The sequence below is a fragment of the Chionomys nivalis genome, chromosome 4 (assembly GCF_950005125.1).
Source record: "Chionomys nivalis chromosome 4, mChiNiv1.1, whole genome shotgun sequence".
Classification (NCBI taxonomy): Eukaryota; Metazoa; Chordata; class Mammalia; order Rodentia; family Cricetidae; genus Chionomys; species Chionomys nivalis.
The window spans coordinates 105,197,171-105,319,637 of record NC_080089.1 but is presented as its reverse complement, the minus strand read 5'-3'; the positions used below and the strand labels follow the sequence as shown (position 1 = coordinate 105,319,637).

At 48.9% G+C, this 122,467-nt stretch overlaps 9 protein-coding genes across 24 annotated transcripts; 3 read left to right on the top strand and 6 right to left on the bottom strand.

Moving 5' to 3' along the window:
* The first annotated feature begins 1,987 nt into the window (after positions 1–1,987).
* On the top strand, positions 1,988–20,757 carry P4htm (prolyl 4-hydroxylase, transmembrane). 3 transcript variants are annotated; one of them, XM_057768982.1, is made up of 9 exons: positions 1,995–2,390; positions 2,595–2,676; positions 15,163–15,353; positions 16,349–16,445; positions 17,545–17,707; positions 18,855–19,040; positions 19,562–19,652; positions 19,806–19,929; positions 20,346–20,757. In XM_057768982.1, exons 1-9 carry the CDS (start codon positions 2,037–2,039, stop codon positions 20,564–20,566), a joined length of 1,509 nt encoding a protein of 502 aa, XP_057624965.1. In that variant the 5' UTR covers positions 1,995–2,036; the 3' UTR covers positions 20,567–20,757. The 3 variants fall into 3 exon arrangements, 2 of the variants coding, with proteins under 2 accessions (XP_057624966.1, XP_057624965.1); XM_057768983.1 differs by lacking the exon at positions 18,855–19,040 and having other exon boundaries at positions 1,994–2,390; XR_009057042.1 differs by lacking the exons at positions 18,855–19,040; positions 19,562–19,652; positions 19,806–19,929; positions 20,346–20,757 and adding an exon at positions 17,363–17,466 and having other exon boundaries at positions 1,988–2,390; positions 17,545–17,674.
* Positions 20,758–20,936: 179 nt separating this feature from the next.
* Wdr6 (WD repeat domain 6) lies at positions 20,937–27,370 on the top strand. The gene is made up of 6 exons (XM_057767385.1): positions 20,937–21,150; positions 23,096–25,577; positions 25,687–25,776; positions 25,860–25,976; positions 26,068–26,186; positions 26,263–27,370. The coding sequence occupies exons 1-6, from the start codon at positions 21,042–21,044 to the stop codon at positions 26,724–26,726; spliced, it is 3,381 nt and encodes a 1,126-aa protein (XP_057623368.1). The 5' UTR covers positions 20,937–21,041; the 3' UTR covers positions 26,727–27,370.
* Positions 26,910–29,736, bottom strand: Dalrd3 (DALR anticodon binding domain containing 3). Its single transcript, XM_057767386.1, has 12 exons — positions 29,572–29,736; positions 29,198–29,493; positions 28,831–29,075; positions 28,675–28,754; positions 28,466–28,594; positions 28,170–28,243; positions 28,011–28,072; positions 27,818–27,900; positions 27,559–27,735; positions 27,381–27,491; positions 27,223–27,291; positions 26,910–27,127 (listed from the first exon to the last, which is right to left on the bottom strand). Exons 1-12 carry the CDS (start codon positions 29,734–29,736, stop codon positions 27,008–27,010), a joined length of 1,611 nt encoding a protein of 536 aa, XP_057623369.1. The 3' UTR covers positions 26,910–27,007.
* Positions 29,737–32,234: 2,498 nt separating this feature from the next.
* On the top strand, positions 32,235–34,131 carry Ndufaf3 (NADH:ubiquinone oxidoreductase complex assembly factor 3). Its single transcript, XM_057768066.1, has 5 exons — positions 32,235–32,798; positions 32,899–33,094; positions 33,546–33,612; positions 33,690–33,790; positions 33,861–34,131. Exons 1-5 carry the CDS (start codon positions 32,590–32,592, stop codon positions 33,975–33,977), a joined length of 690 nt encoding a protein of 229 aa, XP_057624049.1. The 5' UTR covers positions 32,235–32,589; the 3' UTR covers positions 33,978–34,131.
* A 259-nt stretch (positions 34,132–34,390) lies between these two features.
* On the bottom strand, positions 34,391–39,429 carry Impdh2 (inosine monophosphate dehydrogenase 2). 2 transcript variants are annotated; one of them, XM_057768647.1, is made up of 15 exons: positions 39,247–39,429; positions 38,815–38,863; positions 38,189–38,290; positions 38,018–38,092; positions 37,503–37,709; positions 36,979–37,066; positions 36,614–36,813; positions 36,443–36,533; positions 36,257–36,352; positions 35,965–36,036; positions 35,179–35,322; positions 34,949–35,093; positions 34,718–34,861; positions 34,553–34,636; positions 34,391–34,464 (listed from the first exon to the last, which is right to left on the bottom strand). In XM_057768647.1, exons 1-15 carry the CDS (start codon positions 39,342–39,344, stop codon positions 34,443–34,445), a joined length of 1,617 nt encoding a protein of 538 aa, XP_057624630.1. In that variant the 5' UTR covers positions 39,345–39,429; the 3' UTR covers positions 34,391–34,442. The 2 variants fall into 2 exon arrangements, with proteins under 2 accessions (XP_057624630.1, XP_057624631.1); XM_057768648.1 differs by lacking the exon at positions 35,965–36,036 and having other exon boundaries at positions 39,247–39,428.
* Positions 39,430–39,686: 257 nt separating this feature from the next.
* On the bottom strand, positions 39,687–80,915 carry Qrich1 (glutamine rich 1). Of its 4 annotated transcripts, none has more exons than XM_057766497.1 (11): positions 80,775–80,915; positions 79,235–79,358; positions 67,681–68,010; positions 62,694–63,725; positions 55,732–55,909; positions 55,002–55,156; positions 52,845–52,959; positions 43,780–43,888; positions 43,281–43,432; positions 42,722–42,812; positions 39,687–40,667 (listed from the first exon to the last, which is right to left on the bottom strand). In XM_057766497.1, exons 3-11 carry the CDS (start codon positions 67,987–67,989, stop codon positions 40,475–40,477), a joined length of 2,334 nt encoding a protein of 777 aa, XP_057622480.1. In that variant the 5' UTR covers positions 67,990–68,010; positions 79,235–79,358; positions 80,775–80,915; the 3' UTR covers positions 39,687–40,474. The 4 variants fall into 4 exon arrangements, with proteins under 4 accessions (XP_057622480.1, XP_057622477.1, XP_057622479.1 ...); XM_057766494.1 differs by having other exon boundaries at positions 79,235–79,294; positions 80,775–80,913; XM_057766496.1 differs by lacking the exon at positions 80,775–80,915 and adding an exon at positions 80,085–80,419 and having other exon boundaries at positions 79,235–79,294.
* Positions 80,916–82,032: 1,117 nt separating this feature from the next.
* On the bottom strand, positions 82,033–89,276 carry Qars1 (glutaminyl-tRNA synthetase 1). The gene is made up of 24 exons (XM_057766498.1): positions 89,153–89,276; positions 88,814–88,961; positions 88,372–88,481; positions 88,153–88,228; positions 87,868–87,932; positions 87,254–87,307; positions 87,054–87,114; positions 86,653–86,724; positions 86,451–86,536; positions 86,257–86,343; positions 85,399–85,498; positions 85,204–85,282; positions 85,015–85,123; positions 84,786–84,916; positions 84,598–84,690; positions 84,173–84,310; positions 84,000–84,087; positions 83,777–83,920; positions 83,570–83,674; positions 83,161–83,253; positions 82,921–83,048; positions 82,760–82,826; positions 82,561–82,686; positions 82,033–82,171 (listed from the first exon to the last, which is right to left on the bottom strand). The coding sequence occupies exons 1-24, from the start codon at positions 89,267–89,269 to the stop codon at positions 82,121–82,123; spliced, it is 2,328 nt and encodes a 775-aa protein (XP_057622481.1). The 5' UTR covers positions 89,270–89,276; the 3' UTR covers positions 82,033–82,120.
* Positions 89,277–94,105: 4,829 nt separating this feature from the next.
* On the bottom strand, positions 94,106–106,530 carry Usp19 (ubiquitin specific peptidase 19). Of its 9 annotated transcripts, none has more exons than XM_057766426.1 (27): positions 106,384–106,530; positions 104,758–105,017; positions 104,498–104,530; positions 104,232–104,360; positions 104,011–104,144; positions 103,628–103,933; positions 103,275–103,491; positions 102,992–103,148; positions 102,433–102,504; positions 102,207–102,322; positions 101,888–102,108; positions 101,426–101,621; positions 101,213–101,346; positions 100,940–101,098; positions 100,749–100,859; positions 100,147–100,257; positions 99,961–100,062; positions 98,438–98,578; positions 98,226–98,344; positions 97,884–98,021; positions 97,474–97,787; positions 97,261–97,371; positions 96,957–97,173; positions 96,728–96,880; positions 96,470–96,630; positions 96,211–96,389; positions 94,106–94,644 (listed from the first exon to the last, which is right to left on the bottom strand). In XM_057766426.1, the coding sequence occupies exons 2-27, from the start codon at positions 104,879–104,881 to the stop codon at positions 94,528–94,530; spliced, it is 3,972 nt and encodes a 1,323-aa protein (XP_057622409.1). In that variant the 5' UTR covers positions 104,882–105,017; positions 106,384–106,530; the 3' UTR covers positions 94,106–94,527. The 9 variants fall into 9 exon arrangements, with proteins under 9 accessions (XP_057622409.1, XP_057622411.1, XP_057622410.1 ...); XM_057766428.1 differs by having other exon boundaries at positions 101,888–102,102; XM_057766427.1 differs by having other exon boundaries at positions 103,628–103,930.
* A 184-nt stretch (positions 106,531–106,714) lies between these two features.
* On the bottom strand, positions 106,715–120,454 carry Lamb2 (laminin subunit beta 2). Of its 2 annotated transcripts, none has more exons than XM_057767911.1 (33): positions 120,356–120,454; positions 120,188–120,273; positions 119,899–120,071; positions 119,674–119,809; positions 119,517–119,590; positions 118,911–119,099; positions 118,746–118,809; positions 118,319–118,521; positions 118,111–118,231; positions 117,610–117,798; positions 117,258–117,437; positions 117,052–117,164; positions 116,792–116,871; positions 116,581–116,713; positions 116,243–116,401; positions 116,039–116,166; positions 112,302–112,434; positions 111,738–111,930; positions 111,520–111,663; positions 111,101–111,332; positions 110,865–111,028; positions 110,557–110,781; positions 110,251–110,468; positions 110,053–110,149; positions 109,595–109,967; positions 109,124–109,308; positions 108,809–109,050; positions 108,381–108,729; positions 107,892–108,099; positions 107,673–107,814; positions 107,294–107,470; positions 107,041–107,200; positions 106,715–106,963 (listed from the first exon to the last, which is right to left on the bottom strand). In XM_057767911.1, the coding sequence occupies exons 2-33, from the start codon at positions 120,270–120,272 to the stop codon at positions 106,827–106,829; spliced, it is 5,406 nt and encodes a 1,801-aa protein (XP_057623894.1). In that variant the 5' UTR covers position 120,273; positions 120,356–120,454; the 3' UTR covers positions 106,715–106,826. The 2 variants fall into 2 exon arrangements, with proteins under 2 accessions (XP_057623894.1, XP_057623895.1); XM_057767912.1 differs by having other exon boundaries at positions 120,362–120,448.
* Between the last annotated feature and the right edge of the window lie 2,013 nt (positions 120,455–122,467).

Below are 122,467 nucleotides of genomic sequence, written 5' to 3'. Positions count from 1 at the left end.
CCATTACACCCAGCATTTATTCTGGAGTGGTGGCTATTTAGGCCTTCAAGGAATCTTGGGAATTTCAGAGCCTTAGCATGACAGTCCTAAGACATTTCTGGCAAACCTGGAATGGTTTCCTCAACAATTCCTAGGTCAGCAGATCTTTGTGAGTTCAAGGCCAGCCTGGTCTACAACAGCTAGTTCCCAGGACAAGCTCCAAATCTACAGAGAAACCCTGTAAGAAAATGACTTGCTAAAAGACTTTTCTTGGGGCGGGGGTGTGGATTTCTCTTGTACCCCTGGCTTGTTTGTTCTGTGTAGCTCCTGGAATTCGCTTTTGTGTAACAGTGAAAGGACCTCTGCAAGTTCAGGCCATCAGAAGCTGATTCCTCTTCTTAGGAAGCCTTGATACCTCCTGTAGTGTCTCAACACCAACGTGCTTTGGCTAAATCATCATTCTCATTGCTACCTGTTTCCTTCTGACCCGGAAAAGCCCAGAATCTATCCTGTGAGCTAGGAAGATGAACGAAGTCGTCTGAGATTGACTAAACTTTGATTGGTAAGCTCTGGCATTTAGGGCACTGATGAAACCTGCCTTTGTAAAATGTTGGAAGTGACCCATCCTGTCTAGGACCAGAAAGTACAACCTTACTAGTTCTTTATTGCATTGGGGAGTGGGTGGTCAGCTGCCCTAGGGTGTGGATATCTCCCTAGGGTAACCCAGTCTAGAAAAGCAGAGTTCAGAAATGCCTTGACTTGGGCTGGAGAGATGGCTCAGAGGTTAAGAGCATTGCCTGCTCTTCCAAAGGTCCTCAGTTCAATTCCCAGCAACCACATAGTGGCTCACAACCATCTGTAATGGGGTCTGGTGCCCTCTTCTGGTCTGCAGGCATACACACAGACAGAATATTGTATACATAATAAATATTTTTTTTTAAAAAAATGCCTTGGCTGCTGCTTTTATAATCCGAGTTGCCTTTTCTTCTGAGGCCAGGGTGTCCCGATTAGGGGAAAGCACTATCTTCCTCTCTCTTTCCACCCAATAAGTTCAAGGCGAGTGTTTCCACAAACCTGGCGGAACCCCGTCTTTCTGTTTCCAGGATTCTACCCGGAAGCTCTGACAGTCCTAGTCTGGGTCTCAGCTATACAGTGCTGCACAGCCGGCAGTTTCTTCCTAAAGCGTGACTCGCAGGGCTTCCTTTGGTGATCCAGTCTGACCCCAGAAGGGCCTTCAAGAATATCTTGGTCATGGGAACTGCAGGGATCTGGTGATGTCTGCCTGGTAACTCCAGCAATTGAGAGGTGGAGGCAGGAGAATCAGGTCACTCTTAGCTCCTTGCGAGTTTGATATGCCAGCTTGACCTATATGAGACCCTGTCTTGTTTCGTTTAAAAGAAAAAAACGAAACAAAACACGGAAGCTGGAGGGATAGCTGATTAAGAGCACTTAAAGCACTTACTGTTCCCGGCACACACACGGCGACCCATAAATGTCCGTGACCCCAGCTCCAACTCCCCTTCTGTCCTCTGCAAACACAGGCACGCGTGGAGTGCACATGTACACATGCAGTCACTCACATACACAGAAAATGTTTAATTGAAACAGTCATGCTCTGCAACCTGATCATCAGGTGCTCAGTCATTGCCTCAGCAGCACATTAACTCAAAGCGCGGCCCGCCGTTGATGCCACTCCCGACTCCCTCTCCCAGGAGCGAGAAAATGCCCGCTATACTTTCCTGGAAAGTGGGAACCAAGAAACTACTCATAGCAATGGAGTATGCCCTAACGGTGCCCTCCTTGTGTGCCTCCACATGTGTGAGGTGTCTTTCGGCGATGGGGAGTGGTGCAGCTTGGGAAGCGACAGCCCCGGTGCCATCGAGGTCCCTGGATCTCAGAGTGGACCTATGGGCGCAGCTGCGTGCAGGCGCAGCATCCCGAAGCTCGCTCTTCTAGTGACCGCGGTGCGAGCTGACTACGCCGTCCTGGTCCTAGCGACTGCGCAGCGCGAGCACCCCCGCGGCCCCTCCCCTGGGCGCGCGCGCGACCTGGGCGCCATGGCGGCGGCGGCAGCCGTGCAGCGGCCTGAGGCTGAGACAGTCGAAGAGGCCTCAGATCCGCAGTGGCCACTGCCGCCAGAGCATCGCCCTTCCGTGCCAGCAACCCGACCAGGCGATGGCGAAGAGGCACCGGTGCGGCCACTGTGCAAGCCACGGGGCATCTGCTCCCGCGCCTACTTCTTGGTGCTGATGGTGTTTGTGCACCTGTACCTTGGCAACGTACTGGCGCTGCTGCTCTTCGTTCACTACAGCAACGGGGATGAGAGCACAGACCCCAGACCCCAGCACCAAGAGGAGAGCCCACAGTCAGTGCCAACCTTGGGTCCCCTCACTCGGCTGGAGGGCATCAAGGTAAGAACACCTTCTACCCGCGCTGCGCTGCGCTCCAGGCACTGCCTAGCCAAGCCGGACGGGGCCCCCACGCTGCTCCCTACATCACTGTGTGCGGATCACGCACGCGCCTACTTACTTTCCCACTGTCGCGCCCTGACACGGGACTTTTCTTGAGCAGTGCGGCCTGGCACACCAGCTGCCCTCTGTGTACTTTTCCTTTAGGTGGGGTATGAGCGGAAAGTCCAACTGGTCGCAGGCAGGGATCACTTCATCCGAACCCTCAGCCTCAAGCCATTGCTTTTTGGTAAGTCCGCAGGGCACTTCGGGAAGGGGCCTGGGGCTGTAGTGTCTGCCCTGAGGCTTTTTTTTTTTTTTTAACCACGTGTTTTCTATTTTGAACATTTCGAACATGGCTGCTTTGTGGATGTGTTTCTGCATCCAGAGGCTTACTAACGTAGAGCTCCCATCTCCACAGCAGGAGGACAGAAGTGCCTTTCCCACACTCCCCTCCCAGCACCACGATCCCCTCCCAGATTCTTCCCTCACAGGCTGGGCAGCATGACCCTGAGACAAGTGTCCAAACAGTTCATTGGAATTATCTTTGGACGTCTGTGCTACTAATCTGTCACATTCCAGAAAATTGGGGCTGGGTGAGAGGCTGATAACCAGGTGCCAGCTGACCTGGGGGCCTCGGGGGAACTGTGGCAGGGGATCATGGCTAAAGCTGTGGTCTGATGAGAATAAAGGGATACCCTCCATCCATCCCCCTTCCCCACACGGCAGAAGCCCAGCTTCTTGCTTCCAGTATTTGAGATTCTTAGGATTCTTGTCTTTCCCACTTCCTGAGCAGAGCTCTTCGGGGTGCCCCTGGGTAGCTGTATCACACACAACTCCTGCTTTCTGAGTTCTTAATAGACGACAGGCTTTGGTGTGATGGAGAGGTGCTATAAATAGCAATGTCACGTGTGTGCCATTGTGACAAGGGCTGTACACGCCACGCGTGAACCGTTGTTATCAATACTGTTGAGTAACATTGAAGGCCATGTAAGGTCTTGCTGCAGGCCAGTAGAAACAGCTCTTCTGAAACTGGCATTGGACGAGGAGGGCCCAGGATAAACCGTTAACTGGACGGGAGGTGGTGCTCGGGTAGTGACTGGAGCAGAGGCAGACTTCCCTGGGCTGAAACTCTTCTCAGAGTAACAAGTGGGTCTCCCTGGAGAAGTGATTGAGCTGGAACTTGTGGGACAGATAAGAGCCAGCCTGCAGGCTATCATGGAAGGGAGATCCAGGCCTGTGAACAGACCCGCTGGGCTGGGCTTTCTTTCATTAGCCGCCCAGCCTGTGTGCATCTCATCCAAGCTTAAGTTAGCAGTTAGCGTAGGTGAAATCACAGGCTGGAGTCCTCTTCCCTTGCAGCTTGTCCTATAAAGAAGATTAATTAAAGACCCAGATTTGAAGTCCCCAAGAGTAAACTAGCAGAAACAGGAGAAATGTGAGGGCAGTCAACTTCCCTTGTGAGGCTGTCAAAATGGATCCCAGTATCTGTTGAGGCTTTCAAAGGACACAGCTGAGGGACTTAGCAATGTGCTGTGCTATGGACTCCTGAACAACACCAGGACAAAAGAAGAGACACTGGAAGTTGTGTGGGTGCCTTTAATCCCAACCCTGGGGGAGACAGAGGCAGGCGGAACTTTGAGTTCCAGGCTAGCCTGGTCTACAGAGTGAGTTCCAGGACAGCCTGGGCTACACAGTTTTTTTGGGGGAAAAAAATATATATATGTATATGTGTGTGTGTGTGTATGCATACATACAAATATATACATATATATCTTGGAACTTGAGCTCTGAGAAAGCGTGGGGTGGGGTTGGGATGTAGCATCCTAGCCTGTCTATCTTACAGGAAGCCCTGAGTTCAATCCCAAGCATCAAACACAATACAACCAGGGGTAGTAGCAATGCAGGCCTGCCATCCCAGCACTCTGGAGGGAGAGGAAAGAAGATCAGAAATTCAAGGGTAGGCTTAGCAAGCTTGAGGCCAGCCTGGGCTACATACGGCTGAAATGAGGGGTTGGGAGTGGGGAGCGCAGACAGGTATAGTATAAACTCCCTGTTTGAGTCCTCATTTCCCTAAGACACTTAGTTGCTCGCTGGTTGGTTTGGTGGCAGATAGCTCATGTTTTACCATGAAAGCCCTGGAGCTTGGTGAGTAGATTGTACAGAAGGCCCCTTACAGCTGGGAAGGCTAATCCTGGCTCTTGGGAGGTGGATATAAGAGGATCAGTAGCTCAAAGCCAACTTTGGTGTCTTAGTTACTTTTACTGTGAAGAGACTCCATGACCAAGGCAACAGACAACAGGAGGAGTCTATCAGGGCTTACCATTTCAGCGAGTGAGCCCATGACCACTGCGGTGGGGACCACGGCAGCAGGCAGGATGGTGACAGAGCAGTAGCTGGACAACTGACCCACAAGCTCAAGGCAGAGAGCTAACTGGAAATCAGCCTGGATTTGAAACCTCAAAGCCCACCCCAGTGACACACCTTCAACAAGCCACACCTCCTAATCCTTTCCAAACAGTTCTACCAACTGGGGACCAAGAATTCAAACATGAACCTATGGCGCCATTCTCACTCAAAGTATCACACTGGGCTACATAAGACTCTGTTTCAATGCCAGGCAGTGGTGGCAGAGGCAGTTGGATCTCTGAGTTCAAGGCCAGACTAGTCTACCTAGAGAAACCCTGTCTGGGAAAAAACAACAACAAAAACCCTGTTTCAAGACAAAAAGAAATCTAGTTTTGGAAAAGGGAGAGTGGTTCAAAGCAGTTCCAGAATGCTACCTCATCTCAGGAAGGAGCAGTCTGTGCCTGTCTTCTGTACTTGCCTGTCCATTGGCCTGATGTCCAGTGTCATCTTCATGAGGCCGGCAGAGCTGAGGAGAACAGGCCTGCTGTGAGCTCTGTCCCCTCTGCTCCTGCTACTCCAGCTCCCAACCTGTGCCTCCATCTCCTTAGGAGGAGAACCTGTCGGTACAGTGTGGCGGGCTGCGTTCCTGGCACCCGGCCGCCCGCACGGCTAGCTTTATACCTGAAATAATTACACAGAAACTGTATTCTTTTGAACACTGCCTGGCCCATTAGTTCCAGCCTCTTATTGGCTAGCTCTTACATATTGATCTAACCCATTTCTAATATTTTGTGTAGCACCACGAGCTGGTTTACCAAGAAAGATCTTAACCTGCGTCTGTCTGGAATGGGAGAATCATGGCGACTCACTGACTCGACTTCTTTCTCCCAGCATTCTGTTCTGTCTACTCCACCCACCTAAGGGTTGGCCTATCAAATGGGCCTAGGCAGTTTCTTTATTAATTAACCAATAAAAGCAACAGATTAATACAAGACCCACCTCCATCAGTACAGAGAAGAGTCACACAGCCTTCAGTCTCTCTCTTTGCGACAGGGCTTCTCTGTGTAACAGTCCTGGCTGTCCTGGCACTCACTCTGTAGACCAGGATGGCCTCTAACTCACTGAGATCTGCCTGCCTCTGCCTCCCCACTACTGGGATTAAAGGTGTGTGCCACCATCACCTGGGCTAGTCTCACTTTTCGTCCTGCTTTTATTTGTTTATACCTAGCTACTCCTGATGCATAGCCCAGGCATGGACTTAGAACTTGTTGTGTCGTCCAGGTTGGCCCCAAACACAGGATCCCTCCTGCCTCTTCCTCCCAAGTTCCTCCAAGAGTAACAGGCCTGCCTGTCCATGTCCTGTCTCTCTCTTTAGGGAGAACTTCCTTTTCCTGTCACTTGGGAAGTGAGAGCAAGGTGATGGAAGGCCTAGTCTAAGGCAAAAGAAGGCCTAGTCTAGGGCGAAAGAAGGCCTAGTCTAGGGCTGGAGAGATGGCTCAGCGGTTAAGAGCATTGCCTGCTCTTCCAAAGGTCCTGAGTTCAATTCCCGGCAACCACATGGTGGCTCACAACCATCTGTAATGAGGTCTGGTGCCCTCTTCTGGCCTGCAGACATACACACAGACAGAATATTGTATACATAATAAATAAATAAATATTAAAAAAAAAAGAAGAAGGCCTAGTCTAAGCATTTGAAAAGCATCTCCGTAGCTGGAGTCAGTGTTTCCAAAAGGTCTGGAGCATTGGCGGTCAGCTGTCCTGAGTTGAGAAGTAAACCGAACCTTTGATGTTAAAAAAAAAAGAAGAAGGCCTAGTCTAAGCATTTGAAAAGCATCTCCGTAGCTGGAGTCAGTGTTTCCAAAAGGTCTGGAGCATTGGCGGTCAGCTGTCCTGAGTTGAGAAGTAAACCGAACCTTTGATGTTAAAAAAAAAAGAAGAAGGCCTAGTCTAAGCATTTGAAAAGCATCTCCGTAGCTGGAGTCAGTGTTTCCAAAAGGTCTGGAGCATTGGCGGTCAGCTGTCCTGAGTTGAGAAGTAAACTGAACCTTTGATGTTATTTTAAACAGGGGCTAGAGCGTGTTATGTAGACCAGGCTGGCTTTGAACTCAGAGATTCTCATGCTCTGTCTCTAGAGTTCTGGAATTAAAGGCATGCGCCACCAGGCCCTGCTGAGAATGAACTGTTCTGAGTGACTGGCACCCCCTTGGGGATACTGCTTTCCTGCAGAGGCTCTGTTCCATCTTAACCTGTCCCCCACACACACTTACTGTGTTGCCTTAACTGGCCTGCAACTGGTTCCCTTCCTGTTTGCATCTGAAGTACTGGAGAGTCACCGATGCGTGACAGCATGCTTGACTTTTTGAAGCAGGGGTGATTTTTTTTTTAGATATATTTTTTAAAACACTTTTTTTTTTTTTTTAGTTTTAACTTTATTTTATGTGTATTGGTGTGAAGGTGTCAGATTCCCTGGAACTGGAGTTGCAGGCAGTTGTGCTGGGAAGTGAACCTTGGTCCTCTGGAAGAGCAGCAAGTGCTCTTAACCACTAAGCCATCCATCTATCTATCGCCTCAGCCCTGGGATTTTTTTTTTCAAGACAGGGTTTCTCTGTAGCTTTGGAGTCTGTCCTGGAACTAGCTCTTGTAGACTGGGCTGGCCTCAAACTTGCAGAGATCTGCCTGCCTCTGCCTCCTGAGTGCTGGAATTAAAGGCGTGCGCCACCACCGCCCAGTGGGAGTTTTTTTTTTTAACATAGACTGTAACTTAGGCTGCCCCAGAACTCATGACATTCCTCTTGCTTTTCCCTTCTAAAAGCTGGGATTTCAGGTATGACCCACCACATCTGCAATGTATGTGTGTGTTTGTGTACATGCACACATGTATGCAGAGGTCAGCACTGCACATCAATTTTTATTACTGTATGTGTGTATGAATATGAATGCAGACACACATGCCAGAACATACCTGTGGAGATCAGAAGCCAGCTTTCCGGAGTTACTTCTCTCCTCCCAGCATGGGTTCCGGGGACTGAGTGTTTTTACCCACTGAGCCATCTCACCATGCCCATAACTCACTAATGAGGCTGGTGGGCAGCTCAGGTCCTTCTTGCCTAGCCTGTAACTGGCGTGCTGGAGATCCCAACTCAGGTCCTCTAAGCTGTGTGTGCTTTGCATGCCTTTAACCCCAGAACTTTGGAAGCAGAGGCAGGTGGATCTCTGTGAGTTCCAGACTGGCCTGAGGTATGCCAGACAGGGTCTTACTGTCTCAAATCAAACAAGCAAACAAACAAATTTAACTCAGTTCCCCACGTGTGAAAGGCAAGGCCTCACTAACTGAGCCATCTCCCCAGCTCTCATTTTTCTTCTTTTGGAGATGGCATCTTCCCTGTAACCAGCCTACCCTCAGATTCATCACCTTTGGAGCTAGAGAGATGTCATAGGTGGTTAAGATCACTTGCTACTCTTCCAGAGGACCCGGGTTTAATGCAGCGGACAACCCATCTATAATTCCAGGGCCAGGGGATCTGACACCTTCTTCAGCAACTGCAGACACCAGTCATGCACATAAACTAAATAACATTATCTTTTTTCTTCTTTTCTTTCTTTTTTTTTTTTGAGACAGGGTTTCTCTGTGTAACAGCCTTAGCTGTACTGAAACTAGCTCTTTTTATTTTGTTTTGTTTTTTGAGACAGGGTTTCTCTGTAGCTTTGGAGCCTGTCCTGGAACTAGCTCTTGTAGACCAGGCTGGCCTCAATCTCACAAAGCTTCTCCTATATCTGCCTCTTGAGTGCTGGGATTAAAGGCGTGCATCGCCACCACCCAGCAATAACATTCTTTTCAAAACTGAGGGTTTTCCTGCCACTCTTCTGAATGCTTGTCCTTGCAGAATTTCTAACCCCTGTTCTTGGTGCTGGTGGCCGTGCTGCCGTGAACAGCTAGCTGCAGTTTGGTGGCATGAGCTGTGGTTACCATCAGGTGGCCCCCTGCACCTTCCAGCCAACACTTCCTATGGATGGTCCTGGAGGAGCTGGTGTACTCCAGGACATCCAGGAGCAGCAATGTCACATTGGTTTTTTTTCATTCGTTTGTTTCTTTATATTTACTTTTATTTACATTGATCTTTTTCTTGCGTGTACGTCTGTATGAGAAATTTGGATTCCTTGGAACTAGTGTTACAGACAGTTGTTAGCTACCATACAGGTTCTAGGAACTGAACTTGGGTCCTCTGGCAGAGCAATGCTCTTAACCATTGAGCCATCTCCCTAGGCCCCCATCAATGTCTCATTGTTAACACCAACTCTGGTGAGGGCAAAGAACCCACATCCAACAATTCTAGTCTTGAGTCCAGATCACAGGGCTCTCTGCCAGAGGTTATATGTTGTCCCAGTCTGCCCTGGTCTGCAGAATGGATCCTGGAACTAAGTGACCACCTTGGTTGGTCTCTAGGTGTCCGTCTTTGTCCCCTCCACCCCAACCCTCCATTTAACTAATTAAGACCTTTCTGTCTGATGCTCTGCCCTTGGCATAGGCTCTTAGGGATACCATTGTCCTTACAGAATTTCTGTTTCTTTCTTTTTTTTTTTTTTAATTTATTTATTCATTATGTGTACAATATTCTGTCTGCGTGTATGCCTGAAGGCCAGAAGAGGGCACCAGACCTCATTACAGATGGTTGTGAGCCACCATGTGGTTGCCGGAAATTGAACTCAGGACCTTTGGAAGAGCAGGCAATGCTCTTAACCGCTGAGCCAACTCTCCAGCCCAAGAATTTCTGTTTCTTGAGGATCTCATGAAGCCCAGCAGCTCTCTATGCAGCCAAGGATGACTTTGAACTCCCGATCCTCCTGCCTTTATATTTCAAATGCTGGCTTGGCAGGCATCCACCACTCCTCCCGGCTTGTTATTATTGTTTGTTTCTGTTGATGTTCTAGCCTGACTGTAAAGAAATTTATTTATTTTTGTTCTAATTAGGCATAGAGCCCGGGTGTCCATCTCACGTGTGTCTTTGCTCACACACGTGTATTAGATGTGAAGGGCGAGGAGAGATGGCTCCGTAGGAAAGTGCTTGCCACACACGTTCATGGAACCCACGTAAAAGCTGGGCACAATAGGACACACCTGTAATCCCAGTATTTCTATGACAAGATAAGGGGTGGAAACAGGAGAATTCTGGAAACCTGCAGGACCCCTGGCCTGTTGTTTATGCAGTGGTGAAGGGCTAAGAAAGAGGCCTGTCTCAAACAAGGCAGAAGGCCGAGACAAACGCCTGGATTTGTCCTCTATCCCCTGACCTCCATATTCATACACATCGACCCTTACACAATACATACCCCCCACCCTCTCTCACACACGTACGACCTGTAAAGGGTGCCACACACTCAGAACTCTCCAAGGTCACTGATATACAACATGTCCAGGACCCCTTGAATAAGCCTGCAAGTCAGAGACCCTACAACTATGCACTACAAGAGGTGGGGGGTTGTGAGATGCAAGTTGCTGCCCAACTCCCACCTCTGCGCCCTTTGCCTCGAGACTGCTGCCTGCTGTCAGGGTCTCTCCAACCTGCGTCTAGTTTTCTTGATCCCTTCAGGACTGATTTGAGAGGTGTGGTTTGAGCGTGGCATTGAGTATAGTGGAGACGTGGGTGCTGTGGGTGGGAGCCCTTGACCTGTGCTGACATGGACTGTAGCCCACAGGGAAGTCTCTATGCAAGATAACTGGTCAGGAGAAGCCACAGCAGGCTAAAGACCTGTCACTGGAGGCAACATGGCAAGGACCCTGTGGTGTGGGAGAAACAGGGTGATCAAGAGGAGCCTCTCATGCTCTAGGCACTGCCTTGTAACAAGGAATACTCTCTGGTTGCTGGGCAACAGCACTCTGGTCACCTAGCAACAGCTCTGCAGCCTGGCATTCTGCTTGGGCCACATCTCATACCTCAGCCCTTCCCCCCCTCATCTCCTGCCTCTTCTCCCTTAACCCCGGCTTCTTTCCAGCTTTCCAGTGCACCTCCCCCACCAGCTTCTTAGTCATCTCTCACTCAGAGAGGGCTGAGGGAGGGCCCTACATCCTGGGTGGTGGGGCCTGCAGTACTCCTCCCTCCTTCCCTCCCTCCCCGAAAGCCCTTTGGACACTGAAGCCAGGCAGGAGCGGACACAGCATACAACCTGATTGCCTCTGAGTCCTGAAAGAATCCATTCTCACCGCTCCTGACAGCTCAGAGCTCCAGCCCTGGGAGGGGCTTTCTCTGCCCAGAGGGAGCTGAGGAAATGCTGTTCAGAGGCAAAGTCAGGCTGGGGTGGAACAATCAGCTTTGTGACCTTTGGCTTCATCTCTTGCCAGCATCCCTTGGGCAGATGGAGCTTCTGCATTTCCAGTGGAAAGGAGACCTGGTAGTTTGTGGTTATGGACCAAGAACCCAAACCCCACAGGTTCAGCATCACTGGCCTCTGACCTATGCCATCTGTCCCAGGGTACTTACTTCCCTCTGCTAGGAACACAAAAACAAACCTTCATCTGGGCAGTGGTGGTGCACACCTTTAATCCCAGCACTCGGGAGGCAGAGACAGGTGTATCTCTGTGATTTCGAGGCCAGCCTGGTCTACAGAGTGAGTTCCAGGACAGGCTCCAAAGCTACACAGAGAAATCCTGTCTGGGAAAACAAAAAGAAAGAAAAACCAACAAACCAACCTTCGTTTCCTGCCTTCCCCACATCCCCACCTAATACTGATAGGTGATCAAAAACCGAATGAAGAGCTGGGCTTCCAGAGCAGGCCCTGGTGAGATCACTTACCCTCTCTGCACCTGGGAGACCCTGCCCTTCTGGTCAAGGCATGCAGGGGCAAAGAGGGAGCCAAGGAAGACTCACAGGGCATTGGGGTGGCAACCCTTGGTCAAGTTAGGGCAACTGGCTACTATGTCATAGGCCAGCACATAGGTCAGATACAGCTCTGGGTGTCCTGTGTACGTGGAACAGTGCCACGGCTTGGGGAATGAGCATACATTGTGCTGTGTCATGTCACAGTACAAGGCCATCAGTGTCAACAGAAGCCAAAGCCCTCTCTCTTACCAGTTCCCTTTGTCCTGGTCTTAATGAGCTGAGGTTAAGGGCTTTTTGTTGTTGTTTGGCTTTTCAAGACAGGCTCTCTCTATATCTCTGGTTATCCTGGAACTCACTCTGTGGTTCAGGCTGGCCTCAGACCCGGAGTGCTGGGATTAAAGGCGTGTGCCACCACTGTCCGGCTGAGGTTAAGGGCTGTGCCCACCCAGAAAGTCCTGAGGGTATTTGCAAAGTGCCCAGATGCCTGCACCTGCCTAATTTTAACCCATCTTACCGACTTAGCTGTTTGCTCGTTCTGTTTTGTTTTGTCTGAAGCTCAGGCTGGCCTTGAACTTGCTATGGGGCAAAAGGTGACCTTGAACTTAGGATCCTCCTCCACCTCCCAAGTGCTGGGATTGCAGGTGTGTGTGTGCCACTGCACCCAGTTTTATATGGTGCTGGGATCAAATCTAGGACTTCATCAACAAGGGGTAGGGGCCAGAATTGGCTCCACTGGGCTTGGCTTGCAGATCCTGGTGCCTAATAAAGAAATCTGGGTCTGTGTTTTCTACTTCAGGCCCCTTTTTCCTTTTCTATTTAAGTTCTCTGTCTTAGCAACCAATAGGTGATAACTGATGAGCAATTGGGCCTATTCCATTGTTCAGCAGTACTGTCTGTCTCCCAAGGTCTGCTGCCTCCCTTTCTAGGGTCCTGCAGGTTAGCAGGGGGCTTTGTCCTGTTCTGTCTGCAGTGCTACAGCTGAGGTCCCAAACCTGCCCTTGATAGCTGGCTGACGGCCCATCTGGTTCTGAGTATAACATCTGTGTGGCCCTGGGCAGAGCACTGTTCTTCAAGTGCAGGAGAGGTAAGGGCCTGGCTTCTAACATGAGCGGAGAGATTCAAGAGCTGTCTGGAATGCTTAGCGCACCAGAGCACCGTTGGCAGAGTGCGCTCAGCTGTGGTCATAGTGAACATGGCTCCCATCCTGCTGCAGGGCCAGCTTCCTTCTTGGCTGTGCTGCTCTGTCAGGCTCGCAGATGACTGGGAGAAACGGCGGCCTTTTCTCTGCTGGCTTCTTGTCTCTCAAGGAATTCTTTTCTTAAGCTAAAAGGACTCGCTCGGGCTTCTGCCATGGGAGCACCTGGGCTGTGCCATGTGGGTTGCCCACACTTGAGGCTCAGGGTCTAGCTCCTTCTGACCATCTGCCAGCTTGGTTCATATGTGGACAGGTAGCGACAGAGCAGAGTCCCTGGGCTAATAGTCTTTACTTGAGGACTGGAGCATTCTAGGTGATTCCTGCTGACTTCCCAGTACTGGGTAACTAGCTCAGCCTTTGGCATACAGACACAACCACTTCTGCAGGAGAAGAAGGGGAAGGCCCTTGGAGCTACCCGAAGCGGTTCTCAACCTGTGGGTCACGATCCCTTAACAACCACCAGAAATAGCAGATATTTGTATTATTATTCATAACAGTAGCAAAATTACAGTTATAAAGCAGAAACAAAAATGACTTTCTGGCTGGGGGTCACCACACCATGGGGAACTGTATGAAAGGGTCACAGCGTTAGCAGGATTGAGAACCACTGCCCTCAAGAATTGGATTGAACAATACTGAAAGGAAAACAAGCAAGAACGAGCCACTGTCCCTCTGACATATAAGATATAAATCCACCTGGGTGTGGTGGCACACGCCTTTAGTCCCAGCACTCAAGAGACGGGCAGGCAGGGGAGAAATGGCTCAGTGGTTAAGAGCACTGACTGCTCTTCCAGAGGTCCTGAGTTCAATTCCCAGCAACCACATGGTGGCTCACAGCCATCTATAATGAAACCCAGCGCCCCCTTCTGGCATTCAGGCACACATGGAAGGAATGTTGTACACATAATAAATAAATAAATCTTAAAAAAAAAAAAAAAGGGCTGGAGAGATGGCTCAGCGGTTAAGAACACTGACTGTTCTTCCAGAGGACCTGAGTTCAATTCCCAGCAACCACATGGTGGCTCACAACCATCTGTAATGAGATCTGGCGCCCTCTGGCCTGCAGGCATCCATGGAGGCAGAATGTTGTATACATAATAAATAAATAAAATCTTTAAAAAAAAAAAAAAAAAAAAAAGAGACGGGCAGGCAGATATCTATGAGTTTGAGCCCATCTTGGTCTACATAGCAAGTTCCAAACCAGCTAGGGCTATACAGTGTGATCATGTCTCAAAAAGCCAAACCCCCCTCCATACATACACCTGGGAAGAAGCCAAGTTAAGTATGGTGATACACACCTGTAATCCTAGCACTGAAGAGGTCAAGGCAGCGGAATCAGGAGTTCAAGGACTTCCTTGGCACAGAGCAAGTTTGAGGTCACCCTGTACCCTGAGACACGATCTGAAACAATAGCCACAACAACAAAAAAGCTGTCTGGGCTCAAGTCCAGACAACAGGAACGCAGCAGCTACCACACTGAGAATAATGAAACGTTTGGTAAAATATGGGACCTGCTATGATGCCACGCCAAAAAATAGGGATGGGATTGAAATCAGCCAGCACACCAAGAATACTTGCTCCTGTGACAAAACCAAGATAGAGAGATGCCTGTGGCACCTGGCCCTGGTCGCTGCATGGAAACTGGGGCTGGCAGGGCCCCAACCCACACACGCCACCACCTCAGTTGTTGTGGTCATGTAGGCCACCAGAAAACCAAAGGACTTGAAGATCGGTAGAAGTGCTACCATTTGAGATACCCTGGCCTACAGTAAATTTATGTTTTGTTTTTTGTTTGTTTGTTTTTTGTTTTTTTAAAAAGAGGCCCACCCTCTACCATTAAATTCATCTGGTGGCTTTCGGTTTCATGCTGAGGTAGATCAGTTGTCTTTGTCTTAGCCCCAGCTCACTGCCATGAATCTCCCCACCCCTCTGGAAAATGTGTGCTGCTATCAATGAGACAGGACAAGAGACCCCTCATCCCAAACTCTGGGGAAAAAACAACAACAACAACAACAACAACAAAAACCTTGCAGGACAACTCAACCTTAGCATATAGGTGCACAAACCCTTAATCCCCGCACTCTGGAGGCAGAGGCAGGCAGATGTCTGTGAGTTTGAGGCCAGCCTGGTCTACAGAGCAAATTTCAAGCCAGCCAAGACTACACAGTAAGAACCTGTTCTCAAAAACAACAAAAGTCTCTCTCTCTCTCTCTCTCTGTGTGTGTGTGTGTGTGTGTGTGTGTGTGTGTGTAAATGGATATGTAAGGTCCCCCAGCTCTGATGGCCATCAAGGAACAGAAAATACCCAAGAATCTTGTGGGGGGGGAAAGTAGTTGTCCAACTCAGTCATCAGATTACCCACCTCCCCTTCCGGCAGAAATCCCAGGCTTCCTGAGTGATGAGGAGTGTCGGCTCATCATCCACCTGGCACAGATGAAGGGCTTACAACGAAGCCAGATCCTGCCCACCGAAGAGTATGAGGAGGCAATGAGCACCATGCAGCTCAGCCAGGTGGACCTTTTCCAGCTGCTGGATCAGAACCATGATGGTCGCCTGCAGCTCCGAGAGGTTAGGATCCTAGGTCTGAGTACACACAGGAGCGAGAACCCTGCATTACCTTTCCAGTGGCCATACCACTGTTGTAGGTTAACCCTGGCCTCTGTAGCCGGGCGATGGTGGCGCACGCCTTTAATCCCAGCACTCGGGAGGCAGAGGCAGATGGAGTTCGAGACCAGCCTGGTCTACAGAGCTAGTTCCAGGACAGGCTCCAAATCCACAGAGAAACCCTGTCTCGAAAAACCAAAAAAAAAAAAAAAAAAAAAAAAAACCCTGGCCTCTGTAGTCAAATGCTACCCCAGGCTTCCTTGGGCACGCCCAGGCCCAGGGGCTATCCTTTCTCCTCTGAGTCTCTTACTGCCCTAGAGACTCAGGACAGTGAGAAAATCCCTTTGTGGGGAGGCATGTACCACGAGCTCTTTAACAGAGCATCTCCTGTGGGCTGGGTTCCTTGCTACCACGTCTAAAGGTGATGACGAAGTATAAGTTCTGAGGTGCCCGTCGGCCTGCATCTCAGTCCCCCCACACTGCGCACAAAGACGCACAAAGACTTCTGACGGGGTGTGGTCCACTTCTCACACTGAACCGCTTTGTCTGAGTGAGGGTCGTGGTAGTTAGGTCCCAGCCGAATGTCCTCCTGCTTCCTGTCCTTCATAATCAGGCCTTTGCCTCCCCCGACCCTCACCTGGAGTATCTGAGGGTGACGCAGGCCTGTTCTTATCTGCTTCCAAGCAGTTAACAGTGCTCCCTGGCCACAATGCCAGCAGGTCTGGGAGTGAACACAGCCCGCAGGCAGGTGGACCTCCTTTCTGGTGTCCCTCACAGACGTCAAAGACTTCCTTCCGCTCACCCTCACTTCTGCACAGAGACCTCGCGTTATCCCGTGTCCTCACCCAGCCCCTATCATTGAAGTCTTTAGCGCTGCAGCAAGATTTGTGCTTTCTCTGTTTTGGTGATCCATTATTTCTAGGGGAAACCCTACACTGAAGAACCTTCATATGCTTTAGGTCCTAGCCCAGACTCGCCTAGGAAACGGCCGGTGGATGACTCCAGAGAACATTCAGGAGATGTACGCTGCGATCAAGGCAGACCCTGATGGTGATGGTGAGCTTACACCTTCCACAGTTCTGTGCTTGTGAGCTGTGCTCTCATCCCAGGAACATGGCCCGGAAAGCTTGGGCCCTTCCCCTGCAACAGGCAGCTTCCACACCTTGCTTCTAAAGTGGGGCAGAGAGTGGGGGGGGAGATAGGGAGGGAGGGATAGGGAGGGAGAGGGAGGGAGGAAGGGAGGGTGCAGCTTTGCTTTAACCCCTGGGAAGCAGATGGACAGCATTCTCCTTGGTGGCCTGCGGTCTACATGACAGACTCCTGGAGCTGGAGATTCTTTTGGCTGTAGCAGGCAGAGGCTAGTGAACCCGAAGGAAGGATTTAGACAGAACCTATGGTTAAAGGCTGTTAGACTCCTCTAATGTGGTGTCAGGCTCACCACGCTCACCTTTAGTGGAGTCCGGGACAAAGAATGGAAGGGGTCTACCTTGGGTTGTCAGAATAACAGCAAAGCCACCAACCCTTCCAGAGCCCTGGATGAGGTTCCCCAGCTTAGTGGGTCGGGCAGGAACAGAGGAGTCTGTTCTCATCTGGGGGGTGGGTCAGGATTGCTTTGCTAGGGTGGCTGGTATTGGAGCAAGAAGGACTGGCCAACCGGGTTCCACCCAGGATGGGACTTGAGGGAACTTCTGGGAACTAGTTCTGCTTTCGCACCACAGTGTGGAAGGTGCTGGAGGATACTCAGCACAGGCTGGTCTCTCTCCTCGCCCTCTATAGGTTGGAGCATCACTCACAGTCCTACGGGGCAGGCTGCAGAGCCCAGGCCATCCTGGCCATCATAGCTCAACATAGCTCCAGTGTCTTACTTCTGGAGACCCTGCAAAGCGGGCTCTCTAATAAGGGTTGGGCTTTTTCCTTCTGGGGACCAAATCAAGGCTTAAACAGAAAACAAACTTCTCTGGGTCTTCCCTCAGGGCCCGATGTGACAGAAACCAGGTTCATCTGACCCGAGTCCAGGTGGGGACAAGTGCACATGGCCCCCCAGTGCCTGAGGCCAGGGGCTGCTGCTACCTTTGGGGTAGGTAGGGAGGTGCTGCCTGCCGCCGTGCTTGCGCCACACGGGCCTGGCAGGCACTGATGAGCGTACCCTGCGCAGGAGTGCTGAGTCTGCAGGAGTTCACCAGCATGGACCTTCGCGACTTCCACAAGTACATGAGGAGCCACAGGGCAGAATCTGATGAGCTGGTGAGGAACAGCCACCACACATGGCTCCACCAGGGTGAGGGCGCGCATCATGTCATGCGTGCCATCCGTCAGAGGTGAGCCCCTGAGACAGTTCTTTCTGGGGCAGGGTCTCCACACATTTGTCAGAACCAAAAGAATGGACCTGATGAAGTGATTTGGAATTAAATTCCAGTTCTTAGAATAGGAATTCGACCCACTGAAAAATTGTCAACTAATGAAGGCACATTAGCCCTTGTGGGCCAACAACTGACGGCGCACGCCTTTAATCCCAGCACCCCAGGAGGCAGAGGGAGGTAGATCTCTGTAAATTTGAGGCCTGCCTGGTCTACAGAGAGAGTTCCAGGACAGCCAGGGCTGTTACACAGAGAAACCCTGTCTTGGCGGGGGTGGGGGGTGCTGGTGCCTCACACATATGATGCTGCAGTATGCAGTCAAGCCCTGGACTGGAGACTGAAACTATCCCCCAAAGCCCAGAAAGATGAGGCTAAGCTGGCTGTCAGTCCTCGCTAGCACACACAAAGTGAAGTTTGACCACAGCAGTGCAGAAACTAGGCATTGCTATGTACATCTACAATCCCGGAATTTTGGGAGGGGGAGGAAGAAGCATTAGGAGTTTCAGATTGTTCTAGGCTATGAAGTTCCAGGTAAACACCGGGCTACATCAGACCCCATCTAAAAAACAAATGGCAGAAGAAAAATAAAATAAAAACAGAGGTTTTGAATGAACAAGTTTACTCCAGAGAGGAGAGGCGAGACTCTGACTTAACGGCCATCTTATTTTCTCTATTAATTGGATATCTCTATGTCTGCAGTTTGGGATGTAGAAGAGTTCATCACCACCACCACGGACCCTTTGTTCTCTGTGTGTGTGCATGTGTATGTGCTTGTGCGCGCACATGCACATGTGGTGTCTCATGTATCCCAGACTTGCTATCTAGCCAAGGATAACCTTGAACTTCTGACCTTCCTGCTTCCACTTCCTCCACCACATCCAGTTTATGCGGTGCTGGGATTGAACCCAGGGCCCTGCACATATTAGGCCAGCACACTACAATTATACTGCATTCCTAGCTCCGTCTTCCTGTGTGTAGAAGTCAAGTCTAGACTGGCTTATGGAGCTTCCAGGGGCGGTGAAGAGGGATAAAGCTTGTGGCTGGCCCAGGATCCACACTGGTCAGCTCCTTAAGCTGACCGTCTTACTGAATGCCCGCTGCCTACCAGGGTGCTGCGCCTCACTCGCCTTTCCCCGGAGATTGTGGAGCTCAGTGAGCCACTGCAGGTTGTTCGATATGGCGAGGGAGGCCACTACCATGCCCATGTGGACAGCGGACCTGTGTACCCAGAGACCATCTGTTCCCATACCAAGTTGGTAGTCAATGAGTCTGTGCCCTTCGAGACCTCCTGTCGGCAAGTACCTCCCACCTGGGGGTTGGCATCCATTCCCAGACTGGGTACCTTGAGGATACAGGAATAGCCTGGTATGGGGCCAGGGATACACTCGGCCATCCTCATCAGCCACGCCCCTCCTTTCCCAGCAAGTCTCTCCTTCACTGTGGAGGTAGCAGGGAAGTAGAAGCTACTGGCCCTTGTCTACTCAAATGAGAACAGACCTAGGTACCCACAGCTACTGAAACTTGCCCCAGAAACACTGATTTTGGCTCCATTGCCTGCACCAAGTTAGGGTGTCATGTGACTGTAGTGGCTCAGCCCTTCCCATTGCAGGAGACTGCCTGTTTTTCCTACTTCCACAAGCTTACCTTTTCCAGCCAGGTCAAGGTCAAGGTCATAGAACTTATCCAAGCACACCTGTGACCTTAGCCACACAGGAAGAGTGGATCTGTGGGGTCTGCCTGGCCTTGTGGCCCCGTGCCCACAAGTGGGAATATCCACGGTTGGGGATCCGCTCAGCAGCCTCCCCTGCTTTACAGCTACATGACAGTGCTGTTTTATCTGAACAACGTCACTGGTGGGGGCGAGACTGTCTTCCCTGTGGCAGACAACAGGACCTATGATGAAATGGTAAGGGCCAGTGGGCTGTGACTTCCGTGGGTTGGCAGGGCCTCGGGCAAGTGTATACACACCCTTCCAGACTGGGATGAGGGGTGTGACTTTTCCCTCTCGCCAGTGCCAATGGCAGGCAGTCCAAAAACACCATCATCCTGTTTCCCACAGAGTCTCATTCGGGATGATGTGGATCTCCGCGACACTCGAAGGCACTGTGACAAAGGGAACCTTCGTGTCAAACCTCAGCAAGGAACTGCAGTCTTTTGGTACAACTACCTGCCTGATGGGCAAGGTGAGGGCTTATGGCCAGGTCAAAGGCTTCCCTGAAGGACCTGATCTTTCCCGTCTGCTGCCCTGTAGAGCAGTTTCTGTCCTTCAAATAGCCTTCTGCCATAACCAGTGACTTCATTAAGCCACAGAAGGCCTCGTGCTGCCCCTTTGGTTATCTCCACCCATCTTCCTCGTGCACCAGCCTTTCTAAGTTCTCTGGGGCTAGGGAAATTCTCTCAACAACCCAGGCTGGGGAGAGCTATGGACAGGCTCTGCAACAGAGAAGCTGGGCTCAGAGGGCCAGTGTGTTGACCATGCTTTTTAGTGGGTGAGGTGTCAAGTCCTTTCATGGGGATTATGTGTTTGCACAGCTCAGGCTGGTCCAACCTAGGGTTCCCTCCAACTTGTTCCATTGTTCACGCCACCTTCTTCCTCTAGGTTGGGTGGGTGAAGTGGACGACTACTCATTGCATGGGGGCTGCCTGGTCACCCGCGGCACCAAATGGATCGCCAACAATTGGATCAATGTGGACCCCAGCCGGGCACGGCAAGCTCTGTTCCAGCAGGAGATGGCTCGCCTGGCGCGGGAAGATGGCGCCGACTCCCAGCCCGAGTGGGCCTTGGACAGGGCCTACAGTGAAGCCCGCGTGGAGCTCTGATGCGAGTCCCCCGCTGACCAACGTCAGAGACCCAGCAGGTCTTCTGTCCTGCCGCAGACTCACGTCTGGCCGATCTTGCCCTACCCTCCCTTGTCTGCAGCCGCGATGAAAGGCGCAGTTCCTCCATTTCACGTTATTTATTGGTGTACAGCCTTCGCGCTGCTCCATCAAATAAATCCACAGGGCTTCGAGCCAGGAGCAGGCCGGCTAAGCGCCCGCGTGGGGGAGGGGAGGCCCACCGCGCTCCCCGCCGGCCTTAGGAGGGGGGCGGGGCGGCTCCCTGGCTGGGCCAATCACGAGCGGGCTCGCGTGGGCAGAGCGTCGTCATTGGACGGCCGCGGCCGAGCGCCGGGGCTCTGCTACCTGTAGCTAAGGACTCGGGAGCTCTGCACCGCGGCTCTTCAGCAGGCGGCCGCTTCTCGCGAGAACGCAGCTCTCTTCTGGTTGTGGCCGCTGCGGCAGCTTGAGGAGCGACATGGAGGCTCTGGAGGCTCTCCGGGACTTCATCTGGCCGCGGGCAACCTCGGAGCTCATACTCCTCCCGGTCACGGGTCTGGAGTGCGTTGGGGACCGGCTGCTGGCGGGTGAGGCTTGATCGGCTCTCGTCGCGCTAGCGGGCGAAGAACTAGCCGGTCCCCTGGGGTGGTCGCCCCGGGACAAAGGGATGCCCCGGAGAGGAGGATGGGCAGTGGGCTGGCGACTGGCCGTGGGATAAGGCTGGGTCGGAGGACCTGCCCGCGGAGGGCGGGGCTCGAGAGACAAAAGTCTGTCGTAGCCGTGGCAGCTCTTCATCAATTGCAGTGGAGAGGGTGGGCAGAGACGCGGGAAGGTGTAGGGGGGATGCAGGCATTCTGTGTTGGGGGGAAGGGCGTGTGCACCCCTAAATGAGCTCACATGATCTAAACGAGTGGGGAGGTAAAGAATGAGCAGCCCCAGGGGGCGTGGCAGGGGTTTGGCCTCTGGGTAGGGTGAGTTCCGCCCCCAAAGATGAGGGGCCTGAACAGGGTATGGTCGCCAAAATTAGCGTCCGTTACTAATCTGAGTAGCGCAGTGCTGGGAGAGACCGGGACTGAGGGCCCTCCTGGGATGGTTGGGGCTCTGGGCCGACTGGGTCAGTAATCACATGCCCACGGGTTGGTTGTAAAGGTCTAATGCCAAGCCTCTAGGCTCTGGTGACGACACCAGTGGTGGTAGTTTTTATATAGGTCCCTAGCACTGACTAGTGTGTCTTGGGTCAGCCATCATTAGCCCCAACAGGGTTGTGTGTATGCCCATGTGGTGAGGGTATAATCTAGAATTGATAAGGGGGGGGGCTGCTGGTGCAAATGTTGGGTTGCTCCAGTGAGCTAAACTCTCTGGAGGTGGGGCCAGCAACCTCTTCTGGAAGTGAAATCTGCAGACTCTGAAGAAAGAGGAGATAGAGAACAATAGGAGAGGAGTCATGTTGAGCCCCCGGGTTCCGGCTGGGCATGGGCAGTGCCTGGCAATGAGCAACTGAAATGACTTGGGGAGGATGAGATGGTGGGAAACAGCTGCAGGGTGGCCAAAAGGAAGCTGCGAGTCTGATTGTGAACGCGTCTGTGGGCTCCATACACATGGGTATGGGGGTAAGAGATTGACCAGAAACTGTAAGCTGGTATAGAATAGGAGATACTGCACAAGCCAGAAGGGGGCACTGGACAAGCCTCTGAGCATAAGTTAGGAATGTGGGTAACACAGAAGATGCTGTCTAGGTTTAACCCTGTCAGATCTTGGGGTTACAGACAGTTGTGAGCTGCCATGTAGGTGCTGGGAATTGAACCCTGGTCCCCTGGAAGAGCAGTCAGAGCCCTTACCAGTGAGCTATCTCTCCAGCCTCCTGTGCAGGGACTTGCTACCTTCCAAGGGCTCTTTGTTGTTGCTGTCTGGTGCTGGTTAGGCGTTCTAAGATTCAGTCTTCTAGAAGGGTTCCCACTGACCAGCGGTGGGGCCAGAACTCAAGCCTAGCTGCCTGTCTACAAAGCGTGGGCTGCCTCTGCTCCCCACTCATGCCCCGTCATTGCTTCTGAATCCGCACAGGGTTTCTGACTAAGGAGGGATGCTGGTTATAGGCCTAAAGGGTGGAAAGGTGACACAGCCTTTTCCCTCAGGGAGGTTGCATGTAGAGACGGATGAAGCTGAGAATTTGGGGCCTACAGCAGAAGGGGGTTGAATGATGGACACCAGGGGGAGTTCCTAGTGACTATACATTAAGGATAATTGATAGCCAGACACAATGGCACAGTGCTATAATCCCAGGTTGGGAGGCGGAGGCAAGAGGATTTTGAATTTAAAGCCAACCTGGGCTGTGAGAACATCACCACAGAAACAAGTGACTCAGAGGTGCATGCATTTGCAGTAGAAGCCTAGCTGAAGCTGAGGCCAGGACTTCCTAGATTTACTAGGACTTTGTGTTCGATATGTTAAATTACATGCTAAGCAGTGTTCTGCTCCCATCTCGTCACATAGCATTAGGTGAGCAGCTCTGATGTGGTCTTTCCCTCCGTCTAGGTGAGGGGCCTGACTTACTGGTATACAACCTGGACCTTGGTGGGCATCTCCGGATGTTGAAGCGAGTGCAGAGCCTGCTTGGCCACTATCTTATCCATGGGCTCCGAGTGCGACCAGAGCCGAAAGGAGACCTTGACTCTGAGGCCATGATAGCTGCGTTTGGGAGTAAGGGACTCAGAATTGTGAAAGTTAGCTGGGGTCAAAGCCATCTTCGAGAGCTCTGGCGCTCTAATCTGTGGAACATGTCCGACTGGATCTGGGATGCACGCTGGCTCGAGGGTAATATAGCCCTGGCCCTGGGCCACAACTCAGTGGTGCTGTATGACCCAGTGATAGGGTGCGTGCTGCAGGACGTCCCCTGCACAGATAGGTGCACCCTCTCCTCAGCCTGCCTGACTGGAGACACTTGGAAGGAACTGACCATAGTGGCGGGTGCCGTTTCCAATGAGCTCCTGGTCTGGTATCCAGCAACTGCATTAACAGATGGCAAACCTGTGGCACCTGACCGTCGGGTCAGTGGACACATGGGTGTCATCTTCAGCATGTCCTATCTGGAGAGCAAGGGTCTGCTGGCAACTGCTTCTGAAGATCGAAGTGTCCGTATCTGGAAGGTGGGCGACCTCCGGGTGCCTGGGGGTCGGGTGCAGAATATTGGTCACTGCTTTGGACATAGTGCCCGTGTGTGGCAGGTGAAGCTCTTAGAGAATTACCTTATTAGTGCAGGCGAGGACTGTGCCTGCTTGGTGTGGAACCACGAAGGTGAGATCCTGCAAGCCTTTCGGGGCCACCAGGGCCGTGGGATCCGGGCCATTGCTACTCATGAGAAGCAAGCCTGGGTGATCACTGGGGGTGATGACTCAGGCATACGACTCTGGCACCTGGTAGGTCGTGGATACCCAGGCTTGGGTGTCTCAGCTCTGTCCTTCAAGTCCCCTAGCCGGCCAGGTGCCCTCAAGGCTGTGACTCTGGCTGGTTCTTGGCGAGTACTGGCAGTGACTGATGTAGGGGCCCTGTACCTCTACGACCTTGAGGTCAAATCCTGGGAGCAGCTGCTGGAGGACAACCGATTTCAGTCTTACTGCCTGCTGGAAGCAGCGCCTGGGCCTGAGGGCTTTGGACTCTGTGCCTTGGCCAATGGGGAGGGTCTTGTCAAGGTTGTCCCCATCAACACTCCCACTGCTGCTGTCGACAAGAACCTGTTCCGTGGGAAGGTTCACAGCCTGAGCTGGGCCCTCCGTGGCTATGAGGAGCTTCTGCTGTTGGCATCAGGCCCTGGTGGGGTAGTAGCTTGCTTGGAGATCTCAGCTGCACCCACTGGCAAAGCCATCTTTGTCAAGGAACGTTGCCGGTACCTGCTTCCCCCAAGCAAGCAGAGATGGCACACATGTAGTGCCTTCCTGCCCCCAGGTGACTTCCTGGTGTGTGGGGACCGCCGTGGCTCTGTGATGCTATTCCCTGCCAGACCATGTCTGTTCAAAAATCCTCGGGTTGGAAGCAAGGCTATTACTGCAGCTGAGGCACCTGGAACTGGGGGTGGCAGCGGGGGGTCTGAGAATGTTGTAACAGGGTTAGTCCCAGTATCCATCCTCCGTTCTCTGCATGGGAAACAGGGTGTGACCTCAATTACTTGCCACGGTGGCTATGTATTCAGCACAGGCCGCGATGGCGGCTACTACCAGCTCTTTATTCATGGCGGTCAGCTCCAGCCGGTCCTAAGGCAGAAATGCTGTCGAGGCATGAATTGGATAGCTGGGCTTCGCATGGTGCCTGATGGAAGCATGGTCATCTTGGGTTTCCATGCCAATGAATTTGTAGTGTGGAACCCCCGGTCCCATGAGAAGCTGCATATCGTCAGCTGCGGTGGAGGGCACCGCTCCTGGGCCTTCTCTGATACTGAGTCAGCCATGGCCTTTGCTTACCTTAAGGATGGTGATGTCATGCTCTATCGGGCTCTAGGTGGCTGTACTCGGCCAAATATTATTCTCCGAGAGGGTCTGCACGGCCGTGAAATCACATGCGTAAAGCGTGTGGGCACTGTAACCCTGGGCCCTGAATTTGACATACCCAGCTTGGAGCAGCCTGACTACGTGGAGCCTGGCAGTGAGGGGCCGGGCTTTATTGACATCGTGATCACATCTAGCGAGGACACTACTGTCTGTGTCCTAGGGCTTCCAACAGCTACAGGCTCAGCACACGCACTCACATCTGTGTGTAACCATATCTCTTCGGTGCGTGCTCTGGCAGTGTGGGGCATTGGCCATCCAGGTGGCCCAGGTGATTCTCGACCAGGTCTCACTGCTAATGTAGTGTCTGCAGGGGGTCGAGCTGAGATGCACTGCTTCAGCCTCATGGTCACTCCTGACCCCAGCTCCCCAAGCCGCCTTGCCTGCCACGTCATGCACCTTTCGTCCCACCGGCTAGCTGAGTACTGGGACCGGCAGCGCAACCGGCATCGGATGGTCAAAGTGGACCCTGAGACCAGGTAATGTGCACTCCCTGTCATGGGTGTTGATCGGGATCATTGTAGGGAAGCTACAGGCAGGTGTCTCCTGGCTTGTAGGCTCCACCTGACAGCTATGTTCTCCCTGCAGGTATATGTCTCTTGCTATTTGTGAGTTTGATTCCGATAAGCCTGGCCATGGCCCCCTTGTGGCTGCAGCCTGTAGTGATGGAGCAGTGAGGTAAGCGCTTGGGGACAGTGGTCATAGGGGAGACAGGGTATGAGCTCTCCAGGATGAGTTCTGAGCTGCCTCCCCGCCCCCAGGCTTTTTCTCTTGGAGGACTCTGGGCGGATTCTGCATCTCCTTGCTGAGACTTTCCACCACAAGCGGTGTGTTCTCAAAGTCCATTCCTTCACACATGAGGCACCTAACCAGCGACGGTGAGAGAGGCTGTCCTGTCTAGATTGGGTAGGGGCTCCCGTGGTCTTCCCATCCCTTTCACTGATCTGGCTGCCCTCTCCTGGCTTCCAGGAGGCTGCTCCTGTGCAGTGCAGCTACAGATGGCAGCCTGGCCTTCTGGGATCTCACCACTGCCATGGACCGCGGCTCCACTACCCTGGGGTCCCCAGCACATCCTGGGCTTCCCTACCGTAAGTAGTGTGACATCCTTTACCACCTCTCACACAAGATGAAAGCAGGACCCTAACAGCCACTCTCTTCCTCCAGAGCTAGGCACTCCCTGCTTGACGGTCCAGGCCCATAGCTGTGGTGTCAACAGCCTAGACACCCTACCTACACCTGAGGGCCACCATCTTGTGGCCAGTGGCAGTGAGGATGGGTCCCTCCATGTCTTCAAACTTGCTGTGAAGATGCCAGAGCTGGAAGAGGCTGATGGGAAGGCTGAGCTGGTGCCACAGCTGTGTGTCCTAGAGGAATATTCTGTCCCCTGTGCACATGCTGCCCATGTGACAGGCATAAAGATCCTAAGTCCCAGCCTCATGGTCTCAGCCTCCATAGACCAGCGGCTGACCTTCTGGCGTCTGGGGCATGGTGAGCCCGCTTTCATGAATAGCACTGTGTACCATGTGCCAGATGTGGCTGACATGGACTGCTGGCCTGTGAGCCCTGAGTTTGGCCACCGCTGTGCTCTTGCAGGTCAGGGACTTGAGGTTTACAACTGGTACGACTGAGTTATCTCAGTGGTTGGAGCACTGAGCATGGGTCTGCCTGTAGACAGTGGAGCAGGGATCCGCTGTCTGCTCATGCTCAGTGAGCTTTGAGGAAGTGAGTCAGTCCATAGGTTCTTGACTCCAGTACTCCAGTATTGTGCCGCATAGGCGGACCAAGAATATGCCTCACTGTCCACAGTGGGATGAAACTGTATTTATTTTGCCTTTAGGTGTCCAACATTTGTGAGGTTTTGTCTTTTTCCCAGTTGGTGACTTTGTAAACATTCCCAGCTATTGGGCCCTTAGATGTGGCTCAGCGGGGGGAGGCCCAACATAGCCAAGCCTGTGTGGAACACCTCTTGTACTGCCCTCAGAAGCTGTAGGCGGGCAAACATCTGACCAAAGAGGTGTGGCCGAGGTTCCTGAAAGAAAAAAACCAGGCTCATCCTCTTGTTCCCTTCATCCTTACCCTGTGTCCCCTGCGTTGCCCACAGACGCCCTTCTGCCGTATGCTCACCCCTAGAATGTGTACTCGGTTGTAGTATGAGCTGAAATCCATGCTGAGCTGCACCAGGAACTTGCACACCTAGAGATAGAGGTTGAATCACTGAGCTGTTGTCTTGTTCTTGTGTCACAGCCCAGAATAAAGACTAGTGTGTAGTGTCTGTGCCTCACCGTCTCTGTGCGTACAGGGGTGTGCAGCCCTGGGGTGCTGGCCAGGCTCCCAGTCTGCCTCAGCAGGTCCAGGAACGGAAGGACACTGTTGAAAAGCAGCAGCCACTCACCCTGTGGGAGACAAGGGTGCTAAGACCAAGTCCTCTGCTTGTGGCCATTTCTCAGGAGGAGCACTCACCTCGTCATGGAGGAGTGAGAAATCCAGGCTGCTCACAAGTGGAAAGGTGGGATACAGACCTCGCTCCACCCCATGTTTGTAACCCTCGAAGAGCGTGGCGAGGCGGGCGCAGTTGTACATGACAAAAGTGCCGCTCTTTGTGCCCTTCGTGGAGGTGGTGCTGTCGGCCAGCAGGAGCTAGGGGATGGATCCAGCTGTAGAGGGCATGGGCACTACACCGTCCTCCTCGGGCTTAGTACTGTGACATACCCAGGCTTACTTGGTTCTGTGGAGCTGTGCTTAGCATCTCAAATTTGATGGTGGCCACAGAGAGGACATCAAAGGTCTCAGTCCAGACTGGATCTGGGGGTGAGAGATACAGGCTGGTCAGTGTCTACAGACAAGGAACAAGGACTAGAGGTTTAAATGATCTGCCGGTACTTCAGGGCACAAGCAGGGTCTCCCAGGTATACCTTGTGCCAGGTTCCCACCATGCTTCAGTGCTGAGGCCTTACACACCTGAGCGTATCTGAGCCTAGGAAAGAAAGCCAGTGAGCAAAGTCCCAGTGGAAGCCCTTCCCCACATCTCAGCTGCCCCTGGCTTTGGCTGGTCTGCCTGCCAACTCACTCACTGGTAGTACTCAGGGGCAGTCATCAGGGTGCCAGGTACACCAGCTACTTTCACTGGGCCACAGACCAGGTGCTTCTGTGAGAGAATGCAAGGGCTCAGTCCAGGTGGCCCTCCCTTGCAGCCTGCAGGGAGCCTACATTGGTTACTTCTCCCAGTCTGTAACCACTAGTCTCAATACCTCAAGACCCAGTCCAACTTTGTTGGCCCTCACGTCAGCCTGAACCTGTGCTCTACAGGCCCTTTGGGTTTTCAAGGGCCTTCAAAAACCTTCAAGGTGGTTTACTTTTGAAAACCAACCTGTTTGCGAGGAGCCTGGTCATCCAGCTTTTGCCAAAGCAGATCCAACTTTTGTTGCTGCACCGCCTCCTCACAGCTCACCACGTGCACAACCATGCAGCCATCTACACCAGCGTTTGGATCCCCATCCTGAGTAGAGAGAGACAGGACAGTTATTATAAAGATGCAGAAAACTAGTTTGGGCAGAGGTCAAGACTGGAGCCACTAACCCGGCCTGGGTGGCCGCCCTCTGGCCAATGGCGCACAGCCTCCTGCAGCTCAGACAGCACAGAGAGCAGATCCTCAGTCACTACAGAAAACAAGAGAGACACTAAAGTGCTTGGCAGTGCAGAGGTCCCCCACCCCTGTTTTGGCCACTGTCCTACCCAAACAGTTGTCTATGCTGGGGTCATAGCCAGCTGAACGTCTCTTTTCTACAAGTTCCTTCAGACACAGTCGGCCTAGGACTCCAGGGGGCACTGTCTCTTTAGAATTAAGTTCTGCAAACACACAGGTCCTCAGGGTTTCGGTTGAGGCGCACTTCGAGGTAGTGGGCCAGTCCACCAGAAGTTTCTGCAGGAAAGTTGCCATGTGCGAGTCCCGCACCGAGGGCACTGGACACACACATACCCTACAAAGCAAGGGTGGCTGTCTCAGCCTGCGAACCAGGTCCAGATCACCATGACTTCTCACCTGCGTCTGTCCCCAAAGGGTCAGTCTTTTGCCACTGCAGACTGGAACACAAGCGCTTACCCATGAGCGCGTAGCGTCCGCGCTAGGTGATCGGCCACGAGCACAGCACGTAGCTGGCTCAGGCGGAGTGTGCCGGGGTTGCCGCGCAATGCGGGGCAATGCAGAATAATCCGCGGGCCCGGCGAGGCAGGCTTGGCGGGAGTAGCATAGGAAGCTAGGGCACCGAGTACACGCTCGAAGACCGCAGGCCGCTGTAGCTGGAGCGATAAACCCGCGGGTGTTGACGCGCAGCGCAATACAGGGGCCACCCCTGGACCCTGCAGGCCGGCGACCGCACGGAACACGCACTCTGGCACCTGCGGGCAGATGGGCGTGTGAGTGGACCCTAGTTGGCCTGGAACGGGCTGTAGATTCCCCGACCAACTCGCACCCACCTGCCCGTCCCCGAAGCGCGCCTGTAGCGCGCTTCGCGGCGCCAAGAAATCGCGGACACGCAAGTGCCGGGCGTGCGTTTCTTTGAACCACACCGGGCTACCAGGGCCCACTGCGGCGTTAAGGGCCTCCAGTGTCTCCCCCACGCCAAGGCGCCCTGTCGCCATGGCGACCGGAAGAGTGAGAGGAACAGGAAGTAAATTAGCCGTAGAGCTTCCGGGAGGTTCGCTTGGCTGGGGCGGGGATCCGGCAGTGGACCCTCCTGAGTGGACTAGAGTGCTGGAGCGTGCCCGAGAGAGCCTACATTCAACCCACCGCTTCCAGTGTTCCTCCGACGGCCGTTCCTGCATTCGTGAGCCCTACACCCAAAATCTCGGGGTCATTTTTGCGCCTAGATTTTTTTTTTTCATCGTCATCCTTAATTATTAATTTGGTGGTGGGTCTTTGTCACCAGGCGAGACATTTGGTCAAAGTTTCATATCTTTGTGCTTATGTGATGTTTCATTTTTTGCCCCATTTAAACAAGATTTAAATGTCAGACAAATTGTCAGTGGAGTAAGGCTGTATCATTAAAGACACTATCTGGTTTTTCGAGACAGGGTTTCCCAGTGTAACAGCGGAACTAGCTTTGTAGATAGACCAGGCTGGGATCAAACTCACTGGGATCCACCTGCCTCCGTCTCCCGAGTGCTGGAATTAATGCTGTACACTACCACTCCCATCTTCCAGTCAAGACACTTTACTGCCTACTTGAAAAGCAAAGAAAAAAAAAACTTGAATTCTTTCCGATCATTTGCACGCCTTTCCTCATTAGCGGTATGGTGTGTCTTTATTCCCAATAAAAGAACCTGATAGAATTGCATGCACCTCTTGATACTTGAGGAATTAAGTCATCATAATTTCCAGAATTACCAGCCTTTAATGTTTTTCCTTTAACCTGCTGTTACTGGCACCTTTGATTGTTCTTTAGATAACTGGTCAGTTTGAGACAATTAAACGTGATCATGAGAAGACCCAAGGAATCAGCATACTGTGGGAAAGCTTTCCTCTGTCCAGACGCTTTCATTTCAATGTAACTTAAGTCTCCCACTTCCCCCAGTATTGAATGAATCCAACTAGTGAACTTTGCTCCGGAGAAGAGTGAACTCTAGGGATAAGAAAAGTTTAGCAAGGCTCCTCTCTCGGGGCCAGGGCTCCGAGGCCCTGTTTGGGAGGTGCCGAAAGAGCACTGGGCGGACACGACATTCCCGATGGCTTCTTGGGTGCCCACTCAACGGGAGTGATCGTGTCATTCCAAAGCACTTTCCATGCTGTGGGTACAGCTGCTGGCCGGGCTGGGACCCACCGGCAGTTGGTGATTTAAGCTCTCTCCCTCCATGAAGACGGTTGGGGTGGTTTTTCCCCAGGAAGTGAAGAGCTATCTATAGCGAGCTGCGGGCTGGGCGGCCCTGTGGGACTCACCGCCATTGCGGCCCTACAGAGAGGACCCAGGACCTCCCGTTAGTGTTCTCCGGGGATTCCAGAGCTGGCCATCAGCCTGAGCACTTTTCGTCGTCTCTGCCTGCCACCATCAGCCTGAGGGTGCACCTGAGAGATGGAGATCAGAATGGCCCAGCAGTGTTTCTGAGGTAGAGACCGCCTCATCTGGGCCAGGGCGCTGCTCAGGCAGGAGAGCAGGGAACGAAATCCAAGCGCAGCTGGAATGCTCTGGAGACAACAGCTGCTTTTGGGATTCCGTTGCCCGCTGTCCAGCCGTTGGAGGACGGCTCCTGCCCCCAGGTCACTCGCCCTGGGGCCAAACCGGAACCCGCCCATCCCTTTCCAGTTGGGCAGACAAGTAGGTGTTGTAATCTAGTCTAGTGAGAATGAGGCGCTCACCTGGGCCCCAGAACAATAGAAGGTGGGGGCCTCCCCAGGGACCAGGTCCCAATCCGGATTAGATCAGAAGGGAAGGATTAGCTCTGTGAGTCCCAAACAGCCGGAGCCACTGGTACGGTGACGGGGCGGGCTTCGGAATTCGCCAAGAGGGAAGCGATCCCGTGGGACCCGAGAGGAAGTAAACCCACGCGTCCACTTGTGGGACACCCCAAGGCTCGGGGCTCTTTGTCCGGTGACGCTGCCAGCTCACGAAGTGCCAGGGGCCAAACCGGCCCACATAGCAGCGGCAGGACAGCCTCCCCAGAACCCATTGCAACCGGCCTTGCAAGAACCCCATAGCCAAGCCCCGATGGTGTCGAGCATCCCACCCGTCTAGTCCAGCGGATAGAAAACGCGACCAAGTTCCCCTGAGGCCAGGACAGAACCGGTGCGCAGAGATGCCCAAGCCGCGCGCCACCAGCTTGCCCAGTAGGCCCTAGACTCGGCTCAGGACAGGGGGAGGGAGACTCGATACGCGCACGCAGAGCGCGCGAGGGCAGGGTGCTGCTCCAGGCGCTGTCTACTTGACGTCTGGTCCGGTTCGGCCCAGTGAGTCCCACCCGAACAGCTACTCCAGCACTGCTACGGCATGCCCTTCCGCTGGCTCTAGCTGTCGGCAGACTTGGAGCCATTTTAAGGAGAAGCCCTCTGGCCACACCCCCTCGCGCTCCCGCGAAGCCAATCCACGCCCGGCCACGCCTCTCCTGGAGCGCCGCGCCGCCGCCAACGGTCGCGCGGGTGACGGTTGGGGCGGGCAGCGATTTCGAGCCTCGCCGGGGAAACCTTAGCCACCCGCCCCGCCCACGGAGCCCGAGTCTCCAAAGCCTGGGATTAGGGCCCCGGAGGCTGGCACCACACCCTGACCAGGTGTTCATAGCAGGACCAGGTGCGCGGCTGCCCCGCCCCGGGCCCCGGGAGCCCGGGATAATGGCTGAGAACCCGAGGAGCAGGCCGCAGCTGTGGCCTAAACAATACCCCGAGGGCACCCGTGCCAGCAGGTGTCCCCCACTCCTTAGGGACAGTCGGTGCAGGCCTGCCTGCGGCGGGGTGGGCAACAGGTGTTGGCACAAGAACCGCACGGGGGACCGAGTCGACTGAGACAGATGTCGGTGCCCACCGCGCGGGCCAAGTTGCGCAGTGCCCTCCGGGACGCAAGGGGCGCTGTGGCCGCGCTGAGCCTCACAGCGTTTCGATCCCATCCCTCCTGCGACCCGGTTCCTACGCGCCGTGCAGCCATGGCCACGGCTCTTGCCTTTCGCTGCCTGTACAGAGCGCAGCCTGCGCGGCTCTGTCGCCTCGTCTATCCGCTGTGGTGAGCCCCCCGCCCCGCCCCTGACCACCGGACCACAGAACTTTCCGTCTCCCAGAGTAGTCCGGCCTAGCCACGAGCCTCTGACTTTAGCCCTCCGCAGGACGACCCCGCGACGTGGCCACCGGCTCTCTCCCGCGGATGATGAGCTGTACCAGCGGACGCGCATCTCGCTGCTGCAAAACGAGTTCCCTCAGGCCGTGTACATTGACAGCTACAACAGCAGAGGTTTCACGATCAACGGAAACCGCGTGTTTGGCCCCTGCGCGTTGCTCCCACAGACGGTGGTCCAGTGGAATGTGAGCCCCATCCTGCAGTGGAATTGAAGCCTAGATCCAGAAGCCGTGCCCTCCTAGAAAACTTTTTTTTTTTTTTCGAGACAGGGTTTCTCTGTGGTTTTGGAGCCTGTCCTGGAACTAACTCTTGTAGACCGGGCTGGTCTCGAACTCACAGAGATCCGCCTGCCTCTGCCTCCCGAGTGCTGGGATTAAAGGCGTGCGCCACCACCGCCCGGCTAACTTTTTTTTTTTTTTTTCGAGACAGGGTTTCTCTGTGGTTTTGGAGCCGGTCCTGGAACTAACTCTTGTAGACCGGGCTGGTCTCGAACTCACAGAGATCCGCCTGCCTCTGCCTCCCAAGTGCTGGGATTAAAGGCGGGCGCTACCACCACCCGGCTAAATTTAACTTTATTTAGTATTGCTGTGGGTAAAGGCTGTGTCGACATGTTGAATGGCCTCTTCTCCCATACAGGTGGGGTCCCATCAGGATATCACTGAAGAGAGCTTCTCCCTTTTCTGGATGCTGGAGCCTAGAATAGGTATGGGGCGTGGGTAGGGATGTGTCCTAAGTGGCCTACTTCAGACCCTCAACACATGGTTGTCTCCCCTTTCTTAGAGATTGTTGTGGTGGGCACTGGAAACAAGACTGAGCGGCTGCACCCCCAAGTACTACAGGCTATGAGGCAGCGGGGCATCGCAGTGGAGGTGCAGGACACGGTAGGTGGAAATCCAGCCCAGCCCAGGCTTACTTATTGCATCTATGCTAATTCTGCTGTTTTCATTGCAGCCCAATGCTTGTGCCACTTTCAACTTCCTGTGTCATGAAGGCCGAGTGACAGGAGCTGCCCTCATTCCCCCTCCTGGAGAGACTATACTCCCCTCTTTGGGTCAAGCCGCAGAATGAAACCTCAGAAGAGTCAAGGAGGGCACTGGCATTTTGCAGAGTGCAGGGATGCCCAGTGCTTTCCCAACCCTCTGCCTGTGGGCACTTTTACCACTTGTCATGCTTACCCAGAATAATAACTTATACTTCTACGTACAATTATCAGTCATGTTGCTGGGTGTGTATGCTGACTGGGGGTTTGGAAATGTAAGGGTTAATTGTCTTCAGACAATGTAGGATTCCCTGTTCTCCCTGCCTCTCGGGGTTCCCTACTTGCTCATGTGCAGATTCAAGGAGAACACAATAGCTTTCCTGACTTTCGAGCTAGAACTAACTAGCTTCCACACATGAACTCAATGCTCTGCCACACATAACATCTGTGATGGTAGCTACAAATTTCCATGTGCCTATTGAACTCAAAGATCAATTGTCACTTTTTTCTTTCAAAACTTTTATTGAAAAATTCAAGGCATATACTGGATCTCTTCAGAAAAGCCGCTTCTCATACCTGTAGGCAGAGACTACCTGTGAGCAGAGTCCTCAGGAAGGAGGGTCTGAGGCTGGCAGAAACACCCACCCAAGCACAGGGCACTTACGAATGAAGGCTGTGGACACCACCTTCCACCTGAGCTGAGGATGTTCTCTTTTCAAACTTCAGTTCCCCAGAGTACATCATGGCTCTGTGGAAAGGCAGGGATTAGATGCAGACAGTAGCTGCCTGTACCACTCCCTCTAGTCACGCCCCAGCTACCCACGCTCACCGGACTTGGGTTAACCGCCTGGCACCAATGTCCTGACAGGAATGCTGGATGCCAGCAATCAAGTAAGGGACGAACTTGTGGATAGACCCTTTGTCCTGCACAGCTCCTGAAACTCCTTGGGCCACTTTGATTTTGTCAGCTTCACTGTTGGAACAGGCAAAGAAATGGGCAATGTTGCCACAGGGATGAAACAAAATGCAGGGTTTGCTGGGTGTCATTTTCCTGTCCTACCTGAAATAGCGGTTCTGGCTGCTGAGATGCTTGTCCATGGCATCAAGGGAACCCATACCACGGTACTTCTTCAGCCGGATCCCATCTGAGAAGAAGTACTCACCAGGGGCCTCGGTGGTAGCAGCCAAGAGGGAGCCCATCATGACTGGGAACAAATAAGTAAGCTAGGGAAGAATCTGATCAGTACAGAAAAGGGGGTACCACCCAGCCCGAAGGTGACTAAGCCTTACCTGTAGATGCCCCAAGAGCCAAAGCTTTGGCAATATGACCCACATTTTGGATCCCTCCATCAGCAATAACCGGAACACCAAAGCGCCGAGCATACTCAGAAACCTTGTAGACAGCTGTTGCTTGGGGCCGCCCACAGGCCAACACTGTTGAGAGATGGAGGAACAGAAGGATGTGTGATACTGGGGTGATATACAAGGGGCCACTCAAAGGACCCGGAGCTCCAAAAGACGCCTATACCAAGTCAATAGCTGACAGAGATGTGTGTGGGATGGCTGCTACTCATCTGCCTTCAATAGTACAGTTACGCTGGCTTTGCCTCTGAGTGTGCGCGTGCACCATGTGCAGGGCTCAGGGCCCAATGCAGCCTCAGGCACATGCAGATTATAGCAGCCGGGAAGCCCCGCCCAGCTGGTATCAGATAGGGAAAGAGTAACCGTGCAGTTAGTATCCAGAGGCACAAAGTCAGGTCTAGCCCTTCCTGCACAGTGGGCAGCTCGGGCAAGATGAGGGCAGTGGTAATGTAGAAGAGAGCAGGCTCAAGAACTGATTGAGCCATACCTACTGCAGAAAATGTGGGCAGAGTAGGACCTGCCTCAGGAAGGAGGTCCTGCTCTATGAGTGCCCTAGAAGGAGCTGTGATCTCAAGCAGCCCCCAAACCATGGTCTGTACATCTGTTTGCCCTGCCCCCCAACAGCACCACAAACCCTGGGAGCTACAGCTACAGTCAACCAAGCAGTCGGGCAGTGGGCAGCTGGGCCGGGCCAGTGCGCCGGGCCGGACTTACTATAGCAGCCCTTGACAGTAGAAGGGCATTTGGGGCTGTGGGACTTTATGTCTGGTGGGATCTTGGGAGCCGCTAAATAAAACAAACAGACCAGAGTTTAGAGAGGGCACAGAGCAGGAGCAAGGAGGCCAGGCTAGGCAAGGAGTGGCAGGTGAGGGACGACAAGAACTTGTCTTGCTTCCAGCCATGTCACCCATCCAAGAGGCCTGTGTGGCCCTAGAGTTGCCCATGTTGGAGGACTCAAGTGTAGTTCCCCTAAGAGCCGCTGGCCCCAATCAAAGCATATTATTACCTTCCTGGGTAATGCAGATGGAACCACATCCCATGCCAACTCGCAGAGCGTCCACACCCGCATCTATAAGGTTCTTGGCTTGAGCAGCAGTGACTACTACAGGGAAATAGAAGGATAATGAGGTGGGGAGGGAGCGCAAAAAAAAAAAAAAAAAAAACCCTTACCACCAGGGCCATCTTCTCTTACCATTGCCTCCGATGACTTGGAGATTGGGGTATTTCTCCTTGATGTATTTGATCATATTGATTTGGAAAATGGAATTTCCCTGGGAAGAATCCTAGGAGAAGAAGAAGTTCTAGCTACACCATGACATGGCAATCGGCCCTACAGGCCCACCCTACTTACGTTGTAGCTTACCAAAACCACAACATCCACACCAGCGAGGGCCAGTAAGTCCAGCCTATACTTGTCATCCTCATGAGTGCCAATGGCTGCCCCACATAGAAGCTGCTTTTTGGCATCTTTGGAAGCAAGCGGGTAATCACGGTTCTTCTTCAGGTCTGTCCGGGCAATGATGGCTACCAGCTCATCATTTTCATTCACAATGGGCAATTTTCCTGAAGACAAGACAGGACCCTGATTATTTCTGTGCCCCTTCCCATTTTCAGGGCTCCCCCCCACGACAGGGTTCCTCTCTGTAGCTTTGGAGCCTGTTCTGAAACTTGCTCTGTAGACCAAGCTGGGACTAAAGACTTGAGCCACCACTGCCCATCAGGACTCACCCTTTTTACTGCGCTGCAGGATTTCATTTGCCTCCTTCAGAGTGATGCCTGCAGGGGCTACCACCAAATCTTCCCTCTTTGTCATGATCTAGAGGAGTCATGAGGACAGACAGTCAGACCAGGACACTCCCTTTCCCTTAGACCATACTATCAAAGGACCACCCTGCCCCTTCTGATGGGCACTCAATAACCATTACACCATTGAAATTAGTGTTGCTTGAGTAAGAACACAATACAGGAAGCAGCCTCTCATGGAGAAGGAAAAACCACACAAGAGCAAAGAAAACCAGAAAGATACTCAAGAACTAACTTTTTTGTGGGATAAAAAGCATGAATTCTAGCAGATACTGTCACCAGAGACAGGGAGAAGGGATGCAAAAACCTCACAAAAAAGTTAGAAAGCATGGCCAGGTGTTTTTCGTGGTCAGAAAATGAGGCCATCAGTAATTCACACAGGCAAAAGAAACCGCCTTCCTTCAGCCTGGGTTGTTAAACTTTGGTTGTTTTATGCTATTGACACCCACCTCTTCCAAGAAACGGTCATGCTCTTCCTCCTTGAGAAAATCAATATCCCTTGAGGAAATGATGCCCACCAATCGACTCCCCATCCGGCCTGTATCCGTGATGGGGATACCACAGAAGCCATGCCTGGCTTTGGCCTCAAAAACATCCCGCACGCGATCCTTGGGGCTAAGGACCACAGGATCAGTGATGAATCCCTGTTCATATTTCTGAAAGAGATGGTGAGGTCATTGCATCTTTGAAATCGGCCTCCTGGTGTAAACCATAAGGTCCATGCCTATCTGTCCTTTATGGCAGTACCACAGAACCAAACCAATCCCTCTAATAAGGACATGGTTGGGCTGGATGCACTGTGCACTAGCTCAAGTAATGGGGTCTTTGGTCTTTCTCCTCAGTAACTGAACCCCACAGTTGGAAGAAAGGACCCTCAGTTGGCAGAACAAACCCTCCATTCCCACCCCACTCCACCTCTGTGTAATTCCCAGGAGAACCTGGCCACAATCCTTGCCCTTCTGACCTTCACTTTCCTGACTTCATTGGCCTGGAATTCGGGTGTACAGTTGTGGTGGATGAAACCAATGCCTCCTGTAAGCTACAAGATGAACACACAAGTAGGCGATGAATAAGAGGTACAAGATTTGGCAGAGATGGCACCCTGCCTTGTCCTCCCATGACCCTCCAGGCTCACCGCCATTGCGATGGCCATTCCGGCCTCTGTGACAGTGTCCATCGGTGAGGAAACCAATGGGGTCTTCAGTGTGATTGTCTTAGTTAGAGCGGAGGTCAAATCCTGAGGAGATAAAGAACCACTAGAGATAAACACTGCTTATTTCTCAGGGTCCATAAAACGGCCCTGGCAACCTGCGTCCTCACCAGAAAGACCGTTCCTACTTACTCTACCTCACTCCTCAAGGCCCATTCTGGTGAAGCTCAGATTAGCAAACCACATCACCAGCTGGGTGTGATGATGCCTTTAATCCCAGCACTGGGGAGGCGGATCTCTGAGTTTGAGGCCAACCTGATCTACAAAGAGTTCTAGGACATCCAGGGCTACACAGAGAAACTCTATCTTGAAAACACCAAAACAAAACAAAAAAAATAAACAACCAATCAACCAACTGCACCACCCTCCCTCCTTGATGTTCACAACCCAATTCCTAGAATGCTTACTGTAATCTCAGCATTCCCTCAGAACTAGTCGACACTAGTTCGGGGTCAGCCTGGGTAACCTACCTAGTTTCAGACCAGCCAAAGTTATATAGGGAGATGATCTCAAAAACAAAATAGAAAAACCCAGTCCATTATTTTACTCACCACTTCGTCCGCAGTGAAGTCGATATACCCAGGAAGAATGAGAAAATCGCTGTAGAGGGAATTAGGCAGGACTCTCAGGCTACACCAAGAGAATCCAACTCTATCCCATAAAGCTCTGAGCAGGGAGCTGTATGGACCCCGTGTGCCACAGGCAAGATGGCATGGGTGGATTAGGGACAGGGAGTTTTCTGTCACCGACTTAGCTGTCATTAGTGCTCCTGCATACTGACAATTCCACGTGTCCAGAGAACAGAGTCTCGAGACTTAAGTCCTAAGTACTGTAGAAACGACCCTTTCCAACCCAGTCCTGTCAAAGTTATTCTCCGGAGATTCGTAATTCCCAGAACCTGTTCCCCATGTCCGCTCCCAGACCTTCAACGAAACCCCCATCCGGCCCCTCGCCTCGCCCATGTGGGTGCCCTAGCCCCGCACTTGTAGGTGAGGCCATCCCCGCAGTTGAAGAGCTGCTGCGCGGTGAGTCCGTCGTCTGGCACGTAAGACGTGCCGCCGCTAATCAGGTAGTCCGCCATGACAAGCAAGAGACACCAACGAGCACCTCCGAGGACCGCGCCGCAGAGGCCTCCACGGTCTGCTCCGCGCCAATATAAACCAGACGATTTCGTCATTACGCAGCGTACGTCGCGGACGCCAGGACGCAAGGCATGCGTACTATTGCCACGCCCCGCAAGGAGGCGGAGATAGCAGAAAGGAACAGACGCATGCTCATTGCATTCATAGGGGCTTTTCTCGTCCTGTCCCTCCCAGCGCCGTCCCCTCCTTCCCACACTGGATCTGGGCCCATTCCAATTAAGTTTTGTTCCTATTTTCCCAAAAAAACTCCTCCCCCAAATAAAGACACATTATCCACTAGCATGTTGAAAAGACGTGCTTGTCATTCTTAATAAACAACTAGAATAAGAATACATAAGAGAAAGAGTGGTATCTTTATATGATACACAAGTGTATGTTACAAGAATTCCATCAGGCACAGCAGCCTCAGGTTTAAGGCCTCAATGTTAGGCCAAGAAAAAAAAAAGGCATGGTAAAGTTTTTACTTTAACATCTATGTCACTTGTCATAAAGGAGGGTGTAATAGAAATTGTCTTTAATAAAATCATAATTGAATTTCCTCTCATTTTTCTTTCGTTAAGATGCTAAGTTTATGTCTGAGCATGAAGAAAAAACTGGCTCCATGTAGTCAGTCCAAAGTGAAGTCAGGTGGAGATCCCCAGGAGATTGATCCATCAGCAGCTCCATCTTCCTTGTGAAAGGGAAGGGCCCATATTTGTCCCAACAGTCCAAGACCCTTTCCCCATGCCCCAGACAAAAGAAAAAAAAGAGAATAAAAGCCAGCCACTTCTTAGGACATCTGGCTCTCAAAATCCCAGAGCCCCACGAATCAAGGGGTCTGCCGACATCTATGAAGACTCAAAGGGACAATGATGCCTTTTACATTTTTAACAGAAGTAGCCTGAAAAGCATCGTAACTACAATTAGGTCCGGAAAAAACAAAACAAAAAACAAAACAAAAAACCAACAAAATCCACAGGAAATAAAAAAAAAAAAAAAAAGAAAAAATGGAGGCCTCTTCTTTAGTGTAAAAGTTTTTGTCTGGTTTTTCCTGGATTTTTTTTTTTTTGTCTACTGAGGCTGAGGCACCTCAGTGCATGGTGGTTGCGCTGGCCACGGCAATGGCTTCTTGGATTTCTCGTATAACCAGGATGCGGGTCAGCATCTGTCCCATCTGCTCTCTGCTGATCGGCTGGACTGAGTACCAAATTGGGCTGTTGGGAGCCACCACCGGCTCAGGTGTCAGGTAAAAGGTGTCATTTCGGCCTTTCACACTCTGGGGGCTAAAGAATATTTCAGTAAAAGATGGGCAATAGCATAATTTTAACAATTCCAGCTTAAGCCTCCCAAACACACATTATATGAAAGCTCTTGAGGCAGCAGACTTGCAGGTGTATCACAGCTACAGAGTTCTATGCATTCCACACACCATGCCCAGAACTCAACTGGGGTTACTGTAAAGGCCAGTGACAAGCTGCTATTTTTGTTTATATAAACAAGCTATGATAAATCAACCAGTGTACTTGCTTACTACACCTCAGAATGTGTCCAAGATAGATTTATATAGAAATCTAAATATATATCTAGTTATACATACTTATATATATTTATATATCTATAATTAAATTTATATATAAGTCTATCTATATCCCAGCTGCAGCAGACTTCATATAGAAGAGCTAGCTCTAGCTGTTTAATCATATTGTTGTCTGCTCGTCCAATACATGTACTGTTTGGGCTCACTTCCCCTACAGCCTACGGTGCTGCACCTCTTTCTTGAGTACTTCGTATAATCCATCACCTCACATTCATTCATCCATCTGTTCCACATGTGATAGTTATGTGTGCCAGGTCCATGTCAGGTATAGTGTTAAAGAAGGGAGCAGAACAACTACTAGATAATTCCTGACTAACAAAGTTACACATACATGCAAAAAAAATGATAGCAGTTGAGGGCTACAGAGGAACTAGTCGGAGGCAAAGAAAGGCGATCTGGCTTCGGTGGAGGAGCTGTGTCCAGTGGAGACGAGAAAGCTTAGTGTCCTTGGATGCAAAGTATGGTTATGGGCCAGAACGAGCAGATATAAGCCAGCAGAGGTTCTGTTCAACTATAAAGACTATTGGCAGAGTAGTGAGAAAGCAGTGCAGGTGATATGAACAGAAAGACCCCAACCACAAAAGCTCCTTCTCACGTTGATATGAAGAGGATAGGTAATACCATACTGGAACAAAAAAAAAACAACAAACCCAAACTGACAGAACATGTATGTTTGTTGCTGTCAACTATGTTGATAGCAGCAGTAACAAAATCTAAGGGCAGAGGACCATGGTCATTAAAAAACAGACTTTTTGTTTGTTTTTCGAGACAGGGTTTCTCTGTAACACTCCTGGCTGCACTGAAAATTGCTCTATAGACCAGGCTGGCCTCTGCCTCCTGAGTGATGGCATTAAAGGTATGTGCCTGGTTTAGGCTATGAAGTCAAAATCAGAGCCTGCTGTTGCGGTACACATATCTAATCCCAAAACTTAGGTCAAGAGCAGGCACATTTCTTGTGAGTGGGAAGCCAGCCTGGTTTTCTGAATTCCAGGACAGCCAAAGCTACATAAGGAGACTCTGTCTCCAAAGATTCAGGTCTCAAGAGTTCAGTGATCCCTTTTATATCATTGCTGTGTATATCACACATTTTGGCAGAGCAAACAAAAGTTACTTCTTGGGCCAGGTATGATGGCATATACCAACCATTACTCCCAGCACAAGAGGCAGAGAAAGGTAGATTCTGTTGAGGTCAAGTTTGAGGCCAATCTAGACTAAGTGAATTCCAGGACAGCCTGGGTTACAAAGAGTCCCTGTTTCAAAATAAACAAATTAATTTCTTTAGTAGTACTTGGGATTCAGTTCAGGGCACATTGGATAAGCACTCTAATCCCGAGCAACACCACCCACCACTTCCTTTTACTAACTGTGTGCATGTAAGCCTGCACGCCAGAAGAGTGCACCAAATCTCATTAGAGATAGTTATGAGCCATCGTATAGTTGCTGGGAATTGAACTCAAGACTTCTTGAAGAGCAGTCATTGCTCTTAACCTCTGAATCATGTCTCCAGCCCCAATGTATACTTATGCTGTATGTGCATCTTGTCATGGGGAGGCATTTTGTAGTTCCAGTCTGAGAGCAAATCAGTTCCAAAAGCTAAATATGAAAGTCAGATTTATTGGTGCACACCTATAATTCCAGTGTTGAGGAGGTAGGTGAGTGAATCAGGAGTTCAAGCCTATCTTATCATCAACATACAACACACACATTCACTTGTATGGTTAGGATATAAAGCCTCCTCACCATTTGAAGAGGTAGAAATCGTACAGCTTGATGGGACACCTCAATGGATTCTCTGGATTCTCTGTCTGTTCTGCATACATGTCATCTGTAACTATTAAACAAACAAACATGAGTTCAACCTTCCAGACTCAACAGAAAAAGAAAACTGATTCCTTCAAGTTGTCCTTTGACCACTTGCAAGGTGGTACCTGTGCAAGGGACATGCATGTGTGTGGGTGTAAACACACACACATGCATGCACATACGAATAACTAAAAACAAACATATAGGACAGACCTAGCACAATTGTAAACCTAGATCAGTAACTTTAAGCATTCAACTACCTCAATGAGTAAACACTGGGTGAGAGAGGAAAGGATGAAGCATGGACACGAAGAGAGAAAAGCTTTGTTCTCCAGGGCATCCCTGAGCCTATGAGAAATGTTTGCAGTTTCTAGTGAAGGAGAAGGAAATGGACAATTTCTACACAGACAACCTCAACTTACACACATCCCCATAATGACAAAGGCAGGCTGGATAAGCAGTAATGGTTGCTATCATTCCTGTTTCCGTTCTCTACCTTTCTGGCCAGTCTGATGGATTCCAAGGGCCTTCAGATAGCGGATACTCGTGCTTTTATCCTTAGGATTCGAGGGGTTCTTCTTTGTCTGTCGAAGGACCTTGGAGAAAGCCAGCTTCATGTGCTGATCTACTGTCTTCAACAGGAAGTACCTGGACAACAAGCACAAGCAAGGCAAAAAGAGGGATGCCAAGAGGATGACGACTTACCTCAAGTCCATTAATGACTCGGATGAACCATCCCCCACTCCCAGAATCTGAGCAGGGTCATGTCTATGCCATTGTCCAGAAAAGAGCCATATTAAAATGGATTTGGAGGGGGATCCCACAAGGCAGTCTGCATCTTACCACTCACTATACAAAAATGCAGCCAAATGGAACCCAAACTAGCTCAAATTTCTGAAATGTGCCAGAGGGACACAGAAGTTCTCCTGGTGTCTCCACTGTCCACACTGGTAAATGCCAGGAGTAGCTAAGAATGTAGCTTCTAAAACACTTACTTGGTATTAAAGAACATGAGGGTGGTCAGCAGTGTGGAAGGGGAGTGTGCCCCAAGCTGTTTGCACTCCCACAGCATCTCTTCAGTCACATGGCTGGGCAGAACATAGCCTAGGTGGAACAGAGCACCACTGCAACAACTGCACGACAGAGGTCCACAAACACAAGAACCAGAAGGGACAAGGACCACACAGGAACACAGTATCAACAGAGGAAATATCCCTAGGGTATGGTTAAAAACTCCAGAGCTAGGCCAGGCAATAGTGGTTCACACCTTTAATCACAGCACTTGGGAGGCAGAGGCAGGTGGATCTCTGTTCAAAGCCAGCCTGGCCTACAGAGTGAGTTCCAGGACCAGTTCCAAAGCTATACAGAGAAACTGTGTCTCAAAAATCCAGAAAGAAAAACTCTAGACGTAGTTAAAGCACAGACCCTTGGTTCACAATCAAATTTGTGGGGCAGGACACCATAATGATTACTTGTTTCCCTTTAAGATTCAAGGTGGTCGGTCACTGTTGGTGTTGTTCTGAAGAACCATAGGTTCTATGACTGTTGAGACCTATTTCCTCCACACACATCAAAGATGATTAGCGCAAAACATGTGTTTAAGGAAAGTGAAGTCCATAAAGCTATAACCCAAACTGTTTACTTTAAGAAAGGTTAGATCATATTTTCTTTTTTTATGATTAATTTTATTTATGCATATGAGTGTTTTGCTTGTATGTATGTATATGCATTGTGTGAACTGTTTGGTGCTTGTGAAGGTCAGAAGAGGGCACCTGATGCTCTGGAAATTGAACCCAGGTCCTCTACAAGTGCAACAATTTCTTTTAACCTCTTAATCATCTCTCCAGTCCTTAGATCACATTTTCAGGGTGTCTAGGGTAGAGACTTGGAACATATTTATCCACTATCTCTAGAAAGCAAGGCAATTTCATGAACAAAAGGAAAGACTGATACTTGCACTACTACACGTTTCCTCCAAAATATACCAGGTATTACTCATACCCAGGTAAACATATAGCTACAAGGTTCAAAAGACCCACAGTTTGAACCTGGATAAGCAATAACATGCCATTTAATTTGACCACTATGGCACCTTCATGTGCTCAAGGCCATTACAGAAGTGTAAGCATTTGTATGCTGGGGACATGTCTAGCAGATGAGCTGACACAGCCGACTTCTCCAAGACTTTTTTTTAAAAATATTTATTTATTCTGTATACAATATTCTGTCTGTCTGTATGCCTGCAGGCCAGAAGAGGGCGCCAGACCTCTTTACAGATGGTTGTGAGCCACCCTGTGGTTGCTGGGAATTGAACCCAGGACCTTTGGAAGAGCAGGCAATGCTCTTATCACTGAGCCATCTCTCCAGCCCCTGTCTCCAAGACTTTTAAGATGCCAAAATCAGGAAGTGAAGGTGGCACTTCCTAAAAGATTTTGCTCAATACAGTCTTTTCTTTTTTGTTGTTTTTTATTTTATTATTTTTTTGTGAGACAGGGTTTCTGTATAACAGTCCTGGCTGTTCTAGAACTCACTTTACAGACCGGGCTGGCCTTGAACTCACAAGAGATCCGCCTGCCTCTGTTTCTGACTGCTGTGATTAAAGGTATGCACGACACAGCCTAGCCCAACAGTCCGCTTTTCTATTAATATTTAATACATTTCCATTTCTTTCTTTTTCCTTTCCGTTTTTTATTTTTTTGTTTTTAGTTTCTTTTTTTCAAGACAAGGTTTTTTCTGTAGCTTTAGTGCCTGTCCTGGAACTAGCTCTTGCAGACCAGGTTGGCTTCAAACTCACAGAGATCCGCCTGCCTCTGTCTCCCATGTCAATATGGTCTAGAGAGCGAGTTCCAGGACAGCCAGAGCTACACAGAAAAACCTTGTCCTGAACTTAATCCCAGCACTTGGGAGGCAGAGGCAGGCAGATCTCTGAGTTCGAGGCCAGCCTGGTCTACAAGAGCTAGTTCCAGGACAGGCTCCAAAGCTACAAAGAAACCCTGTCTCGAAAAACCAAAACCAAAACAAACCAAAACACAATAACAACAACAAAAAACCCCTTGTGCTGAAAATCCAAAAAGGACTTTAAATCAGATCAAAGGAGCTAGCCACCAAAGACTACTATGATAATATTAAAAGACCAACTTAAAGTTCCAAATGAGGGTCTGGAGCCGGGCGGTGGTGGCGCACGTCTTTAATCCCAGCACTCGGGAGGCAGAGGCAGGCGGATCTCTGTGAGTTCGAGACCAGCCTGGTCTACAAGAGCTAGTTCCAGGACAGACTCCAAAACCACAGAGAAACCCTGTCTCGAAAAACCAAAAAAAAAAAAAACCAACCAACCAACCAACCAACCAAACAAACAAACGAGGGTCTGGAGAGATGGCTCAGACATTAAGAGCACTGGGTGCTCTTTGAGAGGTCCTGAGTTCAATTCCCAGCAACAACATGGTGGCTCACAGGCTGACAACCATCTATAATGAGATCTGATGCCCTCTTCTCCTCTGGCATGCAGGCAGACATTCGGGCAGAACACTATATACATAAGAAAAAAAATCTTAAAAAAAAATAAATAAATAAATTCCACATGCCCAAAGAGCCGACCATCTGTAAACTGGGAAAACACAACAGGAAATATGATCTAGAGATCACACTGATTCTACTTTGTCTGTCTCAAGACAAGGTGTCATTACGTAGCCCTGGCTTTCTTGAAATGCACTATGTAGACTAGGTAGAGCCTGAACTCAAAAGTTCAACCTGCCTCTGCTGGGATTAAAGGTGGGAACCACCACATCTGGCCCTTACAATGATTCTTTTTAAAGATCTTTTTGTTCTTGTTTATGGTGATGAATTTGTACTTATTTATTTTTCTTTTATGGAGACAGGATCTCACCATGTACCTCTGGCTGGCCAGGAACTCATTATGCACTTATAGGAGTTCATAGGAACTCATTCAGAGGTTCACCTGCCTTCTTCTACTAGGAGTGCTGGGAATAGGGGAATGTCCCCAACAATGACTCAAAATAAAAAAAAATAGCACATTATGTTCTAAAAGGCTGAGGCTAGATGACCAGGAGTTTTAGGCCATGCCTGGGCTAAACGAAAAGACAATTATAAAAGAATAAGAAGAGGGAGCTGGGGGCTGGAGAGATGGCTCAGCGGTTAAGAGCATTGCCTGGTCTTCCAAAGGTCCTGAGTTCAATTCCCAGCAACCACATGGTGGCTCACAACCATTTGTAATGGGGTCGGTGCCCTCTTCTGGACTGCAGGCATACACACAGACAGAATATTGTATACATAATAAATAAATATTAAAAAAAAAAAGAATAAGAAGAAATGACATTTCTCGGCCGTCTGTTCTGTTTTGTAAAAGCACTGAATTTACTTTATTTGTCCTTTGTCTTACTCTTTAAAACTCCTAAAAAAAAAAAAAACAGCCGGGCGGTGGTGGCGCCCGCCCACCTTTAATCCCAGCACTCGGGAGGCAGAGGCAGGCGGATCTCTGTGAGTGCGAGGCCAGCCTGGTCTACAAGAGCTAGTTCCAGGACAGGAACCCAAAGCTACAAAGAAACCCTGTCTCGAAAATCCAAAAAAGAAAAAAAAAAAAAAAAAGAACCAAAACCAAAACCAAAGAAACAAAAACTACTATATTGTATTCTAAGTAACCGGAATACTTTGACACATGTTTAAACAAAACCCTAATGGTTTAATTTTCATTATTAATTTCATTTTGTTTTACGTATTGTTGCCTATAGGTATGTATATATGTATGGACTCATGCACCTGGTGCCTGTCGAGGCCAGAAGAATCTGTTAGATCCCCAAGAACAGGAGTTAGTTACAAATGGTTGTGAGCCGCCTTGTCAGGACTGGACAAACAAGCCCAGGTCCTTTTTAAGAGCAGTGATGAGCTATCTCCAGTCTGAACACAGGTAAACGTTTTTAACATTAATTTGTTCCTGGTGTGTGCATGCAAAACATGCATTGTGTGCCAGGAGACTCACAGCACCCATGAGGGAGATCACTCCGAGTTCTGTGCCAGCCAAAGCTAGATAGTAAATCCTTTCCTCAAAAACAAAGAAGTTCACGTGGAACAGTAAGAATGATGAGGCCAAAGGACACATTTTCAATTTTCATGTTGTGTCAGTAAATATAAAGTTGTATTAAGACTGGTAGTGGCACACACCTTTAACATACCAGCACTTGGGAGGCAGAGGCACGTGGATCTCTGTGAGTTCCATGACAGCCAGAGCTGTTACACAGAGTGCCTCGAAAAACCAACAAATAAGGGGCTGGAGAAATGGCTCAGCGGTTAAGAGCACTGACTGCTCTTCCAGAGGATCTGGGTTCAATTCCCAGCACGCACGTGGCAGCTCACAACTGTCTGAAAATCCAGTTCCAGGAGATCTGACACCTTCACACCAATGCACATAAAATAAAAGATAAATCATAAAAAAATTAAAAAAAAAAACAATAAAATAAAATGTGGTCTTCCAAACGGTAGTGCTGGGCTGGAGGAATGGCTCAGCTTTTAAAGGCTAAACTCACAATGTTAATGTTAGTGATTTTTTTCATTTCCACCATGATACATGGCTGTTCCTTATCTAAGAAGCATTTCATGCTGTGCTCTTGCGGTTTGTATTTTTGTTTTTCGAGACCAGGTTTCTCTGTGGGAAGCCTGTCCTTGAACTAGTTCTTGTAGACAAGGCTGGCCTCGAACTCACAGAGATCCTGAGTGTTGATGTTAAAGGCATGTGCCACCACTGCCTGGCTTTATTTTGGTTTTTTGAGATGGTGACGTGCTTTTCTGAATTGCATTCATCCTAATAACACCTCAATGGCACATAGGACACTTTGTTTAGCTGTCTATTTATAGCTTCCAAGGATCTGACCACACCCACTTTTGGCCTCCAGAGTCACTTACATTTACATGTATATATCCATACAAAAACACAGAAATACACAAATTAAAAATTTAGTAACAGTCCTGGCACTCAGGAGACAGAGGCAGGCAATTTTTTTGCATTTGAGGATAGCCTGGTCTATGTAGTGAGCGTCACGATAGCCAGGACCACACACAAAGACTATCTCTAAACAAAAAAAAAAAACGAAAAAAAAACCACAATAAAATAGTTAAGTACTACATAATGAATCTGAGAACAATATGAGCTAATAAGATCTTGTCTTTTTTTTTTTTTTTTTTTTTAAATAATTTAGATGTATTGGTGTTTTGCCTGCATGTGTGGCTGTGTGAGGGTGCCAGATCCCCTGGAACCGGAGTTACAGACAATTGTAAGTTGCCATGTGGGTGCTGGGAATTGAACCCAGGTCCTCTTAAAGAACAGCCAGGGCTCTTAACCACTGAGCCATCTCTCCAGACCTTGTCATAAAGGGGCTGGAAAGATGATTCAGCAATTAAGAGAAGTGCCTGCTGTAGCAGAGGACCCGTGTTCTATTTCCAGAAGTAACATGGTGGCTCACAAGCAGGTACTCCAGTTCTAGGAGATGATGTCCTCTTCTGCCCACCACACATACATACACAGCACACAAGACATACACACAGGACAAACACCTACACATACAAATTTTTTTAATAGAAAAACGAAAAAGGTGGTAAAGCACTTGCCTAGCATGTATGAAGGGTCCAATACCCAGCACCATCTACACTAGGGATGATAGCACACACCTGTAACTCTTAGAGCTTGGGTGATGGAGCCAGAAGGATCATAAACTCAGTCACCCTAAGCTACACAGTTTGAGGTCAGTCTGGGAAATGTTAGGCCCTGCCTCAAACATACAAACAAACAAAAAACACAGGATACAAGTGCACACTACTAGTTAAAAAAATCAATCACAAAAAAGATAATTAATCATTCCAATTGGGACATGGTAGCACACTTTGGAGGCAAAAGTGGGTAGACCTCTAAGTTCCAGACTAGCCAGGACTCACTATACAGTGAGACAATGGCAATCAATCAATCAATCAATCAATCAATCATTTAATTAATCAATCAAAGCAGGAGCAATGAAACAGCTATTCCAAATATTTGACAATCCTTAAAAGGAAAAATTACAAGGCATTAGAAAACTATCAATGGTTGTCAAAGGCTTTAGGGAAAAGATGATGAATAAACAGGAAACAAATTTTTAAAACACGGAGAGAGCTCAGTGGCTAGAATGCAATCAGTACCTTTTAGAAGAGAGCAACAAGTCAGGCAGCCCACAACACCTTTAACAACCCAGCTCTAGGGAGAAGTAATGCCCTCTTCCAGCATCTGTGGTTACCTGCACACATGTGGCATTTACACATAAACATTCTGTACTGATACAAGTTTTGTAAAACAAAAGTTAACTTAGATATTCCACTAAAAACTTGTATTCTTTAAACATAAATATTATCCAGGATGCTGGCACTGGATAAATCAACAATAATATTCTACAGACACAATGATTTATAATTCTTTTTTCTTTTGAATCAGGGTCTTGATACATAGCTTAAACTGGCTTTGAATTCAAGATTATCCTATCTCAGCTTCGAAACGTTGGGAAGATAATGAATCATTATACCAGTTAAAATTTTGCTTTTGTGGCTGGAGATATGGCTCAGTGTTTAAGAGAACTGACTGCTCTTCCAGAGGTCCTGAGTTCAATTCCCAGCAACCACATGGTGGCTCACAACCATCTGTAATGAGATCTGGTGCCCTCTTCTGGCATGCAAGCATACATGGACAGAATGTTGTATACATAATAAATAAATAAATCTTTAAAAATAATTTTTGCTTTTGTTATTCAAAACAGTTTCTCTGTGTGGCCACAGAAATCTACATACCTCTATCTCTGGAGAGCTAGGATTAAAGATTTAAACACTTTAAAAGTAGGGCAGTGAATGGCGCATGCCTTTAATCCCAGCACTCAGGAAGCAGAGACAGGTGGATCTCTGAGTTCGAGGCCAGCCTGGACTACAGAATGAGTTTGAGGACAGACTCCAAAGCTACATAGAAACCCAGTCTTGAAAAACCTAAATAAACAAACAAATAAAATAAAACAGATTTAAAGATGTGTGCTGCCACTATCTGGTTTGGTTTTTTTTTTTTTGGTTTTTCGAGACAGGGTTTCTCTGTGGTTTTGGAGCCTGTCCTGGAACTAGCTCTTGTAGACCAGGCTGGTCTCGAACTCACAGAGATCTGCCTGCCTCTGCCTCCCGAGTGCTGGGATTAAAGGCGTGCGCCACCACCGCCCGGCTTTTTTTTTTTTTTTTTTTTTTTTTTAAGAAATTAAACTATTTAGAGCCTTGAAGGAAGAAAAGGACTGAACAGGATCTGATGTTCCAGGCAAGGAAGATAGTTTGCTATTGGAACACAGAAATCTGCCTGCCTCTGCCTCCCAGTTGCTAGGACTGAAAGCATGGGCTACTATGCCTATCTGAAAAAAACAATAATAATAAATAAAAATCCTTAAGGGGTAGAAGAGATGGTTTGGTGGTTTAGAAAAGAACACCTGGAATCCATGTCCAACACCCACACAGTTAAAAACCGTCTGTATGTCAGTGTCAAGGCCAGAAGAGGGACCTTGGGTTACAGATGGTCTGTGAGCTAACACATGGGTGCCAGGAATAGAACTTTTGAGTCCTTTGCAAGAACAAGTACTCTTAATCACTGAGCCATCTATCCAGCCCCTGAAAAATACATTTTCATAGTAGGTAATGATGATTCCTAGAGTTTGTTTCATTCACTTGGTTTTTCTTCTCAGACATGGTGTCACAATTTTGCCCACACTGGCCTTAAGCTTTTTGACTCAAGCAATTTTTCTGTTTCAGATTTCCTACTAGTTGAGAAAACAAGCACATTCTATTACTGTGGGCTATGACTTTTGCTGTTTGTTTCTCCTCAAGACAGGGTCTCTCTGTGTAACCACCAAGGAGGTCCTGAAATTCTGTAGACCAGGCTTGCCTTGAACTCAGAAAGATCCGCCTGCCTCAGCCTCCCCGAGAGCTGGGATTAAAAGTGTGTGCCACCAACACCCAGTTAGGATTCTTAGTTTGATCAATAAATTTGGACATGAAGAAAAGTTGTTAGTAATCACACGTGTGACACACTGGGGTCACTGATGAACCAAGTACCGGAGACTCAAGCTGTTGTCTGTGGATCATAGATAGCCCCTTCCCCCCAGTTATGCTGCAGTCAGCCAAAAACACTGCCCATGGTTTTGTTTTTGTTGGGTTTTGATGTGGGATGCCCTTCTGTACACTGAGAATATGTGTTGCTCCTATTGGCTGAAGAATAAAGTTATTTTGGTCTAGACCCGGGCAGACACTATAACTAGGCGGGAAAGCCAAACTGAATACAGAAAGAAAGAAGGTAGAGTCAGGGGACATGCAATCAGCCGCCAGAGAACCAAGATATGAGCCTCATGGTAAAATATAAACTAATAAAAATGAGTTAGTTAATAATAAACTTGAGCTAATAGGCCAGTATGTAATTAAGCCTCTGAGTGGTTACATTAAAAGTGGCTGCTGGACAAGATGCAACAAGAAACCTCCAATAACAGGATTTTTTTTTTTTTGGTTTTTCGAGACAGGGTTTCTCTGTGGTTTTTTGGAGCCTGTCCTGGAACTAGTTCTGTAGACCAGGCTGGTCTCGAACTCACAGAGATCCGCCTGCCTCTGCCTCCCAAGTGCTGGGATTAAAGGCGTGCGCCACCACCGCCCAGCTAATTACAGAATTTTTTGTAGTTGTTTTTCTGCTTTTAAGACAAGATCTTTCTATGTGGCCTTGGCTGGTCTGGAACTCGTAGAGAGATCTACGTGGCTCTGTTCCTGAGTGCTGGTGTTTACCACACCAACTTAGCTACCTATCTTGTTAAAATCCAAGGCTGGAGAGAAGGCTCAGTGGTTAGAATATAGGCTGTTCTTCCAGAGGACCCAGGTTCAATTCCCAGAATTCACATGACAGTTCGCAACTCTCTGCTCAAAACAGCCTCACACAGATAGACTCACATGAAGGCAAAACACCAATGTACATTAAAAAAAAAAAAAAAAAGTAAGGAAATTCAAAGACAAGGGAAATTCTTACCAAGAGGAGTGACACGGGGCTGCACATCCTTCAGGACTTCATGTAACCACTCCGTGAAACGAACATAGTAAAGATCAGAAAATATGTCATCTACTCTTCCATTTTCAAAAAGATACTAAAAGAAAAGTAATTGACAAATGTTACTGGTAATCTTGAGTAAAACCTTTGGAAAACATTTTTCACTACCACCACTTCCTTATTCTACTCATTCTCTCCAACAAACAAAAGGTATTAAGTCAGGAGGTAATGGTGTATCCTTTTAATCCCAGCACTTGGGAAGCAGAGGCAGGCAGTTCTAGACAGGCAGAACTCTGTGAGTTCTAGGCCAGCCTGGTCTACAAGAGCTAGTTCCAGGACAGCTAGGGCTGTTACACAGACAAACCCTGCCTCCAAAAATCAAAACAAGATTAAATTAGAATTGTTCAACTGGTGTCATTCCCACAGCATACCTCAAATCACATTACAGAAATTTACATTACTGACAGATGAATTAAAGAAGGATCTTTTGTGAATACTATACATATAGGCAAGGTACTATGGTAAAAATCATGGGGGGGACACGTGATGGAGACATGGATCAGCAGTTAAGAGCACTTACTGCCTTTTCAAAGGACCCAAGGTTAAGTTTCCAGCATCCACATAGCCCCTACTGCTTACACATAGTGCCCATACATACACAGAAATACTCACACATACATACCAAATAAAATATCTCTTAAAAATCAAGAATAGAACTGGGGATTGGAGAGATGGCTCAGCTGTTAAAGAGGACAGACAGGGAACCTGGACTGAATTGCCACCACTCTCATGGAAGCTAACACCTGTCTGTAACACCAAGAGCTAACATCCTCACATAGACATACAAGGAGACAAAACACCAATGCACACACAAAAAAAAAAAAAAAAAAAAAAAAGACTAGAAGCTGGGTGTGGTAGCACACACCTTTAATCCCAGCACTTAGGAGGCAGAGGCAGGTGGGATCTCTGTGAGTTCGAGGTCAGCCTGGTCTACAAAGTGAGTTCCAGGACAGCCAGGGCTACATCTCCCTTACCTCCCCACCCAAAAAAAAGGGCCGGGGTGGATGTCACCCTGTCTGTTAAGGTTACTGCATTGTGGTAACATGTACGAATCTTTTTTTTTTTTTTAAATTTGGCTTAACTTTTTGAGATAGGGTCTCAAGCTCTATCAGCTTCTGTTCCACACAACTGTGCTTGGAATTAAAGGCAGATACTGCCACATCCAACTTTAATCTTGTCAACATTATGACTAGGAGTGCTTCATCTACACACGATTGGTACCACATGTATGCCTACTGCCCTTGGAGGTCAGAAGAAAGCACTGGATCTCCTGGAACTGGAGTTAGGTATGGCAGTGAATCACCATGTAGGTATTGGGAACTCTCTTTAAGAGTAGTAAGTACTTTTAGGCCCTGTCTCGTAAACTGAGATTACTACACTACCACCGTCTTCTATGAATAGAGACAGCACGTGAGATAATTTGGGTAGTTCTGGGTTAGGACCAGAAGGAAAGGAATAAACCTGGAGGCTGACTGTTTTCAGAGCCAGGCAATAGAGTAAGCTCCAACAGACAAACAAGTCTTGTAGCATCACACTGTGGAATCCTTTAGTCTTGAGTAGGAAGAAATCTACCTCTGCTCCCCTAAACTGCCATTCTACCAGCCTCTCTGTTATCCTGAAAAACCAAAAAGATTTGTATACAATTTTAGCCATACTCCCTCAAACCACTGTTTTGTATTAATGTAAGGTATAATAAAAGTTATACTTGAGCACCAGATTGAGTAACTTTATGAGAACTACATGCTTACTTTAACAAAATGAATTAAACAGATGCTTTTAAGAAAAAAAAAAGTTAATCATTAAATACATTCTACCATGAGTTCTGGGGATGAAATTTGGGTCATCAGCCTTAAACAGTATTTTCATGGGCTGAGCTACTTCACTGATCCTCATTAAATACCTGAACACATGATTTCCAAAGTGGTAGAATGATATCTATGCAGCCTTGGCCAGCAGGAACTCCTAACAATCAGCCTGCTGTGTCTCCCCGAGTACTTGTCACTTTCCTAAATTAGAGTACTGTGAAAGCATCCAATGAGAACAAGTTCAAAGAAGTTCCCGTGCAGATCTGCTTCCTACCTTTTGTATACACAAGAAAATGTAGTAGAGTACGTCTGGGTCGTAGGGTTCACCTTCTCCATTTCGAGCCTCGCGTGTCATTAAACAGAGGCCGTAATTCAATTCGGCCACAGCAGAGGAGATCAGATCTTCTTGGAATCGTAGCAACTGGCGCCCTGTGACACAAGTTCCTAAGGGTGAGTGAGAGTCCTGGCAACAGTGATGTCTTAACTGGCTGATCACACTGTTCAAAGGCGAGCTCAGAGAAGATACTGCCCATCAAGGTTTGGGCTAGGAATGGCCATTGAATCTGTACTCAGAACCGCTCTATCAACGCGGTTGATGCTATTACGCTATCACATCAATAGGTTTCCTTTCCCTAAGGGTTAAGAAATGAAAGCAGAGAAATGCAAAAACCACACTCTGTAATATGAGCAAATAAATGAGGCCAAACCAAGACAGGGTTTAAGCACAACTCACTGGCACCTCCCAGTTCTTCCCAAAACCCATTCTGCCTTGGTCTCTCGTTGACACTAGAAATCCAAAGATTTAAAAATCTGGACTTGGGCAAATCCCATAAATCCTGTTCATTTTACAGGGTGAGGAGTACATCCCGTTCATCAGAAAAAAAGTGTACTTCCAAAGAAATTCTCTAGTCCTCAGAGTCAAAGACGCTACTTGCCTGCCATTCTGTTTTTCTTCTACTTAAGTTTTAGACACATCCAAGCCGCCCTCCCTCTGAAACACTCACTCCCAATGGGGGCCAGTCTGTTTTGAGCATCCTTCTCTAGTTCAGCATTCTTGGTTTGAGCCCAGTTTTTCCATACTTCGAGCCCTTCTTCTGGCTTCAAAGAATTTGGAAGCAAAAGTTCTGGTGAAGGCTGTGGTTGTGACTGTGGCTCAACTTCAGCAACCTGAACAGTTTGTGCCTAGGAGATAGAAACCATCAGAATATGTCAATATTGTTTTTCATTAGGTTCTGTAGTTCTGACTACACCAGTTCTCATTTAATATTTTTTTTTTTTTTTTTTTTTTTTTTTTTTTTTTTTTTTGGTTTTTCGAGACAGGGTTTCTCTGTGGCTTTGGAGCCTGTCCTGGAACTAGCTCTTATAGACCAGGCTGGGCTCGAACTCACAGAGATCCGCCTGCCTCTGCCTCCCGAGTGCTGGGATTAAAGGCGTGCGCCACCACCGCCCGGCTCTCATTTAATATTTTTATTACATTTTTAAATTGTATGTGTGTACGTGTGCCATTGGTGTGCCTGCAGAGGGCAGAAAACAACTTATGGAAGTCAGTTCTCCTCCTATCATATAATTCTGAGGGACTGAATTCAGGAAGACAAGCTTGGAGAAAGTGCTGTTACCCACTAAGTCATTTTGCTAGCTCTTGATTCTCATTTAAAATTACTACTATAGACCAAGCATGGAAACACATGATTGTACTGACAGTACTTTGGAGGCTGAGACAGAGTTGCAGTGTCACCTCAAGTTCGAGACCAGCCCAGGCTTTATGGAAAATGTAAGGCTAGCCAGGGCTATGAAAGTAGGACTTGGGTCTCCAAAAACCAAACCAAACCAAACCAAACCAAACAAGAAAACTAGGTAGTAGCCGGGCGGTGGTGGCGCACGCCTTTAATCCCAGTACTTGGGAGGCAGAGGCGGGTGGATCTCTGTGAGTTCGAGACCAGCCTGGTCTACAAGAGCTAGTTCCAGGACAGGCTCCAAAACCACAGAGAAACCCTGTCTTGAAAAACCAAAAAAAAAAAAAAAAAAAGAAAAGAAAACTAGGTAGTGGTGGCACACACCTTTAACCCCAACGCTCAAGGCAGAGGCAGGCAGATTTCTAATTTCGAGACTAGCCAGGTCTACAGAGTGAGTTCTAAGACAGCCAATGAGAAACTAGAGAAACCCCCTCCCCAAAAGAAAAAGAAACATACACCTAAAAGAAAAAGAAACATGCACACAAAAGAAAACAAAACCTACAATGCCAATACCCCAAACCTCCCTAGAATCTCTTCAAAGGGTAGAGTCCAAGTTTCAGTCTTTTTGTTTTTTGAGACAGGATTTCTCTATAGTTTTAGAGCCTGTCTTGGAAAACTCTTTCTAGACCAGGCTGGCCTTGAACACAGAGATCCTCCTGCCTCTGCTATCGGAGTACTGGGATTAAGGCAAGCACAACCACTGCCCAGCTATCAATCTTTTAAAAACTCCCTAAGTAAGGCTTATTTTCAAACACTACTTCAAAAATTCACTGTGCAGAGCTGAACAGATGGCTCAGAGGTTAAGAGCACTGGCTGCACTTCCAGGTAGGTCATGAGTTCAATTCCCAGGAACCACATGGTGGCTCACAACCATCTGTGATGAGATCTGGTGCCCTCTTCTGGCCCGCAGGAACACATGCAAACAGAACACTGTATATATAATAAATATATAAATCTTTTAAAAAATTTTCACTGTGCAAATAAAACACTTAAGCATTTTATTAAAATGTTTAAAAGTGACTGAAAACATCTGGGTTGGGACCTGAGAAGATCACATATCTAAGAAATTCCCAAGTAGAAACAAGGTTGCTAAACTGTAGGTTACATATCCAATTCCAAATGTGTAGAGTAGAGATGTAGATTCTTAAAATGTAGTCACAAACCTGGTAGTATAAATCAGTAATTCCAGCATTTGGAAGACGGGTGTGTATGTGGGGGGAGGGGTAAAGAGAAGTCAAGGCCACACTTAGCTATGGAATACCTTTAAGTCCAAGTAGGTTACATAAAACCCTGTTATCAACTGAAACAAAACAACAACCTTACTTCTACCTTAAAAAAAAAAAAATCACCTAAACTGGTAGGAAAATGCCCATGTCTGGGACCTATTCCCAGACTCTAATTTGAATGGTCTTCTATGACAAAGGGCTGGAATCAGCACTAGGGAGGCTAGAACAGCATGGCTGAGTGCTTGGTTTACCACTTACGGAGCCCTAGGAGACTGGTGTGTAGGAGTATACTCCTGCCTGTGATCCTTGAAGTGTAACCCCATCCCCCGTGAGGTGGGCATGATCCATACATATAATCCAGTATTTAAGGGGGTGAGAAGAACCAATGTTCCCCTGATAATTTTAGTATAGAACAATCAATAGACAAAGAAAAGTAAAAACAAATAGTGAAGACTATGTTGCCACTGTACAATCAGAGGTAAGACTTGAGACTCTTCATGGTTTTTCCAATTTATAAAACTCTTGTATTTTTCAGACAGGGCTTCATGGTGGCTTCAAACTCTTGATCTTCCTGCTTCAGCATCCTAAATATGCTAGAACTACAGGCACCAGACACCATGCCAGCTTGAAGTTCTACTTTTCAGAATTTTTCTCAAATAATACTCTCGTCCCTAAGTACATAATCCATTTTCATTTTTCTCTGAGACGGGGTTTCTCTATACAGCCCTGGGTGTCCTGAAACTTATTAGATAGACCAGGCTGGCCTCAAACTCACAGAGATCCACCTGCCTCTCCTCCCAGGTGCTGGGATTAGAGGCACGTGCTACCACCATCCAGCTAATAAAATACTTTTAGCAGAGAGATAAAACTGTTCTGTGTTTAGGTAGGACTCCAAAAGGGATCTGCACAAACGCCATCAGAGTACTTGTCTCACATTCACAGACCCCTGGAATCACTCTCCAGCACTACTGGCACCCACCCAAACAAATAAAAAGTTAAGAGCTATTTAATAACACGGGAAAACTTAAAATGGGGGGGGGAGATTGGTTAGGTCAGAAGTTAGACTACATTCATCCAAGTTGACTACATACAAAACACTCATTTATTAAAACTAGAAGTAACATTTGATGTTTTACTGACACAGGTAAAGGAACTCACTCTGTAGACCAGGCTAGTCTTGAAATCACAGAGATCTGTCTGCCTCTGCCTCCTGAGTGCTGGGACTAAATACGTGCACCACCACGCCCCTGTTCAAAAGATGTTTTTCTGCACTCACATGGGTACATACACCTATGTGCAGACCTAAGGAGGACAGGGAAAGACAGAGTTCTGCTCTATCATCACTATTCAGTTTTACTCCCTTGAGCTAGGTTCTCTCACTGAACCTCAAGTTCGTCAGTTTGGGCTAGGCTGGTCAGTCAATAAGTTCCTAGAATTCACTGTCTCTGACCCCAGTGTTGAAGTTAAAGACATTTTTGCTATGCCTGGCATTTTATGAGGATGCAGGGCAATCTCCCCAACTCCTTTTCTGTTTAATTTAAATTTTACTTTATGTACATGGGTGCTTTGTCTGCATTCATGTCTGCTCACACAATATGTGTGTGCCTGGCACCCTTAAGACGCCTGACGAGAAGTCAGACATGGTGGTGCCCACCTTTAATCCCAGCACTCAGGAAGTGGAGGCAAGCAGATCTCTAAATTTGAGGCCAGCCTGGTTTAAGAGCAAGTTCCAGGACAGCCAGGGCTACATAGAGAATCTGTGCTTCAAAAAGAAAATCAAAAAAAAAAAGTATATAAAAATTCAGACATGATTCAAAAATAACAATAAAAACCCACAACTGAAGCCGGATGTAGTGGTATACACATCTGGTCTCAACTACTTGAGAGGATAAGGCAAGAGAACCAGTTAAAACCATATCAAGATGGGCTTGTGGAGCCTGCCTCTCCTGTCCGCGGTTGACCCACTCTGTGTCCCTAGCTCCAGAATCTGCGGGTGCTAGCCACGGGAGCATGCGATAGTTTTGCTGTCTCTATGCCTACTTAAAGATAGGACTTTTGGTTGAATTAAAAAAAAAAAATTCTGGAGTGGTTTGCATGTCTGTAGTTATAGGTCAGGCTGGGCTGTCTAAAATAAAGCAAAACAAAACAAAATTTGCCAGCATTCTGCTGCAGCAACAATGGCGAGTTGGGGAATGCCGTGGCAGGCTACAGGTGGGGAAGAACAACACATTTTTGAATGGAAACGGAATTGGAAGGACAGTGCTAAGAAGGACTCTGCCTTGCCTTGTCCCTGTACCCTACCCATTAACGCTGTTCTTGGAGGTTGAAATTCCCTCGATAAGTTCTGGGATAGAGAAGGGGAATGCAAACCTTAGGAGAAGCTGTCTTAGCAGCAGTGGGTCTGATCACAAGAAGCAACTTCCATTTGGTGGTTTTCATTTTCTTGAACTGTCTGTGTAGGTGGCACATGCCTTTACTCCCAACACTCGGGATGTTAGCTGCCAGGAGATCATCTACAACTCTGTGTATCTTCAGCCATTTAAAAAAATGCCCTGACAAGTTTTGATAAACTAGCTAGTTAAAGGAGGCTTTCCTTGCCGGGTGGTAGTGGCGCACGCCATTAATCCCAGCACTTGGGAGGCAGCGGCAGGCGGATCTCTGTGAGTTGGAGACCAGCCTGGCCTACAAGAGCTAGTTCCAGGACAGGCTCCAAAGTTACAGAGGAAACACTGCCTCAAAAATAAATAAATAAATAAATAAATAAATAAATAAATAAATAAATAAATAAATAAATAAATGGAGGATTGAGGGGAATAAGACTATAGATGACTGCCTAGCATGCATGAAGCCCTAGATTTAAGCCTCATCATACATAAAACCAAGTGTGGTGGCCCACACACTCAACTGAAGCAGAAGAATCTGCTGTTCAAGTGTTAAGGTCAAGTCTGAGTTACATGAAACCAAACAAAAAGACTGCAGGTATAGTTCAGTGTAGATTTCTTCCCTAACATCTGTGAGGTCCTGAGCTCAATCTCCAATACTGGAAAAAAAAGAAAAATATCTAAGTGACAACAGCTCAGAAACCAGGATCAAGTTATCCTAAATGACTTTCGACAAAAAAAAAAAAAAAAAAAATTATTTACTTTCTTACTTATGTATGTTTTTGAGACAAGGTCTCTTAATGAAGTCAAGAGTAGACTCCAACTCAGCCTCCATGACACCAGGATTACAACATGACTCTTCCACACCCACTTAAGTTTACAGAAACTCTGACAGTCAACAAAAAAGAAAGTCAAAAATCAATGTGTTTACAAAATGCATAGGTGGAAGAGGACAGGAGGTGTATGTGTGTGTGGGGGGGCAGGTAGATAAGAGAATAGTGGGAATATATGAGATTAGATGCAGTCCTTATCAAATTCTGAGCCTGAGGGCAGGGAGGCTAGGCAGTCCAGCTAAGCTATACAGTCCAAGAATGTATCCTTAGTTAAGAGGATGTTATGGCAGATCCTGAGGTGGATAGCAAATACCTTTTACAGGGAGCTAAAGATAGGCCAAGATCATAAAACCAGATCAAAACCAGCCTATGAAAACATTATTCCTTGGGGGCTGGAGAGATGGCTCAGCGGTTAAGAGCATTGCCTGTTCTTCCAAAGGTCCTGAGTTCAATTCCCAGCAACCACATGGTGGCTCACAGTCATCTGTAATGAGGTCTGGTGCCCTCTTCTGGCTTGCAGGCATACACACAAAAATTGTATGCATAATAAATAAATAAAATATTTAAAAAAAAAAAAAAGAAAGAAAACATTATTCCTACCCCAAAGGAAACCAGGATAAAAGTAGAGTTAGTTTCTACAGATAATGTCTGGAATCTGCTGAGAATAAAAGAGAGATATAGAAACAGATGGAGATGAAAATGAGACCAAAGGAGGAAGGTTTCACTACAAAAACAGGAAATGAAGGTTTTCAGAAAAGGTATGGCTCTCCCCAAACCATTTTAACTGTGGAGTTCCTACTTTCTCACCAGCTCTTCTTAAAGTTCAAATTAAAGCACAATTGTTTTCCCCATGCGCTATTAAGTGGTATAAACACTGAAGAAACTGTCTTGTTTTGTTTTAGATGGTCTTGCTATGTGACCTAGGCTGGTCCTGAACTCCTGCTTCAGTTTCTGGAGCTCTGGTATTAAATAGGCATGCACAACAGGCTAGTTGCTAATTTTCTTATTTTTGCCACTTTTTTCCTACTTTGTTTTCTGAGACAAGGTATCATTACATAGTCCTGGATGGCCTACAACTTGCTATATAGAACAAGCTGCCTTTGAACTTAGAGATCTATTTGCCTCTGCCTCCCAAGTGCCAGCATTACAGGTGTGTACTCCCACATCCAGAACCTTTCAGTAGATCTACTAAGAGGTATTTCAGGTCTTTTAACTTGTTTATATCATATTAAAGGATAAATAAAGGGAAAATCTATCTCACAAGCTCTCCACCATGAATTTACTACCTATGTATTAATGGCTCAACAACAGCTGTTAATGTAAGTAGCCCAGAGACATATATAACACTTTGGGGTCTTCCATTCATCATAGTATTACCTTTTCTCACCATAAAAATATTACAAAGAAATATTATAGGCATCCCACTCCAAATACTCTAAAATCTAAAGAATTACTAGTCAGTAATTCCAAAAACTTCTTGTCTGCTTTTCTTCCTTGCCCTATATACTATCACTACTTTTTAAAAATATTTGTTTTTTAGGACAGTGTTTCTCTGTGAAACAGTCCTGGCTCTACTGGAACTCACTCTGTAGATCAGGCTGGCCTCAAACTAAGAAATCCACCTGCCACAGCCTTCCGAGTGCTGGAATTAAAGGCAAGCGCTACCATCGCCCAACTATACTATCACTATTAAGACAAACATAATGGAATAAATAATCTACACAGTATAGTGAATTCTATGTTACACCAGAATCCAAGGAAGGAAAATTCCCTACAGATTTAGTCTCACTTACTGAACAAGTAACCTGGAGCTGTTGCTGCTGTTGGGGTGGTGGTGGTGTCTGTTCTTGTGCAGTTTGCTGCTGTGGCTGCTGCTGTGGGTCCCATATATGTACAGTCTGAGCTGTATTCTGGTACGTGCCTGCAACGGCCTGCACAGCCACTGGAATATGGATGTTGCCATTCATGAACTGTGCTGGAAAGAGAGAGTTTGCAAGGGTCTGCACTACCTCTTCATGGGAATTTTTCACTACAGATGTGGCGCCCACCATCTTCTCCTTGTCATCCTCCAGCTTTACAGCTGCCAGGGCTGTGGGCGAGCCACTGACGTGGACTGCATTGTAGGCTTCCTGGGGAATGGCAATGTGAGTAATGCTCTGCTGCTGAGGGTCCCCCCGGGGCTGGGCAGAATAAACAGGGATGGTCCAAGTTTCTCCTGTAGGGCTAGTTATGGTCCCAGTGGCACTGTACAAGTGGGCACTGTCTACTGTCAGTAAGTCTGGCCTCAAAGATACGTAACTCTGCTGCTGGCCCTGTGGAATGGCCAGCACGGTGGCCACTGGCTGCCCTGAGATGGCGTAGGACACGGTGATGGGCATGTCCACTTTGCGTTTCTTCACTGGCTGAAGGACACTGGCTGTGCCAACCCGCCGTTCTCCTTCCCGGGGTGAGCCCTGCTGGGACGGTGGCGGGGAAAGGGCACCCACGGTCTGGATTTGAATCTGCTGACCCCCGGCAAGAGACTGGCCAGCCACCAGCTGAGCCTGGATCTGTTGATGTGGGATATGTTCCTCTGGGATTTCTGCAGCCTGGATCTGCTGGGCTGCCTGCACGTGCTGCACCTGGATCTGGGCTGCTTGCAGCTGAGAGGGGCTGGGGCTCTGCAGAGATGGGGTCTGGATGGAGGGGGCTGCTGACTGCGGTGGTTGGCCCTGGATCTGCACCTGGACCTGGATAGGCTGCTCAGCAGGCTGGTGAACGGTGAACTGAGGGGAAAGTTGCTGAGCTGAGACTTGCTGTGGAGACTGCTGTACCTGCACCTGTACCTGCAGGAACAAGATTCAACAGTGAGTAAAGCAAGCAACATCCAGCTCCCAGGACCCTGTAACATGAATAAGCAAGGGGGACTACATCAGTCAAGGCTTCTGGCAGTCACAATGCCACCAAACCCATAGGAAAACTTCTTCAACATACATAAAATTTACAGTAAGATATATCTACCCCTGGAAATAAGATGATTAACAGGGATCTAAGAACAAACCATTTGAACACTTTTCACTTTTAATTTTTTTTGAACATGTGCCCCTTTGGTTTTTCTGCACATTTGTAGAGTGGTATAAGCATATATGTAAGTATATGTTTAAACTTTTCTTTATTAGGGTTGGAGTGTTGGCTCAGTCATTATAAGAACTGACTACGCTTTCAGGATCTGGGTTCAACTCCTAGTACCCACATGGAAACCCTCTGTAAGTGCCGTTCCAGATTTGACACGCTCTTTTGTACTCCAAGAGTATCACACATGTGGTACACAGACATACACATATGCAAAACTATAAACATAAAATTAAAGTGTCAAATCTTATAAACTAAAATTTTATTTAAGCTGGGCATGGTGGCGCATGCCTTTAATCCTCCCAAGTGGGAGGCAGAGGCAGATGGATCTCTGGGAGTTCGAGGTCAGCCTGGTCTACAAAGTGAGTTCTAGAACAGCCAAAGATACACAGAGAAACTCTGTCTCGAAAAACCAAAATAAATAATAGCGTGAGTTTTTTAAAAACAAACAAACAAACAAACAAAAAAACCCAGCAGCATCCAATTACCTGGATCAAATCTAACTCCTTCTGCAAGCCATTGTGGCGCATGTTTTTAATATACCAGCACTCAGGAGGCAGAGGTAGGCAGACCTATGTGAGTTAAGAGAGGCCAGATTGGTCTACGCATGGGCACACATGCACACAAAATAATTAAAACAGATTCTGCTACGTGTCATGGTGCACACTTGTAATTCTGCATTTGACAAACTGATACAGGAAGACAGTGAGTTTGAGACCTAACCCCAACTAACAATAACAAAACACATTACAACTGAATTTAACATTATTTTATAAATATAATGCTGTTGGGTTTTTTTTGCTGCTGCTGTTTTGTTTTTTCGAGACAAGCTTTCTCTGTAGCTTTGGAGCCTGTCCACCTAGCTCTTTTTTTTTTTTTTTTTAATATTTATTTATCATGTATACAATAGTCTGTCTGTGTGTATGTTTGCAGGCCAGAAGAGGGCACCAGACCTCATTACAGATGACTGTGAGCCACCATGTGGTTGCCGGGAATTGAACTCAGGACCTTTGGAAGAGCAGGGAACGCTCTTAACCACTCAGCCATCTCTCCAGCACCATCCACCTAGCTCTTGTAGACCAGACTGGCCTCGAACTCACAGAGATCCACCTGCCTCTGCCTCCCAAGTGCTGGAATTAAAGGCGTGCGCCACCACCGCCCGGCTTAGTACTGGTGTTTTTTTTTTTTTTGGTTTTCGAGACAGGGTTTCTCTATGGTTTTGGAGCCTGTCCTGGAACTAGCTCTTGTAGACCAGGCTGGCAGGCTGGTCTTGAACTCACAGAGATCCACCTGCCTCTGCCTCCCAAGTGCTGGGATTAAAGGCGTGCGCCACCACCGCCCAGCTTAGTACTGGTTTTTTAAACCCAATTTTATTTGGGGGATGTAGCACTGCTGGTAGATCCCTAGAACATGACAGTAGTAGTGCACACCCGCACTCCCAGCCGTCATAACTATATACTGAGTTCTAGCTTAACCTCTGAAAGTTAAGACTCTGTCTCAAAAACAACAGTAACAGCAAACACATAGGCAAGAGATATTGCTCAGTTTGTTAGTTGGTAGAGTGCTTGCTTAAAATTTGCCAAGAACTGGGTACAAGGGTCTGTAATCCTAGCACTTGGGAACGGAAATTCAAGATTATACTTGACTAAACACAGAGATTAAGACAGGAACATGTCTCAAAAACCAAAACAAACTAAACTAGTGACTGAAATACATTTGCTTTGGTAGTCCTTTATGAGAGGGGAAGAATACCTTAAAGGTAAGATACATTGGTTGTGATAGTTCACACCTAAAGTCTTTGCACTTTGCAGAGGCAGAGAAATCTTATATAGAGAAATCTTATCTCAATAAACATCACCACCACCAAGAGTAGAAACTAGCATGTATACAATAACTGTTACACCACAAGCCAATGTTTAAGTCTGATGTCACTCAGAAATAAAACTAAAATTATGGTTTTTTTTTGTTTTTTGTTTTTTTGTTTTGTTTTTCGAGACAGGGTTTCTCTGTGGTTTTGGAGCCTGTCCTGGAACTAGCTCTTGTAGACCAGGCTGGTCTCGAATTCACAGAGATCCGCCTGCCTCTGCCTCCCAAGTGCTGGGATTAAAGGCGTGCGCCACCACGCCCGGCTTTAAAATTATGTTTTTAAGTATGTATGTATACAATCTTATTTAATTTTTAGAAAACTTATTAGCCCTGTGGTGGTGGCACACGCCTTTAATTCCAGCACTTGGGAGGCAGAGACAGGTGGATCTTTGAGTTCAAGGCCAGTCTGGTCTACAGAGCAAGTTCTAGGACAAACTTCAAGCAACAGAGAAACCTTGTCTCAAAAAATACAGAAAAAGAATATATATATTATATATAACATATATATGTGTGAATTATTGACATGTGTGGTGGCACACACCTTTAATCACAGCTCTAGGGAGGCAGAGGCAAGAGAATCTCTTGTGCGTTCAAAGCCAGCTTAGTCTACAAATGGAGTTTCAGGACAGCCAGGACTGTTACACAGAAAAACTCTATGTCATAAAAAAATAAATAAAATTATTATCATTGAGTATATGATGTGGGGAAAGGGAGATGCATAAAATTCACAGCACACACACCTGGTAGTAGGTCACCAGTTCCTAAAGTTCGCAACTGTTTGTAATTCCAGCTCCAGGGAATCTGATACCCTCACTTAAACATAAAGTAAAATAAAACTCAACCACAATATAATGCAAAAAAAAAAAAAACAACAACAAACAAAAAACAACAAAAACCAAAACTACTTGGAGGAAACTATTTCCTATAAAGCTCCCTCAAAAAGAAAAACCTATACCTCAGTCAATGTATTCACTCTTCCATTCTTCCATTTTGAATAAGCATTATGGCAGCATTATCTGAGGCTAATAAGTAGAAAATGCCAACCTAGACATCTATAGGTGACCAAGATTTTTTGTTTTTGTTTTCCAAGACAGGGTTTCTCTGTAAAAGTCCTGGCTGAACTGGACCTCTGTAGACCAGGCTGGCCTTGAACTCACTGAGATCCACCTCCCAAGCGCTGTGATTAAAGGCGGCAAGTACTACTGCCAGCAGTGATCAAGATTTGAGATGTACACCAGAATTTAATTTTAAGGCAGGTTCCAAACGATGCTGCACTTTCCACACTGAGCCCAAACTAGTTGTCCTGTGCTTTCTGCTCAGGTTGTCACAGAAAGAAGAAAAGGCTCAGTCACATGAAACTGTCACACTCAATTCAGTGCTAGCCTTGGCTTTCTGCATTGTTCAAGCTCTCTAAAGCAAACATCAAATACCTGCAGATTTCATAAGTTTACAGTGACTAAAGAGAGCACCACCAATAGGAAAGATTCTCCATGTTAGGAAAATAATCTCCAATATTTCTTTCCTTCTTCTTCGTTTTTTTTTTTGGGGGGGGGGTTGAGACAGGGTTTCTCTGTAGCTTTGGAGCCTGTCCTGGAACTTGCTCTGTAGCTCAGGCTGGTCTCGAACTCACAGAGATTCGCCTGCCTCTGCCTCCCGAGTGCTGGGATTAAAGTCGTGCACTGCCACCACCACCCAGCAACTTCCAACATTTCTAACATTTGTATAGGTATATTTTAACTAACCAAAACTGTGAGGAAAAACATAAAGTTTATTTATAGGCTCCAACTTAGTATTTCCTCTTACCTGAACCTGCTGTGGCTGCTGAACCTGGATTTGCTGTTCTTGCTGAGTTTGTGGTTGAACACTGGTTGTGACTGGACAAGCAAGTTCAAGCAAAGACCCAGCCACTTCAGTACTGTCTGTGTATATACAGTTCCCACCCTGTTGGTACACCATGGTGGTGGTGGCAGTCTGCTGGAACTCTTGAAGAGCTTCTGGTCCCTTAGACGCCAGTGAGTCCAGAAATTCCTTCATCCTGTGCTGGGGGACAGACCTCGCCTTCACTCGGATGTACTCTTCAAATGAGATGGTATTCTCCAGAGAATTATTCATATTGCAGAGTCCTTAGGGTTCCTAAAATTAAAATGGACAGTCAATATTTTGCTACTGTTAGCATACTGTTTATTTTTTACATTAATTTATTAGGAGTGGGCATGCACATGCCAAGGCATGCGTGTGGAGGTCAGAGGACAACCCACTTGAGTTGGTTCTCTCTTTCCACCATGTGGGACTCAGGGATCAAACTCAGGTCATCAGGCTTGGCAACAGGTGGCTTTATCTGTTGAGCCAGTTACCAACCCTATTGTTTGTATATCTTGAAAACCTGAAATTCAGAGACAATTACTCTGATAATGAGAATGGAATGTGTGTGTACTTCAAAGCAAAGTTTTATTATACCGTCTCCCCCCTCCCCCAAAATAAACTGTAGGACGTTTTGGTTTTTTGTTTTGTTTTTCGAGACAGGGTTTCTCTGTGTAGCTTTGGCTGTCCTGGAACTCACTCTGTAGACCAGGCTGGCCTCGGACTCAGAGATCCACCTGCCCCTGCCTCCAGAATGCTGGGATTATTAAAGTCATGCGCCACCAACACCCGGCAGGATTTCTTTTTTGAAGATAGGAGCTCACTATGAACCTTTGGCTAACCTGCAATTGCTATGTTAAGCAGGCTGGTAAGCCCACAGAAATGTATCTGCATCTGCCTTGAAAGTTCTATGTCCGGCTCTGTGGAGGTATTTTAATGTTTACATTTCTCATTGGTCTTATCATTAGGAGTATGTGTACAAGATAATGTACGGGCACACATGACATGTGTATGAAATCAAAGACAAATAAGTTCACAGTAAGTGCCACTCCAATGCTGTGACCTATAGTAGAATTATTTATGTATGCCATCTATCAAGACCTCAGAGACAGGGGCATGCTGCTTATCTCCCACTAGTAACACCAGAGATCACTGGTGGCGCACACCTGTAATCCCAGCACTCAGGAGGTAGAAGCAGGCGTTCTTTAAGTTTGAGGCCAGCATGGTCTACACAGTGAGCTTCATGGCAGCTAGAACTGTCACACAGAGAAAACAAAACAAACAAACAAAAAAGCACATAAAAGAAACACCAAAAATCTGCTGGATTTAGGGGTGCACTCCTTCTTCACCTATACACATGTAATCCCAGTACATAGCAGGCTGAGGCAAGAGTATCCCAAGCCAGAGGCCAGAAGGAACTACATGCTAAGAGCAAAGGAAAGAAAAAAGGAAAGACTAACAATCTCATTTTGCCATATACTGCTCACATTCTTTGGCAGCTTGACTAAAAACATTTAAAAATAAGGGTCTAGAGCCCTATTACTTAATTTCATATTGCACCTTGACATCAACTCTGTTAACTCTAGGCAAACCAGTTAACTTCAGTTTTCTTCTATTGAACAGGAATAAAATAGCACTTACCTCAGAGTCAACATGAAAGAGAGAATATGTGTGTGTGTAAGGCTTGGAAAAATACTTGAGAAACAGGCAGCACTGGGGAGGCAGAGGCAGGACTAATTTTATTAAAATAACTTTAAGTGGGGCTGGTGAGATGGCTCAGTGGTTAAGAGCACCTTCTTGCAGAGGACCAGGGTTCAATTCCCAGTATCCACACAACATCTCACAAGCACCTGTAACTCCAATTCAAAGGAATCTGACAACCTCTTCTGGCCTCTATGGTAGCAGGAATGCATGTGGTACGCGGAAGCAAAACACCCTATCCACATAAAATAAAACAGATAAATCTAAAATAAATTAGAAGGAACTGAAATAGTAACTTAAATATTTAAGTCACTACTACTAAAATTCAAGAAATCGATTTTGCACATTTTTTCATCAAGTATCTAAGACAAAAATGACCTGGGGCCAGGAAGGGCCTGTAATTCAAGCACTGAGGAGGCCAAATCAGGAGGATCATGAGTTTAAGGCCAGTTTGAGCTACATCATTCGACCTTGTCTCAAAAAAAAAAAAAAAAAAAAAAAAGTTGGTAGAGTGCTTGCCTACCTATTGCCTACCTAGCACACACAAAGCCCCAGGTTTAGTCCCTAACACTACAAAAAAAAAGGGGGGGGGCATTAAGTTTCAGGTCTGTAACTTCAGCATTCAGAAGAGGGAGTCCAGAGAACCAGAAGTTCAAGGTCATCTATCTGCAAGATGGCAAAAGCAACTGAAGACTTTCAAAACAAAGGGGCCATCAAGGGCTCGAGAGTAAAGACACTTTCATTCAAGACCTGTGACCTAAGTTTAACCCTTACAACATATATTATGGAAGAAAGGAACCAACTCCCATAACTGCCCTCTGACCTCCATACATGTGTCCTGGCACACACAAACACACATGCGATGAATGAATGTGTGTTAAAGTTTAAAAAACAAGCCAACAAGAACAAAAAGCACGATGATCTATGAACACTAAATTGACTGTCAACACAGCTTCTGCAGTATCCTTTTAGGTAGACCCATCTCCCCATCCCCCCCAAAAAAGGACTCTCAGTTGATCTCAAATGTCTGGAAAAGTGATTTATTCCCCTGAGCCATAGGCAAGAAACACTAGTCTCACTACTAAGATGCTCCACCTATGCTGCAGACTCAGGCTTGTGGGCAATCATCAACTTCCTTTCACCTGACTCTGAAAGTACTGGCAGACAAAACTGTCCTACTTCTCTCTACACAGTCCACATATGGCAGGTGCTTACATACTTCGTACATTTATAATTCAAGGTCTAGCAAAAGAATTAAGAGTCTTCTGCGGCTAGAGAGAAGGCTGAGTAACAATTGCTGCTCTTCCAGAGGATGCAGGTTCAAATCCCAGTACTCAATTCAAGAGGCTTGGGCTGGAGAGATGGCTCAGTGGTTAAGAGCACTGGCTGCTCTTCCAGAGGTCCTGACTTCAATTCCCAGCAACCACATGGTGGCTCAAAACCATCTGCAATAAGATCTGGCGCCCTCTTCTGGTGTGCGAGCATACATGGAGGCAGAATGTTGTACACATAATAAATAAATCTTTAAAAAAAAAAAAAGTTTACAACAGCCTGTAACTCCAGCTTCAGGGGATTCAGTGCTATCTTCTGACTAATCAACACTGGCAGAAACATACACATGAATAAAATAAAAATATTCTTTCTAATTTTTTTCCCCTTTTTCTCTCCTTTTTTGTTTTTGTTTTTCGAGACAGGGTTCTCTGTGTAGCTCTAAAGCCTGTCCTGGAACTTACTCTGTAGACTAGGCTGGCCTCCAACTCACAGTGATCTGCCTGCCTCTGCCTCCCAAGTGCTGGGATCAAAGGCATGGGCCACTATAGCTCAGTAAGATAATCTTATATTCCTGGTTGGCTCGGAATTTGCTATGTGAACCAGGCTGGCACTGAAATCAGAGATACTCTAGCATCTGCCTCCCTTTTACATGAGATTAAAATGCGTACCACTATGCCCAGCTTTATTAGATTCAAAGTAGGTTTTCAGTGAGTGACCCAAAATTACTGACTCACTCTACAGACACAGAATGTATCAATCCTCCAAATTCCTTAAGGAAATGGCTCTCATAATAAAGACGAAATAGCAAGGCTGACATGTTGGTAAAGTGCTTGCTTGTTCAATCTCAAAAACTTCCTAAATTAGATATAGTGGTACATTAGGGAGATGTAATACAGGAAGAACAAGGTCATCCTCAGCTACAAAATATTTGGGATACAGAAAACCTTGACTCAAAAATACTCAGTATCTCATAGTGGCATTGCACGTCTTTAAACCCAGCACTCAGAAGGCAGAAACGGCAGATCTCTGTGAGTTCCAGGGCAACATATAGAAACACTGTCTTGAAAAACCAACCAACCTTCTGAGGCTGAAGAGATGGTTCAGAAGTAAAGAACACTGGCTGCTCTTCCAGAGGTCCTGAGTTCAATGCCCAGCAACCACATGGTGGCTCACAACCATCTAAAATGTGTTCTGGTGCCCTCTTCTGGCATGCAGTGCAGGCAGAACACTACAGGCAAAATAAATTAATCTTAAAAATAAAAACCAACCAACAAAACAAACCCCTCAACATCTCAATATTATAAATTTCCTAACATGCAGGACTCTTATCTATTACAAACACCCTCCTGCTCTAAAGGAGACTAAAGTGAGATTACATGAGAACATATTCACATGTTGTCCACAATGCTGGTACATATTTCAGTTTTTCCAACTCCATTACAAAGGGGATATTGTTTAAAATAGTATATTTGGATCCCCAATTATGCAGGGCAAGGAAAATAGCTTAGTAGATAAAGACACTTGCCACCATGCCTCAAACGCCTGAGTTTAAGTCTTCAACTCTTAGGACCTATACAAGGGTAGGAGGAGAGACCCAACTCCTACAAGTTGTCCTGTTACCTCAACATGCAAGCAAGCTATGGTGCACTAATTCCTGTACGTAACTATATGAGACACATACACACAAAGTTCAGATAGCTAAAAGGAAGCTGCCTGTAAATTTTAGAACTGAGTTGACAGGCATGAGAACAGTTTCAAGTTTCAGGTCAGCCCAGTCTATATAGTGAGTTCCAGCCCACTTTGCGCTATGGGGCATACAAGATCCTATCTCAAAAACACAGGTGGGGGCTGGAGAGATGGCTCAGTGGTTAAGAGCATTGCCTGCTCTTCCAAAGGTCCTGAGTTCAATTCCCAGCAACCACATGGTGGCTCACAACCATCTGTAATGAGGTCTGGTGCCCTCTTCTGGACTGCAGTCATATACATAGACAGAATATTGTATGCATAATAAATAAATATTTAAAAACAAACAAACAAACAAACACAGGTGGGTGCTGGAGAGATGGTCCAGAGGTTAACGGCACTGGCCACTCTTCCAAAGAGCCTGAGTTCAATTTCTAGCAACCACATGGTAGTTTACAACAATCTGCAATGATATCTGGTGTCTGGTACCCGCTTCTAGCATGCAAGCATACATTCAGGCAGAACAATGTATAAATTATAAATGAATAAATCTTAAAAAAAAAAACTGAACAGGTACTGGGAAAATGGTTCAATCAGCAAATACAAACATGAATACCTGAGTTCAATCCCTAGTTGAGCACTGTAGCATGAGACTGTAATCTAAGCACTGGGGAGGCAGAGACAGGGAGATCCCTCAGGCTTGCAAAACAAACCAACTGGTTCAATGGTTCTCAATCTTCCTAATGTTGCAACTTTTAATACAGTTCCTCATGTTGTGGTGAACTCCAACCATAAAATTATTTTCATTGGTACTTTATAACTGTAATTTTGCTAGTATTATGAACCATAATATAATATAAATGTCTGTGTTTTCTGATGGTTTTGGGGTCATTTGACATCCACCCCAAGGAGTCAAGTTAAATAGGTCACCTCTATAATACAGGAGGCCATGTCATAAACTAAGGAGTGACTAAAAGGTCCTAACGCTAAAACTCTGGCCTCCCACAAATACATGAACCAGGACACACACGCATGAGTATGTACACACACGCCAAAACCAACAACGAAAAAGTAAATAGAAGGCTGAGGAAATGGCTCAATTGTTAAAAAAATTGCCCACAATAGCCTAGCCATGAGTTCCAGGTTCAATGAGAGCTCCTATTCCAAAAAGTAAGGTGGAGAGCGAAGAAGGCCACAATATACCAACCTCTGGCCTCCACACACACAGGCACACACAGGAACACACACAGACAAATAGAAGCCAGGCACTATTAGTAGTACACATATCTAACCCAAGCACATAGATATCTGCTATGAGTTCAAAGCCAGAAAGACCTTGTGCAAAGGAACAAAAACAATAAAAAGGAGTCCTAGAACATAAACTTTTGGTCTGAAACAGGGATTACAGGTGTTTGCTACCACTCCCTGGTTGTTCACTGATTCTTTACAAATTTTAAGCATTTACAACCTAAGATTTGAGTCATCTGAATAACTCCTCACCTTCTCAATTTGCTGGAAATCAAACCTGGTCTTCTAAAAGAATAACCAATGCTCTTCAATGCTGAATCCACAGTAAAACTCTACAGTGGTCTAAGCTTAGAATCAGCTAACACCATGTGGTACGTCAAGTATAAGTCAAAGCACATTTGAGAGTAAGCTCAACTTGAAACTCCCTACAGGTCTATAAAATCAGCGAACTAGCAGGGCAAGGTGGTGTACATCTTTAATACCAACACTCAGAAGACAGAGGCACGAGGATCTGAGTTTGAGGTCAGCCTGGTCTCCAGAGCAAGTTCCAGTACAGCCAGAGCTACAGAGAAACCACCTCGAAAAAAATATACAAAAACAAAACAGGGCTAGAGAGAAGGCTCAGTGGTTAAGAGCACTACCTGCTCTCCCAGAGATCCTGAGCTGTGTTATTATTTTTAAAGTGGGGCTGGGAGTCAAACACAAGGCCTTACACATACTAAGGAAGTACTCTACCACTGATAGAGCTTTAGCTCCTAAGAGTACTTTAAAACAATACTATGAGCCAGGTTTAGTTGTGCCCACATTGAATCTCAACATTCAGGAGGTAGAGGCAAGTGAATCTCTGTGAGTTCCAGGACAGCCAGGGCTACACAGAGAAACCCTGTCTAATAAAACAAAAGACTGTTTCCAGTGGGACTCCACTGCTCCATCTATATAACCAAAAATCTCTTTTCTGAGACAGATTTCTCTGTGTAACAGCCCTGACTGTCTAGGAATTGGCTCCATAGATCAGACAGACTGCCTCTGTCTCCCTAGTGCTGGGATTAAAGGCATGCACCACCACTGCCTGGCTCTACAACCATGTTAACCTAGACTACATAAATTACAAGCAAGCCTGGAATACACCAGCCTGGCTTAAAAACAACAACAAAAAAAAACCCAAAACAACAACATTTAAGTTTTTTTTTTTAACTTTAATTAAAGTAAGAATAAAGCATGTCAAAAATGAAATAAGGGGCATGTTTGTTGCCCCAATTAGATGTGTAAATACAAAACAAAAAGATAGTTAATACAATTTTACTTGTATGGCCCAATATTGTTTAGTTCTACATTAGGAGAAAAAGTCAAAAATATCAGAACACTAACAATTAGCTGATAAATCTAAGTTCCTTTCTGTGTACTGCTCTATTTTACAAGTTGCATAACAAGATACTTACCAACGCAACAGTAAGACAAAAACAATTCCTTTTATGAGTAGTATGGTTTTTCCCTAAGAACCTTCAACTCTTACAAACAAAAATCATTGAATACCAAAAGTTTACATAATAATGAAGGATGTTAAAATCTTCAAGATGCTGCTCACAAAGACACAAAGACTAAGCTTCCATAATAAACTACGCCATTTGAAAGATAAGACTCATAATTAGCTGCACGCCAAAGAGCAGGTGAAAAGCAGGAAGGAAATTATAAGACTTCTAAAAAACATGAAGCTGTGGGAACATATTGAGTACCTCCAATATCTGCACATCAGGACAGAGTAACAATGGAAAAAGAGAAAACACAGTAGATAGGTAGAACCTGTAAACAGCTACCATCAACAGATCCAAGGCACTTATTTTCTCTATGCTACTTATCTGCCTCACTCTACTTGGTTTAGTAAAGCTATTATCAACATAATACCTGACAGAAATTTAACATACAAGCTACCATTTTATTACTAGAACACAACTGTACTCATGGAAAAGATTTCTCAAAAACATTTCCAATGGTGCTGTGGCTAATTTTTTCCCGTTTAGGTATTAAGAGATGATTCTAGGCAGGCAGTGGTCATGGTGCATGCCTTTGATCCCAGCATTCGGGAGGTAGAGGCACGCAGATCTCTGTGAGTTCAACATCAGTCTGGTCTACAAAGTGAGTTCCAGGACAACCAGGACTATTAAACAGAGAAACCCTGTCTCGCATAAGAGAGAGAGAGAGAGAGAGAGAGAGAGAGAGAGAGAGAGAGAGAGAGAGAGAGAGAGAGAGAGAGAGAGAGAGAGAGAGAGAGAGATGATTCTGGTACTCATCACACTCACCCCTTCTTGAGTCACTTATTTCTGCCTAGGAGTCCTAAGGCTCGTTTGCTTGTTTGACTGGTCAAGTACAGAAATAGGCGGAATGGGGTGAGTGGGGAGACTGACTGCAACAATCAAGATAACTCATTACCTTTGGATTAGCCATAGTTTTTTGAGGTTTTGTATTTCTATGAGAAGACAACCCAAGTTCCCTCAGTCTTGCCTCTTTTTTGAGACCCAAACCTCTCTCAAATACCTACTCTAAGAATGTAGACTAAAAGAATGGTTCTCATAGCTTAATCTGATTTAAAAACTGCATTTTCATATGTTAAAAGAAGACTAATTTTAAGAAGTTAGCCATATTTGATCTAAATAAGGTAAGCAGTTACTGTCAAAGAAGCAGAATGGAAAACCTACTTCTTTTTTTGTTTTTTGGGGGTTTTTGGTTTTTTTTCGAGAAACGGTTTCTCTGTAACTTTGGAGCCTGTCCTGGAACTAGCTCTTGTAGACCAGGCTGGCCTCAAACTCACAGAGATCCACCTGCCTCTGCCTCCTGAGTGCTGGAATTAAAGGTGTGCGCCCCGGCTTCCTACTTCTATTCTTATATATACTAACCCACTATAAAGTTTGTTTGTCAAAGAAATTATTGCCTGGGGCCACTCATTCATCCCAAGCCTTTTCTTAGAAATCCCAGATTTGCCAGGCTGTGGTGGCGCACACCTTTGATCCCAGCATACGCTGGGGGGGTGGGGGGCGGCAGAGGGTGGCTCTGCCGGATCTCTGTGAGTTCAAGGCCAGCCTTGTCAACAAGAGCTAGCTCCAGGACTGATTCCAAAGCTAGAGAGAAACACTGTCTCGAAAAAAATAAATAAATAAAATAAAGAAATTAAAAAAAAAAATCAACACATAGTCAACTGAGAATTTAAAATCCATATTTTTAAAGGATTATATATATATATATATGTTTATTTATTATGCATACAATATTCTGTCTGTGTGTATGTCTGCAGGCCAGAAGAGGGCACCAGACCTCATTACAGATGGTTGTGAGCCACCATGTGGTTGCCGGGAATTGAACTCAGGACCTTTGGAAGAGCAGGCAATGCTCTTAACCACTGAGCCATCTCTCCAGCCCCCTAAAATCCATATTTTTTATCAAATACTGATAGGCTGTAAATTGACTAGTAAAGTTGAAAATAGTAGCACTGATATCTATAAACTAGAAGCAATTTAAATGTTTACTAGCATGGGATATAAAATTATGGAATATCAACAGAACAATATAGAAACGAACACCAAGCAGAAGACAGTAATAAAGTAAGCTTGGGAGGCAGAGATGAGACAGGTGGATCTCCGTGAGTTCAGAGCCAGCCTGGTCTACATGGTAAACATTGCAGAACAGCCAAAGGTGCATAGTGAGATCCTGTCTCGAAAACAACAATAATCATCATAAAGCAAGACTGCCTGTGTACGTACGGATTGAAAAAAAAACTATGTTTATGGATACAGAGATGGTAAATATAAAGACAAAAGACAAGATTATCAAGCTGAAGAAATGGTTTAGCAGTAGTCAAGCACACTGGCTGCTCTTCCAGAGGCCCTGGGTTTGATTCCTGGCACCCCAATAGCAGCTCACAATTGTCTCTAACTCCAGGCCCAGGGGATCAAACACCCTACCCTAGTCTGGTTCTGAGGGTACTGCATACACACAGTGCATGACATATATGCAGACAAAACACCCATACACATTAAAAAATAAAGTTATCTCCAAGAACTGAGATGCTATGAGGAAGAACAGATCAGGGATGACGGCATTCTATTTCTTAGATGTAGTTACACTAATCTGATCTGTAAACAGTGCCTACATATTCCACAACCTTAAGGGAGGGTGCTGTAGTGTGCTTGTCTAGCATGTACAAAGCCCATGGTTTGATCTCCCATCCACACAAAATGAGTTTGGTAGCAGCATATTTATAATCTCAGCACCTGGTAAGCAGAGGCAAGAGGATCAGAAGTTCAAGATCATGTTCCACAGCAACAAGCCAACCCAAAATTCCTAAAACCCATCTCAAAGAGAAAAAGATCAGCCTTCTAAGTGGGTCCAAAGAACCATTCCTTTCCCCCTTTGAAGAAAGCAAAAATGTACATCTTTTTCTTCATGCAGCCAAGTCAGTTTAATACAACAAATTACAACTCAGAGCTGGAGAAGTCGCTTAGTGGTGAAGTGCATGCTTCTTAGCATGTGCAAAACTCTAGGATCAATCCTCTGCACCAAGTAACAAAAACAAACAAAAACCTGCTAAAAACAGAAATCATAATCAAATATTAGAGGGGAAAATACTGAAGCTCAGAGGACTTACACCTGGAACTAAATGCAGGCGAGCAAAGAAAAGGTGTTCGTGTAACACCTCATTCTGAGGCCAACTCAGAAACAGATATTCACAAATAAAGCAGAGGAGTGAGAAGCATGGCACATCAAGCACAAACCACTACTGACTAAGCATGCAAGCTTACAGGAAAATATCCTTGATTCTGTGACTGTTATAAAAGAGGACAGCCACACCCAAAGTCCCTAAAGGGGCTTTGATTTATGTTGTTTTTGTTTTTTCAAGCAACTCAAATTCACAGTAAAATTCAACAACTTTTTGAGTTTTAGTTTGGAGACACAACATCAACACTAGCTTTTGCAAGGAGATATGGAACTGTTTAAGTTCTTGGAGAAGTATAAAAGCTTATCCCAGAGAACTAAAAGTTATCAGGTAAATATTTTAATATTTATTTATTATGTATTCTCAGTATTCTGTCTGTGTGTATGTCTACAGCCAGAAGAGGGCACCAGATCTCATTACAGATGGTTATGAGCCACCATGTAGTTGCTGGGAATTGAACTCAGGACCTTTGGAAGAGCAGGCAATGCTCTTAACCGCTGAGCCATCTCTCCAGCCCGTTATCAGGTAAATATTAGTTCATGGAAACATTGTTTGAAAAAAATGTATATAATCCAGAATAAGCAAGCTTAAAAGGTATAAAAAGTTTATAACTACATCCTCAAAAAAACCTTTTTTTTCCTTTTCTTTTCAACCATTCATGTTCTTAGTTGATGCTTTGCAATGTAATCCTGCATGTTCAGTTGACTTAGATTTTAAGGGACCACTGTCCAAGGAACAGTTTCCCACATCTGCAGTTTTCTAGTAGCTTGCGGTTTCTAGCAGACAACACCGAGAATGAATGACAGGATTTGTAGTTTCAGTATCATCAAGGGGGTGGGGGTAACGGACTGCACACATACTTCCAGCATATGAATGATTTTAACTCACCAGTCACCATGTTGCATGTATGTCTGCTGCTTGTCCTGAGTTCTTAAGACTTCTAACATTCTGAAGAAGATAGAACAAAGAAGTTCCTTCCATCCTCAGCCTCTTTTTAAGTTTTAACTTTGTTCTTAAAAAAATAGTTTATTAAAAAGAAACATTACTACCAAATTTGATTACTTTTAGCTTGCTTTTCTTCAAGCTTTGTGGATCAAACTGTATAATAAACTAGCAGATGTTTTGTGTTAGAAAAAAGAGATGCATATTTTTCCATATTTCTCTTTCACAAACCTAGATTTCCTTGACACCAGATCACGGTGCTGGGACAAAAAAAACAAACAAAAAACAAAACAAAACAAAAAAAACAAAACTGGGAAGGACTTAAGTCACTTGATTTCTGTAGTGACAGGGGAAGATTTTAGAAATTTCTGCTGGATACTTTAGAAAATACAAAGAAAAAAAGCAAATCACTGATCAAATTTATCAACATTAAGAACCGGCCCTTATTCGGAACAGAAAAGCAAGCCCCTCCCACCCATGCGGGGGCGTGAGGGGGAGCTGCATTTAAGGATTTAAAGCGGAATTTTAAAGCTTGGAGAGTTTGGTACCACACACATTAGAGGATCTCTTTCCCGAGCGCACAGAGGTGACGTGTATCAACTGCGCTTATGGACGAATTGATTTCTCATAGAAGAAAAAGCAGGCACCAACGAAGGGCCTTGCAGTGTTAAATTAACCTTCTCTCCTCGTCACAAAGCACCAGTACAAGGTGAAAAAACCCAAGGGGACCCAATGCCCTCTCTGGCCAATAGGACTCCGTTTCCGAAGCAGGGTAGCACCCTCCCCAAGCACCCACCCAGTACGTGGGCCTCCCTTAAATGACAGCATTCTTCAGTTAGTACGAGCAATCTTGTCTGCCTCGCAGAGGAATGGAGCCGCAAGCCAGACAGCAAAGCCGCTAGGTTTCTCTGAGGACCTCGGCCACCGCTGCCCCGGACGTCACCAGAGCAGGAAGGGCCCAACCCTCCACGTTCCCCACGCAGCGAGTCGCTCGTCCGCCAGGCTGCCGGCCCTCCGCTCGGAGGGGGCGTCCTGCGCGCACTCGGGACGGCGAGACCAACCAACAGCAGGGCGCGCGCCGCACAACCGGGGGGTCGCGGAGAGGCGCGCGCCCCGGAAGCCGCTCTAGCCCACGGGCCACAGCTGAGAGCCAACGGGGACGCGCACGTCGAGCGGCAATGCGCAACGGGAGGACCGCACAGCGCGCGCGTTACCGCGCGCAAAAAAAAAAAAACAGGCTCGTACGCGCGCGCGCCCCGAGGCGCGCGCCCCTGCGCCGCGCCCACCCGGAGCCCGGGCCCACCCCTCCCCCACCGGCGGGGCGGAGGCGCGCGAGCCAAGGGCCGGTCTCCGTTCCCCCGCCGGCCCGAGGTCGCTGGGGCCCAGCGGCGGCGGCCCGCCCGCCCCCGCCCGCCGTTGTGTGGTGTGGGCCTCCTGCCCCAGTGCCACAGCCTGGCTGCGTTCCCGCCACCACCAGAGCCCTCACCCGGCGACGCCACCGCCGCCGCTGCCTCCGCTCTACCCGCCGGCCCCGCTACACCGCCCGGGGCCTCGGTTCTGCCGTCGCTGCTCCAAGACCGACAGGATTTTCTCCTCACAGCTCCCTGGGCGCCATCTTACATTCAACCCTCACAACCAATGGGAGCTGAGTACACCTCTCGCGAGAATGGAAGCAGCGGATCCCGCGAGAGCTGCCGGTCAGACTTAAAGGGAACGCTTCTGAGTGAGAGTGAGGTCGGTGGGACTGAGAGTGGGTCCCTGGTTGTTGAAAGGAGCGCCACGCCCATGGACGCCCCTCCATGAGGGGAGGAGCTTAGGCCTGGGGTTCGATACCCCGGGGTTATTTTGCTCCCGCCCGGGGTCTGGAAGCGTGCTTCTTGGACCCACCTACCGCGTCCCGCTTGCGCCTCCCCTAGCCTGCTCAACTCCTCGCGAGGCGTGGCCCGGCCTATCTCGGCATCGTGGTTAAGGTGGCCCCACAAACCCCTAAACTGGGCTCAGCTTTAACAGTTGTATCGCCCCCGGGAAATGCTCGGAGCTGCGGGTACTCTAGAGAAAACAGCTTGGGAACGCTCACCGTCAGCGGCCATCTGAGATCAGTTTACCAGAGTCAGGTCCACCTTAAAGCGGGCCTTGGGTAGCCCAGTGTTTGTATACAGGGAAAATGTGGAAGGCGTTAAAGCTGCAGGCACTCACCTACAGCCTCCCCAACAACTGACAGCAGCCCAGAGAGCAATCAGCCTCTGGGTGAGTCTTTCTGCCTTCTGCATTTGTTCCTGTCCTGGCAAACTCTCGAGTCTTCAAACTCCTCCGAGGTCCTTTTCTGAGATGGGATCCAACCTAAACTGCAGCTGGATCAGGAGCCTCAGCTTGTAGAGGCATCCAGGGAGGCTTCTGGGGTTTCTAAGCTTGAAAGGCCGCTTTATCTCACTCTATTTGCGCAGGAGACAGGGTTTTTTTCTGAATGATCATTCTGTTGATCTGCCTGGCTCCAGACAAACCTAAAGCCCTCCCTCCAGCTGATAACTGGAGCAGCATCTCCGGGGCCCTCAGGTTTCTCATACAAAGTGCAGACCGAATCCCCGCCATGCACCTGCCTTTGAGAACTAGCGGTTCTGGCACTCCCTCCGCCCTGGGGAAGCCCGTTCTTCAGACTGCGAGTGTAAGCACCACCACCAGCAGTTCACACAGCATGTCTCCAGAGGCCTCAAATACTAGAAAGGCAAACAACACATGGACTCCAGAGATTTAGTTACTCTTTATTGAAATGGAGTATGGGGTGGTGAGGGCACCCCCAGCCCCCAGGATGAGGTAGGTCCACATGTTTTCAGTTCACACCTTTCCTGGATCTTCCTTCAGTGTGACAGTTCGGTTGAAGACAAGCTGAAAGGCAAGAAAAATGACCAACAGCCCAGAAGCAGGCCCCTTACTCTCCCTCCCCCAAGGAGGTGATGTCTCAAGGGACAGAACATCAATAACTCTGCAATATTGGATACGGGCTAAATAATAACTGTGCTGCTGCTGTGCCTTAGACTCATGAGGATTATGACAACCTCTAAGCATGCATGCTACTTTGAAGAGTAAAAAGTCAGGATCCCTATTAAATTTTGTGCTTGGACCTAACCCTCTAAATCAGTTTCCTCAAAAGTAACACATGAATACCCCTCCCTTAACCGGTGAAGGCTAAGAGAATTTAGGGAGTGTTTATTACAGTGAACAGCTGCCACCATCAGTACTGCAGTGGTAAAGGTACTGTGGGTAAAGGTAAGCACCTGTCCTTGTTGGCTATCTGGATCAACAGAGAAGTATCCGAGGCGCTCAAACTGGAACTTGTCAAGGGGCTTTGACAAAGCCACGGAGCAGTCCACTAACGCTCCTTCCACCACTTGTAGTGAGGCCTGCAGACAGAGAATTGAAGCAGCTGTACAGCCGGGAGGCCCACCACCCTCAGCTCCCACTCCATGAGCCTACCGGGTTCAGGTCACTTAGGAATCCACCAGGCACTTCAACAGGGTCTTCGGGGTTCTTGTGCTGGAATCTGTGGCCAGAGTGAAAATCAGGCCCAAGCTGGAGAGCCACAACATGCAAGTTCCCATCTTGTGACTGTCCCAATGCCAGTTATGTTCACTCACAGTCGCTCATAGAGGCGAATCTCACACAGCAAAGGCTGTGACACCCAGTGAATAAAGGCCTTGGGCTTCTCTCCAGAATCAGCTCTTCTACAGGTCACCTCCAAGTACTCCACACAGCCACTAGAGCCCTAGAAGTGAGGGAGATGCAATCAGATCAGGGTACCATCAGGAAGACTGCTGGCTACACACAAAGCTTGACCCTAGCAGGCAATATCCGCAGAGACTGCAGCTGCCTCTTACCTTGACAACATGCTGCAGTTCGATGACATAGCCAGTATGTCTCAGGCCCACAGGCTGGCCACAGGCCAGGCGCTTATAGCCTGGTTCTGACTCCTAGAGAAAAGAATCATGGAAGTTACAGGAGCTGTACAGGGCTTCTCCCAACCCCATGTTTATCAGGGATTGGTTCATGGTAAAGCAGGAAAGAGATGGACTTAGAGAAGGGATGAGGATACTACAAGACCCCCATTGCCGGGTGGTGGTGGCGCACGCCTTTAATCCCAGCACTCGGGAGGCAGAGGCAGGTGGATCTCTGTGAGTTCGAGACCAGCCTGGTCTACAAGAACTAGTTCCAGGACAGGCTCCAAAACCACAGAGAAACCCTGTCTCGAAAAAAAAAAAAAAAAAAAAAAAAAGACCCCCCATTTACCTCCTTAAAGTCAGTTCTCTCAATGAAGACAGTGGAAGCAAAAGGAACCTGGTGGAAGCCCTTGGTCTCATCAGCTGGGAAGTCTGGCACTTGGATGTCCAAGGGCTGTATCAGGAGATAGGTATCTCAGTCAGGCCAGATACTAGGATCCCCATGCCCAGGCATTTATGAACCCGTGTACTCGCGCACACACTGAGATAGGCCCACCTTGGGAGCAGGAAAGTTAGTGATGACAACTTTTAGTGGCTCTAACACAGCCATGGCTCGTGGAGCTGTATCATTTAGTACATCACGCACGCAGGCTTCCAGAAGATGTGGTTCCATTGTGGTCTGTGCCACTGTAACTCCCACCTGTCAGGAAAACAGTCATAGCTACAGCCACAAAGCCACACTTAGCCTGTTTCTACCCGCTCAATCCACTGGATTATACCCGAGCACAGAAGTTGTTGATGGCCTCAGGTGGAAAACCCCGTCGTCGTAGGGCTGTAAGTGTGAAGAGCCGTGGGTCGTCCCAGTCCCTGTGAATACGATGATAGTCAGAAGACCTTAAAACAGCACAAGCCACTGGTACTACACCTCTGGTGAACCCAGATCCATACCTACCGAACGGCACCAGCTGCTACAAGCTGGAGAATCTTCCGCTTTGAGACAACAGCATAGTGCAAGTTGAGACGGCCATATTCCCACTGAACAGGGCAATAGACATCCAGCGCATTACATAACCAAAAGTAGGAAGACCGTCTAGGATGGAAGGATAAGGTTAGACCTGGCCACCTGTGGGGCCAGGGAGAGACCAGAGAAAAGGCACTAGAAGCCATTGAGAGGGCTCAGCAGGTAAAGGTACTTAATGCCAAGTCTGAAAAATCGAGTTGTCTCCCTGGGACCTACTTAGTGCAGAGAGAAGGCTGACTCTGACAATTGTCCTTTGATCTCTGTGGCACCCGCACACCCACTTGCATGCATTTACACACTCCAAACAAAAAAGGAATCCCCTTTCCCTACCCATCCCATAAGCTCAGCCTCCTCACCGAGCCTGGAATTCCTTGGTACACAATGAGTGGGTGATGTGCTCAATGGAGTCACAAAGACAGTGTGTATAGTCGTAGGTGGGATAGATGCACCTGTGGGACATAGACAACAGATCCCACTAACCCGTCCCCTCTGCCCTACCCCACTGGCTCTTCCCTAATCCACCCATCCCCATGCCAATATGTACCATTTGTCCCCTGTCCGATGGTGTGGTGTATACTTGACTCGGTAGGCCACAGGGTCCATCTTGCCATCCTCCATCACCAGCTTCATTCGAAGTGTGGCCTCGCCCTCTGCGAACTTGCCCTTGCGCATTGCCTGAGGAGAACAAGAGCTCAGACTACCTCTACACACAGAAACATCTCATCCTTAGCACACTGGCCTTGCCAAACCAAGCTGTCCTTCCGGGATGCCACCTCAAAGAGCAGCAGCGATTCCTCAACAGGCCGCTCCCTCCATGGTGAAGGCAAAGAGTTGTGGCCTTTGAGCTCCTCCACTCTCTGGTGACACACATAAGCTTGACCCCTGTGAAAAGGGATATGAATGTGCAGGTGGTCCATGACCTGGTCAGTTTACCTGGTTCAACATGATGGGCCTGGCCTCACCTGCGGATGAGTTCCACAGCCCAGGCATACAGCTGGTCAAAATAGTCAGAGGCATATGTCACTTTGTAAGGTGTGTAACCTGAGGCAGTAGAGGCATAATATGAAGAGCCAGCAAGAAACACTAACTGGCAAAGCCATGACCCACAAAGAGGTCCACTCACCACCAGCCCTGCCCAGGCCTCACCCAATCCATACCCAGCCAGGTCACCATGTCATAAATTGCAGTGAAGAATTTTGCTTCTTCTTTCTCAGGGTTGGTATCGTCAAAGCGCAGAAAACAGATACCATTGTTGGCCTAGAAGAGTTGGAGCACCTGTGACGTCCCACATACCCAGACACTCTCAGAGCGCAAGCTTATCAGACGTTAACTACCCCAGCGAGACAGCAGCAGCCAGAAGCAGCTGCTACACACGCCTTAGGACCTGAGTTTGATCTGAAAAACTATGGTGGAAAGAACCGACTCAGTTTTTCTCTGACATCCACATATGTGCAACAGCATGAGTGTACATGAGTGCATGTACGAGTGCAGGTGTGTGCACACACACACAACTCGTTTTTATGAGACAGTTTCTCTGTGTAGCCCTGACTATTCTGGAACTCACTCTGTAGACTAGGCTGGCCTCACACCTGCCTCTGCCTCCTGAGTGCTGGGATTAAAGGTGTGCACCACCACCTCTTAGCCAGAAGAATATTTGTTTTAATTAATGTCTTCTTTTGATGACTAGCACTAAAAAATTTAAAAGTTAAATAAAAGAAATTCAAGAAATTCTCTCACATTCACAGGGTATAGTGATACATGCCAGCACTTGAGAGGCAGAGGCAGGCAATCTCTGATTTCAAAGTCAGCCAGAGCTATATAGGAAAGCCCTACCTAAAGAATCATTTTAGTTTTTCCCCAATGAACCCAGCAATTTCTGAGGATACCTGTTACATGTGTTTTCCCTCTATGGTCTCTGTCATCAGGTACAAAAGGCAAGAAAGAAATCTTTCTGGAATCCAGTCAGGGATAGCCAGTGAACATATTACTTTCCAGGGACATAGACACATACTTACCTTAGCATAACCAAAGTTGAAATTGATGGCTTTGGCATGTCCGATATGCAGGATTCCATTGGGCTCTGGGGGGAACCGGGTACGTACCTGAGCGAAGGGATTGGGACACTATCGGGAATAGAGCTTAGATGCCCATTCCTAGGGAGTCCATGGTGATAGGTGAGATGAGGGACTCAAGCCACAACCCTACACACCTGTCCCCCTGTGATCTCTAGGTGCTGCTGCAGCAGATCCATAGTGTGTGGAGTGGTCACATAGCCTGGAGTCTTGTAGTTTTCACCTGCCAGGATCAGAACAAATCTGACGGCCAGGCTGTTAGCCAAGGAGGCTGAGTCTACAGGCCTGGCTATAATGCTAATCACGAGTCGACTCCAGAGTTTCAAGGTATCCCCTTACCTGGTTTATGAAACTTAAGGGCCTCCCCCCGAAGCTGCTCCATTAGAGACAGGGTCTGGCCAGGAACCTCACCTGCAGGGAAGAAATCAAGAACCTTGCCTACTAGAGATAACAACCATGCCCAACTCAGGAAAATATCTATGGCTGCGATCAACGTCCTGAAACCAGATCTGAACAGGGTCCTCTTCTCCAGTCCCCAGAGACAAGAGCTACAGAGCCAAACTCCTCAGGTCCTAATGCTAGCCTGGGACAAAGGAAATAAAGAAAACTCCAGGAATCCCCGTCTTGAGAAAAAAGAGATGGCTAAGTAAGACAAGGCCTGAGAGGCCCTGCTGTACGGTCCTTCAGAGAGAATGTCTAGAAGGCAGAAACGGGTTTGACAGGAGCCTCAGGCTTCTCACCGTTCTCCACCGCGTCCTTTGCTGTCTTCCGGTCTGATACTTCCAGCCGAGCCTTTGCCACCTAAGAGAACCATAGCATTGCATCAGACTCTCTGGACAAGCCCTGCTGAGGAAATGGGTTCCGACACCCCCTTCTCCAGCGCTAGGTGTCACTCTATCTCTGCTTCATCACAGGCATTCTGAAGGGCGCCCAGCCTCACCTTGGGCTTCTTCTCCAGATCAGCTTCCATCTTGGGACCCAGAAGGTGGAGAACCTGAGCAGATACCAGAATCAAGCATAGACAGAAGTGGCCTCTCTCAAGAGCCTCCTGAAGGAGCCCTTCCTGCCTCTCTGCCAGCACAAGAGCCCATTTAGCCTATCCCATCTTATCTCCTCATGGGTTTCTTTTGTTCTTATTTGAAATAGGGTCTCACTATGTAGACCAGGCTATCCTCGAACTCAGAAAATGCCTGCCTCTGCCCATGAAGCTTCCTCATGTGAATGCCTTTTCCTTCTTGAGGACTTATCCTGGGCCCAGGTAACCAACATTGCCATTTACAGAGAAACAATGTGGGCCCAGCATCAAGATAAACAGTCTACCTCAGCTGGTCATCATTGTGATTCTTTGCCAGCGTTTCAAGATGAAGGCCACATCACCAACTTGTGGGAAGAGGAAACTGAGCTTCACAGAAAGTGATTCCTCCTAACTCAGAGGCCCAAGTCAGGTACTACCCCCTCCACACTGGCTCCATGATCTCTGTCAAATTAAGAACAGGGTCTCCTTCCCCCTTATCCCTCGGTGGGGTTCAAGCATCAGCTTAGGGAGGTACCCACCTGCATATCCACTTCGTGCTTGATCATTTTGCCATCTGCCCATTTGAGTGCAGCCCGAGCCTCTCCTAAGAGTATGGGCACAAGAAGCTGCAGGGAGGCAAAAGGGGGTACTCTTTCCCCCTCTCCTCAAGGAAGTCCTAGCTGACACAGGAATCAGAACCTTGGCCCAGACACTTACAGTGAGTACCTTGCTCATATTCCCTCCTCCCTCTCATATATGCCCAAAACAGAAGGCACAACCAGATGGTCAACCTGTACGTAAGTGCAGCTCCCGATCCTACTCACCCATCAACAGCCCCATGTTGAAACGGTACCGTTCCACCAGGAGCTGGGAACGATGCCTGTTTATGGTGGCCTCCACCTACAGAAAGCCAAACCATATGGTTCAGGAATGCCTCTCCAGAAACAGCCTGGAGACCTGCACTCCTGCCCGAGGTCTGCGTGGAGAAGCTACAGCACTCATTCCAGGGCATAACTAGGAGCATCCGGAGCCTGAGGACTTACGGCTTCTTCAATCTGTTCTGGTGTCACCACCACACCCACACCACATTCCCGCTCGAAGTCCTCGGGATCAATGGGATCCAGGGGATGACTCCGCACATACTCAAGCGCAGCTGAAAAGGGAAAGTCAATTGGACAGCTCAGCTCCAAGAAGGGGATGGATAGGCCCCTGATGTCATGAAACTTCAACTGTTTTGGCTACTTGGATGCCTAAGAGGTTAAGCCCTGGCATCATTGGAAAGGAACCCTGAGGCCACAGCGAAGAGAAACGTGTTCTGAAGCAGGTCTCTCATTGTGATAATCCTCCTAGTCATACCAGAGGTCTCCCCCTCCATGCTCCAGTGTCTGTCCACAACCTGATGTTCAGAAAGCAACTGGGGATCTTGACCGGAAAAGCAAAGGGGGGGACTGAAGGTGGGATTGGTAAGACAGGCAGGGGTCTCACCGCTCAGCTGGAGCTCAGTGTGGATCTTCTTATTGGTTATATAGCTCACAAGGAAAGAAAGACGCCGGGTATCCCTGAGTCGGGAGGCCAAGCCATACAGCAGAGTTCCGGTAGCCTTGTCAATGGCAGAGCCCAGAGTCCGCTGCGCCTGCAGTCAGGGGAATCAGGGGGAGAGACCCATGCCCAGAGGGTTAGGATGGAACCACTTTGCTGTGAAGCTCAGTTTCCTCTCCCCACAGGCAACAGCGGGAAACCCGGAGCAAATCAAGATCTGGACTCAGCCTCACGTTACTTTGGAGCACAGGAGGCAGCTGAGGCCATGGGGAAAAGGACTCGCACCTGGGTCGCCGCCTCCCGCAGCTGAATGCTCAGAGCCGCGTTCTTGAGGGTCTCGCGCGCCTTGGTTTCGCTCAGGCCGAGGCCGGTGAACAGCGTCAGGGAATCCGGAGCAGCCATAGCAGAGACACCGGAAACTAAAAGAAACTTTAGGCCGCCTCTGCACAGCGACCTTCGCTCACTGACCAATCAGAATAAGAAGCCTGGGAGAGACCCAATGGTTGGCCTTCCTGAGGAAAGGGGCGGGGCCCGGCAGAGAGTCAACGCCGTTTTAGAGCCCGCAAGTGCCCCAACAGGCTTTTCCGGCCAGTTGGTTTCCGCCTCCCTGGCCCTAAGGCCGCTGGCAGGGTGGAGTCCAAGCGGTTTAGAAAATTTGCTTCGGGTGTGGAGAGTGAAAGTATTTATAAACAAAGCAGACTCAGCTTTGGCCTCTTCTCCCTCAGCCCTATAAATTCAACCCTATCTTGTTGGAGAGCAAAAGTGAGTTCCAGTCTCGCGTTTTTCAACGTCACAGCTTTTGAGTTGTCATGGAAACAGATGATAAAATGAATTCCCTTAACTTTCCGGTCCAGATCACTGTAGAAAATGTGTAAAATGGCCTATTTGGGACCACATTAACCTGGCATTTTAAATACCTACTGGGGAGCCGGGCGGTGGTGGCGCACGCCTTTAATCCCAGCACTTGGGAGGCAGAGGCAGGCGGATCTCTGTGAGTTCGAGACCAGCCTGGTCTACAAGAGCTAGTTCCAGGACAGGCTCCAAAACCACAGAGAAACCCTGTCTCGAAAAACCAAAAAAAAAAAAAAAAAGGTTAAATACCTACTGGGACACGGCAAGAAAAGGGAAGAGAAAGAAAGGCCAGACGCGACTTCATAGGAAGTTCTGTGATTTCTTTAAAATCTCATGCCAACAAGATCAACATGCCACAGGCAGCACTGATTGAATCAAGTGGGTTACTAGGTGCCTAGGGATAATAAGAGGAGCTGGGGAGTGGGATACATTGTTGCTGGGAGAGGCTGCATACATCTTTAATCCCAGAGGCAGAGGCAGGAGGACTGCATGTGAGTTCAAGGCCAGCCAGGGCTACATAGTAAAACTGTCTCAAAAAATAAGAAAGCAAAAAAGAATACAGTGTTTACATATATGGAATTATCAAGGAATGAATAAATAAAAGATATTTGGGGAGCTGGATATTCTTAACTGTACCAGCAGTTAAAAAGAGCATTGGTGGGGCTGAAGAGATGGCTCAGAAGACCAGAAGTTCTGAGTTCAATTCCCAGCAACCACATGGTGACTCACAGCCATCTCTAATGAGATCTGGTGCCCTCTTCTGGCCTGCAGGCTTACATGCAGGAGAAACATTGTATACATAATAAATAAATCTTTTTAAAAATTCATAGTACAAAAAAGAAGAAAAAAGAGCATTGGCTGCTCTTCCCAAAGTCCTGAGTTCATTTCCCAGAACCCACATAGCTGTTCAAGTATCTGTGTCTCCAGTTGCAGGGGATCTAATGCCTTCTTCTGTGTTCCACAGGCACCAGGCACACAAGTGATGGCCAGATAAACAGAGGCAAAATACCCAAATACATAAAATAAAATTTTAAGTGAAAAAATAACATTAAAAAAGAAGATTCCATATTTTTTTTTGTCTTTTTCTTTTGTTTTTTGTTTTTCAAGACAGGGTTTCTCTGTAGCTTTGGAGCCTGTCCTGGAACTAGCTCTTGTAGACCAGGCTGGTCTAGAACTCACAGAGATTCGCCTGCCTCTGCCTCCCAAGTGCTGGGATTAATAAGGAAGAAAGGAAGGAAGGAAGGAAGGAAGGAAGGAAGGAAGGAAGGAAGGAAGGAAGGAAGGAAGGAAGGAAGGAAGGAAGATCTTGCGCCAGGTCCAGTACAGTGGTCTGTACCTATAATCCAAGCTTCCCTGGAAACTGAGGCCAGCCTGGGCAACAAAGGGTTGTTTTTTAAACTAAACTAAGATTTAAAGTCTAGTGCCATACTTACCTGTTTTAGAGCAGGCAAGTATCACACACAGAGGCAAACAAACCACAACCCACAAGCAAATCCCTCCACAGGACTTTGGATACAGGGACAGCGAGAAACAGAGCTGGGCTAATCCTGGCTGTGGTTGGAGTGCTTGCAATTCTCCAGTCTGCTACCTTCCAAGACTTGCTAAGTTAAAACACACAAGTTCTTCATGTAAAAAGCGAGAAAGCCAGCAGCTGTGTAGAATGGTAAAGAAACTCCCAAATTCAGAACTGGATGTTCTTCTGGTCTCAAAGGACTGGGCAGGAGTCTGACAAGGCTGTAACCATAGCCTGTGACCTGCTGTGTGCTGACATCCCACCAACGAGCCAAATTTCATGTCTGAGTTTACATATGAGTCCCACATAATGATCACCTTGCCAGGTTCTCTCCAGAGCCACACGTTAAACCACTATCCAGATCCAATCCTGTATCCTGAGCCTCCACTTACCTAAGAGTTTATTCATGGGCAAGGCCAAGTTTGGGAGTTGTTTAAATGATGCAGGACAGCTGTATCATAGGCAGGGACCAGCACTGTGACATCTGCAGCTGCAGAAACCCAGCCAACACGCCCCAAGGGTGCTGCCCACAATGAGCAGAGTCATACAGATCACCTTACCAGGTATGGTGGTATATGCCAGTTATCCTAGCATTTAAGAGACTGAGGCAGAATTGCCATGAGATTGAGGCCAGCCTTAACTGCATAGCAAGACCCTGTCTCAAAACAAAAGACAACCTGCCACTGCCAATGTTTCCCTCAATACCTGACGCCACCCCAAGAATTATCATAATACCTCAGTCACCACCATCACTAAGTCCTGCAAGTCTGGCAATGGCCTCCTTAATAGGGTTAAGACCTGCATCCTCCTTTACCTAGTCTCCTCATGACACCCTGTGGGTTCAATAGCTCAGCAGAACAGCATGAGATAGTAACTCCACCAGTGCCGTGTCACAGTGACAGATGACAATAGGATGTTTAATCAGACCCCAGGAACCATAACTTACAGTTATATTGCCCTAGCCTCTATGGTACCCTTCCTACAGGAGTACATCCTCCAAGAAAAATGACCAAATAGAAAAGCTAGGTAGCAGCCAGCAAAAGCCATCATAGCATAGGGGCAGCGAGGTGCATAAACAAGTCTAGTGGCATAAACTAAGAGTATACAGGCCACAGAATGGCAGTGTCATGGGCTCAAAGTAAGTGCTGCACATACTAAAGACTCAACATATTCCTGTTATTCAGCCCATCCCTACCAACATCCTCCAGCCATCCTAGCTGACAGCACCAACACCCAGGTTAGCATTTCCATTTCTAAAAGGTCACTCATCCAGTCAGCTCTACAAAGCCAAACCACCACATGACCTTTTAAACATGGACCCCACTGGATAAAGCCCATTGCAATCATGTGGTTAGGATTCTCCAATAGCTGCTGCCCCTAATTCCCAACTCTGAAAGGAGGACTAAGGAGGACTAGTAAGATCTGCATACTGAGCTTCATGTAATTGGATTGTGGGTTTCAAGATGCTGCTGGCTCCATTTTGTCTTTTGTCTTTCTACTTCTGGCTTCTCTAGGTGTTGATTGCATGAGGGGTTGGGTGTGGGTTGTGGGAATGCATGTGCCCAAAGAGGACAGAGAGGGTCAGACTCCCTGAAGCTGGAGTTTTAGGCAGTTGCATAATATGTGGGTGTTGGGAATCAAACTCAGTTCCTCAGAAAGTCTGGAAAGCAAGCACTTAACCACTGAGCCATCTCTCCAGCCCTGCTCTTAAATATCCACTTCCTACCTTTGCTTCCCACCATCCTCTAAAGAGGCCCATTCTACTCAAGTAATTAGAGGTTGCAGAGGGACAGTATGATCCAGACAGAAGCAAGGTTTCTCGTGTTTGTACAGGAGTTGGAATTTAGTTCAGTGATAGAGCACTTGACTACACAAATTCCTGGTACTGGAAGAAAGTGTACAAGGGTGCAGAGACCCTGAAGCTAGGTATGACCTATGGGTGAGTAACCTTGGGCAATCGCCAGAAGCCATGGTCTGAGAGCCTAGAGCCCCTCCAGAGTAGGAAGTTTAGTGAGATTGTCTCTGGTCCTCTGCTTATCCTCTTTTCAGAGCAGGGGCTTCATCTTTTCTCTCAAGGGATACAGGTGTTTTTAAACTTCGTAGGCTTGAGAAGAAAGGAGGGGCAGCTCCCTCAGGGGCTCTCCTTCCCTCCAGTCTCTAACATGCTGTTTGTTAACCCCAGGCTGCTCCAGGGTTTGCACTTTCATTGTTTTTCAAGACAGGGTTTCTCTGTGCAACAGTCCTGTCTGTCCTGTAGACCAGGCTGGCTGGCCTGAACTCAGATTTCCGCCTGCCTCTGCCTCCTAAGTGCTAGGATTTAAAGGTGTGCGCCACCACTGCCAGACAGGGTTTGCACCTTTAACCCATGTTACAGTTTCATGGGTACTACTCTTTTTGGATGCCCTAAAATCTCAATGCCAATTACAGTCACTTCAACATGGGAGCCAGAACCAATGGGTTGCTGGGTAGCAGGCAGCCTCCAGGGAGCTGATACCATGGGTGGTGGTGGCGTGGTGGTGGTGGTGGTGCCTCAAGACTGATGGTTAATAACATGAACTAGACACAATCTAGAATCACCTAGGAGACCTACCCAACACGTGGGCAGCACCATTCATCCCCTAGGCTAGGGTCTGAATAAAAAGGAAAAAAGTGAGCTGAGCTGCCATCACTCCCTCTTCCTCACTTCAGAGGCGTTGAACCAATTGCATCATGCCCTTTCTGCCATGATGACTGGACCCTCAAACTATGAGCCTAAGTAAACCCTTTCTTCCTGAAGTTGCTTTTGGCAGGCAGTCTGTCATACAACCAAGTTCTACAATGACCCAGAGAAATGAGCTGTGACCTTATCTCCTCTCAGAGATCTTTAATACAAGCACACACATACCAGCTACTGTGGAAGGGAGGGGAGGTAGCTACATGTTGTGGACCAGTCACTAAGTCTGCTTATTCATTATTTATTTTTAAAATATATTTAAACAGCAGCAATCACTTCCAAAATGCAAAAAAATTACAATTTTTAGAATAAAATTATAATGTTTATAATGCAGGTCAGAAAGAATCAAAGGTACAACTGAGAAACACGCAGCACTGAAGGCAGCTGAAAAAGCCAAGGCCCGCTAATCTGGGGACCAATTGACGAGGTCACAATTTGTGAGGTTCCCACCCCCAGATCATGCCCCCCCAGCTTCCCATTGGTGGAACCAGTGTCCTCTGAGTGACAGAAGGAAAAGTGGAAAAGAGATGGCCTTCTGAAGGGGATCCCCCAAACCCAGTCCCTCCATCAGCCAGGGACCTGCTAATCGACCTCCTCCATGTTGCTGTACGTGGGGGCTGGGCGGTCCACAGGGGGGACGAAGCGTTCAGGGGCTGTCCGCGTGGGGGCCACCTCGGGGGCCTGGCCAGGGCCTAGTCCCTGCAACAGAATACGAGGACAGGGGTTGGGGGTTGCCCAGCATACTGCCTGGCATCCCGGGGGTGCTGGCTCAGAGCCCCGGCACCCAAGGGAGGACCCCTAGGCAGGCGCAGACAGCAGCGGCGTTTAGACAGAGAGACGAGATCGGGCCTGAATGCTTACTTTATTAACACTTTAAATACAGGAAATAGTTCCAGCAGGGCCAAGCCCTAGGACAAGGGTCGGAGGAACAGACAACTGGATGGACACATACCCTAGGATACTTTGCCCCTGAAGAGGCTGCAGTTCCCACAAGTCTCCCACCAGATACATACACTGAGGCCCAGAGCCTAGAGTTGTTCCCCACCACAAAGGTAGGCATGGCCTGGTGAGCAGGCAGGTAGGCCAGCTCACAGGAGGTGCCTGCAGGTGAGCTCATCTCCAGCGACTCTGAGATACCAGAGGATAGAATACGTTGAGCACAAGGGCCACCAAAGCCGCCACGGTACCCAGGACAAAGTATCGGAGGCAGCCCTCGTCTGGTGTGGTAGGGCCACGTGGTGGGGGCCCCACCCAGTCTTGGGGCCCCCAAGGACCCAGAGGCCCAGGCCCCTCGGGCACCATCTCCTCCTCGGCCTCGAGCTCCTGCCAAATCCGGGAAGCCTATGGTGTGTGGAAAGGGCCATCAGCGCCCAGAGGATGGGAGGCCCCAGTTTCCCTGAGACCCCTAGCCAAGACAGTCACATCAAGGTGACCGGGCCTAAGCCCCCACATTCCAGATCAAGCAGCAGGGAGGGAGGGAGGTAGCCAGCATGGAGGTTTCTAAACTGAGAACATTAGGATATGAAAATTCTAACAGCCTTTGACTTCCTCTAGGCAGCTTTTAATCCACATTTAACTTTTCACAGGCAAGGGAGTAGAGTTATCTGGTCAGATTTTAGTTCAGGCTTCCCAAAGAAGGGACCAGCTCACAGAGGCTAAGCAGCCAACCTCATGACAATTTCCTCAGGATTACCCATGCCCAGATCCTGACCGCTGTGTTGTGCCTGTGAGCCTGACAGCAAGGTCTCAAGGGAGTACAGGGAAGGCTGATGGTAGAGAGAGCAGAGTGGCTGTGCTCACGAACCCCTGGAACCCTGTCAGCAACCGAGACCCAAGAGCACGGAGGTTCAGTAGGGAGAGTTGCTCCCACAGAAAGTGTGACTGCACTGGAGGTGACAGCCATCTCTGACAGGGATATCTTGAGTGTACGCCAGAGCACAAGGGCAATCACCAATGAGGGTCTCTAGGGTGGCATGTGGAGAATGTGGGGGAGAGCTGGGAGAAGTGAGGGTTAGTCTGCTTATAGTAGCACGCCTGCTGAGGTTCAGGGCCGTTCTCGGACCTGGATTTTGTGCGCACTGGTGGCAGCATGTTTATGTATGTATACCTTTGACTGTGTTCCTAAGGTGTCTTCTAGAATGCCCCTGGGTGAGGCCCGAATGTCAAGGAACCCCATCTCTGAATTCTGCAGGCTTGTAGAGGAAAGAGAACTATGTTCCCAGCCTTGTCCACCAACTAGACTATCAAGTCGCCCCCATGCCTCACCTGGCTGGCAGCAGCTTCAGCTGCAGGGCCTAGGTCTGGGTGGTGTTCAGAGTGACCTGCCCTGGGGGGTCTCTCCACAGGAGAGTTCCGCCGACGGTAGAAGAGGACATAGGCATAACGTGTCACGACCTGGCTCTCGTCTACAGTTGACACTGTGCTGTCATCAAACAAGCGCCAGCCTATAGCAGGATGGGAAGAATATGAACACGGCCTGTACCACCACCCCACCACCTAGCTTGCTGGTTGTGTGTGCCCTCACCCACGTCACTGCGCTGGCTACTGCGATCGTTGGGCAGGCGTGCACAGGCAGTGTAGTGGCCACCAATCATGCCTCCATAATGGTTAATGACAGCATACAGGTCGTAGCTAGGCAACTGCTCCTCTTTCTGGCCGATACAGAACTTGCTCAAGTCCAGGTTCCTGCAGTCCCAGTCAGAGAAAGGTGAGGCAATTAGCATGCCCGCGGGCCCCAAGCCCTGTCCACAGTCACCAGCACCAGGGTTCACTCAGTGCTCACCGAACAGGGAACTCCACCAAATCATTGATCTTGTCACGCCAAATGAAACTACGGAAGGAGAAGCGCTTCAGCTGCACAATGAGCACATTGGGCAGCCGCCACAGCAGCAGCTGTTTGGAGGCCTCACGATGTTGTTTGCACTGTGGGCAGTACCTGCAGGGACAGAAGAGTCAGAACCACAAGTTTCCCTCCAGTCTGCACCGCCACCAGTTTGCTGCCCCATCCTCACCAGGCTTCCTCAGGTGCCAGCACTTCAGGCCGAGTAAAGAGGTTGAGGCACTGGTCCAGGGTGAAGTGGCCAGCGCGAGCAGCCTCACCAGCAGAGCCTGGATCTTCGGCACACTCCAGCTCCTTGGAGGCTACTAACACAAACTCCTGGAGGCGTTCATTGTTCCGCCACACAAGAGCCAGGCTGCAATCATCACCTAGGTCTAATGGTGTCTCCCCTGGAGATGAGCAGAGACAGTGGTCACTCAGCCGTGCGGAGCAGCCAGCCCAAGCTACCCCACAACTTCCACCACAGCATCAGACACCTTTGTCCTCAAGCCGCTGCTCTCGGTTTGATGCATCAATTTTATAGATGAAAAACTGGGGTGTGTGGGTATTCATGGCTTCACTTGAGTGTTGGTACCCAGGCACAGCAGCTAAGACGAAGCAGGACAATCAGTGCTTATCTGTCCACTACGGTCTAAGCAACCTTCCCCAATATTTTCCTGCAACACCCAAAGCATTTCAACAGAGCTTACCTTCAGGCCGGGACACCCTCTCACCAGCAAGTAATGAACAACCTTCAATAGGCCCACTGGCCAGCATCTCAGAAGAAATTCCACTGGAGCTAGCTACAGGACACCGATCAGAGGGTGCCCACACACGGGGAGCCCCTGTATCCCCCTCAGCCACGGGAGTCACCAACTGGAGCTCAGAAGGCTGGATCGGCTCTCTTTCACTATCTCCAGCCTCCAGAGAGCTAGCTGAAAGCAATGTGGTACATCCAGGGCTCTGTGACTCCAAGGCCATTCGGCCAGGCTGGAAGGGTGGTTGGAACACACTCACGGAGTATCTACAAGCAGACAACAAGGCAATAAGAATTTTTGACCTGTTGTCCGACACCTGAGCACCTCTGTTCCCTGCCCACATTAGTCCTCTGAGCTCTTACCGGGCATAACCTTCTAGTAGCTGAGCAAGACGGGCATAAGTGAGGCGTGAGGCAGGTACACTGACCAGGAAGGGGTAGCCAATGTTCTCAGGGCGGCAGAGGCCTTTGTGGTCAGGCCAATGGGTTTTCTGGCAGAACCTGGAAGGAAGGAGTGGTAAGACTAGGGCCTTACATCTAAGTCTGAAGCCCTGGGGACTAGGTATGCCAGCCCTGCCCCCCAGTGCCTGATAAAATGGACAAATGGGGGAGGGCTTAAAGTATGTGCTGTTGTGTGGAGAGGAGGACAGGATGGCAAGTGTCAGGTGGAGAAAATGGGAGGGGCGAGGCCATAGGGGTCCTCACTGATTGCAGTAGCCCACGCGGTAGCAACGGGTACAACGCTTCAGTTTTTCGTCCTCTGATTGCTGCTTCCGCTGACAGGCTGCACACTTGGAGATAGGGATGCTGGGTACCTGGGGGCGCTAGGGTGAGTCATCTGGCTCAGTAAAGCATTAAAGACAGAAGTGACCAGCACCCACCGGGGCCCCGTGGCACCAAGGTTGGCTCCCACTTACCTGCTGCACCTCTAGCACCACTACCCGCTCCTTAGCCAACTCTGAGGATAGCAGCTCAAAGCAGAGGAGCACGTCAGTTGGAGACACAGAGTCCAGGGAGTGGGAGGGCAAGAAAACACGGTGGAAACGATTCTTGATCACCTAGAGGTAAGCACACAGATGCCATGTGATCACCTAGAGGTAAGCACACAGATGCCATGTGATCACCTAGAGGTGAGCACACAGATGCCATGTGATCACCTAGAGATGAGCACACAGATGCCATGTGATCACCTAGAGATGAGCACACAGATGCCATGTGATCACCTAGAGATGAGCACACAGATGCCATGTGATCACCTAGAGATGAGCACACAGATGCCATGTGACAAGCCCTTTCTCTAGGTCTGCTTTACAGCACCATGAAAGGCTTAGTCATGCATTGAAGTCTACTGGGACAGGGAAGAAAAGGACCTGTGGTCTTAAAGAGGAATATACCCGCCCAGTGGCAAAGAGTACATTGGAGTACCTGAGAGACAAAACCTGGGCAAGAGTCAACTAACTACATGGACCATACTGAGGGCCTCTACCCCTACAAGAACTAGCAAGTCCCTGATAAGACTATGTGGTGTTATTAGGGAAGTCCACATTCAAATAGCCTCTTCCACACTCATACTCCCAGAAAAAATGGGAGCTGCTGGATTAAAAGGGCGGTGGTGGCACAAGCCTTTAATCCCAGCACTCAGGATGAAGACAGGTGGATCTTTGTGAGATCAAGGTCAGCCTGGCTTACAAGACAGGCACCAAAGCTACACAGAGAAACCCTGTCTTGGAAAACAAAAACAAAAGTCAGGCAGTGGTGGCACGCGCCTTTTATCCCAGCATTTAGAAAACAGAAGCAGGTGAATCTCGGTGAGTTCAAGGCCAGTCTAGAACTACAAAGTTCCAGGACAGCCAATGCTATACAAAAGGAAACTGTCTCAAAAAACCAAAAATGAAAAAAAGAATGGAGAAAATGGCCTGATAATCCTGCTGAAGCTCAAGCTCTGCCAAAGCTCCTTTTCCCCGGGAAGAGGCACCTCAGAGGGGAATAAACTAATGCTGGTTGAGAACTCAGGATCCTATGTAACACAGCCCAAGGCCTGGTCTCAATAAACACCTACAAACTAAGTTTCTGCAGAAGTACTTACATTCATATACACATCTTTAGATACCATTAATGGTACATGTCTGTCTGTCCTTCAATACATATATGGGGCTGGAGGAATAGCTCAGTAGTTAAGAGCACTGGCTGCTCTATAAGATCTTGGCGGGATGGGGAGCGGGGGTCTATTCCTAGCACATACATGGCAGCTCACAACTGTCGGTAATTCCAGTTCCAGGAGGTTCAACACCGTATCTCCTGGCTTCTATGGGCACCAGTCACACAACATGGTATACACACATACATGAATACAAGTAGGCAAAACATTCATAAAATACTTAAAAAAAAAAACAAAAAACTTAGGTAGCCACACATGCAGAAACTTGGTAAAGAGATATACCTCAGCCAGGCGCAGGTTCTCAGGCTTCACATGGACACTCTGGGAGAGGGAATCCAAAACTTCACTTGCACTGGAGTTCTCCTTGCTAACACTCACCAGAAACTTTGGCAACAAAGGTAAAGTTAGTGGGGGCGAAGGAGTCACGTTTTTCTAGGATGGCCCAGAGGGAAGGGGCTCATTACTCACCTTGATGGGTTTGCTGTGGGGTTCCCGAGCAAAATAAAAGATGGGGAGAACCTTTTGCTTTTGTGGTAAGGGCACCGGCAGATAAAGGAACGGGTCAAAAGTAATGGAGACCTGTGGATGCAAAGGTGACACTAGGGTGTCACAAGGGATCGAGATGCTCATTATTCCTGGAGAGCCTAATGCAGGCTCTCTGATGGTCCTCAGGGCTCCCTCAGCCAGTCAGCAAACTCCCAGTCAGAGAGAGCACTAGGCTGAGCAAGGGGCCCACCAACGGCCCTCCTCAGGCACGATTCCTTTTCTGGCAGCTTAGCCAACCCAAACTTCCCTTCACCTGTATCCCGCATGCCTTTCCAACCTGACCCACAACTTTGGCACACCTTACTTATCTTTGCAACACCACACCTATCCATCCACATCTCCCACCCCCCCACTTCATCCAGGAAGCCTACCCTGCTGATTCCTCAGGACCACACAGAACCTTAGGCCTCTCTGCCACCTTCCTTCCCCAAATGTTGCCCAGTACTCTCTGAAAATGCACAACTCAATCTGATCAAACCAGCCTAACTAACTAGGGTGCCTCTCTCTAGGGGAGTCTACCGCACCTTGGCACACACAGGGCACACGAGCTTCGACTTGTACTGGCCCTGAAACAGGTCCACGATGAATGAGTCGTTCCTCATCTTGTGCCGCTGCCACGCTTCCTCAGCCACCACCTGAGAAAAAAATGGTGAGAACTGAGGAGACCTAAGAGCTGCGCCACCCAAACCCCACCCTACAACCCCACTTGACTGACCTCGTCAGGACGCCCATCTGAGTCCACAGTCTCTGTGTAGGGCTTGTTTTGGATCCGATTCAGGTCCTCATGCAGCCCATCCAACAAAAAAGCCATGAACTCTTGGGCGTCATGCTGTGCATAGCCTGTGAACTGGCTGGCCTTGCTTGCCACAATGGCCTGAATGGGGAGGTCAAAGTGTTAATGAGAAATCTTAATACCCATTCACCAGGCCCCTCACTAGCTAGCCCCCCGAATCCTCTCTAAACAAGACTGAGAATAATCACAAATCACCTTTAGCTTGGAGGGCTGAAAGGCTTGATGAGTGCCCTTCCATAGGGCCCGGAGCAGCACAGCAAAGCCAATGGCCAGCCGCCCACCAGTCCCCAGTGGGTTATTGTAGTTAATTTCAGCTTCAAAGGATCGATCTAGAACAGTCAAGCAAAGGTGTGAGAGACAAAGGTTCCCCTTCTGCCTGTGCCCCAGGCTCCTGGGCAAAGACCTCACCGTGGAAGAAGTCACGAAGTTCCCGAGTATTAGACAGAGACTGGATGACACTATTCATGAAGCAGGTGTTCCCTAAATTGACAAGGCCAGTAAATCCTGGCGGACACACCTTCTTCTCTTCCTCTTCCTCCTCCTCCACACTATCTCCACTCACCGGACTGTGAGGCATTGGAGGCACCATACATGTGGGTTTGGGCTGTGGGAGCAAAGGAAACATAACAGAGCAGCCCTGACCCCCGGCCTCATTATTTTTATTAGTATTTTTCTTTCTTTCTTTCTTTGAGACAGGGTTTCTCTACATAATAGCACTGGCTGTCCTGAACTCATTTTGTAGACCAGGCTGGCCTCAAACTCACAGAGATCCTTCTGCCTCTGCCTCCTGAGTGATAGGATTAAAGGTGTGCACCACTACCACCCATCTTCCAGCCTGACTCTAGGCCCTTCTAAGCCTAACATTCTCACCGAGGTTAAGTGTGGTTCTGGCTTTGGAGCTACGTGCTCCAAAGGGGTTCGGGCCACCACACCATCCAGCCCTGTGTTCTCAGATCGAGCCTTGGGTTTTTCCTTCTCCACCGCCCTGGCTTCCTCCTGGCCTGTGAGGGAGTGGGGGGCACCTCCTGGAGGAGTTGAATCCAAAGGGGTTGGACCTGTCGGCACGGCAACCTTTGCACCACCCACTGCACCTTAAAAAGGGGGAATGAGAGGGCTGGTGGTTAGCAGCATGTGTGACGGGGGTCCTGATTGGCAGGGCGGGGGCAATGAAGGGAGCTCGTGTGCAGACCTCGTGCAGCCGGGGCCTCCAGTCCCCCCCAGCGCTGACTCTGCCGCTTCCGGAGGCAGATATCAATGCGAGAGGCCGTGAAACAGAACGTACACTGCTCTGGCTCAATCAGGTTCCTGTCAGGGAAAAGCTGAGTTCAGAGACTTGAGACGAAGCAGGTGCTAAACAAGCCAGAGAAATGGAAACCCAAGTGACAGTAGCAGCAGTGGGGCTGGGCACCACCAACCTGAGCTTCACCTGCCAGCGGAAGATGGTGTGGGGCCCACAGCCTGGATGCAACCTCAGGAAATTTCCATCCCTGCAGAGGTAGAGCAGGGAAGGGAAAGGACAAAAGAAAACACTTGAGGTTGGGCGGGGGTGGCACACACCTTTAATTCCAGCATTTGGGAGGCAGAGCGAGGCAGATCTCCGTCAGTTCGAGGCCAGCCTAGCCAATAAGAGTTAATTCCAGGGCAGTCTCCAAAGCTAGAGAAACCCTGTCTCAAAAAAACAAAAAAAACAAAAAACAAAACAACAACAACAACAAAAAACAGCCAGGCGGTGGCAGCACAAGCCTTTAATCCCAGCACTTGGAAGGCAGAGGCAGGTGGATCTCTGAGTTCGAGACCAGCCTGGTCTACAAGAGCTAGTTCCAAGGCAGGCTCTAAAAGCTACAGAGAAACCCTGTCTCTAAAAACCAACCAAACAAACAAACAAACAAATAACAATAACAACAACAACAACAACAAGAAAACGCTTGAAACACATCCCCACCTGAGACCACTGTCCCAGCCCCAGTCACACACCTGGTCTGGAAGATGAGTGTGAAGTCCTGCTCTCGGAAAAGCACTCGCGAGGTGTCCCTGCAGATCTCCTTCACATACACGTGCACCACCACTGAGTCCGGCCCCTTTTCATATGAGTCGTTCTTGACAAATGCCAGGTTCACCATGGACTCTGGGTCTATGTTGAGACCATGACTCAGGGTCACCAATCCAAGACAAATTCCAGCCTGTTACTACACTCCTCCCTACCCACCATCAACCTCGCAACCCAACCTGGGGTCTGTCTGGCCAATCCCGATTTTACCATCCACCAAAGCTGCAGAATCTGCTCCTACTGCCATCTCCTCTTTGACATGGTCATCCTTTTCAGGGTCTCTGCTCCGGACCATGACTGGGGAGACTGGGTCATTCCTGGGGGACACTGTCTTCTCTCTTGTCAAGAGGCCTAAATTCTTCTCTGGGCCCAGGAGACTAGTTTGAGGGTTCAGTGGTGGTACATGGAGCTGCTCCTCAACCTCAACCTAATCATGCGCGCGCGCACACACACAAAGAAAAAGAATAAAGGGGGCAAGATTTAGCCCTGGGTCTGGCAGGTAGCACCCACTCTAGTCCACATTCCTTCCCTAGTCCCCAAATACCCAAATAGGCACCTCTCACCTGGGTGGCTGGGTCAGAAGACAGAAAGGGTGGAGCATCACCTTGGGGACCAGGGCTATCCCTGGACCCTTCCCCTTCTGGCCCTCTGCGGAGATGCACAGCCCTCTTGGCGCTGGGCCCTGCCTGTGCCCCAGAGCCAGTTCCTGAGCCTACCTCACCACGGCCCTGAGCCCGTTTCTGGTTTCGGGCTTCCTGTTTAGCTCTGCGGGGCTCAGAGCCTGGCTCCAGGGCAATGGGAGACAGCTCTTGTCCATTCTCCTGACACCGCAACCCTGGCACCAGCTCTTGGGTCCCTAAAGGTTTCTTCTGCCAAAGATACAACAGTTAGACCCTGTTGAATATAGTAGGCATCCCCAAGGCCCACACACTCAATTGGAACTTACCAAGAGAGAGGGCCAGGTGAGCAGAGGCACCTTCTTGGGTAGTGCCAACTGTAGGAGACCCCCTTTCCGAACCTGCACTTTGGTGCAAGAACTTTGTATTTCTGCAAAGAAGACACCGCCCCATTGCCGACCATCTGGAAAGAGAGTAGCAACAGTGACCTGAGGTGGGGAATACTAGAGAATGCAAAAGGGAACATTGTACACAGGGCAGAGGAACACACCTGGAAGCCGCACCACACAGTCTGTGTCTGTGAAAGCAGCATCTACTTCCTCCAGACGCAGAGGACCCGCTCCCACTCGCAGCTTGACAATCACTTCATCCGCACTCTGTCTCCAATCAAGCAACAATTCTATATGGAGAATGGCAAAGGGTTCAGAGGGGTCACTAACGGCAACACACAGGTTAAAAAGCCAAACCTACTGCTCGGATGGGAGCTAAATTCTCCTTCCCCTCAAATCGCGCTGAAAAGCCCCATTCATTACTCACCCTCGTTGGTCTGCTCCTTTCGAGGAGTAGACACTGGCAACAAAAGGAAAAACAGACAATAATGAGGAGCCAGATCCAAGACCCCACCGTCTGGATCTTAGCCAAGCTCCTCAGGTTTAAGGCTGAGGTTTCATCCAACTTGCAATGGGTCTTTTTCTCAGCATCAAGCCATGATAAAGGAGGGAGGAACAGACCCCTAAATTGCATGTCCAGAGACAAGGGAAGAAGCAGCCACAAGAATCTGGAAATGCCACTCCTACCTCTCCTAGGATCTCCATCTTTGCTCTCCTGGTTTGCGCGATCCTTCTGTTTCTTCTTACTAGTGGTCTCCTCCAATCCTGGGGGCCCTCTCCTTGGGCCTGTAGCACTGGCCCCACCAGACATCTTGAGCCGCTTGGTAGCCAGCCAGAGTGCCCCAGGGTCGGCAACAGCGTCTGGGTCAGGGCTGCGGCGCTTTCTTCCCGGCCCAGCTATCTTGGCAACTCTTTGTAGCCAAATTCTTCAGCAAGGAACCAACAGCCTAATGAAAATAGACCAGGATTCACTGCCAAAGTCAAACAATTTGCTCCCTGCCTACAACCAGAGCTCCACAATTCAGGACACTCTTGACCCTAAACGGCAGTATCTTGTCACCATCTGAGGCAGCCTTGTATATTCTGAAGCTACCCTATGAGGAAATAAATAATTCATGTAGCAGCAACTGCTTCAGGCCACACCTCCTGACTGTCTCCAAAAGATCCACAATGCTGGACAGTGCATTAAGGAAGTGCGAGGTCAAGGCAGTCATGGCCTGGGACCAGGCTCACCCTCTGGACAGGAGCCATGACTCCAACCCACAGGACTAACACTCTGAGAAGAGCGCTCACTCCCTCCTTCACTCTCACTGGCTGCTTAGTCACCACCAGGCAAGTAGAGGTGAAGGAGGGAGGCGGGAGAGGCCGAGACCACCAAGTAGTTGTGGAAAGACCAGGCTCTATCGCTGAAAATGGACCCACCCGAAATGCTGCCACAGCCCCGAAACGGTCCTGCTCTGCTCCCTGCTCCTCCTCCTGAAACTACACGGGCTTATTGTCTCCACCGAAAGAGGGAATTTCTCTCCCCAGCTCCAAAGAAGAGTGGACTCAAGTGTTGAGACACGATGGTGGGCATCCAGCTTGACACTGAAACAGACACTGTCCTATTTCCAGGTTCCTTCACTCATCAGCTTTGATCCACAGAGGCCTAATCAGTTTCCCAACTGTGTGTGGATTCTGGATTTCTACATCCAAAATGAAGTTCTCAAAACCAGAGACTGAAGCGAGAGTGGAGATACCTAGGACCCCTAGCATCCTCAAGTCCGGCTTGCTCAGCCAGAAGAGATGCATCTATGCTCCCTTGGGGGAGATGGGATGATAAAAAATACCCTCGTACGGTCAGAGAGCTGAGCTGAATCTTGAGTGACAGCCTGTCCAGGCCTGAGGGCAGAACACCCGCCGTTTCCTCCTTACACCTAGGCCCTATTCACAGGTAGAGTTCCTTCCCCGTGCTCGGAGGGCGTCGAGGCGGGAGAGAGACTATCCAAAGATCCCAGCTGGTCGGAAAGGCTGTGCAGAGTTACTGACCACAGACCAACGCCCCATCTAGGCTGCTACCCGACTCCAACCTCCGAATCCCAGGCCTGCCACCACCTCCTCCAGGAAGCCACCCTCGCTCTAGTCCTTTTAAAAACAGAGAGGCCGGCCACGGGTGTAGCATAACGGCTCAGTCGGCATCGGTGGGCCCCGCACAGCGCGGGGATCGAGATGTCGGGGCGGGCACGGCCCGTGACCTTGAACAGGCCGCCACAGGCCAACGCCGCGGCCTTCCCGCTGGGGCCGAACCGGCGACTTGCGGCCCGCAGCACTCACCGAGCGAGACCGCCGCCACCAGCCCTCTTCGGGCCCTGGCAACCCGCTCTCGATTCCGGTTCCGGCGTCTGGTCGGTTCCGGTTCCGGCGCGCCCCTCCCCCGTCCCGGGTCCGCCGCCGCCGCTTCAGCCGCTTGTTTTGTTTCGACTTCTAGATACGGCTATGGGAGGCGGAGCGGGAAGTTGGTGACGCACTTCCGGCAAGAGTGGGGACCGAAATGAAGGGCAGCTTTGGGGAGGGCCGGAAAGAAGCCTTCGCTTAGAGTCCTACTGATGACAATGTATAGCGGTCCTCCACCCCTCCCATCAAAGGCCCGACAACACAGTGGAGGTTCACACTGGTTTATTGAAAGCACTTGCTAGCCAAAAGCTCTTTAATTAAAGTGTGGACAAACACGCCTGTGGAACAGTGCTTGGGGGACGAGGCTAGGCCCGGGGGAGTGGTCACTGGCAGGTGTTGTAGATCTGGACCTGCAGGTTGATGGCCTGGAGCACGCTGCGCATCCTGGCTTCCAGCCCATCCAGCTGGGCCGCCTTACCCTCCAGTTTCCGTTCATTCTCTTCATAGGTGCCCTCCAGTTCTAGAAGAGTCAAGGCACAGTTTAGGTCTTTCTCCCACAACCCCACCTCTCTAGCTTCTGCCCACTCGGGTTCTTACCCTGTAGCCGCTGCAGCTTGTCCTGAGCAGCTTGCAACAGGTCCCGCGCCTCATCCCGCAATTGTTCTGCCTTGGCTTGTGCAGCCAGCACACCCTCGGCCTTCCTCTCAGCCAGCGCCCTCACGGTTTGGTACTGGTCATCTACTTGTTCCCGCAGTTGCTGCAGATGGAAAATGCAGGGTCGGTATGCTAGTACAGCGGAGTCCCAACTATACTACCCATACTCCCTCGGGACGGCTTTGCCTCAACTCACCTTCTCAGCCTCCCTGGCACGGCTCTGAGCACTGCCGGCTGTTTCTTCAGCTGTAGATGCTGCCAGGCTATTTCCTGCCCGTTTCAGTTTCAGGGCCTCCAGGAGAGCATCCAGTTGCCGAGCCCGCTCACTTGCAGAGTTCAGCGACTGCTCTGCACCTGCCATCTTCTCCTGGACCTGTCACAGAGGGGCCCGGGTTTAAACAGATCTTAAACAGATCCACTTTTAATCCCAGCAAGGGAGAGGCAGGTTGATCTCTGTGAGCTCCAGGTCAGCCAGGACTACATAGTGAGACCCTGCCTCAAACAAAACAAAACAAAACAGATACATAGTATGTATTCCATAACCTTGTCCCACTGATGGCCTAGGGAGACCACACCTGGTGCAGGGTCTGTTCTGTGTTCTGTGTGTCAGCCACTGCTCCCCTGATGGCACCCTGAGCAGCGCCTTGTGCCCTCTGAGCCTCCTCCAGTGCTGCCTGTACAGTCTCTGCCTTCTGTTTCTCACCCTCAGCCCGGCTCCTGAGGAAAAGGGGAGATCAGGGTCTGCAGGTACCAGGACCAGGTTTCAGGAATGGGGGTCAGGGTTGGGGTCAGACCGTGCCCGCTGTGCATCTTGGAGTAGCTGCTCAGCCCGACGCACATCGCCCATAGTATGTGCCAGGATTGTGTCCACATCTGCCAGGCTTCGGACACGTTCTGCAATCTCACTTGCTAGGTGCTGGATCTGCTGGGGCGAGGCTGGGATGGAGAGCTCCAGCACGCGCGTGGCCACCATTTCAATACTGTCAGGATCAGCTCCCTCCTCTATGGAGACACAGGCAAGGACCAGCATGAGCCTGGGAACATCATCCTGCTATGTGGGTTCTCATACTGCACATGCCGTAGGAGTTTGCTGAAAGGCATATAAGGATGTAAACAAAGGACAGCGACCATGTAAGGGGCAGAGACTTAGGGACACTGACTGGATAGGGACTCAGGGGCCAGACACAGGGTCAAAAACACACGTCCATTGCAGACCCTGAGACTCAAGTACACACAGACACAAGGAAAACAACCACATGGCCTGGGCCACATGGGAGGCTCACGGCTGAGGAAGTCCTTCACACTCTGGATAAGTTCTCGAAGCTCGTGGTTGGCCTGCTCCACTTGGCCCCTAGAAGCATTAGCCTTGTCCAGGGCTGCCTGTGCCCGCTGCTGTGCCTCCTCTGCCTGCCGACGAGTCTCAGACACTCGGCTGAGGATGCCACCACCTTCTACCAGTGCCCGCTGCAGCTCTGCCTGTGTGTGCCGAGCCCGGCCCAGTGCCAGATCGGCTGTGGCTGCTGCCCCACTGCAACCGAGGCCACCACAACGGAGCTGCCCATCCTCATCCCGACATCTGGCACCCCCACAAGGGCTGGTAGCACAGGGTGCATCTCCGGGTGCCCCACACACCTGCCAGGTACAAAACAAATCAAGGTTCCATGGGAAGACAACCTGTATCAACCTATCCCACCCCTTTCCTGTACCTTACCAGTTCATTTATGCCAGTCAGGCTCAGGGTCTGGGTGCGTGCAGAGAGCTGCCCCAGTGCCTGCTGGTTGGCTAAGTGATTGCGCCTGAAGTTTTCTTTTTGGGCGCCCATGAGCACTTCTGTCCGACGCCGGGTATCTGCTGAATTGCTCACTGGGCTGGGTACTGCAAAGGTGGAGGTGTTGGCACGGTGTTCTGCTTCTGTAGACTGGCTGTGGGCATTTCGGATGCTGTCATAGGCTCCTACATGGGATCAGAGGGGTCAGTCAGCTGAACCATGGCCCTGGCCCACCTGCCTAGTTAACCGACAACTAACCTAAGAAATTTGAATGTTTGAGGATATCCAGATGCTGGTCAAGCTGCCGCAGTGTGAGGTTAAGTGCAAGCCCATCTCTCTCCAGACCACTGAGTGCATGGTTGGCATTGAAGTTCTCATCCTGAACATCTGTTAGCTCTGCTTCTACCTGAGTCAGGCGCTCAGTGGTCTTCCCAATTTCATGGCTGTATCAATAGGGGGCAGGTTTAAAGAGGCTTCGCTCCCCATCTTCTGGACCTTGCTCCACCCCACCACATGTATTTAGTTAGTTATTATCATTTAGTTATTTAGTTAGTTTTTTGAGGCAGGATTTCCTCTGTGTGTAGCCCTCGCTGTCCTAAAACTCACTTTGTAGACCAGGCTGGCCTCAAATTTACATAGATCCGCCTCCCTCTGCCTCCAGAATGCTGGGATTAAAGGAGTCCACCACTACCACCCGGCCCCACTATATTTATTTAGCTCCATCCATACCGCAGTCCCTCCGTGGCCTCTACAAGCTTTGCAGTAGAGGCAGCTGAGGCATTTCGGGCACCCACGATGGCCTGGACCATGCCCAGCTTCCCTTGTATATTCAAAAAGCTGCTCTCAAAGGCACCCAGCACACCCGTCTGCTGCAACTCCTGTGCCCACTGCTCCAGCCGTCGTGTACGAGCAGCCAAGTCCTGTACAACCCGATCCCAATCTCCAAAGCATGCATGGCATGGATGACAAGCAGGAAAAACACCCGAGAAGCCACGAGCACACTGGTCACAGCGCACGCCAGACACGCCTGGGCGGCAGCTACAGTGACCTGTGGAGCGGTGGCACTGAGGTTTGTCTATTCCTCTGGGATCACAATCACAAGCTGCAGAAAAAGACAAACCATAGTATTAGGCCTGTGATGCACACCGAGGCAGTCTTTACCCACTCTGTCTCTCCAGATCTCTCACCACGGCACTGCAGGCCAGGGTCTCCCCAGTGGAGCTCTTGACACTCAGAGCACGTCCTCCCACCAAAGCCGGCATGGCAGTGGCACTGCCCTGTGAACTAGGGTACAAACACAGCAAGGCTCAGAGTCTCTACCAAAAGTCGTGCCTGGGAGGCAGTTTGCTGACTCCCCATACCCAGATATCTCCAGGATTCCATACCTCATTGCAGGTGGGGCCTCTGGCCCTGGTTGGGTGGCAAGCACAAGGCTGGCAGCCACGGCCGCTAGTGAAGTTCCAAAAGTTGGGGGCACAATGATCACAACTAAGGCCTTGGACATGGGGGAGGCATGGGCACTGCCCACTGCTTGGGTCACAGTGGCACTGGTCAGTAGATGGGCACTGCTGGGGATTTGTGCCCAGAGGATTGCAGGTACAGCCTGGGCAAGCCAAGACAGACACAGCAATGAAGGGGAGCTATCTCCAGCAGAACCTACCCCAACCATCTCTCCCCATACCCATACTCACGGTGACAGCTCTGTCGGGCTGCTTGCCCATGGAAGCCAGGTTTGCAATGGCCACAGTGGGGCCCCTCTGTGTGGTATAAACAACGCAAGCACTGTCCTGTGTGGGGATCACAGGCGTCAGGGTCCATGGGGTCGATGTTTCCATTGCACTCGCACAGTTGGCACCTGCCACCTGGCTTTGATGGGTCTCCAAAGTGCCCGGGGGCACAAGCTTCACACCGAAGTCCTGTCAACAGTCAAGAAGAAACTATGAGTGTTGAGCTGAGCTACCTCACCCTGATCCCATACCTGTGCGCCCTACCCACTCACCGGTGTAACCAGCTCGGCAGTGGCACACAATTTGCTGGGAGTATCCATCCCGGTGGCAAGAAGTGGCAAAGTGCCGCTGGCTCCCAGGGCCCTCAGGGCAGGGACAAGGTCGGCACTGGCCTCCATAGGGCAGCCGTGGGTCCCCATGAAAGCCAGCAATGCATCTGCAGGGAAATGAAGGTTAGCCACAGGCAGCCTGCCCAGCCACCAACCACTCACACCCACACTAGGCTCACCTTTCACAGTGCTCGCCCCCGGTGTAATCACGACAGCCCAGGCAAGCACCTGTGCGGGTATCACATTCATCTGCACGCCCATTGCAGGTACACGGTCGGCAATTAGGGAATCCCCACTGGCCACGTTGACAGTGGTCACAGCGAAGACCAAAGGCGCCAGTTCGGCAGGGACATTGTCCACTAGTCCCATCACATAGGGCACTGAGTGACCCATCAGGGCTACACTGGCAGGCTGGGGATAAGGTAGAGACAGTCAGGGTGGGAAAGGTGAGGAATGATAGAAAAATCAAGGGACCCCCCCAACCTAAAAGTATAGAATCCAAGGTGGAGTCGATGAAGGAAGATGCAAAGAAGGGGAAGAGGGAGTCTTGACGCTGGAAAGGAAAGAGAAGAGGGGAGACAAGGAGATAGACAAATACCTTGACAACCTGCCGGGCCAAAGCCATAATAGCCAGTGGCACAGACGTCACAGCGGCGTCCAACCACTCCAGGCTTGCACAGGCACTGGCCACCATGAGGGTTGCACTCGGAACTCAGGGAGCCTTGAGGGTCACACTGACATGCTGTGAGAAGAGGAAGAGCAGATTAGGCTAAGTTCCCACCTCTGCCTACCAATTCCTGTCAAGATTACACTTACGTAAGGCACCATTGTAGATCAAGGAGGACAGACTGATGAGGAGGGGGGCACAGGCTTCAGACAGAGGGGTCTTGCTGGGCATCAGACCTTCCTCATGGCAACGGTAGCGTTCAAAGGTGGTACGGCGCTCTAGGGCAGCAGCGTCACCCCCACTAAACATCTCTAGCACCAAGACATGGGGCTGCAGCACCAGCTGAAGAGACGCAAGAATGTAGCTCACATAGGATCGCATCAGTACCTTCAGAGAGCCTGACTTAGTGCTGCCATTAACCTGTTCTCATTCTCTCTCTCTCTCTCTCTCTCTCTCTCTCTCTCTCTCTCTCTCGGCATTTCGAGACAGGGTTTCTGTGTAGCTCTGGAGCCTGTCCCAGGCTGGCTTCAAACTCACAGAGATCCACCTGCTTCCACCTCCTGAGTGCTGAGATTAAAGGTGTGGGCCACCCCCTGACCCCCACCTCCCGCTGGACTGCCTATCACAAGACCCTCCTAATCATCACCACCATCACAGTATCCACCCCAGAGGCCCCGCCTTCTTGGCTGATATGACTGAGAGGGGTATGTTACCGAGTCAATGAGTAGTCCAGACCCAGAGTAGGAGCTTTCAGGATGGGCACGTCCCCCGGTTCGCAGCAGCTTCAGATTCAGCTTGTAGGAGATACCAGGCTCAAGGCAGACCGGTCTGGGAAACACTAAAACCCTGGGGATGGGGTGGACAAAGACAGCACAGGATGCCACTCAGGGTCCGTGCAACCATCATCCTGGGACATTTATTTATTTATTTATTTATTTATTTATTTATTTATTTATTTATTTTTGTTGTTGTTGTTGTTGTTGTTGATTTGTTTTTGTTTTTTCGAGACAGGGTTTCTCTCTGTAACAGCTCTGGCTGTCCTGGAACTCACTCTGTAGACCATGTGGGCCTCGAGCTCACAGAGATCTTATCCTGGGTCTTAGATACTGCCACTCATAGCAATCAAACTTACTGACCAAGGCAGAGGCTACAGCTGAGCCAGACTAGGACAACTTGCTGAGGCTCTGACAGGGAATCTGGACAGAAGAATCCCATAAATGTGACTTTCTGGAATCATACATCCACACAGACCAATATCACTGAAAATACAGAACCTGGCATCTACCTATCTCCTGACATGCCAATTTGTCAGTTTTTTGTTTATTTGTTTGTTGTTTGATTTTTTTTTTTTTTTGCTTTTTTTTTCTTTTTGGTGGGGCAGGTTTTGAGACGAGGTCTCGCTGTGTATCTCTGGCTGTCCTGGAATTCACTCTGTAGACCAGGCTGGCCTCAAACTCACAGAGATCCACCTGCCTCCCTAAATGCTGTGATTAAAGGAGTGCCACCACTGCCCGGCTCAGGTTTTTTATTTGTTTTTATTTTTACGTGTGTGTGTGTATGAATGTGTGCGTGCATATATGTATATATTTGTATGTGTGTACACTACATGTATTCAAGTGCCCACATAGGCCAAAAGAGAGTGTTCTTGACTCTCTTGCAACTAAAGTTAAAGACAGTTGCAGTCCACCCAGTGTGAATTCTGGGACAAAAGCTGCATTCTCTGAAAGAGCAGCAAGTGTTTTTTGTTTGTTTTTGAGACAGGGTTTCTCTTTGTCACAGCCTTAGCTGTCCTGGAACTAGCTCTGGTCGAACCAGGCTGGTCTCGATCTCAAGGAGATCTGCCTGCCTCTGCCTCCCAAGTGCTGGGATTAAAGGCGTGCACCACCACCTCCCAGCTGCAGCAAGTGTTCTGTTAAGAAGGGAATTATCCCTTCTCCAGCCCTGGCTTTTTGGATTTTGGTTTCTTTCTTTGCTATCTGTTTGTTTTATTTTGTTTTGTTTTAAGACCCAATTAAAATATTAGTGACTGTTTTTTTATTCGGTAGCCCCAGGGATTGAACCTACAGCTCTGTGACTGCTAAATTAAGACGTGGCATCCCTGAGCTGGGTAGTGGTGGTGCACACCTTTAATCCCAGTACTCAGGAGACAGAGGCAGGCAGATCTCTGTGAGTTCTAGGCCGGCCTGGCTTACAAAGCAAATTCCACAACAGCCAGAGCCGTTACACAGGGAAACCCTGTCTTGAAAAACAATAAACAAATACATTTAAAAATTCATTAATTAATTAGATTTTAGAAGGCATCACCGAACTACATCCCAGACCTTTGTTTCTTCTCCCTTGACACAGTAATCCTATCCCCTAAGTGATACACCTACACATGCATTCTTTCATTCCACTCCCAAATCTGTCCGAATCTTCCCCGAGCTGCTATTTCATTTTTGCTTTCCCACCCAGTAAGTCCATAGAGACCCTTGAAGTCACTGCCAGGTAAGCCTTCTACTCCAGTGGACTCCGGCCCACTCTGTATCAAGGTCACCAATGACCTCCACGTAGCTAAACACAGAGGCCACTATTCTATTCTTATCTGGTTCAAGCATTCATCAGCCTGTGAGTTCATTCTTCTCTCAGCCTCTGTGCTGCTCTCTACAACTCTAGTTTTCCCTTCTGTCTACTCAGTTCTCCTTTTTGGAAGCAAGGTCTTATGTGTTCCAGGTAGACACTGAATTTGCTGTGTAGCCAAGAATACTTGAACTTTTGATCCTCCTGCCTCTGTCTCCCAAGTGCTAGGATTACAGGCATGAGGTACCACAACCAGCTCACAGGAACCAAATTTTTACTTCAACATTACGCCTCCCAGTAATCCCAGACACAGAAATCTAGCCACTCACTTAAGCCAAACACTCTCAGAACTGTTCCGTCTCAGCCAAGCATGGTGGCATGCCACCTTTAACCTAGCACTTGAGAAGCAAAGGCAAGAACACCAAAAATCTCAGGCCAGCCTGGGACATGTTATAAAAAGATACCAGATCTAAGCCTAGAAGTGTTGGAGCATGCCTTTAATCCCAGCACCTGAGAGGCAGAGGCAGGAGGATCTCTGTGAGTTTGAGGCCAGCCTGGTCTACAGAGTGAGTTCCAGGACAGACAAGGCTATACAGAGAAACTTGTCTTGAAAAAACCAGCCAAACAAACAAATAAACAAAAAACAAAGAGAAAGAGAGATTCTGCATCTGGGGTGGGGGCACACATTCTGCTATATTTCCACCTCATGCCCCTCCATCCCCATCCAAATATCCAGACCCCAAATCAGACTCATTTTTCTACTTCCTCTTCTTTTCTAAGTCTAAAAGCCTTTTTTGCTCATTATCTTTACTATACCTCCGTCCAATTCATCTCACCCAGGGTCTCCAACAGCCTTTCCAGCTTTCACCCTGGCCCCTTTCTTTCTATTCTCCACTTAGCAATGAGAGGAATCTGACAAACACAAGTTTGTCAAAATGTCTACAATGGATACAGCCAAGTTCATTATGCTATTCTCTTTGCCTCTGTGTATGTATGAATATTTACATGCTAACTAAAGAAAAAACAAGGGCTGGAGAGATGGCTCAGCAGTTAAGAGCACTGGCTGCTTTTCCGGAGGACCCATGTTCAGTTTCCAGCACCCACATGGTAGCTCACACCTGTCCAGTTCCAGAGCTTCTAACACCCTCACACAGACATACATGCAGGCAAAACACCAATGAACATAAAATAGATACATAAAAAATATAAGCCACGTATTGCAACATACTCCTATAACCTCAGCACTTGGAAGATGGAGAAGGCAGAAGTTCAAGGTCATTCTCAGCCATGTAGTGAGTTCAAGACTAGCCTGGGATATATGCGGTTCTGTCTCAAAAAGGAAAAAGGAAGGAGCCGGGTGTGATGGTACATGACTTTAGTCCAGCAATTAGAATAAAGACGCAGGCAGATCTCTGTGAGATCTTTGTAGATGAGGCCCACCTGATGTACAAAGCAAGTTCCAGGACAGCCAGGGCTGTTACACAGAGAAACCATGCCTTGAAAAAATACAAAACAAAACAAGAAAAAAAGAAAAAAAAAAAGGAGGAGGAGGAGGGAGGCCCAGGGTGGCCAACAGAGCAATGAAAAGTTACAGGAAAGGAACTGTAACCAGTTACATAGTTACATCCCTAAGGATGCCACTGCCTTGCAACCATCACCATCACGGGTTCTCCTGGAGTGACACTGGGGGACTTCCCATCACCTAATGCTTTGACTCTGAAATTTGTACCCTATGGAAAACAGGCCCTGTTTCATCTCTGACTTTCCTGTGAACAGAGCCATGGACCTGGCAAGCAGTACCCAGGAAGACATCCATGAAAGAACAGATGAACAAGCAACGTGGTCTTTCCGGTGATCTGCATGGAATGAGGGCTGGCCCTACAAGCCTCACCTGGAGTTTGGTTGAAGCATTCCCTGAATTCGGTCATCCTCAGGTAGCACTTGCCCACAGGGACTGTGGGCAGACACAGGCCCTGGGCGATGCACAGTCAGTTCCAGTTCTGCCCATTGCTCAGGAACCTGGGGGAAGAGGACAGTGGAGAGGGTTCTTGCACATCCAGAATGTCAGCACGGGTCAGCTGTCACAGGGTCTAACCTGGGGCTCCAAGCGCAGCAGCAGGTCATAGTCCATGGCCCTTGGCAAAGAGGTCACCAGGAACTCCACTTCCTGACCTCCCCGCAGCCGCACAAAGCCCGGGCCAGTCCAGGACGGAGACTCTCGGTTGGTCACTGGCCGCTCTACCACCTCAAGCACCTGAGAGTCAATAGGGTCAAAGTAGGGATGAGGACTCAGGTGACTGCTACCTCTGCTGCCACAGTCTGTCCCGATCACCGTTTCTCCAGTCAAGACCTCCCCTAAGGCTAGACAGTACCCCAGTCCCTCCACGGCACCACCCACAGCCCCTCCTCTCTAGCCGTCCCACCACATCTCACCTGCCCTCGAGCATCCTCAGCCTCCCAAGTTAAATGGTCTAGAAAAGGTCGGAAGTAGCCGGGCTGTACTTGTTCACAGCGCCGTCCAATCATGTGCTGGCGGCAGCGGCACTGACCTGTGGCCTCATCACACCTGAGGAGTGCTGTGGTTACTGAGGAGCTACCCCCTTTGCCTTCCCCGCCACCTCCAAGTCCCTGTTACAGCACTCACTGAGGATCCAAGGCACCACCCATGTCGCAGTCACAGGGGCGGCAACCAAGCAGGTCATGGCTCAGACCCCAGTGGCCAGGCTAGGAAAGAGGGATTGCGGGAGACCAGAAACCGACCTCTCTGCCACCCATCAGTGAGCCTCTACTGCTCATTCAGGACGAGACCCTAAGTTCTCAGTACCCACCCACTGAACTTTGCCCCCAGCCATATGCTCTGAGGACAAGTCCAGGACCCAGGAACCCCAGATCCCTCAGTTGTACCAGGCAGCGGTCACAGCCATGTCCAGTCACCAGACGCTTGCAGAAACAGGTTCCACTGTTGGAGTCACAAGGGGTGCCCCCAGGCACTGTACCCCGTGAATTACACTGACAACCTGCAGTGGAAGAGGCCCATTAGAACTGTAGGAAGTAGAAGCAGTGCTCAGGGGTTAAAGGTCAGCATAGAAGTTAGGACAAGAAGTACATACGCTGGCATCCCAGAGGGTCACTGGCACTAAGTCCAAAGAAGCCATCACGGCATTGCTGGCAGCGAGTGCCAACCACATGTTCTTTGCAGCGACACTGGCCGGACACCAGTCCCAGCACAGGGTCATCATGGGAATCACAACGGCCACCGTCTTGAGAACCCATAGGGTCACAGTCACAAGCTATAAGCAAAGAGGAGTGTAAAATCATCCTATCCCATGGCCCAGAATGAGTCTTAAGCCTTCCCCTATTCCTGTTCTGTTTCCACCCCAAGGCCTTACCACACAAATTCTGGCTCCCTAGTTCCTGACCCAGGCTCAGTTTTCTCTCCCTCATACCCAATCCCAGCCTTACGACGACACACGGCTGGATCCCGCAAGTCCTTGGCTGGATCGCGGTAGAAGAAGGGCCGGCAGAGCTCACAATGGCGCCCAGCTGTGTTGTGCTGACACCCATCACACACGCCTCCACTCACATTTCCAGACGCCAGGTATACGGCCATGTCAAAGTGGCAGCTCTGAGTGTGTCCATTGCACTCACACTCTGGGGAGAAGGCAAAGGCCAGCTGAGAAACCAGGTCCTCAAGGTAAGGGACATGCACAGGGAGGGAGGAATGGCGTCACTTTTTGTCAGCACCATGGGCCGGAATTTACAGGTAGCAGTTTAAGAACTTCAAGGCTTCAAAAATCCCATGGTACTGATAGCCAGGGCAGATTACAGAGGAGGGCTGAGGGTCCTCAGGGTCAGCAAAGCCTGTATACCCTTTAGACACAGCCTAGTTATTTAGGGCTTAGCCAGCCAGAATTTGGTTTGAACCAGGCACAGCCAGGCTACAGAGCTCAGTGTCTCACTCACTCCGACAGGCATGCGTGTGGCCGTCCTCAGCAGGATGCCAGGGAAGGTCATGATAGAAGTCCTGACACCGCTCACAGTTGAGACCACGGGTATTGTGCTTGCAGATACAGGCCCCGTGCACCTGTGAAGACATACAGGCAGGTGGCCAGCACTATCTAGCCACGCCCATCCCTCCCCGACCCTACTCCAGCCACCTGAAGGCTCGTACCATGCCCTCAGCATGGGCTGGTGCCCCTGGCGCAGGGGCACACTGTGAGGCATGTCCATAGCAGAAACAGTTCCCACGGACAACAAGCTCATAGAGGGCATAATAGTACTTCTCCCGGATCTCCCGCCGCGGGTCAAGCAAGTTGTCTCCCAGTGTGTGAAGCCGAGTCAAGTTCACGCGGAGGTTGGTGATCTTCAACAGGTCTAAGAGGGGGAAGAGGGTTTTGTCTACCTAGATGGGCCAAGCTCTAGCTGCCTCATACCCACCCGGGGGCTGCAGCTGCCAAGGTCACCTTGGGAAACCTCTTTTCCATTGCCACCAGAGCTAAACTGGGCTTGGCATCTGCCCTAGGAAGCACCCAAAATAGTTGCTGAGGCCCCAAATAGGCACATCCACAGGACTGTGCCAGCCTCAGTCCAGGACTCACTCTGAATCCGTGAGCTGTAGGGGTCTGGAATGGGAATAGCAGGGTCCAGCACACGGTAGATGACCTGGCATGGCAGGAAGGCCACAGAGATATCGGACCTTGCTTCAGGGGCATCACGAACCCCACAGGTCCCTCCCTATCCTCTACCCAGATCCCAGCCCTTACCTCGCCTTCAGTGGATGGCTCAATTTCTGAGTAGCGAGACTCACAAACCACATCATCCCAGTGCCGAGGTGGGGCCAGTGGAACTCCTGGGAAGTCAGCCCCACAGTCGTAGGAAAAGTATCGGTAAACATGCCAGGTGTGGCCAAAGTCTGCAGAGCGTTCCACCAGCATGGCAGCTGGCCGAAATGTCTGGTTTGGGAAGGGGGATACATCCGATTAGCAGGAACCAGGACCTCAGCCCAAACTAGGCTACTGAGATCCCTGCTTAGTCGTGATCAGGGCCAAGCAGCTCACAGACAGGAGTGGGTGACTATGAAAAGCTGAAAACCAGGCAATGAGCAGACCAGGGGTGATAGCTGCTTCTAACGGGTAGAGGCCCAGAGAGACCATATCTGGCCTAGTCTAAGAAGGCGGGACAGGAGAGCACATGCACAGGGCTGGAGTGTGTTCTGCCATGAAAGCTATACAGGAAACGACCTTGTTCCACGTGTAGTCAAAACACAACCCACAATCTCAGGGAAGCTGGGCTGAGGAGCTAGGGCTCTGTCCAGGGGCACTGGGGAGGAAATCAGGACAACTGGGGCAAGTTCACTGACACGCAGGCACCTTGAAAGTCATAATGAGGTGGGTGAAATGGAATTCTGCTTCCAGGTCCAGCTGGATGGTGACTCTTGGAACACCTGCAGCAGGAATCAGGGGTCAAGGTTTTGAGGTTATTGGTGTGCAAGCCCTGACCACTCGAATGACCTACTCGAGGGCTCACCATTCTCTGACTGCCACCAGGCCGTCCTGCGTTGCGGTGCAAAGCTGGTGACGACATTCTGGATTCGATGGCTGTTGGGGTTGTCTCGAGCAGAGAAGGGGCGTCGGGAGTCACACAGGAAACACTTCTTCTCATCCTGGATTGGGTGGAGGTCAGTAGCAGTACCTTACTTAGCCAGTGCCAACCCCACCCTGACCCAGCCTCTCATCCTGTCCCCAGCAGCACCTGCAGGTGACTGACAATACAGTAGGGCTGAGGGCTTTGCAAGCCACACGTGGATGAGGCAGTCAGTCTGTCAGCACGGCCCACCAACAGGTCACCAGTGGCTGGATAGCAGCTTCCTCGAGAACAGCCAGGTACATCCAAGGAAGGGACCTGGGCCAATATGGCAGGCAGCACTGGGGGCAGTGGGTTAACCAGTTCAGCAGTGATTCCCTTGGGTCCCTGGGACAGCCAGCCACCCCCGGACCTACCATCACATCCCATAACTTTAGCCCTCACCAGGCCCCCTCACCACTTAGAAGTAGGCCCAAGCGAAGTTCCCAAAGCAGAGGCTGTCCCTGCCGGCCCCTCCCTGATTCTCCTGAGGCCCACTCCATCCTGAAGAGAAGTAAAATCATGATAAGGGGAGGTAAAGAGTCCAAAGACGAAGTCCACCACCTCCCTTGGGGTTGGTGCTGACCCTGACCGTGTAGGTACTGGGCTGGTCTGCCTCCAGGCCCTCAGTCGGTCCCAGGGTCTGTCCAGCAGTCACTCCTCCACACTCTGAGAGAGTCTGACGACTTTGAGTAAAGTTGGAAAGCAGGGAAGGAAGGAAAACATGGAGTGGATCTTAGCCAGGATTATAATTTAGGATAGAGCCCCCAACCCGGGCCATATCCCTGCCCTCCGCAAACAACCCTCATCCCAAGAACCAGACACTGGCCACTTCACCCAGAATTTTTCAAAGATGAGGTTTCCTTAGAAGAGTGGCAGAGGTGCATTTAGCATTTAGCAGGCTAGTTAGAAGCGCTAATAAGAAAAGGGTGTTCTCCAAAGAGAAATTGGAGTAGGCTGTTCAAAAACAGAGAACAGCCTCGTCCAAGTATCTCCAAGGTATCCCTAAAGTCCAGATTTGTATAGAGACCAGGGCAAGATGAGAAGTGATACTTGAGGTGTCAGGGAAGGGACTTATGGAGCTGGGGGAAATAGAAAAGGTTTGTGGTCTTTGAGAGCTGGAAGGTAGATCTAAGGAGCTCATGGCCTTTGTCCTTGGTGTCACTCTGGAAACCACTGTCAAATCATCCTTGGGCTCCCAGGGTTACAGCATCAGCAGGGAGGCAAACTAGATGCAAACTGGAATTCTATTGGACCGTGGGAAGGTTTATGATGACCCAAAGGACAAAATAGGACTGAACTCTGGGAGATACTGGTAGAGTACTTAGCCCTGACGCACAACTCTGAGGAGCTCGACCGTCCATAGTCACTATAGCAAACGAACTGCAAGAAGCAGTGCCTGCTTCCCGACTAAAATGGTCTGTAGCTATCCGCATGTGGGATCTGGATGATAGATCCTCCTTGGACCCTGGCAGCAGCGTGTGGATCCGAATCTTGTGGCTATATATCCATTCCGGACTTTCCAGTCCTCTGGCAGCCCGGGAGCAAAGAGTTGGAATGCGCGCACCCACTAGGGGCGCGCCCCACCCAGACCCCTGGGACTTCAGGCGGGAAGAGGGTGGGTCCAGGGTCCGTGAGGCTTGCTTTGAGTGCCGCAGCTACCAGCAGCTATGAACGGATTGCCGGAGATCAAGCAAAGGTTACTCGAAGCTGCAGGCGCCTGTGGGGAAAGCTAAGAGTTCTTCAGAGGAAACTTTCGGCTTCTCAAAGGAGAGTGGGGGCGGGACAGTCAATCTGTTGGATTTTCCCTGTCGCTTGAGTAAAGTCTGCAGTCACTTAGAGGGTCCTGTGGGTAATCTAGGGAAGCTCTGGCATGCTAGAGGTCATGAATCAGAATTTTAGATCAGACTGTTCCCGGTGTTTTGGAAACTCATTCCTGGATTGCCTTACTCAGCCTGAATACAGGAGGAGGTGCCATGCTTTACCTAAGCCCGTGGGAGGCCTGGCCCTTTCTGAGCCATTATGGAGGAGGGTGGGGAGCTTGTGGTCCAGATAAAAATTAATTAATTAATTAATGAAAAGAAGATCATGTTGTAGGAAAAAAAATTAGATAACTCAGATAAAGGTTGGGGGTGGGGTTAAGACATTAGAGGGTGTCAAAGCTCTGGTGGCAAGGTTAGAGGGCCAGTGAGGGACATCACAGAGAAGACAGAGGGCACTCAATGAGCTCTCTGGTCTCAAGACCAAGATGAGATTTCCTGGTCACCATTAGTGTAACTCCCAGCTCAGCTGGCTTCAGAGTCCTTTTTTTCCCCCCTTCGAGACAGGGTTTCTCTGTGAAACAGCCCTAGCTGTCCTAGAACTTGCTCTTGTAGACCAGGCTGGCCTCGAATTCACAGAGATCCACCTGCCTCTGCCTCCCGAGTGCTGGGATTAAAGGCGTGCGCCACCACCGCCCGGCCTAGCCCATGCATCTTTATTCTAGTCTTTGCCGTCCCTTCCGACTTAACCCTCCCAAGAGCCTGTCCCACTGAAACCCAGCCACATCTCTCACTGCAGGTCCTGGCCCTTAGCTTCTGCCTGTACCAGTTCTTCTAAAGCTCTACCAAACTTGTTTGGCCATCTGCAACTTCTAGAGCAATGTTGAGCATCATATCCTGCCAGACTCTAGTAACCTGGGTAAATCACTGCTCAAGGT

Bases quoted from the DNA above. Each gene is read 5' to 3' on its own strand.
- P4htm (XM_057768982.1), top strand. From the start codon at position 2,037: ATGGCGGCGGCGGCAGCCGTGCAGCGGCCTGAGGCTGAGACAGTCGAA. The intron at 15,354-16,348 runs GTTAGGATCCTA...CATATGCTTTAG, and splicing joins GTCGCCTGCAGCTCCGAGAG to GTCCTAGCCCAGACTCGCCT. The intron at 19,041-19,561 runs GCAAGTACCTCC...CCTGCTTTACAG, and splicing joins CCCTTCGAGACCTCCTGTCG to CTACATGACAGTGCTGTTTT.
- Wdr6 (XM_057767385.1), top strand. From the start codon at position 21,042: ATGGAGGCTCTGGAGGCTCTCCGGGACTTCATCTGGCCGCGGGCAACC. The intron at 21,151-23,095 runs GTGAGGCTTGAT...CCCTCCGTCTAG, and splicing joins TGGGGACCGGCTGCTGGCGG to GTGAGGGGCCTGACTTACTG. The intron at 26,187-26,262 runs GTAAGTAGTGTG...CTCTTCCTCCAG, and splicing joins ACATCCTGGGCTTCCCTACC to AGCTAGGCACTCCCTGCTTG.
- Dalrd3 (XM_057767386.1), bottom strand. From the start codon at position 29,736: ATGGCGACAGGGCGCCTTGGCGTGGGGGAGACACTGGAGGCCCTTAAC. The intron at 28,073-28,169 runs GTGAGTGAGTTG...TTTCTTTCCTAG, and splicing joins ACTGCCCCTGAGTACTACCA to GCTCAGATACGCTCAGGTGT. The intron at 27,128-27,222 runs GTGAGCATACGG...TTTTTCTTTCAG, and splicing joins ACCGAGTACACATTCTAGGG to GAACCTCGGCCACACCTCTT.
- Ndufaf3 (XM_057768066.1), top strand. From the start codon at position 32,590: ATGTCGGTGCCCACCGCGCGGGCCAAGTTGCGCAGTGCCCTCCGGGAC. The intron at 33,095-33,545 runs GTGAGCCCCATC...TCTCCCATACAG, and splicing joins AGACGGTGGTCCAGTGGAAT to GTGGGGTCCCATCAGGATAT. The intron at 33,613-33,689 runs GTATGGGGCGTG...CCCCTTTCTTAG, and splicing joins GATGCTGGAGCCTAGAATAG to AGATTGTTGTGGTGGGCACT.
- Impdh2 (XM_057768647.1), bottom strand. From the start codon at position 39,344: ATGGCGGACTACCTGATTAGCGGCGGCACGTCTTACGTGCCAGACGAC. The intron at 37,710-38,017 runs GTCAGAAGGGCA...CATCTCTTTCAG, and splicing joins ATGAAGTCAGGAAAGTGAAG to AAATATGAACAGGGATTCAT. The intron at 36,814-36,978 runs GTGAGTCCTGAT...TCTTGTCTTCAG, and splicing joins CCTGCAGCGCAGTAAAAAGG to GAAAATTGCCCATTGTGAAT.
- Qrich1 (XM_057766497.1), bottom strand. From the start codon at position 67,989: ATGAATAATTCTCTGGAGAATACCATCTCATTTGAAGAGTACATCCGA. The intron at 43,433-43,779 runs GTAAGTGTTTTA...CTTGTTGTCCAG, and splicing joins CTCATGTTCTTTAATACCAA to GTACTTCCTGTTGAAGACAG. The intron at 42,813-43,280 runs GTAGAGAACGGA...TTTGTTTAATAG, and splicing joins CCATCAGACTGGCCAGAAAG to TTACAGATGACATGTATGCA.
- Qars1 (XM_057766498.1), bottom strand. From the start codon at position 89,269: ATGGCTGCTCCGGATTCCCTGACGCTGTTCACCGGCCTCGGCCTGAGC. The intron at 86,537-86,652 runs GTAAGGGGATAC...TGATCCTGGCAG, and splicing joins CCTTAAGTTTCATAAACCAG to GTGAAAACTACAAGACTCCA. The intron at 83,675-83,776 runs GTGGGCCTATCT...CTCCTGATACAG, and splicing joins CTAACTTTCCTGCTCCCAAG to CCCTTGGACATCCAAGTGCC.
- Usp19 (XM_057766421.1), bottom strand. From the start codon at position 104,881: ATGTCTGGTGGGGCCAGTGCTACAGGCCCAAGGAGAGGGCCCCCAGGA. The intron at 101,622-101,887 runs GTGAGAATGTTA...TTGCTCCCACAG, and splicing joins CAGAACCACACTTAACCTCG to CCCAAACCCACATGTATGGT. The intron at 96,631-96,727 runs GTGAGCACTGAG...CTGGGACTGCAG, and splicing joins TTGGTGGAGTTCCCTGTTCG to GAACCTGGACTTGAGCAAGT.
- Lamb2 (XM_057767911.1), bottom strand. From the start codon at position 120,272: ATGGAGTGGGCCTCAGGAGAATCAGGGAGGGGCCGGCAGGGACAGCCT. The intron at 118,522-118,745 runs GTGAGTCCTGGA...TCCCCCTCTTAG, and splicing joins CTACAGCTCACGGATTCAGA to ACCTGTTGAAGATCACCAAC. The intron at 107,815-107,891 runs GTCTGACCCCAA...CCTTTTCCTCAG, and splicing joins CAAGATGCACAGCGGGCACG to GAGCCGGGCTGAGGGTGAGA.